Source organism: Alosa alosa, chromosome 6 (assembly GCF_017589495.1).
Source record: "Alosa alosa isolate M-15738 ecotype Scorff River chromosome 6, AALO_Geno_1.1, whole genome shotgun sequence".
Taxonomy (NCBI): domain Eukaryota; kingdom Metazoa; phylum Chordata; class Actinopteri; order Clupeiformes; family Clupeidae; genus Alosa; species Alosa alosa.
The window spans coordinates 1,018,540-1,162,718 of record NC_063194.1 but is presented as its reverse complement, the minus strand read 5'-3'; the positions used below and the strand labels follow the sequence as shown (position 1 = coordinate 1,162,718).

Below are 144,179 nucleotides of genomic sequence, written 5' to 3'. Positions count from 1 at the left end.
TATTTTACACTACTTGGGCCAATGGTAGAATACTCTAAAAGCAACATGATGTTGATATTTTATGAAGCCATGAATGAATCATCATGCCTATGATCCAAACATAGACTACATGATCAAATAGCCTAGTTAGGCCTACAGTACCTAAATTGTCTGGTATAAACCAAATCTCCACTATGTGTCTGCAGTTAATATTTATGTAATGTTAGAACATGTTGGCTTAACAAGTTACCAGTCTAGAACACACAGAAAATTGCAACAGAAAGTTGCCTTTATAATCAACTATTTGTTCCAACAGCATTTAAACAAAGCATTTATAAAATTGAAAAAAAAAAAAAAAATATTACATAAGAAGTAAAATAAAATACTGTTACTGTAGTAACTGTACCACATTATCCCAAGCTTCAAAGAGCTCCCCATGTCTGTGACAACCAGACGTGACACCGCTAAATTCTCAGCTTGTTTATACCCCACACTGAACGCGTAAGAAAGGCCCATCACTCTGGGGTGTGGTCGCCTACTCTCTGGGATTTATGCACCAAGGTAACTGAAGTATCCAATTTGTGTCTTGAAATTATGTTTGAAATAAATGTCTTAGAACAAAAACTTTGGGTAGGCCTATATACTTGTATTTTATAGTTAGGCTAGTGAAAACGAGTTGATCAGTAGGCTAGTTGAGTTTGTTATCAATAAACATAACAGCTAATGTCATGTTGAGCAGGAGATAGGCTACCATAAATCCTCAAATTATGCCCGGGATTGATTCTATTTATAGCCGGACACAGGGCTCGAATTATCTTTTTGTCTTTAAGGCGGTCTCTCTATCTCATAAAAAGTTGACACACCCCGCGCATAGCCTAACAAGGCGATACAATGAAATAGCCTAGGCGCAAGTGGCACTTTTGCGCAGTACATATGCGCACGGTAGGCCTAGGCTTTACCTTGACACAAGCATACAACAGACATAGATTTTTCATAGAAAATGATTACTTTTAATTAATTTCAACATATTATTGATTATAATAGTCCATATCTCAATTCAATTTCACAATACAAAGAAATAGACTAAACGATTTAGTCTGTGCCATTCTCAGTTTCACAACGTAACTCATTTAAACCAGACCACCGTCTCATATAGGCTATCCTCAGTGTCAAACACAATAATGCATGTAGTGTAACTTATACACAGGGGAAAAAGCACTAACTGGCAGAAATGAATAAAGCCAGCCAAACTATGTTCTAGGCTAATATGTTGAACCATGGAAAATTAATAGATGAACAATTTTGGAGTTTGCACTGAGATATTGTCGGGTAGCCATTGAATATTCCGACATCAGAGATTGCTAACAGGTGTTTCAAAATAGCTGAGAACTTTCCGGAGCTCTGAATGGCAGAGGATAGCTAGATCATCAGACAACACAATCATTGTAGGCTGCATTATGGGCCATAATGTATGGCTTTGTCAATCAACATAGAATAGGTAAAGCGCAAGTTCAACAGCAAACAGGACTTTTCAGCACGTATCAAACCACGTAGGCTAGCCCAATGAACGCCTATGCAAATAGACAAAACACTCACATCAAAGCAGGGTGACTTCTTCAGATTTGCGAGTGCTGTCAAATCGATACGATTTAAGTCAATGAAATGACACCTCTTCTTAATATTTTATTATATTGTTGGTTGGATTAATAAAGTCGTTTTCCTACCATGGGTCTCCAACACACGTTCTCAAGCTCATTGTCTTGCCGCCCCTTTCGAGCTAATTGCCAGAGGCTGAAGCCTACTACAATTAATTGTTGCGTGACTCAAGGCATTCCAGCCTACGAATTTAATAAAAAGTAGCCTACTAAATCATGCATAATTAAACAATAACTCAATCTAGGCTACTTGGCTACGCAAAAAGGTTTCTATTACAGCACAACCCCTATTCAATGAATGGCTACCTTGTCTCGCAATAAACAGCGGTGGAAATCCCGACACTTTTTCAACTGCATGAAACATAACAGTGAACCATCAAATATCTTCCAGAGTTCAGTGCCCATCAGTCCCAACATTTAGCAATATAATCAAACAGTCCAAAAGTAAATTAGATCCCAAACCAAACCGAAAATGTTATGCTTTTGATGGCCTACCAGTATGCCGCTCCAAACGAAAAGCATCTCTAATGATGGTTGTTAGTAGACAAACTGGCTTCAGATATCCAACAGAGTGAATATGAGATTGTGCAGTCTTACAGTACTGTAGATGGCTGTGGTTAGTGATGTGATGCTGTTAATGGGGAGTTTTACATAGTTAGCGCAAACCCTATAGGTTATTATTTATTTAGCGAATATAAGGCTTTTTTTCCTTATCAAAAGTGAGGGGGACGACGGCTGTCTCTTCAGCACTGCGTGGGACACATCCCCCACGTCCCCCGTGCCTCCTGCGCCCCTGGTTTTCAGGACAACAACAACAAGTTGTAAAGTATACAAGTGTGCAAGTGGAGTAGTGCAGGCGGCCATTGTGGGTCCAATGTCCAGGATGTTATGTAGTTGAGGGTGGAGGGGGGAGAGGAGGGAGAGAGTTCAGCATCCTTACAGCTTGGTGTATGAAGCTGTTGGTGAGTCTGGTAGTGCGGGAGTGCAGGCTTCTGTACCTCTTCCCAGAGGGCAGTAGATCAAACAGATTGTGAGCCGGGGTGACTTGCATCACTCACAATTTTGGTAGCACTTTGTGGGTGAGGTGGGTGGTGTAAATGTCCTTCAGGGGGGGAGTGAAGCACCAATAATCCTTCCAGCTGTGTTCACTATGCTGCGCAGGGCTTTCCTGTTGTATTCAGTGCAGCTTCCGCCCCACACAGCGATACAGCTGGAGAGGATGCTCTCAATGGTGCCTCGGTAGAATGTGGTCATGATGGCTGGTGGAGCACTTGCTGCGCCTGAGTTTCCGCAGGAAGTACAGGCGGGGCTGAGCTCTCTTCGCCAGTGATGCAGTGTTGGTGGTCCAGGAGAGGTCTTCACTGATGTGCACCCCCAGGAATTTGGTGCTGCTCGCTCTCTCCACCACAGCACCGTCGATGGTCAGTGGCAGGTGTTGGGTGTGACCTCTCCGGAAGTCAACAACAATCTCTTTGGTCTTGCTGATGTTCAGCAGGAGGTTGTTGTCCCTGCACCACGTGGTCAGATGGTCGACCTCCAACCTGTATTGAGTCTCGTAAGCCCTTGGTGATGAGACCCACCAGAGTTGTGTCGTCAGCAAATTTCACTATGTGATTGTTGCTGTAGGTTGCAGTGCAGTCATCGTCAGCAGGGTGAAGAGCAGCGGACTGAGCACGAGCCTTTGGGGCCCCTGTGCTCAGTGTGATGCTGCTTGAGGTATTGTTGCCAACCGCATTACTACTTGAGGCCTCTGACAGAGGAAGTCCAGTAGCCAGTTGCAGAGGTAGGTACTGAGTCCCAGTTTGTCAAGTTTGCAGATGAGTTGTTGTGGTATTATGGTGTTGAATGCAGAACTGAAGTCTATAAACAGCAATAGACCAGGTGGGTGAGGGCTGGGTGGAGGGCAGAGCAGATTGCATCCTCTGTAGACCGTTTGGCTCGGTATGCAAACTGGAAGGGGTCCAGGGTGGGGGGAGAATGGATTTGATATGTGACATGACAAGCCGCTCAAAGCACTTCATGATGATGGGTGTCAGTGCCACAGGGCGGTAGTCATTGAAGCAGGATGGAGCAGTTTTCTTCGGCACAGGTATGATGGTGGCAGCTTTGAAACATGATGGGACGATGGCTTGCTTCAGGGAAGTGTTAAAGATGTCTGTGAAGACATCCTTAAGCTCCCATGCGCAGTCCTTCAGCGCACAACCTGGGATGTTGTCTGGACCTGTTGCCTTACGGGTGTTGATAGAGAGCAAGGTCACCAGCGGAACATCTGTATGCACACGTTCCCACCCTTTTGGAGTGTTTGAACAAGCAAACTGATACAGGAGCACATTAGCACATTAGCCAATGGTGAATGTTGGAAGAACCACAGAACGGTGGTCAGCAACTGTATTGCATACTGCCGAATGGTCAAATCATCAAGGGATCAGCATTAGAGTTGCCAAGCGTACTGATGTGCACCCATTTCACAAAAACAGATTTTCTACCTGAAAGCCCCTGGTGGCTCGTGGAATAGAGGTCAGTTTTCTGCTTTCCATGTCTTTCCTGGCGTAATACCAGGGCCAGGGCACATGCTTAAAGCCACTCTTGGTATGCAGGCGCTGTCCTGTGCCATGAATCAAACATGAGTGAAGAAGTGCCAATGCAGCAAGCTCATCAGAGAGACGGGGGGAGGGGGGCGGGATATCTCCCAGAGGGCCTTGTCAAACCCCACCCCCCCCCATCTCTCTTCCTCATCGCTCTTCATCCTTCTTCATTTCCCTCAGAGCTCATCAGTGGACGTGGACGGACGGTGTGTTGTCAGTGGCTTTGGTCTAATCCTCTGAAGCGTGCGGATATGTGCCAGCGGGGAGGGAACGTGTGCATACAGATGTTCCGCTGGTGACCTTGCTCTCTAACTCGGGAATGGGGGACTAACACAGGGATCTGTGGCGCATCTTCCTTATGTCTCTCTTTTTCTCTCTCTCTCTCTTTCTCTGTGAAGAACGGATATGAAGGTCGCTCGACGCTCGACTTATCGTGACTAAATTCAAGATGGCGTCGAACGGTAAAATTCCTTAAGGTACTGTCTGTATAAATCGTCTTGTAAATAAACTACCAGCGCTTTTTCAAAGTTCTCTATGTCTCGTTTTAAATGTCAAGGCCTTCGGAAGTCTACCAATGAAGTATGGAGCTACACACTTTCAACACATTTTAGGTCAAAATCACACTGGAATTATCCTTTAAATTTAGATATTTGAAATTAATAAATGAGTCAACTATCCAAAATATATTTATATATATATATACATATTATATATATATACGCTGATATTTGGCCACACACATCTACCAAGATGAGCTGAAAAAGTTGTACTCATAATATTTGTTCTGGGTTGGCAGGTCTGCCTTTAGATATCACTGAGTGAGCCGCTGTGGTCAGCTGTATGTTTAGGGTCACTGCATTCACAGAATATTTTGCTCCTCGGTCCGCCATGCATCACACTGGGCTTTCCACCTTCAGCTGTCAACAGACATCTGAATTCTGTCCACTCCGTCTCTGAGGGGGTCTGAAATCATGCAAGCTTTTATGCAGACAAAGTGAATAGCAGAACACTGGGACATGGAAATAGCCACGCTTTGGTCTCCCTGTAGAGTGTTGGATTGAGGGGAGATGTTGTGCAACTGCTCTGAAGGTCTCGGTTCTCCTGTACCTCTGATTGTTTCCTCTTTTTTGTGTCTCATTGGAGACCACCCAGAATGTGTCATTATGACTTAACTTATCGACCAGTGACACGCATGAAAGGAGATTCTGGGAAGCATTATTTGTAGGATCTTTGTATGTGTGTGTGTGTCTGAACATCATCTCTTATGTTGCCATTAGAAACATTTCTGTGACATTGCATCAAAACTAACTAGCCTATTTAGATATACACAAATTAACATCATGTTCAATGCACATGTGTCACATGTTGTAATTCAGAATACATGTTTAGATAAGTAGTATGGATATGTTGTAGCCTGGGTGTTATGTATGTATGTATGTATGCTATGGTAAAAGGTAGAGCTGTCTGTTCTTTTGCCTGTAATCACATTCATGACCGATATTCAGTAATGAGCCTATTGTATTGATCTGAAGTGTTGAGCAACCTCTCGGGTCAGCCCTGATTCCGCTCCTGCCATGCTGCATGCAGTCATGAGCGAGCTGCTTATTTGAGAAGGACAGACGCACATGATTACGTGAAGCCGCTCCGGCCGCACGCCGTGTTCATAACTCGCTGTTCTCTTGCGTCCGCTCGGCTCTGCTCTGCTCGGCTCGGCTCCGAGGCTCAGGGGGGATTTCCCCAAATCTCCGGTGCTCTGTAAACCAGATGCCTTTCACACTGACCCGCTAGGCTCGTGCGCCGCTCACATGACTCAGGCGAGGCCAGGGGGTCATCCTCAGCCCTTCCTGCATGTGAGAGCTGATGCTGCTGTGTGTTTAGCTTTACTGCTCGCTCCACTGGACTCAAACATACACACAGCTGCACTTCAGGCACTGCTTACGTGTGTAGAACAATCACACACACACACACACACACACACACACACACATATTCACATTCACTCGGTGACTCCCTGACTCCCACACCCAAACTCACTCACCTGAACAGCCTCACTCACCTGACCAACCTCTCTCATCTGCAGCTGGGGGGGCGGTGGTGATGTCTCTACCAAAACAAACGCTCACCCCATCCTGAACCTGTTTGTGGAGCGAGTCCATTAACTCAGTGTCCAGAGCTGGCTTAGAGTAATGTGGCGTGATAATGGTTGGCATTGGGTGCCATGACGTCAGAGGATACATTGGAATAGGTACAGGTCACAAGATCATTTGAGGCTATACACCAAATGGGAGGAAACTGTTGGATAGTGCTGGTTAAACATTATGGTGTGTATTTGTTATTACACACTGGCGAGGGTGTTTGAACTCTGCCAATCTGGTGAAGTGAATTTGAATAAACCAATTGCATGCAAACAGCCGATCTATCTATCAGGTATTGTGAGAAAATACCTTCCGCATCTATAAAGCACGGAAGTGAAGTACCAGAGGGTAAACAGGTCAGGTTCAATGAATGGTGTAATGGATCCTGATCCAGACTCAGAGGAGATTATAAACAATGAAAACGCCTGTGACGGGCCACAGCCCTATAATTCTGAGCCACCTATAGGATAAGGGCCAGGGAGAGAACAGGGGAAGGAACGACGGGTAGAGACAGTGGCCTGACGTCATCATACTCAACTCTAGTCAAAATTTGACTTTGATACTGGTCCATTGGGACATGATTATGGGGTGTGTTTCAACCGAGCTAAAACATTTTTTCACATACAGCAAACATCATCTCACCATCCGCTAGCTGCCTGCTGCCTGAACAACATGTCACAATGCAAAAACGCTGTTTTCCCTTGATGAAAGTGAAACCGGAGTTTCCCCACTTATCCACGTTGTTTTTAGAACTAATTGTTTTCAGTGATACAACCTCCGTTTTCGAATAAATGAAAGGCCAAACCGCATGGAAATATATGCATTTTTCCTATCTGTAAATGGGGACTGTCTAGCTTCTAGCCACAGGGTTTTTATTGCAAACAAAATCAACCGAAGCGTGCTCAGATGAAGTGATGCTCATCTGTCTATCATCGTACAAAGCCCAATTTGATTGGTCCAAACAGCTCTGGTTCGGACATAGTTGCTCCACAACAGAAAGGCCAGACCGAATTTCCCGACCTCAAATGTTGTGGGCGGGGCTAAATTCGGCGGGCAGAGGAAAGAGGCACAGTACAGTTTTGATGACTCAGTGATGATGGTGCTATTGACATTATCTTGATAGCATTTAATAAATCTGCTTTAGCAACCATACTTTTGACATTGCTGTTTTTCCAACATCTATGTAGATTGGAATATTCACAATATTCCAATCTATAATCTAAGATTGTAGATTTCCAACATCTACAGTACAGTATGTCATATTGGAATATTCACAATATTTCACATTGGGCAGCATGGCAAATAACATCAAACTGTTTGACGGCTTCTGTCACAACCTTCTGGCACATTTATTTAGGCCTGCTGTGTTTAGGCACTGGTACAATTAGGGACTGTTTCCATTGGGCAGGGATACTACCTGTGTCTACTGAACACTGCAAGTGAATCAGCACATGCTCACCAGACTTTGCAGCTGATATAAACATATGAAATGTTTTTCTATGGCTCTAACAAACAGTGTCAAATCTACAGTAAAAACCATTGTAATAATGTACCTTGAGCAATTTACTTTTGAGCTTCCTGGTAATGCTCGCCATGGCAACTGAAATTTTGTTTCCAAGGATGAGAGATAATTCTTGAAACTATGATGTAGGTTTATTTGACGCTATTGGCTGTGTAAATCCAACCGCAGTATGACAAGCAATAAATGACGCAGCTTCACTGTATGTCTACATGGCCTGGGGTAACTATTAGAAATTATAGAATGGTTAAAAGAATGTTCCGGAGCAAAAACATTCTTTTTTGAACATTGCCAGTTTGTTTTTGACGTGAGTGTAGGCCCGGGTCGCTTTCACTTTAAGACAATTTGGTGTTAATCCAAACAACGTTCTTGCTCAAAACTCCACCAATTTACATAATTATGCTCTCAAACAACATTTTGAACCTGTTAGCTTCTGAAAATAGACCCTAGGTTGCTTTTGTTTTGGAACATTCCTTTAATGGAAATAATGTCCTCATGTAAACATGCAATAGAAGCTCGATTGGAGTCAATGGAGATGCATTATGCACATGTCATATTCAGTGAACAAATGAACTTGGTTGAGAGATGAAATTCATTCTCCATCACAAAGGGGAATATTCTACTAAACGCAAGATAGATTTTACATTGGGAAAGTACAGGTGTGAGAGAACAGGTGAGGAGCCGGACACTGCTGTGCAGGTAATAGAATAAGGCATAAGGCATTGCGCCATGGCAGTGTTAAGGATACACGGGTCATAATACGTTTCTGAATGAAATTTACACCAGGCTACCTTACTTAGTAATAGCAGTAACTGTGAATTGAATTTTTTTTCCTACATCGAGCTCATCAAACAGCATGTGCGTAACTACACCAGTATTCTTTCAAATTGAAAACCATGTGAGTCTCCTTGTCACAAATTAAACAGCGAGCATAGTATACACCTTCTCCAAAAGGTGAGGCTGTAGGAGGAACACCTGCGGCTGACCAATTCCTTCTGAACTGTAATGTCTCCAGTCTTGTGTTTCACTGTATCGATTGCCTCTGTGATATTATCCAGCATGTCAGGATTGATGAAGCAGTGAAATGTTATTTCAAAGCTCCTGATGGGTTTTTAATTGCAACATGGATATCTCAGTTGCACCGAACATGTAGTGCTGGAACATTCTTTGTCGGATTCCGCAGTCATGAACTACACAAAGAGAGAGTTCAGGCAAAGTCTTCTTAGGCAAGTCCCTCCACTTGGTGGCCATATTGCAACGCATTTATCGACTTGTTTGCCGCAGAAGGGGCGGGATATGTGTAGACAACTGCCATATTGGCGTTACAAACTAACCCCATGCATTTCTGTGGAGAATTTTTTGAGTGCTGTGTCATTAGAAAGTCTGGTTCAGGCAAGTGGTCAGCGCACAAGATGTTGATGTCTGGACTTTATAGTAAACATAAACTAAACCATTTTCACTTAAGTGGGAAGAATACTCATGCGGAATACGGTCTATGCATGGTGCGGATGACGCAAATTGCATCATCCACACCGGCCGTACGTCCTCTCAGATGCACCAAGATTTAGCATACTTGCTCTTGGGGTCTAGAGAGGACCAAATGTATTTATGTTCATTTTTCCTTTTAGCCGACACCATCATGCAGTAGTCTACAGATGCAAATGTTAATTTGAATGCTTACTTCCTGGAATTAAAACTACAGGAGACGATCTCTAAAGAGAAGAGTTTCATTTTCTTTTTTTTATTTCATGCTCTAGCAAATCTTGGCTAAATTTGGCTGGATTACCAGCAACGTATTTTAACAAAGCTAATTGCTATTTTAAAATAGAGAAGTCAACCGGATAAGAAGGGGCAGAGAAAACTATTTGGAGTTTCATAAACAGTTCGCACAGTTTATGCTGCAGAGGGAGTACATCCACAACAGCAAAATGAGTATACAGTACCTTAACACACAGGCATGCACGACTGTGTGACCATACAGCATAGCCGTCTTTATGGTAATGAAACTCAGGGGGTGAATGGGAAAAAGTGAAGTGTCCTTACTCCTTTTGATCATCTGAACCACCAGTTTCATGGTGGTTCCTCTCTCAGCCTTGACATATTTATTGGTAGTGGACTAATCCTACCCTGCTTATATGTGTATTGACTAGAGGTCAGACTCCTGCAGGGGTCACACACACACACACACACACACACACAGCTGTTCAACAGGCATCTCCAGCTTCTGGCCATTGGAATTGATCATTATTCATTCGTACTGATGAACACATGTGATCATATACCTGTACATTTTATTATTTTTTATTATTTTAGCTATTTTCCAAATGAATAGGACTGTGAAGGACTAGCATGTAGTTGCACAGAATTGTTCTTAATTAAATCTATAGTGACCTATATATACATTAATATGATCTATAGTGATCGTGAAACCTATAGCCACACATTCTGAGGAGCTGCTGATTTTTAAAACGGATAGTTCTGCTCCTCGATTATGATTGGCTAAGAGGCATTCAGAGCCATTGTAAAATACTTTGCATTCATGTTGACCATATTACATTTTACATTACTATTTACATTCTATATAATATTACAAATTGATACAAAACTCTGATGCTAGCGTAGAGGCAATGGAAATCATGTCAGTGCCAGGACATAGATAAAAAAAAACATCCCTGCAATCTTACACATGTGTACGCACAAAGAAAGACCCCTGCAGCAGTCTGGTCAATACACAATTGATGTGAATTATCATGAATGTCAATTATCATGCTTACCACCTTCCAGTCCTCTTCCAGCATTTGTGCCCTATTCAGAGATCCTTGCTACTGTATGTTTTGTGTACCACCAACATAATGCAAACTGTTCCTAAATAATGAGCACATGTCTTCTGTGCACATTGTCAGGCCCAGCTTTCTCACAGAATGTTTCCACCTGTCCATCAAGAGCTTAGAGTGTGTTACCTAAGATGTGTGTGTGTGTGTGTGGGTGGGTGGGGGGTGGGGGGCAGCTACCCATTGTCTTCCCCAGGCGCCACTAGTACGCTGCCCTCTTACCTTCGTAGAGGCATTTGTTTTGCACTCACCTCCTTTCATTCGCTTGCTTTTTTCTCCAATCTAATCAGGGAGCCCGTCTTCCCTGAGCTGGCCATTGTTTTAATGCAGTGCAAGGCGCCGGGGATGCTTCTGAGAAGACTGCTTCATGAGGTGGACGTCTGGCATCCAGGGACGGTGAGAAAGAGACACACACAAAGGTGGACGAGAGGGAGGGAGGGAGAGAGATGCTTGTGTTTTACTTGGAAATGGGAAGAGGGGCAATTGGAGGGGGGGAATGACGGTTGCATAATCCGATCTGTGGCTTATGTAACAGTCAATTCAAAAAGTAGGGCACTAACTTGGCACCAGTCAATATATCAGAATTTTCATTCTGAATGGTTTTAATTTGCAGTTGCCTTCTTCCCAACATGATTTCCCTGCAGCTCTGTGTGTGGCCATTAGAGTTTTTCTTCAGTAGACGTCATCCTTTTTGTTGTATGGCGCTGCATATAGCTGAGATTTATCATTGCTTTTTCTCATGTCTCCAAAGTGCAGGGATGATCAAATATTCACCTCACGCATGGAAGTAGGGTTCGTTATCATGGACATGCAGAGAGAGGGAAGATTTCAGACTGGAGTTACACATGTAACAAAACACACCTTGCATCCGAGAAATAAATATTTGCCTACATGCCTCAAGGCACACTGGGTGTAGGGAGTGAGATATAGGAGAAAATGGAGAGAGAGAGAGGAAACAGTATAGAACATATATGTCAGCCAGTTTTGAGAGAAACAGCGGTGCTCTTCGGCACCTGGATAATGATTTGAGTCGTACCTGCTTCCAGCTGCCACGGTAATCAAACTCAACTCATGAGCCTGAGGGCCAGATGTACTAACGCTTTTGCACCCACTTCAGGCGTATTTGTTTCGCAATGTGCGTGTAAAATCATTGCGAGGTACAGTATGTACAAACAGGCCGCAATGATGTAAAAGCGCAAACTGCCTGTCGCGGGAGCTGAAAGTGGCAGATTGCGTTTGTCATGTCATGCATATGCATTCATGGGAGGATCCAGGGGAAAGTGGGAGTTTAGCGTAAAAGATGGGAGGGGAAGAGTAAAAAGCCTAGTTATGTATTCCGCGGTATGTACAAAGACTAAGCCTGAAAGACGCCGTCTATTCTGGCGCCTAAAAAACTTCCGCCTTGTAAAAGCAGGTGTTAATCCAAATTGCAGTTCAATGCGTCAATAAGAGAACCTTTCAAAGACAACAGAATCGCTATTTATAGCACCAGTTTTTGTGGTGAAATTATTTGTACTACCAAAAGCAACCTCAACTTTCGTTGGCCTTTCGAATGTCTTACTTTCACTTTCACGTCATTCACTTAAACTTTCCTTCTTGCTAGATTTGACCAATCTTCCATAGCCTACGTGCACAAGTAGTTTGAGTAGAACTACTAATCTTCATTATCTCCCTGCTTGTTTACATCTTATCATGTATGGTATTATTTCATGATCGCTAAACGTTTGATTCTTTTTAATGTTGTCATTAGTTAAAACTGCACTTGTGTGTAGGCGCTGCCATTCAGTTGTGAACATTGCGTTTATGGGCGGAGAAAGGCAGAGAAAGGCGCAGTTTACACTAAGGATTGAACGATTGATAAATACGACGGAAACTTGGGTCTGACAGCGTTCCATGACGCTGATAACGCTACGTTCGCAAATGTACGTACATCTGGCCCTGAGTCTCAGGTGCCCGAGGCCCTCGGATGTCGGTGGGCAGCATCCCCACCGCTCCGTTGAGCACCTGTGAGTGGGTAGGGGGCATGACCAGAGTTGTGGAAACGTGCACATGCGCGCGCGAGAGAGAGAAGATGAGAGAGATGGGCGTAGGGAAAATGGAAAGAGAAAATGGGGAGAAAGAAATTGAGTGTGCAACATGAACCAACTTGGAGCAATCAGCGAGAGGTTTCACGGAGGACGTGTCATTAATGTGCTTTTTTTTAATCCTCCACAAAGAACAAAACTCACTGTTTTCTAATATGCACCCTGTGGTCAGACTGGTCAGTGTAGGACAGACGTGCTATGGGTAATGGGCAACTGTTTTTCTTTATTTTTCATTATTCAAAAATTAACGGATTTCACTGAAATTAAGCTGAGGTTGAAATGCAGGGTCACACTGTTCAAGCCACTGAGGTTTTCCAGAAAAAAAAAAAACAGAAGTGTGCTGTTTCCATCACACAGCCCACTTTTCTTTTGCCAAGCAGATCACACACTATCAAACAGTGCTGTTCTTTTGCTTTGGTGGGAAATATTAAAGGTAAAGTTTGTGATTTAAACCCAATAACATTTTTCCAGAAAATCAAACCTCACAGTCCTTTGACTGAGTGTTCAAAAAACTGGTGGTGTTGTTCATACACAGCTCTGTAAATATCAAGCTTAGTGGCCAAGACTGACCCGTACACAATCAGAGGCGATCCAATCGCTGCTTTCAGAGCACATAAGGCCAGTGTGTAATTGGCTGACTGGCTGTTGAGTTCAAATACATTCAATCTTCTAATCTAGACTCTGCCTTTAATCATTTTATTTGCTGAGAAATCTCTGGGCATCTGAAGGCCTTTTTTGTAGAAGTCTTTTGGGAACAGTTGTGGCTGTCAGCTTGAAAGACTATTCTAACTGTGAAAACTCTTTTTTATTTCAAAAGAGTATGGATAAAGGGCTACATCGGGTGTATTCATCTGTGAAATACAAAAATCACAAATGCACTCACCGTATACTGTACATTATTTCTGCATTTCAACCTCAGCTTAATTTCAGTGAAATCCGTTAATTTTTGAATAATGAAAAATAAAGAAAAACAGTTGCCCATTACCCATAGCACGTCTGTCCGTTAACATTGTTTCTACATTTGAACAGTGAAACATTTTCCATTTCTACTGCTTCACCACTGCCTTCTGGTCTGGGCACCTCTCCCAGGAATCACCCGCCACTTCGCTCTTTATGTCCTTTCTACCTTTCCGTACTTTTCACTCACACCACTATACTATTTGGACTTTTTGGTGTGTGGAGTGGAGACATCCAGTGTTCAAGTTCAAGTTTAGTTTATTCGTCACATGCATGATTGTACATGTACAACAGCAGTGAAATGTAAAATGTAACATCTCCAACTGTGCTGGGGGATAGAATAAAAGACAATAAATAGAAACATAAAAACATGAAACATGAAACATACTGTCCAATTAAAACATCAACTAAAAAGTGCAAGTGTAATCTATGCAAGTCCTAATGGCCCTGGATCAACCGTACTGCCTGCGGAAAGAAACTCCTCCTCAGTCTTTCGGTTCTGGATGAGATGTAGGCTAGTCGCCTACCAGATGGAAGCCGCTTGGGTTGACTCTTAGTTGAGCTCAAGAGCTGTGAGGGCCGGGCCGTGGTTGCTTTTAGGAGAGGATGAGATGACTCTTATTGATCTGCTATTGATACACAGCACAAACAGAATGGTAATTCACTTTCATGTCAGACACTGACGTTTTTGGAGATTGGATAACTGAAGATATATGACTGACTCTGAAATTGAACCTACAGCTGATTTTCCTCCATGCTAGACTGCTCCAAGGATTTTGGTGGAAGGGCATGTAATTCCGGTCAGCTTTACACTGGAACACACACACTCGCACGCACGCACACACACACACACACACACACACACACACACACACACACACACACACACTGACTTGGAGAATAGGATTGCTTCTGCATCTCTCTCTCTCTCTCTCTCTCTCTCTAGGACTATAGGCACACCTGCAAGTTTCTGAATATCATTGCTGAAATCAGAAGTGAGATGTGTGATCATGCAGTCAGTTTTGAAACACCATCATGGTATAACATTCTCTGTCATTAGATGATGATGAGATGACTGTCTGTTCCACTAATTTGCTGCAATTGTACACAGTGTAGTCAGTGTAATAATGAAAAGTGCACCACAGACATAAAAAACAGTGTTTTACAAAGAAACTGTGTTGTACAATATATCCCCCATGTGCACTGTCATGCATTTTTCATGATATGTGTAGCTGTTGAGGACATCACATAATTCAGCCAGCTTTGTAGGCTACTGGGGTGAGAGAATGGTTTTCTTCTGATCTGGAGAATAGGTTTGCTGCTGCTACACTCCATCATCATCTCTCTATCTCGCTTGCTCTCTCTTTCTCTCTCTCTCATGCTTTCTCTCTATCTCTTGCTTTTTCACTCTCTTTTATCTCAGTTCTATCATGCCACACTGAGTGCAATGTTACACATCTGTATGCGTTCTGAACACTGCAGTCATGGTGCTGGTTATGCTGTATATGGCTATATTTATGTGAAGTCGAAATAAAGCTCCCTCCGCTAATTGATATATTTATGTGTGTATGTATTGAAAAATAAAGCTCCATCCGCCAATTGATATTGTTAGGTTTTGTGACTATCTTGGCCACTAGGTGGTCACTCTTGCATCCTTGCCATGTTTGTTTTGACAGCTAGATTGTTTGTGTTTGTTTTGACAGCCATGTGCTTCTTTGTTTTGATGGTCATGTGCTTCTTTGTTTTGATGGTCATGTGATTCTTTGTTTTGATGGTCATGTGATTTGTGCCCCACCTGTTTTTGGTTAACTTTCCCTCCAATTCTTAATTTCCAATTCTGTGGTGGTCATGTGATCAATTACCTTGGGTATTTATTCTACCCTGTGTTTGGTTCTTGTCACTGAGTCTTTGTGCTGTTTGAGGATGAGTCACTTGTGTACCTATTGGGAAAAAAAACTTTGGAATTACCTTTTTGTTTGCTTGGAACTTTGCGTTTGTAAAACTTTGGATCTTTTGAGACCACTTTTGTGAAACTTTATCCTGGAACTTGCCGCAGGAAGATGTTTGTTTGGAACTTTTGTATCTTCTGAGCGTTTGGATTTTACTTTCTCTTTTTGGACACTTGATTGCCTTGCCTTGACTGGACGTATCTTCATTGCAAGCTGTGGATTTTCCTGGACTTTGTCAATTAAACTTTATTGAACTTGATCCTTGTTGTCGGCCCTCTGCACTTGAGTCACTTCTCTGTTTTGCCTAGTGGGCGTTCACTGGATTAGACCAGTAGCCAGGGTTCCAGTCCCAACCCAATCTAACAGATATATCTCTCAGCTGTGGCATTAGGTTGTGGCATTAGGCTGTGGCATTAGGTTGTGGTATTGTGGCGTTAGGCTGTGGCATTAGGTTGTGGTATTGTGGCATTAGGTTGTGGCATTAGGTTGTGGTATTGTGGCATTAGGTTGTGGTATTGTGGCATTAGGTTGTGGCATTAGGTTGTGGTATTGTGGCATTAGGTTGTAGTATTGTGGCTTTAGGCTGTGGCTTTAGGTTGTGGTATTGTGGCGTTAGGCTGTGACCAGAGTGAGAATGAGAAGCCTGGAGGTTTCTGGGCTGTGAAGGGTCTGGTGCCTCATTTCTCCATGGCAACCACAGGCTTAATCTGTGTGTGTGTGTGTTTCCAGTCTACCTTAATGTTTTTCTGATTGTCAGTTTGTCTTTTTGAATGCACATAGCCTGTCACTTCTGTTGCCATTGTCTTGACATTCCTTTTTAACCACTAAGAGTTCTGGTGAAATTGCCCACTGGTTTGGCAAGTAGCATTGTTCACATTCTGCAGACACCTTCATTATATTGCTTATGGTTATGGGATTTGGCAGAAGCTTCTGTCCAAAGTGACTTACAAATAAAACAATAAAATAGTTAGATTAACAGTGAACAGTTTTTAAAAAGTTGGTAAGACTACATTAAGGAGAATAGCAATAATAAACAATAATGACAATACAATAATAGGCTAATGAAAATAAACAGTGAATACTATAATATAATATACAAACCATAACACATAAGAGACTTTATTAACTAAGTGCATGCTGAACCAATAATGAACCAATCAGACAAATACACTCACATATTAATTATTGTACAGTATTATTTATTTGATATTTATTTGTTGCTGACCCTTGAGGGCATAAGAGTCAGACACGCATGACATACACACACAGTTCACCCTGAATGTGCACAAAAACACACCCACCCCTGCACACACACACACACACACACACACAAATATACTGTATATAAACACCCCCGCAGACACTCAGACCTACAGTACACACACACACACACACACAAATATATATAAACACCCCCGCAGACACACTTGTTGCTGGTGATCCCTTTATTACTGTTACTATAAATATCCTTTGTCATTGGCTGGCCCTGGACCAGGTGTATAGCGAGGCATGCAGGCAGGACTGACTTCATTTGAATGGCTTATGTTAGACTTGCTACTTGCCAAAACAGTTTGAAATTCACTGCAACCATTTTTTTTTCAAAATGGCGTTTCATGGGGCTCATTACCGGCACCATGTAGAGGTAGTCAATTATGTGCCACGTTATAGATGGAGACAGCATAGAGTACAACAGTCTGTTGATGTCGATAAAAATTGGTGGTTGGGCTGGCAATTTCATGCTGGAAGGATTACAGTAGCTAATCCACACCTATGACATAATTTGTTTCTTGGTGTTTTTAAGCCCCGTTGTCCTAAAACACCATCGAGCACATAATTTGTGGCCATCGGAAAGGTGGCTCCTAATTGGGAAAAACAAGCCAGGGACAGAAGTGGCCCCATGTTGGACGCCATATTTAAAGATGGCAGCGGCCAGCTAGGGTGTTGAAGCTTATTCTCCAAATTCTGACCCCCTGGTGCCACTATGAGCCCTATTTTGACGCAGCGCAAAGTGTATTATCACGATACAAAGAGTATTCCTATCTTACATTCGAGTTTTTCGCCATGCCCTTCTATTTTTATTACACGATGCGCCCAGGGTTGTGGCAATAAGGACCTAAGGTGTGGTCTGGCGCATTATCTACAAATCACTATCTTCCACTATCTAAAAAGCATTACGCCACTGACCAAGAAAAGCCTGGTCTAGCGAAAGGCGCATATGAAGCACAGCTGAAGACACACTGTCACGAGATGTACAGTAAGCAGCAACTCCTCTGCTGGATAAATGTCCTTAAGTTTTTATTCAGTCATTCGAACATTATTGAGTTAAGTGTTTAAGTGGGCTTTTTTCAGGCTACATGTATGTTTTGAAGGTAACCCATTGTCAGTCAATAGTGAAAGAAATTAACTGTGTATAACTGTTTTGTCGTTGACTATGACACCACAGTGAAGCTAGTTTCACTTTGCCTATGAGTTCAAATAGACGAGTGCAGATGCGTGTAGGCTATACTCTGCTAGTCACAAACTTTTAGTTAACATGGTTTAGTAGAATATACCTGTTCCATACGGTCTCGCTTGCAAGCAGATTCCTTCAAATGCGCTGGTGACCATCAAAATATGATGCACTGTTTGAAGTCGCGCTGCTTGCTGTTAAAGGGAATGACAGATGTTTCTCTCATTGGTTTAAAGGATGTTTCGCCCCAAAACACACGATAACTTATTAAGAAACATAAGAACCGCTTTTTTGTACCAGGCGCCCGACGTTTGATAACAAAACCACCCCCAATGTGGACTGGACAAACCCCTAAATTTATGTATGCTATTGTATGTATGCTATCAGTGACCATACGTTTTAGGGCCCTATCTTAGAAATCTATGTCACTGTGCACTGACATTTTCTAAGAAAAGCTAACCAATCATCTTTCAAAGGGAAAAAAAAATGAAGGTGATTTGCTCACAGATTCAAGGGTTAAGGGGTTGACTAATGCACTGCTATACTGTATATTCAGTTGAATTCACCAGCATTCAAATTAATGGCTCTCTAAAACTGTAACGGATTTGATTTTGAAGGATTTTGTTTATGCTTGGTGAATATATCCTCTTTAGTTAGGCAGTTTGTAGTTTAACGTGCCAGTATGGTACACCTGTACATTGTCAGAATGTTATTACTCAGCTCCTTAAAACCAACATACCATTATAATTATGTTATCTTGGATGCAAAATTGTTGAATAATAATAATAAAAAATGTAAAAAAGCAAAAAAGCATCTTGCTATTATGTCACTCTCCGCTTACTGGTGAAGAGGTTCCAGCTCCACACGCACTGCAACAGTTATTTGATGTTATTTTTAATTTCCCATACATATTTCTAGTCACTGTGCAAAGGATTGTAAAGCCCTTTTAGAGGTCTTCCTCTTTTAATGCAAACACCAATACAGAGTCCCTAAGTCCCAAGACTCTCACCTGTTGGCCAAGAAGTACAATGTCAGGGTCTTCCAATAAGGAAAAAAACTAAGTACATTGTCACAATTTAAAAAAAAAAAAAAAAAAAAATCAAGTACATTTTAAGATTGCTACATAGCAATAACATTTAACTTTTAAATATTGCTAAAATAACATTTTAAGATTGCTACATAGATTTGCACATATGCCATGTAGGTAACCTGGGTAAGTTAACTCAGAGTAAGGGGTAAACCTCCTAATAGAAGAGCTGTATGGCTTCACCACTTACTTGAGTTAACTTATCCAGGTTTGTCTCTAAACCACGTACTTGGAATACCCCCCAGATCCAGTCAAATCCAATCAAGTAACTCGAGGTGGGTGTACGGATTAACTCTGTGCCTTAACTTCCCTGTTATCTTACTTTGCCACATTGAGCCCACCAGTGCCTCCACCAGCATGAGGATGCCATAGCTTAGTCTGCCCTCATGTGGCAGAAAGTGGAAAGTGCAGACATCTCCTTAGCCGTACACGTGATAGCATTTATTCTTATCCTTCTCTCATCTTCACCACCATGTAAGACCTCCCAGATGAGCCCATAGTTTGTTAGAGCCTGGCTTATACAAAAAGTGAAGAAAACAATACATTTTCAACACAAAATATTTTAATTTGAATGATTCCACACTCAAATACATTACTAATAAGGGGGTGCATTGTTTGTAAGTGTATTTATTGTAAAGTATCAGCATATTTATTGCAGTCAGATGAGTCCAGTGAAAGCAGTCAACATGACCGAAATGAGATGCCCACTTACGAAGGAAAACACAAAAGGGCAGAGGAGGAGATATGGCAGTGGATTCCAACCCTGCTTTTAGGTCTTATTATGGGTAAACAACAAGTTGCATGTTCTCTCAAATTACATATGCAAACTTGTAATGTTGTGAATATGTTGTGAATATTCCATTTGTCTTATATCTTTATACAGTATGTAGGAATAAGACCAGGGATGGCTAAAAGCAAGTAAACAGTTTACCCACCTCCAAAATTTCAGAAATGGAGTTTATCCACCTCTCAAAACAGTTTATTTACCAATTGCAACTTTAAACATTTGTCATGTCATTGTTATAAACATTGGATAATAACCTCCACCATCATCAAACATGTTCTGAATGCCTTTTTAAAAACATCTGATACCGTATGGCGCAGTCCACCTTACCGTGATCACAGAATTCATAGTTTAACTTTACCCACCTCTTATTTTACCACTACACCCCGAATAACCTAAAAGAAAACATTTCTACATTTCTACAATTACATTTCTTAATATCTATACAATCTTTATGAATCTCAAAACACTTCATTTCAGACCACAGTGTGGAAACACCATTTACATTTGGAATGTTTATGGTGTTGCCACAGGGATACCATAACTTTAGAGCATTTTCAACTTTACTTTTCTTACCACCATTCAAAGCTTTCAGAGCTGTGATTTCAACATTTGTTTTTTTATTTTATTTTACAGTCAGGTTTGAATGATTTTCTAGGCAGCCTCACATCCATTGCACTAACTACTGGTCAGACCACAGAGTGCTTTCAGCTGGAGGCTGCCTCAACAGCAATTATTATGTAATTGCTGCAGTAACTCCATAATTTTCCTTTTGATTGATTAAATAATCTGTAATGGATTCCTCTGGATTGGATGGATTCCTCCATATTTATGTACAGTATATTTTTGTCATCCATCCATATATCACATTTTTGAGTTGGCCTGACTAGTTGAGTAGTTGAATTACTCTGTTTTAGGGCTGAGATAGCACCACTTCTAAACTCTTTGACATGATTTACCAAAATGACTGACTCATTTATCATCAAATTACAACAAACTTTATGCCAAACTGGATGTACTGTACCATAGATAAATTCTAGTACAGGTGCATTACCTGTGAGAACCCATTCCTGCCAATAGAGGCCACTATTTCTCTGCATGGAGCCCTATGGAAATGTTTGTTTACACAACTTTGTGGCCACGTGTGATTCCTGCACTTGCATGGAGCTTTGTAAAATCAACTTAGTAACTTATCTGAAAAAAAAAAAGATTAAAGTTTAGAGATAATAAAGGTTTGTATCTCCACAAGGTGCTCTATCTTTAAGATGACATAGAGGTTTCTGAAGCATGTTACATTACATTTAGCAGACAAAAGGGACTTACATATGTCAGCTATATTACGGGATATAAGGGATCACATTGTCCCCAGAGCAACTTGGGGTTAAGTGCCTTGCTCAAGGGCACAACGGTGGAATCTGGGAATTGAACCGACAACTTTCAGGCTACTGCACGCTAGCCCAGCTCCTTAACCACTACACTACCACCACCCTACCACTACCACCGTTTAATGTATGCATTCCCCATCTCAGATACTCTCGTGTTGCACATGTCATTCTCCCTTCTCATGTAATCATGCTAGCACACCAATACACACCACTATGCAGAGTGTGAATTATGAAATGGACATTACAGGGGTCAACTTTTACAACTTTGACCTCTGAGTATGCACAGATCAGACAGTACAGCACATTCAGAAATATTGCAAAACAGCAATGGAGGGGCCAAGCAGCTGCACTGGCCAGAGTTGCCATTGCAACTTGATGTTATTAAAGTATCTTGTTAAGACACAATTAAGTATTGTGTTAAGATGTTGTTAAGCAAAGATGCAAAGTTCATGTAAAGCAACCAAAGATTGGGGTAGATTTAAGGTGACTTTTCCGATGATTTCATTGGCTATGGCAGGCAAATTAAGTTGACCTTTGACCTATTTTTGAAACATTTTGATAAAAATCCAAATGTAATCTAAACCTCACTCTTTCTACATATGAAAGTTTTCCATTGCATCAGTATGATTACCTAGCTGTCTCTCCGCCTACTCCCATTGTGAGAGCAATAGAAGTCCAGTAAGGAACAGAGCCCAGTGGAGTCCTACGCCGCTGCTGCTGCTGCTGCTGGGTTTGATCTCATGGGAAGGTGCCACTTTGGGTTCCTCCCTGTACGGGATTTCATAGCTTGACTTCTGACTGCTCAGCCTGCAGATCAGATCGCTCATGTTCTCCTGCCTCGGGAGGACGCTGCTGATGTTGAATAGTCCGTTGTCACCTCGCAGGATCTTGGAGGAGGCTGTCAGGTTTTTACCGTTGCTGAACCAGTGCACCTGGCCCTCGGGGTACACGTCGTAAAAGAAGCACTCCTCCCGAGGTGGACTCTGCAGAGCGGTGTGCTGAAACGACCCTTCACACACTGTCGAGTTAAACAGAAGATTTGTTAACTATTTGAAGGATACTGAAGATGTGTTCGTAATATACTCACTCAAGTCCAAGATGGTGTTATGTAGATGGCCTTCTCTGGATAGTTATCATGCTAACTTTAGGGGATATCTGAGCATCATGGAACATAGGAGTTTTTGACATTACGTTATATGGTTATTTCTTCACAGTCTGTTGCTACTTCTAAGTAATTTTTGAATGTTTTAAACGGGGAAAAAAGTACACATACCATAACCCCTTTAGGGTTAACTATAGTGGATGGTTTCATTACATGCTTTACATTACTCTCTGATGTCAACCCCCTTGACTATAGGCCTATCCATTAGCCTATAGGCCTTTCACACAAACACACAGGTATTGAGGGCGTTTGTGGGAGGTAACCAGGTACGGCATGCTGTTGGAGGTGCAAACAAACGCTGCATCGCCATGGAGATCACATAGTAAGGAGCTGCCTCAAGGGTTATACAATTATTTTGTCATGTTTAGTTGTATAATGAAAGCACAGTTTTTATAGCTATCCATGTGTTTTCCCTTCTGGCTCCTTGGCTATAAATTTGGTAACAATTACGGGCTATTTGACGTCTTTAGAACACTTAACATATCGGAGGTGTCAAATGTTGAGTTACTCCAGTCTAGATTTTTTGATGCTAATCACTCCTATGATGTATTTCTATTGTCTATCCAAAGTGCCTGTTTCAAAGTTAACTGATGGTCAAATCAACCAAAAATGCAATATTGTTGGGGTATGATTGAAGGATATGTCAAGCCTTAACACCTAGACTGATACCTTTTCTGCTGACCTCTACCCTTGAGTTTACATCTCCTCTATTTGACTTCCATATAATAGAACCATTTGTGCAACCTCTTTTCTTTAGCCACAAACATGACAACAATGGTTTCATTTTGCGAGAGTTCACCTGCTGGTGGTTGCACAGGGGTGTTGGCGTTGCTGATGCCCAGGTTGGAGCGCAGTTTACAGTAGTATGTTTCACGGCTCCAGGCCCTGGCGCCAAGCAGCGTGACCGTTAGTGTGAGCTTCTCGCCATCATACTGACACAGAGTACCGTTGGCCTGGTGGTCGATCACTCCGTCAGTCATGTTACACAGTACCTCCTTCATCTGGCTCACCCATGACATAAAGATATGGATGGGTGTTCCAGAAGCTTGGGCAGAACAGCCCAGGGATAAACTCCCACTGCAGTGGTCATGGAGGCCCTGGTCTATGTGGAGTGACACCGCACCTACTGTAAGCACAGATGTCACAGAAGTTAGCCTCCACTGTCAATCAGAAGTAGGAGTAAGTCACACGTGCAAATCACAAGCAAGTCTCAAGCTAGTCTCAAGTCCTAACCATCAAGTCTCAAGTAAGTCCCAAGTCACTGTGGTGAAAATCAAGCCTAATCGAGTCCTTGATAAGTGAAGTAAGTCAAGTCATTGCTCAAGTCAAAGAAGCTGCAAGTCAAGTCATGCAAAATATTGATGATCTACAATATTTCTAAAACAGAATAGATTCACACAAGTCACCCTCAGATGTCATGTGTTTTTTTTCTGACTTATCTAGATTTTGCTTTGCAATGTTTGGAAACATTGAAGCTGGTTAGTAGCCTTTTTCCAGTTTGTCTGATTGCATACAGTATTTTGTCAAGCAGTAAGGTATTTTTGTTAACCAATAGGTGGGAGCAAATAAGGGATGTTGTTTGGCATGACATGAAGAAGAGAAAACAAATTATCAAGGTATCATGTGACAGGGTTAAATTACAGTATGAATGGAGTCCCACTTAAAGTGCATGGCCTGTGTCTACTGCATATTGGCAAGTTGTCGGGTTTGCACAAATTGTAGTAGCCTAATCACTCAATACAAATACACAACACATAAAACATAATGTCTCAATATCTAAAAAATGCATTAACATTTCATTTAGAAAGTCAAGTTTTATCGAGAACAGAGTTCACAATTTAGTCTGCTTTGATGCCAATGTGATATATAATGTATAATTTTGTGGATTACTGTTCCCAGCAAAGCAACTTGTTGACATGTTTATCTACTTACTCATGTAAACAAGTCCAGGACAGATCCAGAGCAGGATGCCACTATCAAGTATGTTCCCCTTTCGCATTCTCCCTGCAATCAAGATAAGACCAGTCATAGCGTTTTTCCACTGACAGAGAACCCGTAAAACAACAGTTAATGACATGCATAAATGGGAAACTGATATTCTGTTGTCTCGTAAAAATGGCAGAAATTAGCTGTTTAAAATCCTAGTTGGCGTCTGCAGTGTAGTGTTAAGTCAAGTCAAGTTTATTTATATAGCGCATTTCATAGACAGAGGTCATTCAATGTGCTTTACATAAACAAAACCAGACAATAATAACAAATAAAAGCATAGAAGGGCAATATAGTCAAAGAATAGTTAAAAGTTAAAGATCATAATAAAAAGAAAACATAAAACACAAGGTAAAATCATTTAAAAATAAAGAATAATTAGTAAGCAAAAACAAAGGCAAAAGTAGTAAAAAAAAGTAATAAAAGACAAGGTAGAATAATTATCAAGGCAGATTCAGAATTTGTAACTCGGCACAGTTAGCAGAAAGCATCTGAGAACAGTTTGGTCTTAAGTCTAGATTTAAAACTGGCTACAGTTGGGGCCTTTTTGATGTCATCCGAAAGTTGGTTCCACAGCTGAGCCGCATAGCAGCTAAAAGCTGCTTCACCATGTTTAGTTCTACACAAATCTAATAGTTCAATACAAAACATATTGATGTCAATGGTGCATTTTGCCCATGTTCAGGATGGAAAGTGAAAAAGAAAGATTTGTATAAGACAAGTCAAATTGGTGTTTTTAAAAAGAAAAGATCATGGAGAATAAAGAAAAAAATATTAAAAAAATATTTGTATATTCCCACAAGGTGTTTGGGTGCTCTGAAAATGAGAACCAAAATGATTTTTTAGACTTGTAAGGTCTGCTGTTCAGACCCTGAAGGAATTTGTTTTCTGTTCATTGTTTTTTGTGAGAGTGTTTCTACTTATCTCAGTAAGGAAAATAAATCAAGAGCCTATGTTGAGTACAAATATGTCTTCTGAAGGCTTAAACAGAGCCCAGCCAAAAACTCCAATAACATTTGTATCAACTTTGAAGGACAGCTATGACCATGCAGGATTATCCAGACCAAATGTGACGATTTTGCTACATACTATTCCTATTTATGTACCAGTATGCAAAATTTGAGCCTCCTACATGGTTTAGTTCTTGCGCTGTGGGCTTGTGAACTTTGACAAAAAAAAGAGGCCGAACAAAATCGACACCCCCCTCCCCCTGTGAAACTGGCTGTATCTTGGAAAGTATTGATCTTACATAAGAGTAATTTTACAGTGTGTCTCCTGGGTAACATAGGTACACCTGGTAATTTTTTCAGAATTTTGTGAGACCTAAGTGCGTGGGCCCTGGTTGAATTGACGTGGAATGACCCATTGGAAACTTTAATGAGAGCTGTTTCAGTGCTGTGATTTGCCCGAAAACCAGACTGAAAGTAATCAAAATACCCATTTGATGTTAGGAAGGTGGTTAATTGATTAAAGACTACTTTTTCAATAATTTTGCCAATAAAAGGTAGATTGGATATGGGCCTGTAATTGTTTAGCATGGAGGCATCCAGGTTATTCTTCTTGAGAAGTGGCTTTACAACAGCTGTTTTCAGTGACTTAGGAAAAGTGCCAGACAGCAGTGATATATTTACAATTTGAAGGACATCCGCCGCTATGAGGTGAAAAACAGTTTTGAAGAAATTGGTAGGCAGAGTGTGGAAGAGCTGAGATTCTGTACCGTTTTTTCAAGTGTTTCGTAGTCTATCAAGCTGAACTCTGACATCAAGTTTAGTTTCCCTCTGTTTGTTGCTGGAAGTTCAGGTTGTTGAATTTATAATTGAGCAGATATGTTGAGTCTGATTTTGTCAATTTTACCTTTAAAAAAGATGAAAACTCATTGCATTTATTAGTTGAGAGAAGTTCAGGCGCTAATTGTGAGGGGGCATTTGTTAACTTATCAACAGTTGAAAATAGAATACGAGTGTTATTTGAACTTCTATTGATAATGTTAGAAAAGAAAGACTGTCTTGCTTTGCATATTTCAGAGTTATTTGTGCGGAGCATCTCTTTATGGATTTCATAGTGGATCTGAAGTTTGTATTTACGCCATTTTCTTTCAGTCTTCCTACACTCTCTTTTTAGAAGTTTAACTGCTGGATTTTGCCTCCATGGTGCTTTCTGTTTGTCCTTAATTTTCTTGAATTGTAATGGAGCAATGTCATCCATAATGTTTGCCATTTTTGCATCAAAGTGATCAAATAAGTCTTCAGAGTCTGACAGTTGACTTGACTTTAGTGAAAGTGCTTGCTCAAAAAGAGCACTTGTCTGATCATTTATGATTCTCCTTTTTACCATCATAGCTGTGTTTTGAGTGTGTGGGGACATAGACACATCAAAGAACACGCAGAAATTATCAGATAAGGCCAGGTCTTTAACAGCTGTAGAGACATCGAGACCCTTTGTGATAACAAGGTCGAGGGTATGGCCGAGAGAGTGTGTTGGCCCCTGTACATGCTGTGTTAGGGAGAAAGTATCGATTAGTGCAATGAATTCCTTGGTATAATTGTTTTTAGGATTATCCACATGCAAGTTTAGATCCCCTGATATAATAAGACAGTCAAACTCTATGCAAACAACTGATAGCAGTTCACCTAGCTCTTCAAGAAAAACTTTAGCTGAATGTTTTGGAGGCCTGTAAATTGTCAGTAATAAAATCTGAGGAGACGACTTAATGCATGCACACAGATATTCAAATGAAGTAAAGTCACCGAATGACGAATGATTGCACTGAAAAGACGTCTTGAAAATTGTGGCTATCCCCCCACCTCTTTTATTTGCTCTGGTAGCACTCAAAAAACTGAAATTTGGGGGAGCTGATTCGATGAGAGTAGCAGCACTGTTTGCTTGATCTAACCATGTCTCAGTTAAAAGTAAAAAATCAAGGTTGTGTGTGCAAATTCGTGTTAGTTGTTTTGTTCACTCATGGCAACTCTTGATATGGACAGAATAACTCATAGCCTACTTTTAGCCTTCTTTCCTTTGAAATGTAGAATGACACCCACTCCAGTTCAGTTCACAGGAAAAAACAACTATTTTCTGGTTCAAGCTTTAAATGTTGGTTCGCAAACGGGAACAGAGTAGGTTTGAAAAAGGCTATCAGTGAATACCCAGAGTCAAATGTCTTTGGCCCCAAGAAATACACAAAGTATTATTTCCTTTCCTTACCTTCTTAATGGGAAGCTGTCCTTTTCTCTATCTAAAAGCAGTGTTTCATACACTAATCTTAGAAAACAATTACATGAAACAGTTCAAAATCACTTTGTAATAATCTGCTGGTAACTTTGCCAGAGTCACACAAGGAGAAAAGAGAGTGATTTTCACTGCTAGCCTCACTTAAGCTGAGGTATGCCACACCTCATATCCGTTGTTAATGGAATGCAGTTCAGGAGCAAGTTCACACAGGCATCACTTGCTCCTCCTTCCATTGACTGTCTTTCTTTTGACTGAAGTCTGCATTTTATGACATTTTACGTTGCTGTTGCACCACAATAAAACAACTAAAATCTAATTCTGTGTGTCCCTTCTCCATCTCCATGGGCTTGAAAAGTAACATAGGCCTAATGTAAAAATGTATCAGATGTGTAGGCCTATAGTGTGTGTGTGTGTGTGTGTGAGAGAGCGTTTGTACATGGTTTGGTGTGTGTGTATGTATATGGACAATATGTTTTCTACACTTACAGTACCATGATGTCTGAAGAAATAAATGCATAAGAGTTTAGAATTCACAAGGCAGGCTCTCTACATACCAGGCTTCAGAAGTTGTTGGCTTCAGCTGTGCTGGAGTTTCTGTCTCCTCTTGCTTTGACCGGGCAAATGGACCAGCACTCACACTAGTTGGGACAAGGGAGGCTCTGCCAAGGAGTGAGTACTGAGTTACTCCCACTAAGCATGGAATGCTTTTGTCTCTAAAATTAAAACATAATATTTTATTACTTTGATATCTTATAAAAACAAAATACCATCCGTCTGTAACTAGGCATAAGTACATTTTCAGTAGATTAATCCTGAAAAAGATATGTGTAATCATTTATCTTTAAATATTCTACAACAGAGGTTCTCAAACTTTACACAATGAGTACCACCTCAGAAAACCTATGACCGGCATTAAAATACAGTAGTGTAGGCCAGTTTAACTACTGTCAAAAAGACAAAAACAAAAATCCTTTATCAGAATTCCCATGAAAAGGTACCTCACCTAGGGGTAATGGGGTTCTGCTGTGATGTGTCCTGCATTTGCACACTCCCTAAGCCAGAATGGGGAAATGTAGAAAGTCTCCCATCCCATTCCTGACCTTCTAAATGGGACATTAAAGTACTTTTAAATACCTTGTAACTCATGTCAATCTTATATTTTAGCTTAAATAACTTATTTATGTTTTAAACTTATGCTTAGACTGTAAATGCTCATGTTTTTAAGTTTTCTTAGTACAACTGCCATGTGATTATTAAACAAAGCTTGACTTGACTTGAACATAACAGTCAGCCACTGATAGCTTTGAAGGCAGTTCACACACAGTAGGTAACCAATTAGAGATTTCCTTCAGGCCAATCACAGTGTCTAAATGAGTTCCCATGTACACTAGAGGCTGTGTTTGCCGCGTGCACTCTATCAGCTTCCTGCAGAGACACTGTAGGTATTAATTAAATGGCTGCATTTTACACTCATTGAAAGTCATGCCTTTATGAAAGACAGGACTGCTATTTGACTTCCAAGACAACATACAGGCTCCTTATTGCCACAAATTATGTCCATGAAGCTGCTATCCAACTGCACTAGGTATACTAGTCTTTGTAGTGGGTAAACAGGAGAATTCTAAAGATTTTATTCAGTTCAGCCATTTGTTCAATGCTCTCCTTATCGGAATTTGAGCCTGCCCTGCTGAAAAAAACAGCTAGAATGCTGGATTAGATTATGGGGCATGTTTCAACCTAGCCTGGAAGCTAGCCCAAATTTACCCTACCCTACTTCAGATTTATGGAAGTACATCAATTCTTGTAAAGTACATGATAGCTGCAGGCTAAACAAGTTTGCTCAGGTCTATGCTGTGCTAGTCACCCATTGTGCAAGCTCTCCTGCTCCTCATCCTCCGGCCAGGTGCCTCCACATCCTATCAGTGTGGTGTAGTGTTGTGGAACCCCTCAATCTCAGCAGTCTAAATCTCCGAGGTCTCTACTTGTAATGTTCCAGAGCCCATATCCAGCACAGCACGGGGTCCACTAGTGAACCTGTCAGGGTTCGCCATCTATATCATGTACAAGTCTACCCTCTCTCCTCCTCTGATTTGCCTAGTAATAACCAGAACAGCCCACCTTGTCAGTTCTGACAGGCCTCTTTATAGCAGTGCCAGAAATATACAATAGTAATTACTTGCTATGGTAACATCATGTGCAGCATGAAACAGAGAACAGGACAAGCTCATCTCAATGTTCTCCATTCTCTCTCTCTCTCTCTCTCTCTCTCACACACACACACACACACACACACACACACACACACACACACACACACACACACACACACACACACATACACATTTCCCCCTACGGCAAACTCGTGTTTAGTCTTGTTCACTCAACATGAATGTCAACACAGATGACTGACTATTTAGCCTTCCTTTCTCCACTCAAACACTCTGTATGATTAAAAGCTCTCTACTTGGCCGGTAGCCATAGACAAAACGGTGAGATTAGATTGTTGTGGCAAGTCGGTCTGATTAAGAATTTCTTCTCAGGAGTTTGTTTCAGGTTACCAAAACAGTGTTAATGACGTAAAAGTAAAAGTATAACTTACCACAGCACGTTTCCAATCTCCTAATTGACAGTCAGTCAGAGAATAATTGGCTTTTCAGAGCACTAGCTGGCATTGTCCATAGCCTGATAAGAGAGAGAAAGAGAGAGACAGCAAAAGGCAAAGAGTTGGAACTCTGAGGGGATTTTTCAAGTGTCATCACTGCAGCTGCTACAGCTGGGAAGAACCTGGCTCCCCAGCCGTACTAACAGCCGGAAGCTCTTCAGCAGTCGCATTGGGATCATACACTGTATTAATGTAGTACAGCACAATCACAATTAGTTGAGTGACGTATTCCAACAACCCCTTTACAAAAGTTTTTGAAACGGGCTTATGTCAAGCTAAAAAGACCAAATGACCCAAATCAACAGCCAACTACTGTTCTGAGGGAGAGGAAAGTGAAATAAATGTAAAAAAAAGCTCTCTTGTAGTAAACATAAGCAAACTGTTTCATCAGGAAGGGGTTTTACAACTTATTATTTAAGAAAGTTGAAAATATTAGGAATTAATATTTTCCTAGTATTCCTATTCCTAATATTTTCAACTTTCTGAAAGAATAAGTCATTAAACCCCTTTCTGATGAAACAGTTTGCTTATGTTTTTTTGGTTGAGAGGAATCGATTCAACAGCGAGGGCTGCTTTATGCTTTGTGTGAGTGTAGCCACAGATATGAGTGAAAGAATGTGTATCGGTGTGAGGGTAGTTTTCAAATTCTGATGCACAAAACAAAAACTGAAGTACAAGTAACTGAAGACAACAGTACAACTTTCTGAAAAGAATCAAAAAGAAAGAGAAAAGCTGCACACAGTTATTTCCCTGAAAAGGAGACTTGCCGTTTCTCCATCTTGTGTTGAGAGCAGTAGTAGTTTTCAAAGCAATCACCTCAAACCCATGTTTACTTGTTTTGCAAATGTACTTGTGCATTTGCACTTTTTTTTTAATTGATTGTAATAGATTCTAAGCTGGTAATTTTAAGTAGGTATTCTATATCGAACACTTGAGACCGATCTTATAAATTATACTATATTTTCATTAAAGGTAATGTCAATGTCAGAATTATTGTTTTATTTATATAGCATGTGAAGCCCTCTCAAGAGGTAAAAATATAGAGAAAACCCTAAGCACAGACTAACCCAGCATATGAAGAAAACATGACAACATCAGCACACAGTGCACTATTCATAGCACCGTGAAATGTAAATTAAATGACTAACAAATGTCAAGAAGAAAGCGCAACACTCTAACTTGCAGATCTAATTCAGTAGCTCCTCAAAACAGTTCTGCTCCACAACAACATAGCACAGCACAGCCTATAGATTACTCTAACTAGCAGATGTCATTCAGTAGGGTCTCACACAGTTCTGCTCCACAACAGCCTATAGATTAATTGATGTCATGCTTTAGCACCATGTCAAAGAGCAGAGGCCAGAGCTCAGAGTGAACCCATGTCCTCCTCTCCCCTCTAACGTTATCACAGTGCAGCTCCCTCCTCACACACCGGCTGGTGTCAGGAGACTTGACTGACAGTTTCTAAGAAGCAGGGGAGGAGGAACTCCATCACTCCCATACTCGCTTGCTCGCTCGCTCACTCAGCTGGCGCCTGGATACTCCTCACTCCACTCTGATCTGCATTCATCCAAGAGAATCTCCCAGGATGCCTCGCGGGCCTCCCCTTTAGAGATGTCGGCGTGAGGCCACAGGGGATGGAGGGAGGAGAGGAGTGCCTGTAAAAGTTGTCATTTTTCTGGAGAGCAACCTCTTCCTCCATATACTCCGCACAATAGTAGTTTCCGGTAGAGCTTTTGGTAGAGCTTTCTCAGAAAAAAAATATATAGATAACCAGATAACAACGAGTGTGTGTGTGTGTGTGTGTGTGTGTGTGTGTTAAAACAGAGAGGCTCTTGGGTATACCACATTAATTCTGAGACACACAGACACCCCACCCACTAAACTAGAGAACTGGGAAATTGGGGAATCGAGGGGTGTCGACCAAAAAAAAACAACAACATTTCTTCAAAAGCCACACTTGGTTCCCAGGTCGATGACTAGGAATCAATATAAGCATCAAATAGATTGGTGGCAGTCAGTCAGAGGTGATGAAAGCCGGGCTAGTGTGCCGGTCTCAGCTGAGAGCCTTGGTGACGTCAGTGCTGCCCCATTCCCAGAGGAGGGCAGAAGGAGCCGAGGGCCAGAGGCCACTTGGCTTATTACCATGACTGTATTCCACTGCAATCCTTTGGTGACCTCTCACTCATTTGACCCTGTTCCGCAGTGTGTCTTGATCTTTGAACTCTCCACAAAATCTTGTAGTTAGCAGTGATAAGAAAGAGAGAGAGAGAGAGAGAGAGAGAGAGAGAAAGAAAGATACCTTTAGCCTTTAAAGGGAATATTTCAGAATGGGATTTCTCTTGCACTGAGCATGACTACAACTGCAAGTCATCAGTAGGGTAAAACTGACCTGCCTCATGATTGCCTAAACCCATCCTATGTTCCTTATGGGTCCTTGATGAATTCTGCTTCACCACAGTGGGAAGAGGCTGACACCAAGGCATCAACACACCCACACACACAGAAAGGGAGAGACTTTTTCCACTGATTACACCTGAGGCAACTGCACTGCTACAAATATGGTAAATTTCAAAGAAATGATTTACCAGTAATTTATACCTTTAAATGTAAAAATGTATACATAATATACATACAGAGTAACTCACACCTATACTCCCACAGGGGAGATTACAGTAATATTGTATTGTGCTGTGCATCTTAGGTACTGTGCATCTTAGAGACATTTGTGTGTGTCATGTATCTTGTAACTCAATACTTTCTCCATTTCCAGATACCCTCATACAGTCAGTGTGTGAATCTATAGGTCAGAATGTGTAGAAAAACATGCATCATCTCATCTCATGGTGTATAAACCATGCATGTTGGCAGTGATATAGGAATATCACTGTTACTGTAATGTCCATATCTTGACAAATTGATATCTGGGCCTTCCGACTTCAGCTTTCTCCCCTCGTCTGGCTCAAGTTACAAAGCATTCTGGCGATCGGTCGGCTAGATCTGTGTGAAGGGCGCTGACCTCATCCTCCTACACACTTTCCCTGGTCTCTGATCAGGCGTGCGCACGGACCCAGCGCTGGAGAACAGGAGAACGCTATTGATTTTACATCCGTTTCATAATGAGCCCCCCGCCTTCAGATATGGAGGAGTTTCATCATCATGCCTGTTGGAGAGAGTTGCTCTGCTTCTGTCCAGCTCAAAAGGTTTAGTGGGGACCAGAGAAGATGGAGTGTGTGTGCGTGTGTGTGTGTGCATTCATGTGTGTATGTGTGTGTGAGAGAGAGAGAGTGTGTGTGTGTGTGTGTGTGTGTGTATGTGGTTGATGTGGTTCTCCCCTGTGGGTAAATCACCAGTGGGCTCACAGTAAAGCAAGTCTAGAGAAAACAAAAACAGCCGGAGAAAGACGGTGCGAGGCGACACGAGTGTGTGAAGTTTCTTTGTGAAAAGCTGACAGGGAGAGAGTCTATGAGAGAGATAAAGAGCAAGCACTGAGAGAGCAGGAGACAGAGAGAAGAAGGGGATGGCTGGGGGGTGAACACCAGCAAAAAGACTGGCCTCATTAGATGAAGATGAGACAAGCCCCAAACCCATTGGTCTGCTAACAGCAGAATGGCAATACAAAGTGCACCACAGAGAAAAGGAAGGTTCCACAGAGAAGTGGAAGATGACGGGCCGATATTTATGTAATATTCTGCTTACTGGATCACAAACCGAAGAGCTGCAGTAATTTGATCTATGCCGAAAGTTTTTGCCATGTGTGAATATCTAAATCTACTGCAATCAGGGAATTGTTTTCCCATTACAGTTTGTAGGTCTACTACCTAATCATCCGTACATTTGATTGAAATTACAGCCTGCTCAAACCTCTGTGTGTTAGTGCTGTGTGGTGATTTGTATCTGAGCTGCTTTTGTGTTCCCTTTAGCTATGACTGACATTAGCTGTCTTGCAATATTTTCAATAGCAATTATTTTGGGTTCCCACACACAGTACATTTTGTGTTGTACCCCACAGTACTTTGGCATTCCCTTGGTCCCTTGCAATACTTTTCCTGCACCTTAAGGACAGAAAGGTATATTGCAAGGTAACGCAAAGTTTTGAGAGATAGCAAAATATGCTCATAACAAATTATCACCGTGAACCTTAGGGGGCAACATAGAATAGATATTTGGTCTTTTGGGCCCCCACCATCGACTTTAAGGCAGTGCTGCCTGGATGGCGTTAGGGTCAGGGTCGAGGTTAGGCAAGGCAGTGCTGCCTTGAAATCGACTGTGGGGGCCCAAAACACCATCAAGCTATTGAATAGCTGTCTTGACATGAAATAACGATGAACATGAAATAATCACCCCCATGAAATAATTCCTCCCCTCTCTCAGCCTTCTCCTCTCCATCCCCCACATTGATAAATTGTGATACACTGTGTAATGATTTAATTTATGCTAGCAGCTTCCAAAACATGAAAGAATGTATTTGTTGACAGCTTGGGTCGATACGTGGCAAATATCGTCTGTGTGACAGCAATTCTTTCAGACAGACACATAAGGCGTTTGCCACTCACAAAAATAAATAGCAGAGAGCATTCAACGGATGGCGCTATTGAACTCCTTCCTATGAGTTTTCTCTCTCCATGGTCCTGGATTGTGCGCTATTTGTTCCAATAATATCTACGTCAAAGGAAGAATAAGGAAATATAACTTCATAAACGTTTTACTAAACATTTAAACATTATATTAGGGCTATAAAACAATTCCATAACTATATACATGCAACGTAATACATGGAATTTCCATGTATGCTAAATCGATCCAATGCAGTTTCCCCAACAATTAAAGCTCGAAGTACGATAAGCAGTTTGAATGAACTTGGCTTAGTCAGCGGCGTCTTTATATTCCGAAATATTTCCCTAGGCAAGAGGACAATAGTGGCAGTAGCAGTAAATACGTAATGCCGTCAGCGAACTACAGTCACTGTAAGAAGTGCAGGCAGCGCCGTCCACCATTCATTGATGCGGCGCTCTCAACGAAGCAGCAACATTCTACGAAGTGCAGTGACCAGCACTCCACTGCCTATAGGTTAGGCTACTGAAAACCTGAAATGACTGCCTTCACAATCACTCGCACAGTATTTCTTTTTTGAGATACCAAGGACAGAACTTTGTATTTCCCATGTTCTATTTTCCCAATGATAAGCGAGTGGCGCTGAGTGGATGCTGTTTGAAACTCCCGGAGGGCGTTTTGTGCACGTTCTTCAGCCCTGGAACTTGGACAACGGATCAAGGCTATTCTCTGCGACTACATTGTGGGCTATCCATTGGAAGTACATCAAGATACATGCGATAGCCTATATGCACGTGTTCGTCTTTTGAAGAATATGTTTCATTCGTCATGGCGTGTTTTCACTTTGTGGTGTGATACTTTGGGAAGATGATATCCTCAGGTTCGGACTGCACACTTATGTCAAGAAGATGCCTGCTGACATTCAAACCGTTCAGGTAAGATCACTACTTGCGATAAGCACATATGTTAGCAGGTTATTTAAACCACTGAACATGGGCTCAATTTACATGTTAATCAATTTTCCATATACGCGTTCAAATGTGCTTATCGCCAGCCAAACTACTGCCAAGCACCTGTTATTTGATGATTATTTCAACTCTGTTCAAATGCACTTAGAGCCATATTTTATGTGTTAACTAGTGGAGGGGGATGTGACAGGTTACCACTAAATATAGGTTAAGGATTTAGTAACGAGTCTGTACAGTTACAGTTTGGTGTTGAACACAGCGCTTATTACAGAAGCAAACAGCAATTATATGAACATAGCATTTATTTATTTCACACAGTCTGTCTGTATCGTGCAAATGTAAGTTAACCTTGTAGGCATGGAGACTGAAGACGGGTCGATTCTTAATGGAAAGCTCTGACTTCAAGTGATTTCACTTGATGGAATTCATTCCGGGATTCTATCAGGTTTATTAGAGGAGGAGGGTTGTGAACCACAGCCTACGCGAGTCAAAGTCTGTACATTACCGTAGTGGGTTATGGGTATTTAAGGCATACACCATGTGTGCTTTAGGCTACAGTATATACAATGAATGCAAATACTGACATGACAACAATTCTGTCATATCAGTAGAGGAGTAGAGGAGGCAAGGCATAGATTCCTTTCAATGCACACAGTAAAATCAACAGTGTTCAGTTAATTTTAACAATAGGCCTACAGTTGATATGGTCCCATTTGATTAAGTATTAAATATACTCTGACAGAAGCCTATGTAGCCTATAACTTGTTATTCTCTTCAAGTAATATAGTTCTTCTAGTATTAGTACTAGTTGGCTAAATAAACTCTTAAAGAAGTTTTATTTTATTTTATTTTATTTAACACTTTAAAACTTACACTTTCGATTTTACTGTCTGAGTTCAGTTTTTGTGAAGTCTGTGGTATAGAACTAGCACTTGTTTAAGCTGGGCGCATAGAATCTTTATGGACACTTTTTTAATATTATTATTAATAAGTTAAATATAATGTGTTGTAGCTTTTCACTCTCCATACCTATAAAAATGAGGAGTGAGAAGTATTTCGTAAATTCTGTTATCACTCTGTGAACTCATTACTGCATTATATTTCCAGCCTTTTGCTGCTTTGAATTCATCGCCAGTAGGTTGTTTTCAATCTCTGTGAACAAAGTTTGCCCACAACACACGCAAATCGTTCCCAGTGTTATGGTGAAAGATATTCCCATTCGATTCCAGCTCGAGTCAGTTGCATTATTTTCCATTTTGGTGTAGATGGAATTACTGTTCCGCTTTGGCAGAAGGAAATCAGTCAGGGCCAGGGGTGCCCCCATGGCAACATCACTGTGGCATTTTGCAGCTTCCTGCCCTATTTACATCACCTTCATATTTCCACAGGCTTAATGGAATCAATCTGTGTCGCTGTTCTGTAAGTGCTAACACTAAAATGTTGTGACAGTGATTGTCTTTTATACAGTTATACTTATATTCTTATCTGAACAGATGGCGTGGGACTAAATTGCTACCAGGGACCTTCCTGGGTTTGTTGATCCCCCCCACTGAAAGAGACAGGGAGCTTTTAATACAACAAAAGTAATGTGTAATGTGGATCATCAGACTAGCGAATCTCTTTGAGAGGCATAGAGGGCAGAGACCATTTCAGAGGCAGGGAGGAGCAGTGTGGCGGGAGAGAGGCGCGCCGCTCCGTATGGAAGTATGCCCCCCCCATCCACGTTACAAATGGGCAGCCGTGGCCTATAGTGGGCAGCCGTGGCCTACTGGTTAGGGCTTCGGACTTGGAACCGGAGGGTTGCCGGTTTGATCCCTGACCAGTAGGAACGGCTGAAGTGCCCTTGAGCAAGGCACCTAACCCCTCACTGCTCCCCGAGCGCCGCTGTTGATGCAGGCAGCTCACTGCGCCGGGATTAGTGTGTGCTTCTGTTCACTGTGTGCTGAGTGTGTTTTACTAATTCACAGATTGGGATAAATGCAGAGACCAAATTTCCCTCATGGGATCAAAAGAGTATTATATACTTATATATACATAGATGAGAACGTCTCCCAAATGCACCATGTCCATCAGAACATCCATTATGGTCAGAGAATCTGTTCGGTTCTGGACAGGGCTAAGACAGAAAAGACATTGTTTGCCACCGAGAGAGGAAGCTGTTTTTACGGCTAAGTTTGGGACTGCTAAGCGCCGGGCTTGCTTTTTTTGCTGAAATTTATCCGCACACAATGCAGAGAACACTGTAATCAATATGCCCTCAACCGTTACAAAAGAGACTTCCACTGTGTCACTCTTAGCTGAGTATTTGAGGTACCTGACTGAGAACAGTGCTTGATGTTCCCCCAGTGAACCACCTCACCAAGTACTTGGTAAATATGCTCCGTAATAGCCTACTTGAGTGAGAAATTATGTGCTCCTTCTTTGATTATGAAAGTATGCTGAAGGACAGATTTTCTAATAAACTTTGGAGGTTCGTCATCTGAGTGATGTGATGTGTTCTTGTTTGTTGCCTAAAATATTCTGTTTTTTTCCACTGAAACCTTGAGTTTGAGATAAACATCTCAAAATATTCAGCTGACCAAGAGCAGCAACCAAAAGGCTGAATGTTTCTATCAATAGTCCACATTGATTCCTTAGAACACACATTTCTTTCTACAGACATGGCTTCGGAGCGCTGCTATTTATTCTCTGCAGGTTTGAGTGTCTGTGGAATTGACCTCCCATAAATAAATTCTCTCTCTTTCTTTCTTTCTTTTCTTTCTCTCTCTCTCTCTCTCTCTCTCTCTATCCCTCTGTCTCCTAGGATCTTCGTAGCAGGCATTGGCTTTTTCAGCTTGTGTTTCCTAATGACGTCTCTAGGGGGCCAGTTCTCGGCCAAGCGTCTGGGGGACTCTCCCTTCACCCTCCGAGCGGAAGGTACAGCCACACATTACACACATCACCCCGGGTGGCCAGCCCAGTGTGCCCTCAATTTGTGTCCAAACCGCACCTCCCCAGAGTCGGACTTGCCAATCTACCAGTGTGAAGCAAGCACACCTAACGTGTGTGTGTGTGTGTGTGTGTGTTCACTCTCTGATCTTATTGTTATGCATCAAATAATGTTTTGGGAGGATCTCCACTTCTTCTGAGCACAGCTGACCAGCTTACCAAGGTAAAGCAAAACCCACACAAGCACCCCTTTGTAGGATTTAAAGCCAAGACTTTATTAATAAGGAGACATGGCAAAGAATCTGTCAAAAGGAATGTATGGGGACAGTTCGTAGCGTCAAGATAGCAGTTGTCTATACACATTCCAGCCCTTCCCCCGCCGAACAGGAAATGCTGCCCTGTACTGTAATTTACCAACTATTGGCCGCGGCTTATACATTGATTTTGCAAAATTTCTTCAGCTATCAGGTTAATACACGCGCATAAAACACTGCCTTGCAGCATATACACAATGGGGCTAATACACAGGAAATTACTGTAATGGAAGTAATCATTCGCATTTTTGGAAACAGTCTGATTGCCTGTTTATTTCCCCGTCACCATGGTAACAGCCATGCTGAGACTTTATATTATTTAAGTTTTTTTGGCCTACTTTCAGCAATTTGGGGAGAGATCCTATAAAGTTACATTCAGATTTAAACACAGAGTAGTAGTAATGTGTACTGTATGTCCTCCCTATGGAGTTGGAGTGCCTCCTAATTCATTTGAATAGGAGCCTGATCTTGTTGGTCTGAAATGACTGCCCAGACGTGTTACCAAAATGGTCACTGAGTGGCAAGACTTGCCTTAAAGGACATTGTCTTAAAGCTGAGTTTACTGTCTTAGATTGCTCTCTCGTCACCCTCAGCACAGATAGTTCTACGTTAACTGTAGGCTCAGGTAGGTGCAGGGTACCAGGCAAAGGAGGGTTTTGGCGCAGGCTACCAGGCAAAGGAGGGTTTTGGTGCAGGCTACCAGGCATGCTCCCTCAGCTTCATCCTCTAAGGCATAGCTGGACAGTCCAACAAGGTCAATCAGAGACCCTTACATATGATCTTTGAGCAGGGATTACGCTCTCCCCGATCCTTGGCCAGACTGGTCTACACCAAATATAGCCTCAAGTGTGTGTGCACGCTCCCGATGTTTGTGGTCTGTGGTGCTGCATAGGTGGACACACAGTAGTGCATTGCATGGCAGAGGCCATTTGGGAAGAGTCCGTGTGAACCTGAGAGTCATCAGAGTCAGCTGTCACTCTGATAGCGTCTCTCTGCTTCCTGTGACTCCCCAAACACACTCGCTGCTGCAAGGCAACCCACAGACTGCTGCCGAGTAAACAAATAAATTGATTGAAAGGGCGAATTGGGGCTGGTCTGGAAATCAGACGCAGCAATCACTAGTCTCTTTGTTTGGAAACCTGATTAGGTTGTCACTCTCTAACACGTCACCCTATTATTACACAGAGCTGTATGTCTAATAGAAAAAATGGGCTGACACTTAGTCACTCCTGTGTGTCTGATGCTACCTTAACATGCTTAATGGCTGAGCAAAGCACTAATTACTCAGCCAGAGCACAGGGTGGTGGTTTGTCTAATTATTTTGCCTGATGAGGTGTTTTTAATCAATACCTGCTCAGTGATGAGTGCTCTAGACTCTGACTGTTGATTGGCTGAAAATGTCTGATTGAGGAAATCAAGGGCAACTTGTGAATATCTGATTGGAGACGGTCAAGGGGGACACCAAAACCATGCAGGGCTCTTCTTCATCAACTGTCACCAAAATTCCCCACGAATAATCTTCAGAAAGTCAACGAGGAGGACAAACGATAAAAGTTCATACCCGTGTACCGTGTCCAACAAGCTTTTTGAATTTCCTCACTCAGGAAGGTAGAGGGAAGGTTGTGTCCAAGGCCTCTCCTCTCCTGCCGGGCACAGCTGGCCGTGCAGAATGCCCGATCTAAAAAGGGGATCAGTCCCTGTCCTCCAGCCGTGCGGGCCAGGCAAAGCCCATAAGTGATGGATAATCTGGATGGAGGGTAATGGGCTGTGCTGCGTGGCTGGCCCCAGTGCTGCCGGGGTTGGCTGAGAGGGGTGGTTGGGGGGTAGGGGGAACCGGAACTGATTAATTAACCACTCACAGCGCACGGTCCTGGGAAAAGCGGCGGACCCGTACTCATTAAGCAATGCCTGCTGCCTTGCCGGGGTAGGCTCCGGTGAATAAACTGTGTGTGTGTGTGTGTGTGTGTGTAGGTGTGTGTGTGCGTGTGTGTATGTGTGTGTGTGTATGTGTGGATGTGTGTGTGTGTGTGTGGATGTGTGTGTGTGTGTATGTACTTGGTTATGTATGAGACTGACAGTATATGTGCTAGACTGAATGTTTGTGTATATGCGTGTGTTTTGCTTGGGTTTGTGATTATTTGTTCACGTGTCCGTCTATTTCTGTCTGTGTGTACTCTCATCCAAATGTATGCACATCTATTTGTGGGCCTATTTGTGGGTACATCCAGGTGCAAGTGTATGCATGTCTGTGTGCTGATTTATTCAACAAAAAGTAACACTGAGGAATAGTGTTTCCATGTTTTAGGATGAAGCAAGCATGTGTGGATGTGTATGTACGTGTGTGTGTGCGCGCGCGAACGCATGTGTATGTGATTGCATTTGAGTGTGTGTGTGTGTGTGTGCATGTAGTAGTTTATTCCTAGAGCTGCCCAGAGGCTGATTCCCAGTAGCAGGAGCAAGAGAGCGTGCATCAGAATCAGCACCTCCGGTTGCCGCAGCAGGGCTGGGCTGGGCTGGGTTAGGTTGGGTAGGGTTGGGCTGGGTTAGGTTGGGTAAGGTTGGGCTGGGTTGGGCCGACGAGGTCCTGGCTTCTGCATCTGTAATCGGCTTTACGGATAACTGATACGCCGACTCTGTTGCTCTGTTTGCGCTTATCTCTCAATCCACATATGCTAACACAAATACACACACATTTTTCTTGTTGCATTGGAGCCTCTCAGGGTTATGAACTGAACGCTAGTGACATGCACCTGTGTGTGTGTGTGTGTGTGTGTGTGTGTGTGTGAGTGAGTGTGAGCGTGCATCAGGTTGTGTGTGTGTGTGTGTGTGTGTGAGAGAGAGAGAGAGAGTGTGACAGACAGTTTATATGTGCTCATTACCCTCCTTCAAAGCGTAGCCCGAATGAGGTGAATCCCCTGCTCCTCTGCCTGGGTTTCCACAGTCCCTCTTGAGCTCTGTCCCTCAGTCCCACATGCGCCTCCTGATTTGAAATGTAAATTTGAAACAGGGCTGGACAGGAACGCTGAGGAATGTGCTTCTCATCTGCTGTTTGTGTGTGTGTGTGTGTGTGGGGGGGGCAGTGTTGCATCTAAATGTGACACTGTGGATCTATTACATGTTTCCTGTGTTCAGCTGTTTTGCTGTTTTGTGTGCCATTTGACATCCATCAAAGGAGGCACTCTCTCTGGGCGTGCATGCTGACATGCAGGCATATGCTTGGTGGTATGCGGCGTGTGTGTGTGTGTGTGTGTGTGAGTGTGAGTGTGCATCTGATTGTGCTTATGTTTTGTGTGTTTGTGCATGGGTGTGTGTGTGTGTGTGTGTGAGTGTGCATCTGATTGTGCTTGTGCTGTGTTTGTGTGTTTTTGTGAGTGTACATCTGATTGTGCGTGTGTTGTGTGTGTTTGTGAGTGTGCATCTGATTGTGCTTGTGTTGTGTGTGTTTGTGCATGGGTGTGTGTGTGTGTGTGTATGTGTATGTGTGTGTTTTTGTGAGTGTGCATCTGATTGTGCTTGTGTTGTGTGTGTTTGTGCATGGGTGTGTGTGTGTGTGTGTGTTATCGTGCATCTGACTGCATATGTGTGTGTATGTTTAAGAGAGAAAATGAGAAGTGGAGAGATGGTCAAGGTTTATGGATGTGTCATTTCTGTGTGTGTGTGTGTGTGTGTGTGTGTGAGCAATAGCCTATATGCACAGTTCCTTTCTTGACACCTCTACTTAGACCAGGCTTATACAAGTGGACCATTTTGGTAATTTAACAGAAGGCATGCTACTACATAGAGCTGGTTAATATTACCAAACATGTTTAGGGGGATAGCTGTGTCAAAGAATTTGTGTTCCTTCAACCGACGAATTAGCCGCTCAACATGCACCCTAAGGCATGCGATAGACTGGGTCTCCCTGACCTCGTTTGCTGGCATCTGAGGTCTTCCGGCTAGGAATGCAGGCCTGTACACTTTACAAGGCACACAGTCATCCACCAGGAAGCCTCTGTCCACCATGATTGCCATATCCGGCCTGAGCAGTTTACATAGTCCTGACTCCACAAGGATCTGCTTGTCACTGACTGAGCCAGCAAAGAGGGGAGAAACAAAGGTTACAGCACCATGAGGGGCCATGCCAATCATCCCCTTCAATGTACAATGGGACTTGTAACTGGAATAAACTTTCTGGAGTAAAGGAGAGGAAGGTGATCACTGATTTTGTTTTGGGGCATCCAAATTCGCTGTAAGCCAATAACACAAAACAAAAAATTGCTCCACGTCTGAATGATCCTGCTTTGGGGCATCCAAATTCGCTGTGAGCCAATAACACAAAACAAAAAATTGCTCCACGTCTGAATGATCCTGCTTACAGTAGACTGATGTACCCCATACCGGTCAGCCAGGTCTTTCTGCTTCAGTCCCAGGGCAAGGTAGTTCAGGAAGAGGAACAGTTAATCTACTGGCTGTAAAGACTGTGTCTGTACCATGGTTGTACTTTGCCTTGAGTCACCATCTGCAGCTCTTGTTCTGGTCACTCGAACCATGTACTGCAGTGATGGTTCGATGACTTGCCAAAACCGCATCAGGTGGTCATAAGATGAAAATCTGTAAATAACATAAGTAGGAAGCTTTTATTAAATCTACAATTGTACCATGCTCACAAGCCTACATATGGTTAGAGGTGAACCTGAGGTAGGATATAACCTGCAATTTTCTGCATAGGCATTATTTGTTCACCATAGTCTACAACAGTAGTCTTATAAATTACGTATGAGAACAACATTTCCCATTCAGTTAGCTATAAGTTGTATGATTCTGCTTGCTAGCTGTAGGTCTAACTGTTACTGTAGCCTACATATTGAGCTGTCATGCAGCGTTGTGAATGATCATACATAGGCTACGCCTGTGCAAATGCTAATCATCAACAGCCATTCTGTCATTTCAGTTTTATGCTACATAGTGTAGGCTATGTTCATTAAAGCTGTAACTTAGACAAATGGACGTGCATACAGGAAAACAAATGCTACATTATGCATTTCTGAATTAAACAGACATAACACTATAGTTTCGCAGGTATTAGTATAGCCTATTAAATTACGAAAAAAGATAGGTTTACATACCTTGTGTAAAAACAAATGTCTGTGTCCGAGCCACCAAATCGCTGTAACCCGAAACGTTGCGTGAGTGACATCTGCTCCAGCTGCTGCCTCAGCTGGGCAACTTCATCCCGAAGACTCTCATTCTCAGTGACCACCAAGTCCACAAACGCAGGGTCCGGCCTTGAACAATAATCATGATCGCTGGCACAAAGAGGGCCAGCAACTTTGTCGGTCTCCATCCTCTCCTGTCTGGTTCTGATCCGCTCCTGTACCCCTTGTCTCACTTTCCCGAGAGAGAAGTTATTCCAGGGAAACAAGACAGGAACAGCACCTGCTTTAGCCTCCTTCTGCCCCCTTCAGCCGCCGGCTCGACGACGTCCTCTGACACAAAGTGTCGACTGCACACACGAGTGTGGTAAGAGATCACAAACTTTTCTCTTCGGATCTTCACAATCCATGTTTGACGTTGTTGATGGTCGGAGGGGAAAGTATGGAAGCTCAACGACGAATTAAATTTCGCTGACGACGAACACAGAGGGACACAACAGTGCTCAGCTGTCCCCTCACGACGCTGAAATTTATATGACTTACTCATCACTTTATTAGGCCTACTGCTATTAAATAACTACAGGCCTACAACTATACTAAACTACTATACTTCACTACTATAATATATATTTACTGTCCTGTCCTGATCGTATCCTCTCACAAATGTACTGTCCTGATCGTATACGCTACCTCATACACATTCAAAGATGCCGCCACGGCTGTTGCTAACATTCCACCGGAAATGAATGAACTGGCCTACATTGTTGCGGAAGTTCTAAAGAGCCTACCGTGCATAAAGCAAAATTAGTGTATGTGTGGCGGAGGACGACCATTACAAGGGTCCTTATGCCGTCCATCCACATCCTCCTCAGGGACAGAGAGCATGTCACCGCTGCTGCACGCTTTGTCTCCGCATTGCTTTTGTATGTATGGACCCCCTGGACCCTTATTTATCCTGTATTGATTTCTGCCATATCGTGACACCTCCTTTCTCTTGTACATGTGAGGTTTCTTTAGTCCTGTCTGACATAACATAGTGTCTCTGGCTGTGTAGTGCTATGCTGTCTCTCTTAAGATTAAACACCACCTTTATACATGTCATGTGTTTACCTCCCAGATTGGCTGATCACCATCTGAAGATGTCCGGTCAGTTTTAAGGGTTGGCATTGCAGGAAGACACAGGGGCTAAGCCTTTCCCGTGGTGTGTTTAGAGGTTGAGTAACATGACCTCAAAATGATTCGCTCATCCACCTGCATTGATACTTGACAAAGACGCGCCTTAAGAAACGTGCTAGTGGGAGAACTAGCAGCCTGGACTCTGAGTCTGGGCGAGTGCAGGGCTGAGCCGCGTGGTGAAACACAACACAGGTTACATGCTGTGTGTGTGTGTGAGAGAGAGGGAAGGGAGCCCGGAGCTGTGGGGAGCTGGTGAGTGAGGAGTAAGCTAGGAGGAGACGGAGGCTAAGGGGTGCTGCCTCTGCTGCTAATTTGGGAGCAGCAGGAAGCCGGATGCCTCCTCCCGACTGGAGCGCTCACACACACACACAGAGACACAGAGATGTGAAAACACCTGTGGCAGCTCAGCCTGACTCCACATTAAGAGTTATTATAGTTTATGTGCCCGTATTTTAGCACATTAAAGTGTCACATTACACTTTTTTGTATCACTTTTCTTATTTCCATGATATTACCCACCATTAACAATCTGTATTCCCACCTATCTCTACCCCTAAAGCCATTTGTACAATATATCAGCATAAAAATGTATTTATTCCCGTCTTCAAATGAGTCTCTTTTGAGTTCAGCAGCCAATCAAATCACACTCACATTTTTGAAATGCTAGGACATGCTTAGCTTATGAAACCAGTGGTTTGTGCTGAACTGAGGAGGCTTTCCTCATGAGGGTATGGTGTTCATTTGAAATTGCCATGCTCTGTGTGAAGCTCACGGATGTGTCGCTCCAGACAGTGCAGCTTCAGCGATGGGACTGAGCAGAGGCTGTTTGCCTGCGCTCACAGGGGGATGCTGCTGACTCCAGCGCAGAATAATCTCATCAAACGAGGAACAGGACAGGGTTTTCTGGAAGATTCTTGCCTCTGCCTCTGCCTGTCACTGTCACCACCACCACCCCACCCACCGAAACACACACACTTCCACTTCTGTTAATCAGCCATGTGAGGACGTGACCGACACACTGTTTTTCCTGTGTGACCTTACACGGCACAAAAACGGCTTTTTGATTGAATTATTTTTGCACATGACAGACCATTGATTTGTTTGAGCTTTAGGTATGCCTATTGCCTATGACATTTACCAGCCTTCTGAGCAGCAGCCTTCTAAAGGGGTCTGTTGGGCTGGGTAGATGTGCTTGGCTGATTACATTTGATTCACTGTGCTCCGTGGGCTCAGCTTAGGAGGTTGATATAAAGTAGGCTACTTTACTCTTTGATCATGTCTTTTAAAAAAAGGAAAACACCTGGCCTAGATGGTATCCCAATTGAGGTGTATCAAGTTTTTTACGAACACTTTTAACTGGATTGTTTTCATTTCTCATATGAGGAAGGTATACTGTACTTACAGGTACACAAAGAGAAAGCGCAATCTCCCTGTTGCTAAAACAAGAACCAAGTGGCAAATATCAGGACCCAGTGCACTTAAGGAATTGGAGACCTCTTACACTACAGAGTTATGATTCTAAGATTTTAGCTAAATGTATAGCAACTAGGATTAAAAAGATTTTACCACCATTAATACATCACGATCGAAAAGGGTTTATAGAGGGAAGGAATATATCAAATAGTATAAGGCAGTTACTGGAAATAATTGAACATTATGATGTAGAAGAAAAGGCAGGAGCTAGTGCTGGGCGGTATACCGGTTCACACCGTATACCGGTGTATATTTTCGTTATGATATGAATTTTGAATATACCGCCATACCGGTGTATTTGATTACACAACGTTTGGAGCGCCATACCGCCCGGCGACAGTGTTTCAGATGGGACTTTTCACCTGCGCGACGCATGGTGCCACTGCGAGGCATAGTGAGGGTAAACACAAACACCTAAAGTTTTTCCCCTGAAGTATGACCCCTAAGGCTTAATTTTGTCCTTAGGTAAGGGGTTTATTTAAGGGTGTTGCACAGAATAATACCTTAAATTGTTTCTTTAGTTAAGGAAAAACGTTAAGGGATACTGCATTGAAAAGGATTTAGCCTACCGTCACAACAATTCTATTGAGATTGTTCAACAGCTGTAACTAGCTGGCTAGTAGGTGATGTCGTTAGTTAGCAACCCACCGAACACAGTGAAGTTTAATGATCTTATCATTCATCTCACCTTAAGAATATTCGCTGAAATTATCCAGGTAGCAAGTAAAGCATGTTATAGACGTGCACTGAGCAATACTAGCTGGCTAGTTAAAAATGATCCTGACTGTCATCAGTGCACCAAAACGAACTTTTTTGTTTTGCCTAGCGAACCGAACCGAAGCTCATGGCAGGCTAACAAGACATCCACATCCACATGAAGTTAACGTTAGCCTACCACTAACGTCATGTAAACCACACAATAACAATACATTTCTGATAGGCCTATTTGACAGAGTAAGCATATTAACAGAGAGGTTTTATTTTAAATTGTATCATTTTCAAAAAAGTATAATTATTGCAAGTTGCACTACTTTTTGTATTGGTTTTATATAAGATGTTTGTGAAATTTGCACAGTAAAAGTTCTGTATTTTAACTGCAATTGTCTTTGCATTCTGATTAGATTCTTCATTAGAATCATGAGTGGCTCTTTGTAAACAGCATCATTTTCTGGGGCCATGCAAAACTGCATTACCACTAGTGTGGAGTTATTCTACATCATGACAGTAAAATAGACCATCCTTACACTCTAAAAAATGATTCAGAGGTTAGTAGATAAAACTTAAAATGAAGAACATTTTCGACATAAAAAAATTAAGTTTGCTACTTGTACATGTATAGGTGAGTTGACAATTTATTTTAAGGAGTTTGTAATACTGAAAAAGAAAGAAAGCTGTCTCAACTTATTCATATATGGATTTTCAACACACAGTCTTGCTTTCACCTAACAATAGAAAGTATTAAGTTCCTGAAACTTGTAAATCTAAGTGACCAAACTTATAAAGCTAATAACACGATTGAGCGTTCAGGACCTTCCAGACCACGCCTGAGAAGTAACAGAAATTATGGCACAGGATCCTGTAGCCTGCATCGAACATCACAGAATGCGTGCAAAGTAGTCTAGCCTACTATTTTTGTGTTTGTTTTAAAAGCAACAGCTATCAAACAACGGCACACAGTGCCTCAAAATCTTTGTCACGTGACACTCAAATGAAATTAACGCTACAGCTTGCCCTTTTGCTAATTTGAATATTTGAAAAGATGGATTTTAGCTATCTACAGACAGTAGCTATCGTGTCTTCCAAGCTAGCTGCTGCTTGCACGGTAATTAAACCATTTGAAAAGATGACTTTGGTAGCTGGCGTCTTCAAAGTTACCTGCAGCCTGCCCTTTGATCATTTGGAGTTAGTAAAGGTAAATTTAGCTGTCTGGTGTCTTCAAATTTCACCGTGGCAGCTGTATTCAAGACTTAACATTTTAGCATTGCTAGTTCTAGCACTGCACGTGTTTGAGGATCATATTTGGTCGTCCTAGTTAAGCCTAACATTGTCACTATTTATGAAGGTTTGTGGGCCATTTGACATTCTTAGCTTAACCTGAACATAGGCCTAATAGGTAGGCCAACATTTATTTATTTTTGAAGTTTGAGAAATATTATGTGTCAATCCCTGCAAACCATGTAGATTTTGTTCATTTTGTTGTTTGTCTTGAAGTAAATTTTCTAACATTGTGCCTTTCTTTTTATACAGATAAATGACGAATTCAGACGGAGCTCTACATTCATTCATTGCACAACTGGACCAGTTGCCATTGCTTTAAAATAAACAATGCTTTCAGAAAATTTAAATTGCTGTGTGCTTTTATTCAGACAGAAGTGAAGTAAGTTACTATAACTTAAAAGATCCATGCAAATTGTTACCTTAATTTTTTTTAAGTCATTTCAACTCAAGTTGTTTTTTGAGTAAATATTGTGAGACTTTTATAGTGAGAAGAACTCAATTAGTTTAGCACAATCAACCTGATTTGTCCTCTAAAAGCTTAATTAAGTTGAACCAACTTAATTATATTAATTTGATCATATAATATAATTCAGTTGTTCTAACTATATAAGTCTCACAATATTTACTCAAAAACGGCTTGAGTTGAAATTACTTAAAAAGATCCATGCAAATTGTTACCTCAATTTTTTTAAGTTGAGTAAGTGTATTATTTTTTAGAGTGTAGTCAATGTACTGCAGCAATTCCTTTCTCAACCTGTAGAAAATGCTGTGAACATCTGATTATGCATGGTAAAAAAATACCGTCATATACCGTGAAACCGTAAGAATTTTGAAAAATACCGTGATATACATTTTTGGTCATACCGCCCAGCACCAGCAGGAGCCAAGGTTTTGTTTTTATTGCAGATTTTGAAAAAGCATTGATAAAGTGAAGTGGGAATTTATTAATAGATGTTTAAGGTATTTCGGCTTTGGATATTCTATAATATGGGTTAAAGTAATGTATAAGGGAGCTACCAGTTAAGTGATTAATAATGGATACCTTTCAAAACCTATCACTCTGGAAAGAGGAGTGAAACAAGGATGTTCTCTATCTTCGTATTTATTCATCATAGCCATTGAAATATTGGCACAAAGAATACGATCTAATGAAAACATCAGAGGTTTACAATTAAATGGCATAAATTCAAAACTATTAATGTATGCAGATGATACAACCTTCATGATCAGACCAGATATAACATCCTTGCAAAACCTCATAAGTGATATGGATCACTTTACAAAAATATCTGGATTGAAGCCTAATTATGGAAAATGTCATATAATGAGATTAGGTTCACTAAAAGTTCAAATTTCACACTACCATGTGAAATGCCAGTGAAATGGACAGATGGGGACATTGATGTATTAGGTATCCATATACCAGAGAATATGAAAGAAATAGCCAATCTTAACTTTAACATCAAATTAAAAAAGCTCTCTAAAATTCCACAGCCCTGGCATGGAAATAAAGTGACCATCTTTGGTAAAACAACGCTTGTAAATACACTGATTGTGTCACAGTTTACTTACCTGATCCTACACTACCAACACCGGCAGTTGGGAAAGAATGCTAGACATACCAATATAATGGAAGCAAGTCTTCACAACTTTGTATGGAACAACAATAGATACAAGAGCAAGATATTTTCAATATAAATTAATCTATAAGTATTTAGCTGCGAAAAAAAAAATGTTATGGATTTGGGGGAAGGAGTCAACACCAAGTTGTCGATTCTGTAAGGAGGAGGAGACCACAGATAATTTATTCTGGTATTGCTCACCAGTTGCTTTGTTTTGGATTGAAGTGGAAAGGTGGTTATTGGGTTATGATGTAATATTGTAATTGGATCTTCTCACAGTGCTTCTGGGTGATCTTTCAGCGGAAGCTCACGCTCTTCAGAACATCATTATTTTGTTAGGGAAAATCTTAATCTTCAAAACAACAGACATACATGAATTGAGTATAGGGAGACTTAAAAACCACATTAAAGTTTACTGTGAAATTGAATGTATGATATATGAATCCAAGGAAGTGCATTATGCAGAAAGATGGAGTAAAATAAAGGAAGTGGAAGGATGGAGGAGGTAGAAAAGAATGAATATTCCAACATGTTGTTGTATGATTCAGGAATTTTTGTTTGGAGGTGGGGTTGAGGGCGGTCGGGAGGATGTGGTTGGGGTTTGGTTTGGATGGAGTGACTTTTTTTCATTTTTCATTGGTTTGTTTTTTCCCCTTTTATATATTTTTCCTTTGTTACTAGTGATTTTCTTTTATTTATTTACTTATTGTATTCTGTTTGGAAAGATGTAAGGGCTACCCTGTATCTGTTTCAAGCTTCAACAGATAACTAAAACAGACTTTTATTGGCAAAATTATTGTAAAAGTAGTCTTTAATCAATTAACCACCTTCCTAACATCAAATAGGTATTTTGATTACTTTCAGTCTGGTTTTCGGGCAAATCACAGCACTGAAACAGCCCTCATTAAAGTTTCAAATGACATACGCCTCAACACAGATTCAGGTAAAACATCAGTCCTAGTGCTACTGGACCTTAGTGCAGCATTTGACACTGTTGATCACAATATTTTACTACATAGACTAGAACACTGGGTTGGATTTACAGGCATAGTTATCAGCTGGCTAAAATCATATCTACAAGAAAGGGGCTTCTTTGTTGCCATCGGAAACTGTACCTCAACACTAACGTCCTTGACCTGTGGTGTTCCCCAGGGGTCGATCTTGGGGCCACTATTATTCAACCTCTATATGCTCCCACTTGGACAAATCATCCAAAATAATTTGATTTCATATCATAGCTATGCAGATGTAGAACAAATCAACACCTGGATGTCTCAAAATTTTCTTCAGCTGAACAAAGAAAAAACTGAAGTAATTATATTTGGTAAAAAGGAGGAAAGACTTAGGGTTGCCACTCTCCTTGACACAAAAGGGTTGAAGGCAAAGGATACTGTTAAAAATCTTGGTGTATTAATTGACAGTGATCTAAATTTCAACAACCACATGAAAGGGATAACTAAATCAGCTTTTTACCACCTCAAAAATATTGCCAAACTCAGAGGGCTGATGTCAAAACATGACTTAGAAAAACTCATTCATGCATTTATCTCCAGCAGGATTGATTACTGCAGTGGACTGTTCACAGGCCTTCTAAAAAAGACTATTAAACAGCTTCAGGTGATACAAAATGCAGCAGCTAGGATTCTAACAAAAACTAAAAGAACTGACCACATTACTCCAATTCTTAAATCCTTGCACTGGCTTCCAGTAAGTCACAGAATCGACTTTAAAGTACTATTGCTTGTATATAAATCAGTAAATGGAGCAGGACCTAAATACCTGTCAGACGTGCTTCAGCAGTACACACCTTCTCGTCCTCTTAGGTCCCAGGTGAAAAACCTGTTAGTAAAACCTATTGTTAGAACTAAACATGGTGAAGCAGCTTTTAGCTGCTACTGTATGCGGTTCAGCTCTGGAACCAACTTTCGGATGACATCAAAAAGGCCCCAACTGTAGCCAGTTTTAAATCTAGACTTAAGACCAAACTGTTCTCAGATGCTTTCTGCTAACTGTGCCGAGTTACAAATTCTGAATCTGCCTTGATAATTATTCTACCTTGTCTTTTACTACTTTTTTACTACTTGCTTTTGCTTGTTAATTATTCTTTATTTTTAACCTTGTGTTTTATGTTTTCTTTTTATTATGATCTTTACCTTTTAACTATTCTTTGACTATATTGCCCTTCTATGCTTGTACCTGTGTATGAAATGCGCTATCTAAAATAAACTTGACTTGACTTGACACCAAAAAACATATTTTTTAAATAAATCATAATAAAAAGATGGAAAGAAAGGAAAAGTCCCCCAATGAGGGGGGTGGAGGTGGGTTTAAAAAAAAAAAAAAAAAAGTAGGCTACTGGCTGCTGTGTTTGTACTGCTTCGGCACTGTTGATCAAAATGTCCACTGATGAACCCTTTTACTATTAGGAGTGTAATACTGCTCAACTTTGCAATTGAATGTATAAAATAACACTGGTATATGTTTTTACTATTACAAATATTATTTTATGATAATACTATTGCATAATAAATGCTTAAAACTAAGCTGGTATATAGAGTAGTTTTCTTACTACTGCAAACTGGATGGTAAATCCGTAGGGTATCATTATGCCAGGACTGTGAGTGTGTGACTGACCACAGTTGTATGGTTGGTGGATGGCTGTAGAAGGAAGCTATGGACCCTTTCAAGAGAGTTCCATTATCAGCATCATAGTTGGCCCCACAAGACTTCCTTTTGAACATTCCATATGTTATCTTAATGCAGAGGAAGTAGATCGGGGCCCAAATAGAACGTTCAAGCATTGTTTTTGTTTTTATTGTTGAAAGAATCTCTGGCCATCATAGTACTGGACTTCATTACTCATTACTTCATTACTCTGTACACTGTCTCTATTGTAGAGTGGAGTTTTGTTATATGTACTTATATTTAGAGATGCACCGATAGATCGGCTGGTGACCGGCGACCGGCCGGTCAGTCTGAGACATGCCGATTTTATGCCACTCGTGCGCCGCAATTGTAACACCCAGCTGAGTTTGCAAAGTTTGAAGAAGCTAGCAACCAGGCCAACACTCAGGGCTGGATGTAGGGCTACAAAGAAAGCGCTAATAGGCTACTGAGTTTTTCTATGCAGCAAACGCTGTGCTTTACCATTGGCCTACTGCGTGGAATTTACTAAGCTGTCACTTCATTAGGCTACGTAAACATCGCTCATCACCGCCCGTCACTGCCGCTAATTGCGTGCCCACAGCTGAACCACAAGCCTGCTGAACGGAGATAAACGATTGCGACATTAAAAATAATCAAAGTTTAGCGATCATAGGCTAGGCTACATAATAAGATGTCAACAAGCAGCGACATACAGTAGCCCTAGTAGTTCTACTCCACTTTAAAAAAAATACTCTAACTATTTACTGCACGTAGACTTGGGCTATGCCTTAAAATACCCTAGTCTAGCAGATTGAGAAGTGGATGTCGTGAAAGTGAACAAATGATAGCCTATTAGAAAGGCAAACAAACGTTAAAGTTGCTTTTGACATAGTAGCCTACAATGAAGAAAACTGATGCTCTGAATACTGAATCAGCCGTCTGTGAAAGTTTCTATAGCTTAATTGATGCATTTAACAGGAATTTGGATTTCATTTTTTCACCGCAAAACAGACGTGCACTGTTTTCATATGGTGGAGCACCTAATCGCTATTAGCACTTCTCCCCTGTGTTTGCGTGATAGCCTAGGCTGCTACCACTTTTCCCTCATCCTCCCATAAATTCATCAATGCAAATGAAAATATGTTACATGGTAGTATGTTCAAATGTATCATGAAAATTGTTCTTAAATCTTTAGTTGGATATTGAATGTGAGAAGCATAAAATGGGTGTTCCATAATTTAACTTAATCCATAATTTGATACTGCATCTGAAGTTAGACTTGAAAAAAGTCTGCTCACCGGTTCCATTTTTTTTTTTAACAGCCATTTCATCATTGATAAGTTGATTACACGTCTATATTAAAATGTTCTATCAAAGAAAAGATAGAAAATAACTATTTGTCTGTGTGCTGTAAAATGGTTAGAAGAAATGAAATCGGAATCGGCTAAAATCGGTATCGGCAGGTCAAACTCTATGGAAAATCGGAAATCGGTATCGGCCCAGAAAATTGCAATCGGTGCATCTCTACTTATATTTACCCTTTCTGCTGTAAGTGCATGTTGTGTGTGATGTCTGTATGCTACTGAGACCTTGAATTTCCCCTTGGGGATCAATAAAGTATCTATCGATCTATCTATCTATCTATCACTTGTGACATTAGTATATGGCAATTTTAGTGGCAGAATAAGATAATCTAAAAGCGAAATAAATATTTAAAGAAAATGTGAAATAATTAGTTTTACTTGGAATGTGGGCTGAAGTAGTTTAATGGTAGCATCTATTTCCACACGTTTTTAATGATTTATTTATGTATGTACAGTATTTCATTACAACTGGTACATGATGCAGTATGAAATAATACCTAATTGTACATATTTCATATGATCTAATATATTTTTATATATAGATATGTATAACATATTTATATTATACATTTCATTACTACACTTGAGATGTACTTTTAGAACATTTCTGCTTTTGTTGACAGTCTGTTTAGGAGCCTTTGCTTTGTTAGGCTGTTGATTAGAGACTAGTGAACTGAAGTCAAGTTCCATCAGGCTTTGTGATATAATGAGTCCCAGCTCAGTAGAGAGCTGCTGAAGCATTTACAAGTACATCTTGACGTGTTGTCAGTCTGATTGCTTCTCTGATGGCTGTGCTAAGGCAACAAGCAGACTAACATGACAGCCCCTCAGAGAAGCACAAGGCGTTCCACATTTTACAGCATGATGGATGCTAATTTCAACCCATTTATAAATCATTTTGCGTGGCTTTGTGTGTGTGTTGGTGTGTCTGTCTGTCTTTCTGCCTGTCTGTCTGTCTGTCTGTCTGTCTGTTTGTATGCAAACAACAAATGTGATGACTTCTCTGAACTGGGATCTCAGAGTGATATTCTGTGTGATTTCCACAGTAACAGAGACACTGAGATATCACTCCAGACTGAGAGGGCCAACTCCAGCGTGTTGTTTGCCCTGACATGCTCTGCATTGGGAGCCCAGCAGCGTGAAATGCATCTTCTGATGCACATCTGACTTCTTCTGTGACCGTCAGACAGATGCCACACACAATTTCCATCTAATCGGCTTCTGCTGGTCTGGATATTAATCTTTCTCTGACTGTCTCTTTCATTCATTCATTCTCTCTTTTGCTTTTTTTCCCGCCGCATCAGTTTTTATCTTTCCATCCCTTTATCTCTGTCCACACCTCATTGCCTCAAATTCTGTGCACCCTTACGCAAAACCCAAGCTCCTTAAATACACAGTCACACCTATTCAACATACACACACAAGCACACACACACACACACACACACACACACTTTCTCTCTCTCTTTGTGTGACTTTCCGCACAGTCTAAATCTGAATATGTGGTGTACATTTCCTTTTTCTGCCCCTCTTTTTAATTGAGCTTTGAGAGAGAATCTGATAAGTTTCTGCTGGAGTGTTTCCTTCCATCACATCCTAAGCTGTCAGATGAAAATGAGGCCAAGGGGGATAAGCAATGCTAGTTATCCACTCGAGTAGACTCTCCTCCTCACACTCCTCGCACAACACACACACACACACAACACACACACACACACGACTCGGCTAGGCACGTGGGCTCACACCCTCTCAGCCTCAGTGGTAATGAGGATATTGAGGGTTGGTAATGTAGGACGGGTGAAATGTGAAGAATATGCTTAAAGCTTATCGTGAGTGTGAGTGTGTGTGTGTGTGTGTGTGTGTGTGTGTGTGTGTGTGTGTGTGTGTGTGTGTCAGATAGATTTCCAGAGGATATGTGAAAGGAAGTTTCATATGGGATGGGATCCTTCATATCAGAAGGCAGCCACCTCAGCAGTGAAGGAGAAGCTGAGGCAGCAGAAAGGCATGGAGGGTCTGCTATGTGCTTGTGGACTACACTATACTGTGTTCATTTTGTTTTTAGATTGGTTGTAGAAGTGTGTGTGTGTGTGTGTGTGTGTGTGTGTGTGTGTGTGTGTGTGTGTGTGTGTGTGTGTGTGTGTGTGTGTGTGTGTGTGCGTGTGTGAGTGGGTTTGAGGCATTTTCTACTTGCTTTTCAGTATCATGCTTTTGGTTAATGCCCTTAGATTTCAAACTAGGACACATACACCCTCAGCCTGTTCCATAGTGTTCAGTCTCAGCTTTTTGACTCGGTGGTGTGGTTCGATTAGCCTTAAAGAAACCCAGCCACTTCTTCCGCCATCCAATTAAGAATTCATGAGAGCGTTTTCTAGTTTCCTTGTAATGACATCTGTCAAATTTTGCCTCGTACTCTCATTAGTATCCCAGCCAGCCCAGAGACAATCACTGAGTACTGAGGACTGAGGACTGAATACTGAGGCTCTATCTCCGCGAGCGCACTGCGCTGTCTTACTGTCTCATGCTGAGTCGGAACACGCTTCAGAGAGCAAAGTTCTGCCTGAACCCAAAATGTCCTCATTTCAGAGTTCAAGCTTACACTCATGAATGACAGACAACAGTTAAAGTTACTTGACTTGGCCAAGACTGTGAATGTATGTGTGTGTGTGTGTGTGTGTGTGTGTGTGTATTGTCCTGAGGAGCGTGTGAAGCAGAAAATTCCATTCCTGCCGGCTTCAGTTACATGTCCCAGTTACAGTACATGTTCAGCTGTTGTCATCAGTATCAGAGTCGAGTCGAAACAGCCATCACAGCCACAAGAAACCAGTATCAGCTTTTTGTGTCAGTGAGTGGCCGATAAGCATACTGCCTGTTGGAGTCTCCTATGAAGCAGAAATAGACAGCAGTGTTCAACCCAAGCACTGTCCTGAGGTTGGTCTTGATTGCTGGACTTGTTTTGATTCCAAATAGCAAAACATTTTTTACATTAAGTATAAACATATCTTTATTCTTTATTCTTGTAGTCTAGTTCTGTAGTCTTAACTTAACATTCAAAAAAGAGAGTATTTGTTTACAAGAGCTGCTCCACAAACATATGCATTAAAATACTCAATTCTAATAGTCCAGTTCCAAACCCTATTAGCAAAGATTCTTTAGAGCAGCTCATCAGCCGTCTCTGCTACTAGTGGCTGCTGCAGTGTAATTGTGAGGCAATTGCAGTGTAATTGTGATGTTGATGGTGCTGTGCTGGTCACAGGGGCACATCTCTTGTTAAGACAGGGAAGTGTCTGTGCCCTTCATGATGTTTTCTAAACAAAGTTCGGGAGGAGCCCTTAAGGATGATTGACAGCAATTAACTCACCTGTCTTCCGCCGCCAGGGTATTTAAGCAGGCCTCCTTATCCATACGTCACTCGCAAAATTATTGGAGTCGCAAAGCCTCGGTAGGCAGACGTAATGGAGCTGGGTCGTTTCACTACTAACCATCCAAAAGCTACATCCAGTCCATGGGCCACAGCCTCCTGGTTAACCAGCGTTTTCAGGTCACTGCACAGAGCAAGGGTAAGCTACAACTATCGATTATGCTATAGCCTACTCACCCCAGCCTACTTCAAGGCTCTAACATCAGGCTGCTCCAAGCTCGCGTTTTCACGTCGCACGATTATCCATGTAACTCGAAATGCTCTAAATTCTAACATGGCTCGCCACGCCAAGCGTCTGAAGTTTGTAGGCTATCCACTATCCAGCGGAGGCCTATCTTCCGAAGATCACTCAATCCGTAATCCGTGTTTGGATTTCATTCCATGCCAACACCGACAGGAGGGAGTGATCGCCACCCCATTGACGGCTTATTAAAATGTTTGCTATTATCGCATCGCATACAATCGTTTATCGCATCGCAATGCAATGCATTATCTTATTGCAAGCTGCAATTATTTATGTCTTCTTGTGTGACAGTTAGTGAAACACGACACTGCACTGACGTGCTCATCAATCAGAAGTGGCACAACTTTGGATATTAGCTAACTCTTGACATCAACATTAAAAAAAAAAAAAACCTTATCGCTATTGCATTGCTCCAATCATTGGACAGCAGCACACATCCGCAGCACTCTCCATTTCCGCGGCATCTTGTTCCGTAGGTCGGATGGGAAAATCCATCCTCCTCCGTCTTTTAACTCCTATTTAAGCCCTATAAACCAATCTTTTCTCCTTCCCACTCCCTCTACTCATTCTCTTCTCCTGACCAGGAGGCAGGCCGCTCTTGACAGCGCTTTCCTGCACCACACGCTCCAGAGCGTATCACTCCGCTGCCTCAGCCACAGCCACGCCAGCGGCCCAGGTTCTTAACCACCGACTTCCTTCCCGCAGCATCTCTGCCGTACTTCCGGATCCGACTCCACTTCTTCAGACGGCCCCTGTAGCGACCGCATCGCTACTCCCTCCGCCCTCTTCCCCTTCCCCACCCACTTCCCCCAGCCAGGGCTGCCCCTCTTCCAGTCGTTCCGACGACTGCTCCCTCCCTTCCCCCTTTTTCCCCTCCCCATTCCATTCCCGGAGTCACGTCTGTACAGCACGCCACGACTCATGAAGAGGCGTCCGTTCAAACTCACCTCACTAGCTCCCTATTTTCTTTACGTGTTAGCGAGCACCTGGTCTCAGCCGGCTCCGGTAGGGACCGTGTCGCTACGGCCCCCTACCCATCCCTTCCCCGGCTCCGCGCTAGACCAGCCTGCCGCAGCGGGTTATCAGCACTCTGCGAGTGCTTCGGATCACGACGTCCCATTCCGGCTCCCCAGCTATTCACTAGCCACAGCAAAGGCCCTTCGACCACCTCCTCACGCTGCACGTTCGAGCTTTAACATCCCGTTCCGTCTACCCAGCTATTCATTAGCCACAGCCATTTCATTCCATCTGGATACTCCCCATTCATGCTCTTCATGCCTTATCTGCCTATCATGTATTATGTGTTGTATGTCGTATCATGCTGAATATGTCATGTTTTATCAGGTAATGGTATTCTAAAAGTATTCTTTCAGCCCAGGTTGAATTATTTAAGGCTGCCACAGATAGTACGGAATGAGCTTGGACCCAATGCAACAACAGCTTCAGGGAGACCCATGCAGCAACTGCTCCGCTGAGCTCCTGCTACAACGGCTCTGCTGATCCCCAAGACCCATGCAACAAAAGCTACACAGAGCTCCAGGACCCATGCAACGCCTGCTTCGCTGAGCCTCAAGAACCATACAGCAACAACTACTCTGAGCTCGAAGAACCATGCAATGACCGCTTCGCTCAGCCCCAAGAACCATGCAGCAACAACTACGCCGAGCCCCAAGACCCATGCAACGACTGCTTCGCTGAAGCCCCAAGACCCATGCAACGACTGCTTTGCTCAGCCCCAAGACCCATGCAAAGACTGCTTTGCTGAAGCCCCAAGACCCATGCAAAGACTGCTTTGCTCAGCCCCAAGAGCCATGCAGCAACAACTAAGCCGAGATCCAGGACCCATGCAACGTCGGCTCCACCAAGCCCGGAGAACCATGCAACAGCAGCTACGCCGAGTCCCAAGACCCATGAAACGATTGCTTCGCTAAGCCCCAGAACCATGCAGCAAATATACCAAGCTCCATGACCCATACAGCAGCAGCTACACCGAGGCCCAAGATCCGTGCAATGACTGCTCTGCCGAGCCCAAAGCCCCATGCAGCAACAGCTCCACCGAGCCCCAGGACCCAGGCAACGACAGCTCCACCGAGCTACTGGACCCAGGCAACGACGGCGCCGAGCCCCAGGACCCATGCTGAAGCAGCTCCGCTGAGCCCATAGGACCTTTAGGAACAGTTCTGCCAAGGTTCAGGACCCATCTAATGTCTACTCCGCTGAGCCCCAAGACCATGCAGCAACGTCTTGGCTGAACCCCGAGACCCTCGCGGCAGCAGCTCTGCTGAACCCTGACACCCATTGTTCCCACGGTTATGCAATACACGAATGTCCCCCGCTGAGCAAAGAACTAAGATACACTCTTATGCATTTGCCGCTTGCCTCGCTATACTTTGCAAGGGGTTCATGTCACAGCACTCTGATTCACCCTCCATCATGTTTACCGGCCTCCTTTGGGCTGCTGAGATGTAGTGAGTCTACATGCCCCTCGTCTCATTTCATTTCCGATGGCAGATCTTGAGTTAGACCAGGACTCAATACGTTTACTACCAATCAGACTAAACCGATCAGTTCCGAAAAGGACACTCCTATTCATATCCAACTCTGCCTCAGATCCTCAGCTTTCATACCCATCACACTACATCTCATATCGGTCAGCTCAAGCATCGCCTACTAGCCCACTCTCTTCATCTCAGATGAAGGGTACTCGTCACAGGTTCCAGGCTCTAATATATATCCTTGTCACGTCCGGTTCCCGCAGGCCGCTACTCTGTGCATTGGCCTATCAGAGCAGCAATCAAATACTGAGCCGTTGGTCCACAGATGCCTATCAGTCCTACTGTACATCCACTCCATCTAGTGGATCTATGACTTGCTAAGCAAGCGCAAATGTAATTTCGGTAGTGGCCTTCCTTTCTGCTCTTTTGGGGTGCAAGCGGCCATCGCTCTATCGCGATCTCCGCTTCAGGCATTCCATGACCACGGCCAGCTACCATGCCAACCACGCGCTTAGCTTATACGCTCAGTATAGCAATCATGCCGACGGGCGAACTAGTGAAACTCATTAAGCTGGCAGTGCTTAGCATTGGCTCGCTCTTATCTAATCTCCTAGAACATAAGAGACACCTTCACCCACCCCCCACCCAGATGTTGAACACAATGCAACCTAACCCCCATACCACACACACACACACACACACACACACACCTACACACACACCTACATACTGTACACACACACACCTACACACCTACACACACACCTACACACCTACACACACACCTACATACTGTACACACACACACACACCTACACCTACATACTGTACACACACACACACACACCTACACCTACACACCTACACACACACCTACATACTGTACACACACACACACACCTACACACACACCTACATACTGTACACACACACACACACCTACACACACACCTACATACTGTACACACACCTACACCTACACACACACCTACATACTGTACACACATACACCTACATACTGTACACACGCACATACACATACACATACATACTGTGCGCACACACACAGAGACATGCGCACTCACACTCACATACACACACACACACAGAGATACATGCGCACACACACACACCCATCCCCAGGTATTGATTCAGTCATGAGGTAATGAATCATCAGTATACTCTTGACAAATAAGGGATTTTAAGTGAGCTAATAAAAACATCATGAGGATACCGGATTAGTGCTGACCCTAGCGTGCCACGGTGCAACACAAGGCCGGGCCATCCCTGGGTGAGGCTGCTCCAGAGTGCCAGCGTCCAAAAAATAAAAAACGGCCGAGTGAGGGGAAATCTGGGTCGTGCCGGGCAATCCCGACAGACCCCGGCACTCCAAACTCCACCACCGCGTGACTTGGCAAGCAGAAGAGCGCTCCTGTGCCCATCTGAACCTGAATATGGCAGGACACGCTGGGCTCGCAGAATTGGCAAGACCGAGACGTGCTTCGCCTCTCCGAGCGAGTGTCCAGCGGCCCAGAAGCGATGCATCTGTAATGTGGACGTGCGGCCAGACAGCCTTTGCCAGACGCTGCGCTCTGTAGCCTACACTGGCAATCAGCTTTCAAGTTTGCCCTGTTTCTCATACACTCAGCTCATCATTAGACACAGACATGGCCCTTCACACAAACACTTTGTTAGAACAGACTTTGTTTTAAAAAAAAAAAACTTGTGCAATTTTTTAAGAACTCAATCACATTTTCCAGCTGCTGTGTTGAACCATACAGTTTCAACAAAAGTGCTCCGACATAAATATGTAACAGTTTGCCCAGCCACTATTATGCTAACTGATGTTAAGAGAACAGTCTCACTGGCCTTGAATTCATTCTGCATTTGTTTGTGCATTGGTGTTGCATACCAGATCTCAATATGTTCTTTACCATTCCCTATTCCATTTCCATTTCACATTTATCAGTCACCTATTCCACTACTAACTGAGCCAGCATGCCTATAGACCCTTTTAATCTGCTCCTAGAGGGTTTCCGTTGAAATGTTTAAAAATGCATATACTTTGAAATGAAAATGAATTGGACTTTAGTGTAATGAACCACAAAATGTCGACTTAAATGTCGAAATAAATGTCCCCAAGTGACCATTAGCTCAATATTGTTTTCTGTTCCACCGGAAATGCCTTAGGAACGCACATGTTTGTTTAAGCAGTTGAAAGGGTCTATATCACTTCAGTCTCACGCCAGCCCTAATCTCATCTCCCTTAATCTTAATCTGACCATCCTGCTCCTTAACCATCATCTTGTAGTCCACTGAAGTGTTCATGCATAGCTTTCCCCTCATACAGTTCCCTTGTTGATCAAAGTGTTTTTCAAACTGGGCCTGCAGCCCATGAAGATCAATCCTTCTCTAATTAAGTTTTTTTTCCCTCCCATACTTTCTGATTAACCACTTGGTCCGTGCTACGTTTCTATGGTGATTTACTCCAGGCTTGTTTTGGATTCTGACAGAGGTGACTTGCTCGTGGACATTGATAAATGAACTCCGACAGCACGGGAGACGAGGGAGCGTGCTCACTGTGCAGTTTCTTTGGCTTAATGCAATTGATTCACCGGCAGAGCGGAGGGAGAAGAAGATTGCTTGCCCCATGCGCTAATTTTAAACAATTGAACGCCAGTTTGGGTTACAGCCTCATAATCCAGGCGGTCCGTGCAACGGAACCCAGGCTCGTTATGCAGTGGAGGCTACTGACAGGTGAACAACAGTGCGCTTGGCCAAACTAGAGAGCCAAATGAGATCCTTTCCCACCCTCTGGGTGAGTGTGAGCGTCAGCTAAGCCACATCTTTTCCCATACAATTCTCCAGCACAAGCAATCAGTCCATGTCCATCTCATCTGGATTTGGAACATGTTACTGTGGCTTCGTATGATTCTAATGAGACATATGAAAACAGAATTCTGGCACCTCAGCTAAAGCATATCTTAACAATACAAATCTCTAACACAAGCAATCTCTCATGAAATGTATTGATGCTAATGAGATATATGAAAGCAAAACACTTTACAATTCCCTTTACCAACACTGCTTCATAGCATGAATAAACTATGAGCACCCATGGTACGCAAACTACTGAATTATGGTATGCAAACTACTGTCCACCCAGAATCTGTTCATTACTGTACTTATTGCCTAAATGCTATGTTTAATTATCGTAATTGAATAGAACATTATTGTGGTATTGCTGGATTCCACAGTATACTTTATATATAAGGCTAAAAGGCACGCTGTAGTTGTGTTATAAAGTATGTGAGCCTGTATAAAAGTGTCATATTGATAACTCGCATGTGTATTTATTAGTGATGCAGTGTGCACGGAAGCATGACCTACTCCTAAGAAGTCACATGTGTGCGTGTGTGTGTGCGTGTGTGTGTGTGTGTGTACACGGTGTAATTTGCTAGGTGAGATCAGGAGCAGCATTGCGCTTCAGCTGTGTGCGTGAGCACGTCGGGTCTCAGTTCAAGCGGAGCTGGAAGGGGAGGCAGGAAAAACAAACTACCAGGCTAATTTAATGCCTTTGTTGTTTGGCCGAGGCATGCCATTGTTCTCTGCCAGTATCTCCGCCGTTTTAATGCAGGCTGGGGAGACAGAAGGGATATAAAAATAAAAAGTCAGACCAAGTTTGTGTTGTGGTTCCTTCACAGACATTTACAAGGTCAGCTTATATAAGAGTCTTAGACAACTCTATGTCTTTAGACCGTGTCAAAGCTCTCAAGCCCAATGATGACAAAAGAACTAAGGTTTCTATTAGATAAAAATTTCTAACTGATATTATTAATGTGTGCGTGTGTGCGTGTGTGTGTGTGTGTGTGTGTGTGTGTGCAGTGCTGGGGGGTCTGGAGTCCCGTGGGGTCCTGAAGAAGATCAGTGACATGCTGGAGGTGATCATGAAGAGGATCGACAGCCTCTCCAGACTGGGCAACACCAGCGACGCCCACAGACTAGATGAGCTGAGCTCCGCCCTGGACAGGTAACACACACACAGAGACACAAGCAAACACACACACACCCAGAGACGCAGGCAAACGCAAACACACACACACACACACACACACACAGAGACACAAGCAAACACACACACCCAGAGACGCAGGCAAACGCAAACACACACACACACACACACACATACAGGCAAAGAGAGAGTGAGAGAGAAAGCAGTGTGTTGTGTTGAGATTCCTATCTGAACCTATCTGCGTCTGTTGGCATGAGCAATGGACACCACACAACATCTCATCTAGTTATGAATCCCCTCCCTCTTTCAGGATCTTTCAGATCGTGATTGTGAAAGGCTACTGCTGAACCAGCAGAACCTTCTCTCTCTCTCTCGCTCGTTCTCTCTCGCTCTTTCGCCTCCTCACTTTTTCCTCTTTTCTGAGTCTCCATGGCAACAGACAGTCCATCACAAGCGTGTCTGCATTGTGTCGTGACTTGACCGCATCTGGACCCTCTTCCCACTGGACGTGACTTGGCCTTGGAGGGGAATATATAACCATGCATAAACAAACAGCCAGGATGCATGCTAAATTCCAGGGAGATGGTAATGTAAAGATTAGTTAGGAAAATCCACTGCGAGTTTGGGTTCGCAAAGTTACCATTGCTCACAAGAAACCCGCATGGAGATCCCAAAAACCTATCAAGAGTAATTGATCCATAGTATGGTTAAATAAAAGGGATTTTAAAAGTCACTCTCTCTTCTTCTCTCTCTCTGTCTCTCTATATCTCTCTCCCTCACTCTCTGTCTCTCTGTCCTCCCTCTCTCTCTCTCCTTCTGACAACAGTAATTGTTCTCCGTCCTGGCGGTTCTCAGAGTTGCCCGTCACGTCTTGCTGAGTCAGACTATTATCAGCGCCAAATAAATTGTGTCAGGATTGAAAAGCGTTCCATTTCACGCTCCAGCCAGGGGCTCCATAATTAGCATTCTCACGTTCATGTTGTGTTAAGTGAGTGGACCCCTCGCATACGGGGGTGTCACATTTGCTCAAAATGGTCAAGATGGAGCCGCAGCCTTGAGATCAGACAGGACTTATACAGTGGAGCTGTACACGTTTTAAACCTCTTTGATATTTTCTGAAAATCTGCATGAAATATGACTTGAACCTCATAAAAGAATGATAAAAAGAAGTGGATGTAATTTTTTTATGTACATTTTCATTACGTAAACGATGAGAGATCCAACTTTGGTTGGGTAACTTTAGGATGAAAAAGTTTCAGCTGAAAAATCAGCTGTGAGTGAATTTTCAAGCATTCATATGATTTCATTTATTCACTTTTGTCCAAAGCAATTTACAGAACACCATCAGCATCTTGATCTACAGAAATCGTATATTTGTTTTGATAACAATTTCTTTACTACAGCTAAAAGTGTACCACGGTCTCTGTGTTACTGTCACTATTTGTACTAGTCAAACATCAAATGCCATTGGTATGGTGTCTGTATGTCTTCTCAAATGTTTGTACTGTATGTTTGTTTTGTGTGTGTGTGTGTGTGTGTGTGTGTGTGTGTGTGCGTGCGTGCGTGCATGTCCATTCTCTGGCTATGTAAAGGTTCCAGCCCATGGGTCTGGTTGAGCGCATCCAGGCCATTGCGCAGAACGTCTCGGACATGGCCGTGAAGGTGGAGCAGATCCTGCAGAGGAGCCAGGCTGCCAACAAAGGTGCGACTTAGACCCATATCAATTTCAATGGCTACTCAGACTGTAGTTTCTCCAAAAAGGTGTGTATTGGACCCATATCAATGGCTACTCAGACTGTAGTTTCTCTCAATGGCTGTTTCAGAGTGATCCCTTGCTCCATCTCAGTTGAACTGCTTTTTCCTAACTCGCTGCTTAAAGGTTTCTTTCAACCTCAAGCCCTGTGGGACTCTATAGCATTTGCTAGCTACACTTTTAACTGATAGTGACAGCTGAAGGGGCTGCACTGCTGAAAGACTGGCACTTTCAGTCAATCCATGAGTCTTTTTCACCTTCTATTCAGCTCCAGTGCCCTTGTTAATGCTCTGAGGGTCCTGCATGCAGACTTGTCTGTGCTTGCGGGTGACATGCTACAAGTGTGTGTTCTTTCATTAAATCCATTTAGCTCGTCGTTTCACAGATTGTTATTTGTCGGGCAGAGATGCTGGAGGCCGCCCAAAGTTGAAATATGCTTCACTGATATCCTGCTCAGGCAGTTAAATCCGGGCTTTGAGCTAGGAGTGGTTCGCCGTGGAGCGGTGTTCATTGTTGCAGCTGCAATTAATATTCTAATGTTCCGGAATGGGCTCTAATCCTCTGTGATCACGAAACACAGACTTGGCACCACCACCAGCGTGAGGAGAGCTCTCCCAGCCTCCTGCATTAGAGTGTGCTGCCAAAGTGATAAATATGCGTAGGAATGCGCGTGCATGCTTGCATACATGCACACACACACATGCATGCACATACAGTATGACACATGAGCCAGTATGCAAATAATACACACACATGCATGAAAACACTTAAGATGTCATGATTGGCATATTTATATACACACACACTGACAGCCATGTATAAGTCAATTTAGCCAATGACTCACTTACTGTTTGTCTGTATTTTTAAAGATGAGTGGGCAATCCCTCACTTTCTCTTTTCACAAGAACTTCTCTTTAATGGGGCCAACTGACTGGAGACTAAGGGAAACAGTGTTTTGCCTTTGAAACAGGAGACAAGACAAAAGACCCCTTAAGACTTCCTGAGTTAACTCTGAAAAAAGAAGACTTCCTTAGTTTGTTAAAATGGTTTTGATGTTGTTTTCTCTGCAGTAAGAGATGGCTTGGTGGGCCAGTGTGACGTCCCTAAGGATCCTCATTACCCCGACTGCTCTAGCAAATTGGATGTGAGTATTGCACACTACAGCTTGATCCCCTAACAATTTCTTCATTTACTTATGATTAACATTAATAATTAAATACAGTTATAATTTGTAGTGGAATCTTTTATAATTATTAATTTAATCTAACTAACTATTACTACTAGCTATTTCTCTAATCACTATATTTGTATTATATGTGCTGTGTCCTGTGATGTTTTTGTAGTTGTGGCAGCCTTTACCCTTACCTGAAGCTAATTTCTCCCTTGGAAGCCCTAATAAAGTACTCAAAAAGGATGAAATGCCCGCACTCTGCTAAAAACTCCCATACATTTATTGTGTGCTGCAACGTTTCAACCCGGCTGGGTCTTCCTTCCGCAAACTGCAAAAACCGTTTGCCTGAGGAAGACCCAGCCGGGTCGAAACTAGGGCTGCACAATTAATCGAATTATAATCACAATCACAATTTTGGCTTCCCACGGTCAAATTTGTGTGATCGAGCGATATTAAAAATGTGTGCTCCACTCATATGCTCTGTACAAAACAAATCAAGCGCTCCATAAACCTGTCTGACCATGCCTGGATGTAGCCTACCAATGACACCCTGCACTGCTCAGCCTAAAGTTTCTTGGATGCACTGTGGACTAGACTAATTTTGTTCATGTAAATTACAGAATACACGTGTGCAACCTACGATGTGCATATGTGTTTCAAGCCACAACCCTCAAAACAAGTGAACAATAATTTGCGTCACTTCAGCAGCCTGGTCTTTGCGGTCGCAGCCCCTCACTCGCAGTCTCCCCAAATATTAACGAAGTAGCGCGCACAAAAACTTTTCGTAAGTTGCAGCCAAGTCTATATTTGCAACAGAGGTTTACAGGCCATGGTGGCCTTGGTGCCCCCTTCTTTCAATATTCTGCTTTGCGTACGACTAGCGATTTTTATTTAGCCAACAGCCTGGCAAGAAAGTCAACTATGAGAAAAGTAACTTTAATTTAATCATATTACATTCTGCACGCATCCCCCTACCCATTTATTTTGGTGGAATACAATTTTTTCCCTCAATACATGAAAAACTATATATCAGAATAAACAGCAGACCTTACCGAACACAAAGGTATAAAAGCATTCCCCTGTACAGTTAGCCATTCCAGAGTAATCCGGTTTTAAATTTGCAGCAATGTCTACATGCATGTCTCCAACTTTGGGCTTTAGGTTTCACAATGTGTTTAAATTGTTCAATACATGATTTTATAACAGGCCAAATAGAAAATAAATGTTAAATATAGCCTAGATATCTGTAAATGTTAAAATCAGTTCTATGATTTACAATTCTATGTAATATGTCATGTTTGATGTTTTTGTACTGTTTTATACTGTGATGCAGGTCTGCTGCTGTGAATAGGCTAAATATAACTTCGATCATTTTTATGTAGCCTACTGTATAGTTAACTTTGGCTTTGGTGCCCTGAGGTGTGGCCTTCGTGCCCCCCACCAAATATGCCCAACTGAAGGCCAAGTGGCCTTGCCCCTACAATGATGAAATTCCAAGCCTGGGAGTAAATGGGTGAATTTGGGTGAACCAGATACTGTAGCAAGTCCAATATGTTTAGGGAAAAAAAAATTTTGTCACTAAGATTAATGAATAATCGTGATGATTGTATAATTTTGGCCATAATCTTGCAGCCCTAGTCGAAACATTGCAGCACACAATAAATATATTGGAGTTTTTAGCAGAGTGCGGGCATTTCATCCTTTTCAAGTTCTAGTTCCATTTGCCCTGTACCTCACCGGTGGGGATGTGCACACTACTACAACTACTCTATGAGACCTAATAAAGTAACCTTGAACCCTGATACTTAATTGGCTTCTAACAGTGTTGCATTGTGGACATGTTTGTTATTCCAGTGGATGCGAGCCCGATGGACCTCTGACCCCTGTTATAGCTTCTATGGAGTGGACGGCTCCGGAATGCTCCTTCCTCGTTTACCTGAGTGAGGTGGAGTGGTTCTGTCCCCCACTGGCCTGGAGGAACCATAGCAGCATGCCCACTGCTCATCCAGCGCCAACTGGACAAGTGAGTTAGGAGTAAGGCCCAGGCTACACAGGGTCCACAACTGAAGCACTCCATTGGTGGAGTGTCCGCTGCAATAATTGACAAATAGCTTCCACTATAATCAATGGAACTGGCTACACCAGACGTGATAGCAACGCGTACGTTCAAAATAATTAGACTATTCTTACACTCCATGAAGGAGCGCTTTAGTGGACGACCCTGTGTAGCCTGGGCCTACCAGTAGCCTACATGACTTATGCATAGCTCTGGCAATAGCTTTCTGGCAGTGGCAAGGCATTGTGAGCACTGTTCACATTTGGAAAAGTGTAAGCGGATTCTCCCGTGGGCGTGCAGAGGTAGAGAGCAGAGCAGAGCAGAGCAGAGCAGGAAAACCTTCTCTGATTTATCTATGCCTTTATCTTCTTCTCAGCGAGTGAGTGAGTCAGTGTGATTGCATCTCCGCACAATCTGCCATATCCTGAAGCTCCGGAGCCGGAAACTGGAGACAGACTCTCCATCTCTCCCTCCCAGAGCACCCACAACCTCTTTGTGATGAGTGCTATCTGAAAGTGAATGTGTGACGCATGTTAGCTGAAAGAGAACGCACCTATAGGCATTATGTTGTAGAAAGCTTACAGGTAAACTGTAGGTGTGCTTAGTACTGGAATAAGATTATCTGAAGCTTTTTATCGTATTTCTAACACTTTTTTCAGACTTGAGGGCTTGAAATGAGAGATGCTTTAATTCAGTCGAAATCCCCTTTGGAGAGGGAGGTGAATGTGAAACTGCTTTTACATACTGTATGTGTGAGTCTTGCTCTCAGGCATGGCAGGCTTCTGCTGTGGTTGTGTGTGAGGGTGAAAGGGCACGTTCAAGAGGATCAGAGCCTCAAGAGGCAGAAAGATGGAGTCTCTCTGAGGCTGCAGGCTCTTCAGTGTAGGAGCACAACTTATTGCAAGGAGCTGGAATCATGCTATCTCATGCACTATGTTGCCCACTCACTTTTCTTATATTCTTGGTATCAGACTATTCACCTTGAATGCCCTCATCATAGTTGACTTACATGCGACCAACTAAACACTATGCAGTTCTATTATAAGATCATAATACACTATGTAATAGATAATACAGTATATCATTACAGTGCTAGACCGAGGACATGTTTTTGCTACAATTTTGGTAATGTACTCTTGGCCCTGGCCTTGCTTTCCTCACACCATCTCAATACTGGGAGGTGGACCTGCCGTTTAACAACTTGTGTTTTGTTGTTTCGACACTTTCCTCCTAAACACACGCGCATGCACACATACACACATGCACACACGCACAACTCGCACACTTACTCACACACACACACACACACACACCCACACGCACACACCCTCACCCACGCGCGCACACACACACATCCATGCACGCACCCTCTCTCACATACTCACATACTCATACACACACAGGCGGCACTGCGCTTGGACCTGGGGCCACTGCTGGAGCAGGTGGGCACTGGCAAGGAGTCTCTGAGCTTCATGAGGAGACGCATGCGCAGGCTGGCGGCACAGTGGGCCTCTGCGGCGCGGCGTCTGGACAGCCGTCTGCGCACACGCAGCAGGCAGCAGAAGAGGGTAGGTATCCTGCAGTCGGACTGTCCGGCTGTGTCCCTACTGTATCATTCAAGGGCCGTTCAACCAAGAACGATAATGGCAAAAAAGTATCGCTGTAGCTAATATGAATGACAATGTTCACACATAAACTATAACAATAACGACATGAAGAACGATATCGTTGATGATGACTATCAGAGGGATTTTGAGAATGATAAAACGCTGACAGCCAATCAAAATCAATCACATTTTAGACATCACATTCATCAACATGAGGTGAGACTTTCCTTATCGTATGTCAGTGAGGAAACTCATGTCGTAATCGTTATAGTTATAGTTATCTTTTTAGTTCCAGCTGTGATTGGCCCTTTATACTGGGACTGAGTGGACACACCATCATAGAGCCTATTGGCAAAGCAAAGACACTAGAAGGCACTTGTAACGTGTAGCAATGTCAGGATGTGCTGGCCATTGCAATTGAACGTCTTTTCAGCAGTACAAAAACATGACATACACTGGCAAACCATTTGAGTAAACACATGAGCTCAGAATAAAAAGGCTCTCTGCCGGGAGCCTGTCAGGTGTTTTTCTGGGGGGTTTTTTGAGAATAGCTCTCCGATTTGTGGCAGTGTAAAAAGAGCATTTACTCAGAGAGAGAGAGAGAGAGAGAGAGAGAGAGAATATTTCCTATGCTCTAGTAGTGCATCAAAAAAGCTGTTGAAATCTGATCAACACATGTCTGATGTGCCACAGCTGTCCGCACTAGGCGTTAAGTCAGTGTAGTTTTACTACAAGACATTTTGTCGACAGCACTCTAAACAAAGTTCCCTTGAGTTGCCACTGTAAGATGCCTTGAGGAGGAGAGAGAGAGAGGTAGGAGTGCTCGCTGAAATCCTCCCGCTGATAGCTCCCGTGTCCCGTGGGAATCTAACGGAAGAGGGAGCTCAAATTGACCGAGCCATTAAAGGTCTTGTTGAGTCTAGTGGAACCGCCATCTTTTTCATTATTCTCCGGGAAGCACCAGGGCCCCTCTGGGCACTCCCAGGCAACCCAAGATGAAGTGCCAGACAAATGGCCCCTATTTTATTAGCACTTATACCTCTCTCTCTCTCTCTCCTCTTAAACATGTTAGATATACAGTGCATTCTCCTTGGTGCTCTAACAAGGGGCTTTGCCAAGTGTTTGATTTAATGGTGTCAGCGTTCATGAGCTATTGACACGTGTGGTTGTGTGGCTTGTCTATTTCTATATGAGTGGTGCTATAAAGGATTCATGATCAGTGTGTATACCTTATACAGTAGGTTTATGTGTAGGTTCTCTGTACGCTGTATGTCTGTGTCCAAACGATATGATGCATCTTTGAGTGGTTTTAAATCCTCTTTGAGATGAAGACTTGAAAGTCTCACCGGAGTTCATGTCCATGCTACCTCTGGGGTAGGAATAGGAATAGAAGTGTGTGTGTGTGTGTGTGTGTGTGTGTGTGTGTGTGTTGCATGGCGTTAATATCTGCCAAGTGTGTGTATGTGCATGTGTGGAGGTGTGAGGTGCAAGGTACATCTGGAAGCCTTCAGCCTTACACTCGGATATCACTCTGAAGCAGCTCTCTCTCTCTTTCATCTTTCTCTCTCTCTCTCTTTTTCTCTTTTATACACACACGCACACTCCCTCTGTGTTTGCAGAGAGTCTCGTTGGATTGGCTGATCTAAACCACCCAGAGTTTGGCATGATGTGAAAACCGTCAGAACACACTATGTGATGTTCAGACCACTAGCCAACTGTTTGCATTGGGTGGACAGGGGACACCAAGCGTTTGGTAGTGAAGGCTGATTCATGGTGTGCCAGATTTTTATGATGTGAGATATCATTACAGCTTATGTCTGTATGAATGAGCTGCTTCACTGACTGGCATTACAAGAGCTGTAATGTCCTCTACTGATCGCCTGACACTGTTAGCTGTGTTAAAGGCTTTACAGTGTCCACTATTAAATCTTTTATGATGAAAGGGTTTGTAGAATGCTATGGAAGGTTTGTTGTGTTTTTTATGCGGACTTACTGTCCAGTCGGAATACGATGACGTCCTCATTTCTCCCAACAAAAGTATCATTTAAAATTCCATCTAGAAAAAATACTGATGAGACAGACACAGATATCATGCATCATATACTTTAATTTATACCATAATTTCCCGTCTATTAACCCATGTTTATACATTGATTTTGCAATAAGGGTAACCCTGCTGAAAAAAACAGCCTGACCAGCTAAAGGTGGTTTGCTGGTTGACCAGCTTGTTAACCAGCTTGTTTGACCACCCTATGATGGTTGACCTGCTAGACCAGCAAAACTCTTGCGAAAACATACCTTCAGCTGGTTTTCCCAGCTTATGATGGTAATTCAGCTGGTTTTGATTGTCGTACCACCTCAAGCTGGTCATTTTAGCTGGTGTTGCTGCCAGCTTATGTTGGTCATTCAGGTTGGCACCAGCTGTATCCCACAAGACAGGCTGGTCACACCAGCATGACCAGCTTCCTCAGATGGTGAGGCCAGCATATCCAGCTGGTGGCCCAACCAGCTACACCATCAAAGACCAGCAAGAGCTGGAAGAAAATCAGCAAAGACCAGCTAAAACCAGCTACCAGCATAAGCTGGTTTCTAGTACACGGGGGCAGGCTATACATGGGTGTACATTTCCTTTTTCTTCATTCTTTCCAATCTGATTCTGATTCATTGTGCTACTGGGTACTGAGGTTAATACAAAACTGCGGTCAATACAAGGTTTTGTCTTTTGTAATTTGCATACAACAACAACAAAATAATTATGCGGTTTGTACACGATGCAACTAATGCACAGGAAATGACTGTACTAACCACAAGGACTCATGCTCCATTTGAAGTGGTCTGAACCAGAGTGCATTCTCTGCTTGTCTGGGCCTTTCTGTGACCCTCCTGTTTGTCCTTTTCTCAGCAACCATGACAAAGCAAAGCAAAGGTATGAATGGCACGATATGGGACATGTGTTTGAATGGGCATTTCTGTCATTGGTGCACCAGCAGACATTCATCGGACATATATGGACAGAGGGAATAGAGACTGGTCAGCTTAGCGTATTTGGAGACGTTCACGAACAGCAAGCCAGCTTCACAGCTCTCGAGTGGGCGTCAGACCTCCAGCTGTTCTGTTGTTATGGAGATAGGATGCACCAGACATGGTTAGAATGGGAACATTCAGCACTGATTTTGTATCAACATCCATAATGTGCCAGTCCATAGTCCATCACGGTAATGATGATTCATAACTATATTCATGATTATATAGTCACAGACTCAAGCACACACACACACACACACACACACACAGAGGGAAAGAGAATGGTTTCGACGCTGGAGCCTGTGGTGTGGTGTTTAAACAAATTCATCTGAATGTTCAAGCACATCTAAATAAAACTCACCATCTGATTACTTTACTTTAAACATTGGCTGGCTACTCTGAACTGTGGCTCCAGCATTGACGTCCCCTCTCCCCCTCTCTCTCTCCCTTTCAATTTCAATTCAATTCAATTTCAATTCAATTTAAATCAATTTCAATTCAATGAGCTTTATTGGCATGACTGTAAGTGTTACAATGTTGCCAAAGCAGTAGTTACATCACAAAATTAGTAATTAATAGTAATAATAATAACAATTGACATGGACTATGGAGAATAATAAAAATAATAGAACATTAGAGCACACACACACACTCACATATACACACACCCACCCACGCCGCACACTCCACCCCCTCCCCCAAACATACACACACCAGCACACAATGGAGAAAGTGGTTGTAAGTGGCAGTAGTGGCTGTCTCGTGCTTTATGGCATTCTGTGACATATCGTGCCGCTAGTGGTAATAAGGTTGGGTACTCTCCTATTAAGTATTTGATTTGAGTGTCATTCTGTAAATTTCTAAAATTTGGGATTATTTTTTCAAATTTTGTGAAATATATTGATCTGATGTTTTCAAATTTTTTACAATGTAAAAGAAAATGTTTAATTTTCGATTTCTTGTGTGCAGCGTGTTTTGGTATATTTTGGTTGCCATGTTTGTTTGTGGCGGCCTCTCTCTATAGCCAATGTGTGGTCACTGAGTCTGTACCTAGTGACTGATTTTCGGATATGGGGGTCTTTTATGATGCATAACTATTCAGCCATTTTATAATCTCTTTCTAGTGATTGATATACTTCCATTTTACTTTGAGTTTTAATTTAATTTTCTCAATAATGTATGTACTTTTCTTTTTGTTGTGTCATGATTTTCTTAGGGTGTATTGCATTTGTGTTAGAAATTAAATTCAAGACTAATTGGCTGATTGCACTCTTTGCAATATTTTGCTTTTGACACCAAAGGGCTTGGGATCACTAAAGGGATTTTGGGTCACTAGACTTCAGATGATTATACAATTTAACTGCTCTTTTTTGAATTTTTATTATTAATGGGAATTGACCTAATTCGGCTCTTGCTCCATTATTTGGTGTTGATCTGTGTAATTTTAGTATGCTTTTACAAATTTGTTAATGAAGTGATTTCTTTTTCCCAATTTTGAAAATCTTGATTTCTTAATGGTCCCCATATTTCACTCCCATATAGCGCGATTGGTTCGATTATATTATTTATTATTTTTAGGCAGATTGGAATTGGTATTTCCTATTTTATGGTTCTTTTGATTGTGTAGAAAACTTTCATTGCTTTATCTTTTAATTATTTTATAGCTAGATTGAAATGTCCTGTTGACGTGATTTTTAGACCTAAATAATTATATGAATTTGTGTGTTGAATTATGATTTTGTTAAGTTTAAATGTTGATTTTGTTCCCTGCCCCCTGGATCTGTTTTGGAATGTCATGATTTTTGTTTTTGCTATATTTATTTTTAATGCCCATGTCTGGCAGAATGTATTTAATAGGTTTAGTAATTGTTGTAACCCCTTTTCAGTTTTTGACAAAATTACCAGATCATCTGCAAATAATAGACATTTTACTTCTGATTCTTTAAGTTTGAACCCTGGGGGGTTTTGGTGTGCGTGTTGCTGGACAATTGTTTGAAGAGTGAACAGGTGATCTGATGTTCTTTGTTTTGGTATAAATCCAATTTGGCTGTTTTCTAAGGTGCTGTGATGTTTTATAAAGTTCTTTTGTTTAGGATTGAGCAGAATAATTTACCAAGATTACTATTAACACATATGCCTCTATAATTGTTGGGATCAAATTTATTTCCATGTTTATGTATTGGGGTAATTAGGCCTTGGTTCCAGGTTTCAGGGAAGTTACCTATAGCCAGAATTGCATTAAATAATTTAAGTATAACCATTGTAAATGTTTCATCAATATGTCTAATCATTTCATTTGAGATGCCATCAATGCCACATGATTTGCTTGGATTAAGTTTATGCATTGTTTCTATTGGTTCCTGTTCAGTTATATAAAAATCAAGGGGGGTTTGATAATCTTTGAATGTTTCTTCAAATATTTGCAGTTTCTTAATTATTTCTAATCTAGTTGGGGTTATATTAACATTTTTATATAGGTCTTCAAAGTGTGATTTCCATATTTTTCCATCCTGTAGAGTAGCCTGGCTAACGTCATACCCTCATCTCAAATGAGACGGGGTCTGGGAACTAGGCAATCATTTTCTCGTATTTGAATAGTGGTTTACGAATGCCCAGAGCCGTTTATTGGGCGCTACGAATGTCTATCAAATGCGGCTCATAACGGCTACGGTGTGTCGTCATCGTCTTACTGCCCTCCCTCCATTCTGTGATTGGTCCCCTAACTGAGGCGAAAATTTGCTCCATGGTATCCAGGCTGCCTAGCAGCGTGAATTAAATCGCGCGCGCAAGGCAGCATGGGAAAACCCAGGTCACCTGTAGAGCCAAATTGTCATTAGTTTTATAAAGGGTGTTCCAATTTTGCCAGAAGCTGTTCGTTTTTATTGATTCTTCCATTTTTTTTAAGAATATTATTGAATTTTGAATTTTTACATTCCTTGTCAAACCACTTTTCCGTATTGTGTTGTGTTTTGTTATTTGGAGATTGATGTTTTCCCATATTGCTCATTATTGCTGATTGATGAAGTATATTTGTAATATCATTTACTAGTGAATTAATACCTTCACAATTCTGGGGGTAAATTTTGTTTAAAGCCACATTGAGTAAGGTTTTAGTGTGTTGGTTGCTGATAGCCTTTAGGTAATTATCTTTGGTGTCCTTTTTTCCACTTGAAGATGTTTTTTAGTTTTGTCATTTCACAAGGTTCACTGATTATTTGATTTAATTATCTCCGCTTTAAGTAAATTTGTTATTTTGCTATGGTCTGAAAGTGGTGTAAGGGGGCTGACTGTGATTGCTCTAAGATTATCTTCTTCAATGTCTGTAATAATGTAATCAGCTGTACTGCTGCCAAGAGGGGAATTGTAAGTATATTGTCCAAATGAGTCCCCCCAGATCTGGCCGTTGACTTTGTACAGACCCAGTGACCGACACATGTGTAGAAGGCTTTTCCCACTTTTGTTGTTGACTTTGTCATAATTGTTTCTGCTTTTATTTGTTGGTATATGATTGTTGGTGTTATGGATATATTTATTTCCTTGAATGCTAATTAAGTCTGGATCGATTCCTGTTCTTGCGTTTAGATCGCCACAAACTATGATATTACCTTTACCTTGAAATTGATTTATTTCCTCCATTAATGTAGGGAAATATTCATCATTGTAATAGGGGGATTCAGAAGGAGGTATATATGCTGCACACAGGAAGATATCTTTGGTTGTAGAAACCATCTCTTTTTTATTTTTATCTATATGTTGAATTCGCCTATTTTGATGGTTTCTAGTATACAGTATGAGTCAATTCGGTTTTATACCCTATACTGTAAGCATTCCTCCGGAGTCTCTGCCTTGTGTAACTCCTTTAGATTTTATTGATGGTAATACTATCTCTCTGAATCCTACTGGACAGCCACTGGACAAGTCTCCTCTACTCCATGTCTCTTGCAAAATTAGGATGTCAGAGTTTTTTATCTCTTTCATCTGAGTTTCTACTCTTAATGCCAAAAATAGATGACCTTAGGCCCTGAATATTCCAAGATGCAATTTTTAAAGATGAACCCATTAGAAATAATGCTTTAACTGTTTTTGCTGGTTTGAGATAAACATAAAGAACATTGATGAACATAAAAGATCTATCCCACAGTATCTAAATATCTACACCTTCTGATACAAATATACATACACGTACAAGTACACATATACATACACATACAGATACACACATACACACATTTTGTGGTTGGCTGACACACTAAAGCACAAGACAAACAAACAAGGACATACATTTTTTTTTTTTGGTCAACACATGCAGTTGACAGACACACTAACATACTACATACAAACGCAGACTTCTGGTACACACACGCACACACACGCTCATACGCTCATACACTCATGGTTTATTAACACGCTAACACACAAACACAGACTTATGTGTACTTTTGGTATATACACACACACATACATTCATACGACGCACACACATTCACATAATAAACATGTTTTTTCCACATATAAACATACAATCAAACACGCCGATATCTTTTTAACAATCACACACATACGCCCAGAACAATTAAGTTTACACTTATGTTCATACACACATACATACACACACACACACACACACACACACACACACACACTGACACTGATCTACATTTAACTTCTTCTTTTTTTTCATTCCTTTGAGGGATATAGTATTCCCCCTTCTTTTGATTATTGTCTTTGTTACTGACCGTTACTGACCCATGAGATAACATAGACAACTGAGCATTTGTTGGATATCTTTCAGTTCTGTAGATGGGGGTGGTGATGGGTAAGATATGGATGGGTCTATAATGGGGGGAGGAATGGTTGGATGGGGGACTGATGCTCCGCTGACAGCTTGAGCGTAACTCAGGTTCTGGTTCTGAGTGAAGCTCTGCTGATCCTGTACCAGGTTGTAATGTTGGGCAGGAGCTGATCTTTGGGATGTTGGATGCTTTTGTCTGGTTGTGGAATGGCCATGTTGAGGTCTCGACCTAATTGTTGAGTTGCCCCAGTGCCTCTGATGTTGGTGGTGAACAGGGTGGCCTGTCTGGTGGTGGTGTGGCAGGGAGGTTCTCTGGATGCTGCGGTTGAGAGCGACGTCTTTCAGAGTCTTTGCAAAGGATGGGACGGCCTCTTTGTACAGGTGGACATGATCAAAGAGGTTGTTGTGATTAAGCAAAGGGGGATGAGCCAGAAAAACATTTTGCTTCATGGCACAGTCTCTGGATATGCTTGCATTAATCCTGTTGATGGTGTCAGGGTGGAAGTCCGTTCTTGGCAGCAGTGTGGAGATAACAACTCTGGCGTTGTTATCACGTTCTTGAGTGATAGGGCAACTCTCTCCTGTTCTCAGGTCGTTTGTCCCTGTATGGATGATTATGTGGCTTGGATTGCCCCACTGCTCCACTGAAAGAAGATCCAAGGCTTTCTTAGTGTTGGGACACCATAACTTCTTTGTCTGACAGCGTCAGCTTCTCCGTCAGGCATGACAGTTGACTTGAATGAGACTCGCTGTCTACTCTCAACTGTCTGATCTCCTCTGGAATCAGGGAGAGCTGTTTGAATTCCTCCCTTTCTCTTCTCAGTTCTTTGATTTCCTTTTTCAGCGCCACCATATCTTTTCCATAATCATCATCTTTGTCAGTTTTATGTATGTATTTATCTGGGGTTGATGCCAGGCAATTCATGGTTTCTCTCAGTTGCACAAGCTCTATCTCCAACCTTGAAAACTGATCCCTCATACTGGCAAGAGAATTATAGAGAAGAGATCTCTGTAAAATTATAATGTTCTGTGTCCTCGGTAGAGAGCTCCTCAGAAAGGTTGCTTTGTAGTTGTTCCCTTTGGTTTGCACCCAGTGTGTCCGTTTTCTTATGTAGCTGAGCTTGAACTTTAATTTCACTGAAGTCTTTTTCAATTTGCTTCAGATTTCCCTCTATTGTTATTGTTCCGGTCTTGTATAAATTTATTGTTGTTGTACTGTCAAAATGTTCATTCTCTGGAATCTGCAATTTCCATCCATTACTAATGCCCTTACGAATGACAGAGGGGTAATGGAGCCTAATTGCAGTGTGCCATGCTTCCGGATCGTTGGAAAAAAATATGAGATTACTGATTCCACCGTTCTTAAAGTGGTCAGCAAAGAGAGTCTGGTCTTTCCCTTAGGTGTTCCTCTTTAAAAGTTTTTTTCAGTTGTTCATTTGTTGCTTTTGGAGGATACAGAATGGGAATTGGTTTTGTATCTTTTAAAACATTCTTTTTGCAGTTAGGATTCTTTCTGGAATGTTGGGGAGGCTGCTCCTTTGACATGGTTACTGATTGGCTGTTGCTAATGAATATGTAAATGAGTAGCTGATGTAATAATGGGGGGTCCTTTAACTGATTTAACTGATTTATCTTAGCTTAGCTTGTTTTAGCCATAGACAGTAAAGATATGGACAGAGTCATCACGTAGATGTCAATCGAGGCGGGTGAAGCTAAATTTAACCGTTTCCTGTTGGTCGACGAGGCTTTCTGCGCAGGCTCAGGGGACGTAAATGTAACGTAGGCACGTAGTCTGACTCGTGTAACTCTTGTGATAGCTGCACCGAGAGATTGGGTATGTACTGTAGCCACTTACTTCGTTACCACCATGTCTACATTACTGTTCTAAATGTCCTAGTTGTTCGTAGTGATTTCATATAAACAGCACTCACCACATTCATAGCCTAGGCTACTGTCAATCCATCAAAACTTGAGAAATGTGCTCCGATGCTTTCGTTCTTATCCAGAGAATACGGTTATTTTGCTCCTGTGCGACGCTTTCACCCGCTCTGGTTGTATGCTCATTACATCACTTTAGCATTGATTTCGGAAAAAAAGTTTATTACTCAGCCATTAAGTCAGTTACGAGGTTATGACGCCAATTACACAATGTATTACTCCGAAAATAGAAAAAGTTCATATAAAGGCTTAAAACGCTTCAGCTGTAACGTTATTTGATATCAAAGTGGCGCCAAAATTGAATGGGCTTCAATGGGATGGCTAGGTGAACTGGTCTACTATTTAGCCTCAGATCAGCCATAGTGTCTACACTCTCCGAACGTTCGCCTGCCCCCTTGGTTTTAGCTTAGTTTAGCATAGCTAGCTATCAGTTCTTGAAATGGTTCAAATTGAAACTCAAACCAAGTTTAAGTCTTTTATGTGATATAGTCGTTATAGTTGGCAGTGTCTGTCTGTCTTTTCTTATTTTTGCTCACTCCAAACTTCAGTTTGGTTTTCTTCTTTGATCCTGTGTAGAAGTTAGGCCTGACCCCTAGATTCTTGGCAGTTTGTGCAGTTCCTCTGAATATTCAGCCAATTCTCCCCTTTTCTTAGTTTCTTTCCTCTTTTTTTCTTCGTTTCAAATTGATTTTGGTATTTTGTTGAAGAGGATTCACTCTTCTTTATGTATTCATCAAGTTTGAATGTTTATCTCATCTCAAAAACACCATTTATCGCAACTTTTTACGAGCTCATTTTCTTTGCTGCTCTCTCTCTCTCTCTCTCTCTCTCTCTCTCTCTCTCTCTCTCCCTCCTCCTCTCTCTCTCTCTCTCTGGCTATAGATCCTGGTGCACGTGGGCTTCCTGACGGAGGAGTCTGGGGACATGTTCAGTCCCAAGGTGCTGAAGGGGGGCCCGCTGGGGGAGATGGTGCAGTGGGCCGACGTCCTCTCGGCGCTGCACGTGCTCGGCCACAGCCTCAAGGTCTCCTTCTCCGTCAAGGACCTGCAGGGGTGAGTTACCGGGCGCCTGGGGAGCAGGAGGTTTGGGTTTGGCTTGACCCAGACAGGTTTAGTTCAGCTGGTAGGCAGTAGGTTTGGGTTTGGCTTGACCCAGACAGGTTTATTTCAGCTGGTGGGCAGTAGTTTGGGTTTGGCTTGACCCAGACAGGTTTAGTTCAGCCACACTGGGTTCTGCACCGGCCAAGTGGACACTCTGTGCCCTCACGCTGGATGAGTTCAGGCTTGCACTCTCTTACTTACTGGCCTACTGAGCTTTTTCTGTCTCCCTTTCTTTCATATTTTCTGTCTTTCTTTCTTTCTCCATGTCTTTCTTTATTTCCTGATTCTGTCCTTCTATTCTTTCTTTCTGTCTTTCTATCTTTCTTTCTATCTATCTTCGCTTCCTCCCTTTCCTCTTGTCTAATTAGAAATTGGACATTACCCTCACACACTGGACATTACATTGGACATCATTGGACATTACACTAACTGGCTTAAAGTGTAAGAGACGCAGTGCCTGTGATATTGAGAGGGCTCAGAGGAACGCCACTGTGTCCCCTGAGACTGAAAACCAGGTCTGCAGGTCAGCAGCTCCCTTCCTGTGTTAGCCGTATTAGGTCCCTGATGAGGGGCAGTGGAGCGACACATTGGAAAGAATGTCCCAGCCTCCTCAGAACACACCCCCCATCCCTCCTCCTTTCAGTGGAGCACAGTCCTGAGTGGCCCAGATCGCCCATCGTTTTGGTTCCTGCTCCGCGGACTTGCTTTCAGGCACTCCGTGGTGATGCCGGGGCTTCGGAGCGGAGCTAAGCTGCTACAAGCTCCAGTGAACTTTTGTCAGTTCCATTTGCTGCATCCGGCTGCACAGAGTGATCCGCCTGTGTCGTGGTAGATGGCATCTAATCCAGCAAGGCTCGACGTTTGTGTGTGTGTGTTTGTGTGTGTGTGCTACCAGCTTTGTGTTCCCGTTGATAAGATGGCGTCAAAAAAGCTAACAGTGACATCCCTCCTTGTGTGGACAGATCTGCTCATCTAGAGCGCTGAGAAACTATCGATTTTCACAAAAGCCCACGTGCACTAGCTGGAATTTAGACAGCCAATCGATCTGAGTGGCACAAATCCTCCCTTCTCTCCTCTTTATGATTCCTTTCTACTGAATGTCCTTGGCTGTTTTCCTTTTAATTGGAATGGAATATTCTTATGTTATGTAGGAGAGTGGTAGGGTGTTGCTGAACTGCAGTGTGTGTGTGTGTGTGTGTGTGCGTGCGTGCGTGCGTGTACATACAAATTGTCTTTTCACCATTATTAAAAAGCTATGCTCCCTGAAGATCCAGGTAAATTAATGACCATTCTCCAAGCCCTCATTGATGTGGAGAAATGAAGGAGTGTGTGAGATTTGATATTTTTCTTCCTTTTTTTCCACTTCATCAAAGCCGATCATCAGAAGCGACGCTGAATGGGAATAGGTCTGTGTGCAGGGCCATTACTGTCTGTACAATGTTTCCCACAGTTTCTTTCTTTCTCTCTTCCCTCTGTCATCCCTCACAGAAATACACACACACACACACACGCGCGCGCACGCACAAACACACACAGTCTCTGTTTCTCCATTAAGCTGACAGTTAGTTATCTAGGTTGCTTTCCCAGAGTATCCCTTGGGGAGGAATCTATTTAGATTTCATCTCCCTATCATCCTAGCTGCTCAGCAGAAGATGGATGGCACAGAGAAAAGAGAGAAAGAAAAGAGAAAGGGCTCGGCCCAGTAATATAAGTGTGTGTGTGTGTGCGTGCAAAAGACCCAATAATATAAGTGTGTGTGTGTCTGTGTGTGCCTCTTAGTCTGTGGCAAACCTTAGCTCACTGTTCATGCAAGCTGTCTACTCTCACTCATAGCCTTGATCTGTCCATACGGAGTATTGTACACAGTATTGTCAAGCGCTGATTTTCCCCTAATGTTCATATAAGCCACATTCACACATTTCCCCCAAAGTAGAGCATGCCGAAGTGTATGTTTTGTATATGGCTAATATGGGATTCAGATGGCAGTCTCTTGTGGGTTTTCTGCAGTGCTGTACACTGTTTCCTTCCTTCTCTCTACTGAAGTGTATCTAAGCACACCCCCCACCCCCCCACTCACTCACACACACACTGACACTCTTACACACACCACACGCATCACTGCTATGAGGTCTTTCTTTGCTTGGCTGTAAGGCTATTTACAGTTGACATTAGCTACAGCAGCAGTTGTTTGTCTCAGAATGAGAACCCAGTTGGTTAAACTACCGATAAGCCATGGCTGGAATTACCATGAAAGCGACACCCAGGCCTTCACGTGGCGTGGGGACAGGAGGGTGCTAAATGATCTGTGTCCGAAGCCATCCTGCGTGACGCTGCTCACCGGTGCGTGACTGTGCAGCGATCTCGTTGCTAAGTCCTGTTTGCAAGCGGAGACAAGGGCTAGTGTTTCTTATGACACCTGACTACTCACAAAACCACATGTCCACTGCGAAAGGGTGATGACAAACATACACACTGACAATGAGAGAGAGAGAGAGAGAGATCGTAGGAGGAAAGGAGGCAAGGGAGAGGAGTGGACGACTGACTGGGCAGAGCAGGACTGGTTGAGTCTAATTGCGCTTGGTTCTTGTTTCCTCAGAGTGCTTGCCATCCTATTTGTCAGGTACAGCAGCCCCTGCCACCTACCAAAGGCTGCTGGAGCCCCACAGGGAGAGGAAATGGCTGCAGGGCTGAGAGCTGTCACCAGTAGGCCCTGGAGCTGCGGGGGTCTTCTGCTGTGGCTGCTGGAGTAGAGGGTAGGGGGTGGCTCGTCTCCGCTCATCTCTCCTGGAGATGCAGCGCATTACCGGCTACAGACAACCGTGGAGGTGACGGCTCTCGAGACGCCCTGCTTCAGCCCACACAGGCGGCGCCTAGCTGGGAGTCCGTGAGACGTGAGCTGGGCTCTCCTCCGCTGCATCGACCCCAGTGCTTGTACTGTCACAACCCCACACTAGAATTCACACAGACTGCATTCAGTTTTTTTCACTTGCGGATAGTCAGAATCACAATGTTATGGACAAATCGTGTCTGACATCCATGTAAAATGCCCTCATTTGGCACGGCTGTCGTGGTGCAGTTATGTGTGCTGTGGGAAGCTCCGGGTTGAAAACTGGAGAAATTAGCACAGCACGCAGTTTCTTTTTATGGCAGCTGTGACAAAGCGCTCTCTCGTAGCTTCATTAAGCCTGTTAAACGAATGAGCGAGGCCTACATTAGGTGTGAATAAACATGAAGCATACATTTAGTTGTATTTAGTTGTGCAAATCACAGGTTTCATAGCCTCTGAGCTGATCGGGAGGAATGTTTTATCAGTAAATAACACTTAGGGCTCTATCTTGCGTCCCAGCGCAATTGACTTTGATACTGTACTCTTTTGTCTTTCCTATTTGCAGTCAGCGCATATTGGAATTTTCCCTCCACAGGTACACGCCTGTAAATTAGGGAATTTTATGAATGCGTTCAGCGAAGACGGGGCGTGTTCCGGCGCAAACGTTCACTGTTGATATTTTGTTTCAGAATTGTTTCAGAAAACAATTCTGCCACAGACCAGGAACTCCCTGGTCTAAAGTCTGTGGCGCAAATGCAGATGCTATTTTAAGGGTGCATGCATGCCCACAGGCCTGCATGAATGAATGCGTTGCACACCAATCTACAGACACCCCCGTGCACAGACGGAAACATTCAAAGCCTTGATAATATTTGTCCATTTCCCGGTTTTGTTCGTGCATTGGTGACCTAAAAATTTAGTAGCCTATATAGTACAACATCTACATGCAATATCTTTACAACAACAACGCCTTTTTTATGACCCTTTTAATTTGGACAACTTTATACAGCCCTAAAGGCTAAAGTTACCTTTAGTTTTGTTCCAATGTACCGTTGTGTATGGCTTTAAACATCGCGTGCGCTTTAACATCAGCCTATGCATTATTCCAGCTGCGCTAAGGTTTTAAGCAGCATCATTGCTACCTTGTTGTAGCCCATCTGAAATAACTCCAATCTTTGTTATGTTCCCTCCATCCTTTCGTTATTTTCAAAAAACGTTTTATATCCATGATGGCCTTGAAGTCTTGAGTTAGTGAATTAGCTTAAATCAGCTTTTATGTGCTGTTAACCAGCAACCATAGATAGTACAAGGAAGCGGCAAGTATGGCTACAATTTCTGTAGTTGCTGCGTCCATTCATTGTTATTCTCTCTCTCTCCTGCTCAAACAAATGTTTGGCGTGCATTAAGTTGATAACGTGTTTACAAACTCTACTTAACAGAAAATATTGTAAATAGCCTACTGTCATGCAGTTAATGGGATACTGTGCAGAGTTGAAAGTTAAGTCAACTTGGAAACTGTTTTTTCGTTGTTGAGTTGCATAGGGTAAGGAGCCTTGCTTGGCTGCCTGTGCTGCGCAACGCACACTTTCCCATTTCTCAACGCACACAGTTCCCATTTCTGTAAACCATACATAATTTTAAAGAAAAATATTACCACTCGAGGGAAATAATGGAGTATGGTGTCCATTAAGATGTGAAAAAATAGGCATAAATCTACACATTTTCACGAATCACGGATGTGTTGATGACATAAATTAGGAAATATTAGAGGACTTAAGGAGATGCGATGTTGAATTGCATGCCGATGCCATTTAACCCAAATGCCCCAGCGGCAGCACGGGAGAGTTAGATTACATTGTACATTGCAAAAATATCACCATGCATTCTTAACCTCGTGATTCAGTGAGAGTGATCCCAAAACATCGGAAAGTATGTCTTTGTGACAATTCTGCATTACATTTTGTCAAGAGGAAAAATCAATAGCAAACTGTTCCCAACTGAACAGTGATTATAGCGCTGTGAACGCTCCTGGCTGCACCTGGCAAATAGCCACCATAATAGCAATCAGCTATGGAACAAGCGTGCCAGTTGTTAAAGGGAATGTGAGATGACACTCTGATTGGTTTATTGCACGTTACGCCCAAACCACACCCATGATTAATGTAGCTACTTCTGACCACCCCATTTTAGATTTGCATCGGGCGCAACAGTCAATTATCCCGCCGGTAAAATAGCATCAGTGCCCAAGATCCGCCCACAAACTCACTTTCGTTTTGCGCAGACACTTCTGTTTCAGACCATTAAAATAGAGCCCTTAAGCTGGTAATGTTGGAAATTGAACCAATCAAGGATCTTTGATTGAACGTTCTAAAGAACATCTGGGTTCACTGAATTCAACGGGGAATTTTAGAACCTTACATTGTTGCGGAACAGAATCTTCTGTAAGAATGTTCAAAACTCCCCTGCTGAAGGGTTTTATTCTGGTGCAGAAAGGAGAGGAACTCTTTGCGGTGGTTCGTGTGAACTAGACCAGTCTGAGCATTTCCTCAGGAGGAAGCGAGTTGGCGTCAGCGACTGACGTGGGCACCCTTGGCTCTGCCATCTATTAGAGTGATGTGGCACTTGCACTTTGGGTAGCTACACTCTCTTTGCAGCCAAGCCTCCTGTGATATCATGCAGCTGAATAATGTATATTCATCGACGCCAGTAAGTTCATAGCAGCTTAGATGGGACAAGTTTATTTGTCCTAAAACATTTAGTTACTCCACTTCCTCTTCTAGATTTTTCATTCATTATCTCTTGATTGACTCCTCATATTAAGATGCAAAAAGCCATTTAGTGAGTAAGTAAATAAGTCTTTAATTGATATAGTGCAATGTTTATGCACAAAGTGCAACCCAAAGCACTCCACACACAGGCATTAAGACAGAAACAAGCAAATTAACAAATAATTAAAAGCTTAAAAAGAAAAAAATAGATACCAATGACCTTCTTTCTCTCACTCCAGCTTTTATTCTAACACCACATGCTGCCTCTGCTGTGGATATGAGGGATTTATGGGGCATTTGGGAGATAAGGAGAAGGCTCTGCTGGTGGTGGTGGTGCTGGTGGTGGTGCTGGTGCTGGTGGTGGTGCTGGTGGTGGTTGTTCCATCATCTTCTCCAAGCAGATGAGAGAGTTGGAGTGGAGCTGTAGCAGATTCTGCTTCAGCTGTTGTTGCTGCTGTGGTCTTCTCTGTGGTCCAGGGGCAGCTGCTTTGCTGTTGCTGCTGCTGCTGTTGCTGGTGCGTGCCTCCTGCTGTTTGGCCTCAGGCAACTCTCCACACAAGTAGCCACAGGGCACCCAGCCCCTTCCTGCCAGCTGATTGTGTGAGAACCTTGTGTGTGTGTGTGCGGGTGTGTGTGTGTGTATATGCGCGTGCGAATGTGTGTGTGTGTGTGTGTGTGTGTGTGTGTTGTGTGTGTGTGTGTGTCTCTCTGAGCTACTGCTGAGAGATTGAGCATTCAAGTGGTCACTGTGTGTGTGTGTGTGTGTGTGTGTGTGTGTGTACATGCCTGTGTGAGACTGTGTGTGTGAGAAAGAGAAAGAGAGTTGGTGATGACTGAAACACATACACACATACACATTCGCACGCGCATACACACACACACACACACACACACACACACACCCGCGCACACACACACACACAGTGCATGGTTCTTTCACACTTAGCTGTTGTTATTTCAACAGAAGTGTAAGCCTAACTGATCTCTAGAGTACTCCACTGCACTACTTGCATGTGCATCATGTGCTTGCGCTTGACTGCGTGCGAGTGAGAGAGAGCGAAAGAGAGACAGAGAGAGGGATCGAGAGAGAGAGGGGAGAGAGAGAGAGAGGGGAGAGAGAGAGAGAGGGGGGAGAGAGAGGGGGGAGAGAGAGGGGGGAGAGCGAGAGCGAGAGAGAGAGAAGGGCTGAGAGTTTTTACACTGCAGCTCATTTTAATGCTACATAGCTGCAAATTTAATCCTCCTCCTTGCTCTCTGAGTGAGGGATTTGCAAATATCCAATTAAAGCCCCCAACACGACACATCCGGTCGATCCACACACCCTGCTAAACACAAAAGCACTCTCCATGTTTATTGGAGACAACCCCCCCACTGTTTGTTTCTTGTTTCTCCGATCCAGGAGGCCATCCTGAGAGGCCATTTCTGCACCCTCTCGTTGTCGGAACTGGTTTCTATGCGAGAGTGTTTGGGTAAATAGATCTGAAGAGATCTTTGGGCTATCTTGGTATCAGGCACTGCGAGACATGCTAAGGGGAGGCAGAGGCGGTGCGAGTCCACAGATAAGAGCTTGGCACTGGGGAGAGCTCACTTGAGAGAGCCCCTGAAGGCTGGGTCGGATCCACCATCAGCTGCACTTTGATGTGTGTCTGCTGTTTTTTTATCTCGCCCTGTCGGGCCTGGCTGGATGGTCCATCTGTTTCATGAAAATTAAATGAGGTTTACCTTCCACAACCCTTGCTGGCCTTACACGGCTCCGTGCATACAGACAGGCATGCACACTCTCACACAGAGAGTAGTATGTGATCATCACAACGCACTAAAACACCGGGACACCTCAATACTCAGTCTCTCACACTTTCTATCTCTCTCCCATACACGTACACACACACACACACACACACACACACACACACACACACACATACACATCACATACTGACACACCAGTGCACCTGCAGAACACACACACACACTCTACAGCAGTACAGCACATGGTCACAGACACTGACACACTGGTGTGGTCAAAAATCTCCAGGCACACACACTCAGCCCTACTGAAAAAAACAGCCTGACCAGCTAAAGGTGGTTTGCTGGTTGACCAGCTTGTTGACCAGCTTGTTTGACCACCCTATGGACCAGCTAGACCAGCAAATCTCTTGCGAAAACATACCTTCAGCTGGTTTACCCACCTAACGATGGTAATTCAGCTGATTTTGCTTGTCGTACCACCTCAAGCTGGTCATTTTAGCTGGTGTTGTTGGTCTACACTGCTGGTTTAACTGGCCGTGCCAGCTTATGTTGGTCAAACCAGCATGACCATCTTACACCAACAATGTCAAGCTTGGCAGGCTGGTCACCAGCATGACCATCTTGCACCAGCTGTATCCCACAAGACAGGCTGGTCAAACCAGCATGACCAGCTTCCTCAGATGGTCACGCCAGCATATCCAGCTGGTGGCCCAACCAGCTACACCAGCAAAGACCAGCAAGAGCTGGAAGAAAACCAGCAAAGACCAGCTAAAACCAGCTACCAGCATAAGCTGGTTTCTAGCTGTTTTTTTCAGCAGGGAGGTGTGTGAAAACACTGCAGGTTTAATCACCACGAAAGGGGCAAGTTACCAGCACCAGCACGTTCCAATACCAAACCCAAAGTTCTGTAGGGCGAGGCCCCATCTTATACATGTTAGTTACATCGTAGTAATACAAATCACATGAGTCCTTCTCACTTGAGCATACAATGGTCTTTTCCAAAACTCCTCATTCATGCAGAAATGCAACAATACATGGACACTTCTTGGACATAGCATGTGATCCTCACGCCAAGTCATGTGGTTACTCCAAGGAAGTAAGATAATAGGTCAATACAATACATACATCCTACAGCATTTTCTTGTCATAGTATGCTCCCCCTCAGGATATTCCTAATATTACTGCAGAATACCCTTAACTCGTGACAAAAAGGGTCACATGACCTTTATTAGAAAGTATTGACATCGAGAAAGCAAAGTTGATGCATAGAATTGAATGTACAGAAAAGCATACACATATGAAAATGTAATGTTAATCACCACTCTGTAATAATATTTTGTTAGTGATCCAAAAGTTCTACCACACTGGTATACCTGTAGCTTCTCTCTCTCTTTCTCTTTCTCTTTCTCTTTCTCTTTCTCTTTCTTTCTCTCTCTCTCTTTCTCTCTCTCTCTCTCTCTCTCTCTCTCTCTCTCTCTCTCTCTTTCTCTTTCTCTTTCTCTTTCTCTTTCTTTCTCTCTCTCTCTTTCTCTCTCTCTCTCTCTCTCTCTCTCTCTCTCTCTCTCTTTCTCTCTCTCTCTCTCTCTCTCTCTCTTTCTCTTTCTCTTTCTCTTTCTTTCTCTCTCTCTCTTTCTCTCTCTCTCTCTCTCTCTCTCTCTCTCTCTCTTTCTCTCTCTCTCTCTCTCTCTCTCTTTCTCTTTCTCTTTCTCTTTCTCTTTCTCTCACTAATCGCTGGTGAAATAAGCTTTGTCATCTACAGTTGGCCCAGTGTGTGTGTGTGCACGTCGTCACACACTGGGTCAGTGAAGTGTGAAATGAAACCGAGCCGGCGAGCACCAGCTCAGCTCAGGCTCAGTCAACACAGAGCAGCACTGAGCAGCCACACGGACAGCTCTCTGGGTTGGGAAACCCATTAGTTCAGCAGCGAGCTGTCAACCTCATGTTAGCGATTGGGGAAAGTCTCAGATTGTGTGTGTGTGTGTTTGTGTCCACCCTGAGCTGTTTAGGTGCGTCTAGGCCTCCAGGGCAGTGAATGGTTCTTTTAGAGAGTGATCCTCTCAGGTGCCCAGTGCCCTCCCCTCACACCTGGCACACGAGGCTGCTGCTGCCTCAGGAGACTTGGGCACACACTCACACTACACTCCTCAGGCCCTCCTTACAGACTGCACTGATAGTTCACTGTGTGTGTGTGTGTCTGTGCATGCATGCGTGTGTCTGTGTTTGTGTGTGTCTGTGCATGTGTGTGCATGCTAGCGTGTGTGTGTGTGCATGCGTGTGTGTGTGTGTGCATGTGTGTGTGTGTTCCCTTCAAATATATGTGTGTACTCCTGTGGGCAGCTGTGCTTGTGCTTGCACTTGATCTGTACAGTCTCATAGATGTTTGCTGAGCCTTTCTGTTGAGGTGTTACTAGCAGCACTATGTACACTGTGAAGAGCGACTTGACTGGCCAACTCTCCTGACATCTATTTACTCATATGTCCAAATGACAGAAATACTAATGTCACTTCATTCATATTACTAACACATCTATGGGAAGACTACATCAGCAACATCTGACTCCAGCATCTGCTGAAGCTGTTAGCATCACTGAAACTCAACACACCACTGAGCAGTCTCCTGGAAGCTACAAATGAGCTCGGGTGTGTGTGTTTGTGTGTCTGTTCTTCCACTCACACTCGCCTACACACACAGCTAGGAGAAGCAGAAGAGACAAAAACCTATTAGGGCTGCATGCACGCAGCCACTCAGGTCATGGACAGCACACGTACGGTGTGCTTAATGCACATGAATGGAGCCCTTTCACCCTCACAAAGGCAGACACTGAATGCTCTGTAGGCAGTAAGCTCCCAAGGTGACCACTGAATTGAATCAGCCACCACACAGCTGCTGTGGATGGACCTGCACTAATTCAGCTGTCGCTGTCCATGGTGCTGAAGCTGGGAGTGCCTGCCCTGCACTCAAGCTGATGGATACTGTACCTCTGCATCTCAGTGGACCACAGCTCAGCTGAGTGAAAGTTCACAGTTCAAACGCACCGCATATCATTTCCATTTGCTGCAGAGGGAGGGAAAGATTAAAACATTGAAACATTCTGGCCTAGTGTGAAAGGAAGCACACAACCTCATTAGTTGTACAAACAGAGACACAGGAAAATAATAAAATCAGTTTACCTGCAGATTCAATCCAAACACAGCTCTGGAGGAGAGCAGGAGGCTGTTTTCTGACTTTCACTCACCCTGCCTCCAACCTCTGTGGTACACCCCCACACACACACACACACACACACACACACACACTCCTCCAACCTCTGTGGCACTCCCCCTCACACACTCTCCCCACACACACACACTCCTCCCTCCTCTGTGGCACTCCCCCTCACACACTCCTCCTCCCCTGCTCAATCTTTCACTGAGCCTCCGGATCTGGTCGCCTAGCAATCACACCTTCTCTCTGTTTATTCCTCGCGAGTCCCAATTAAAAAATTAAAAGGCTGTAATTGGGTGTGTCTGTCTTAACTACGCGAACAAACAAACAAACAAACAAACAAACGAGCCAAACATGTCACTCAGAGGGACACTCAGAGACGCACAGAGGCAGCAGAGAAAGAGCCAATTACAAACAAAGACTGCTGACTCAGGCGATCACACATCTGAGAGACGCCTCGGTGTTTGTAATGCAGATGAACGCGTTTCCAGCAGCTCTGTTTTTGATGTCAAAATCAAGGTCCTCTTTTCTACTTTAATTAACCGATTCTCTTTCAACTGGAAAAACTTGTACTTCACTTCCACTTGATAAGCGAATGTTCACGTTAGGAATGTTTTCTGTTTGTTGTTGTTTCTGTTTTTGTTTCTGTTGTTGTTGTTGTTGCTGAGCTTTCTTCAATCCTTGACAGGGCACACTGCAGAATTCTAAATGAAGTTAGTCAGCATACAGAAACAGCTTTTTTCATAATGCATTGACCACAATCCATCTCGCTCACGTTTTTTATTGGCACACGAGTGGCATCAACAACCAGTGAATGGCTAACGTATCACTTCAACACATTTATTATATTTCCAGGGCCTGCCATGAAAAAGTAATTTTGCGCACCGACTCAGCTACACAGCAGTGTTGCCTACTGTAGATGGTGATTTGCCTGCAAATAGGCTCTCGCTACAATGCTGCAGAAACAGGAAACAGTGGAATAGGGTCATGCTGAGAGGCACAATCAAGTTGGAGTGCATGAGGTGTGTGTGTGTGGCCATGTGTGTAACAAGTAACATAATATTGTGTGGTGGTTGTTAGATATGCATTAGAATACTTACAGCGTGCAGAGAAGGAATGAAAGAGGGAAAGAGGGAAAGAAAGAGAGAGAGAAACTCTGTGTAGACAAAGTACATGAAATTGTGTAAGTAGTTGTATATCAGTTTGTGTGTGTGTGTTTGTCTGTGTGTGTGCGTGTGTGTGTGTGTGTGCGCGAGTATGTGTGTGTGTGCGTGTATGTGCATTCATGTGTGTGTATATATTTGTGTATGAGGTAGGTGTCCAGGTGTAGCGTCAGACTCCCAGCAGTCAGCCATCAACCTCATCACATGCACACACACACACACACACACACACCCGGCGCTCCACTCGGCTCTCCCCTCAGCACCAGCATGAGTGTCCGTCTCAGGAGAGCGTCCACGTGGCGGGGAGACATTCGAAGCGCAATGAGCACCCTCCCTCAGTGCGCACTATCTCCCCAGGAGAGACGCTGTGGAGGAGGTGGAGGAGACGTTGTGCGCATGTAGAGCACAAAAGGCCCATTTCCCTGACCCCCAGGGACCCGCTCCGCGTGCTCAGAGAACTGATGAGGGGCCCTTTTCACACTTCTTCCTGCTCATGCCCATGTCATCAGCATGGTTTGGATTGTGATCACACGCAGGGCTCTCAGTCGCTGGGAATGATGAAGCAGATGGTTCCCCCAACGTGGCTGTGGCTTACGAATGGCTTATATCTACAGTGTACTCTTTGTGTGTGTTGTAGTTTTCTTGGGGTTCCTCCCGGGAGAGGCAGCTGTCCACTGACCGGACCGTTCCCCTTTGACCTGGTCTACACCGACTATCACGGCCTCCAGCAGATGAAGCAGCTGATGGGCCTCTCACTCAAGAAATACAGGTGAGGATACTCGTGTGTGTGTGTGTGTGTGTGTGTGTGTGTGTGTGTCTATGTGTCTATGAATGTATGTGTGGGAGTGGTGGGTTGAGAGAAAAAGTGTTGGCATGCAAGTCTGTGTGTCTTTGAGGACTGCACACTATTTTTCTGTGTGTGGCACACTGTTTTTGTGTGTGTGTTTGTGTGTGTGTGTGTCTGTGTCTGTGTCTGTGTCTGTCTGTGTCTGTGTGTGTGCGTGACAGTCATATACATGCACAACAACAGGTAATGAGCAGATACAGCATGACGGACAGGGACAGGCACACACACACACACACACACACACACACACACACACACACAGAGAGAGACACACACACACACACACACAGTCCTCTCTCTCTCTCTCTCTCTCTCTCTCGCTCTCTCTCTCTCTCTCTCTCTCTCTCTCTCATACGTGTGTGTGGGGCCTACTTGACTCTGCACAACTCTCCACTCTCCCTCCTGAGAGACCCAATGTGCCAGCCATCACCGGCGCTGATAATGAACATCTCATTAGCCTCCACGAGAGCCATCCAGCACGGGTGATATGTCAGCGCACGTCGCCATTTACAACACTTAACATCTCCATCCGCTTCATCCATTTCATAAAAACCCATTCCTCTCAGCCAGAACCAGCCTCTGTGTGTCCACCAAGCATATACACATAACGCACCATAATTATTTCCAGTGCAATTTAGGGCCATTTGTTCCGATAATGGGACAGCGGCAATGATCATAAATAGGCTCCCATCTATCTCGGCGTTGGAAGAAAGCGGATTAGGCTTCGGTGCGATGGATTCATTTGGCTCGGCCGCTGTGAGCTAATTTTTTATCGGCCGAATGTTGCTGCTTTGCGGCGCGCTGCTGTGCTCCTCGGAAGGCGCTTATTCAATTTCCTGCGGAGCGCAGTGGAACGTGAGGCTGGGTGCCCTGCCATGATCCCCATTTACCCCCCAGCTCTTATCAGGCCAACGAGAGACAGCACAGCATCTCCCCATCTGGCTGTCGATCTTTCTATCTCTCCCATATGCTCTCTCTCTCTCTCTCTCTCTCTCTCTCTCTCTCTCTCTCTCTCTCTCTCTCTCTCTCTCACTCTCACTCTCACTCTATAGTGTAAATGCCCACAGGCAACTTATTTCTCCTTCACTATAGCTCACTGTCTTTTTGTGTTTTTCTTGCATTCTCTGGTGTTAGTACTTCTGTCAAAACATAGGTTCCACTACAGTATAATGCTGCTCTGTCTAAAAACCCCTGCTCTGTCTGAGACCCCTGCTCTGCTCTCAAACCTCACATAGACTGAAAGGTCGATGCTGACAGTGTACTGAGTTATCTCTCTCACAAACATTGGACGTGATGTGTGATAAGATAGTAGTGGTATCAGAGAGGGTTAAAGCTCATACATTCTTTGAGACTAAGATGGAATTTTCCCTTTTTGATTGCATTCAAACCCACAGTCTGTAGGTTTGCTACAGGCCTGTTTTCATGGCCGGAAGGCTGTACTACTTGATATTGATTAAAACATGTTCTCTTATTTATCAGAAGTTCAAAGACACTGAAAGGGATGATGTGGTGGGTATGTTCAAAATGATGGGAAAGGCGCATGAATATTGGGGGTCTGGTGCCATGACAAGCATTTTGGCATTTACAGTACATGTAACATCATCTGAGCTCAGAGAGTCCTTCAGTGTTTCGACTCTGGTGTCTGGTGTGTATTGCAAAGTTGTCATTTTTTTTTTTTTTTAGCTAAAGTTTATCTTCCGTTGTGCTATCAGCTTTAGAGCGTATCAGTCAAGCCAGGGGTCATAGATAAATTGAGGATGTGTGCAACTGGAAGAAAAGCAGAAGGATATAGAGAGAGTGAAAAAAAAACAGACAGAAATGGTACAGTTAATCATGTCAAGTCTGAAAGCCTCTAGGCTTTTCCACTAACAGGGGTAAAGATAAGGTGGCTAACACAGGAAGTGAGGATGACTAGGGTGGAGGTTGAGGAATGGAGAAGAGGTGGACATGTAGCTTCAGGAGACGAGACAGAAAGATATGACTTCATCTTTGTTGTTTTTCTTCTCCTTCTATCTATCTGCCCCTCAGCAGAACCTTTCTCAGAGAAAACAAAACAACACTGCCGCCCTCCTAGGGTAGGGCTTCTCCAAGCACGCTGTCAGAAATGGACAAATCAGAGTTCAGACTCAAAAGCAAAAACAAAGCTGATATATGTGTGTGTGTGTGTGTGTGTGTGTGTGTGTGTGTGTGTGTGTGTTGCAGTGCGTATGTGTGTATAGGAGTGAGTGGGGTTGAAAGCAACCATCCAGCATTCCTAATGTGATCTGTGTCTGGGTGGGTTGCTGCTGTGTGTCTTGTTAATAAGCTGCAGTAGTCTTCCTGCACAGAGCACATAACTCTTTAGCCCAAAGCTGAACCTGCCTGCGAAGCAGGGGCCACAACAAACCCTTTACGATACCATGGACATTTCCAATAAAATGTCTGTGGTAAATGCCAACTTGAATGTCAGATCTGTTATCTTCCTTTCTATCTCTCTCTTTTTTCTTTTTCTTTCTTTCTTTCTTTCTTTCTTTCTTTCTTACTTTCCTTTTTCCATTCTTTCTTTCTATTTTTCTTTCCTTTTGTTATTTTTCTTTCTTTTATTACTCTCTCTCTCGCACACAGGTGTCATATGCGGGTGATTGACACATTTGGCACAGAGCCTGCCTACAGCCATGAGCAGTATGCCACGCACCACAACTACAGGTCTAACTGGGGCTACTGGAACCTGAACTGCAGGCAATACATGACCATGTTCCGTAAGTTACTCCTAGATCTGTGAGTGTGAGTGTGAGTGTGTGTGTGTGTTCAATACTGTTCAGTACTGCCTTATCTAACCACAGCATTTTAATGAAGAACCATAATTACTAAGAATTACTCTGTAGTCAGTGACAGTGGTACAGTGAAACGATGTGGTGATGCACACAAACAGCACAAAACACACACCAATAACTTTAAATACAGAAACTTCAGTTCAGTTAATTTTGTTTCGTTTTTGACCTCTACTTTGAACTGTTCATCTGTTTCATTTGTCAGTTCTTTATTCTCTTAGTCCTTTTTCAAAATTCTTTGTTTGAGTTAATGAGAAAATAACAGAAAGAGCCGGCGCTTCAGTTCAGTCTGTGTAGGAAGTCACTGATAAGCAAAGGTCACGGTTGACACTGACAATCTCTCAGATTGACTCAATTTAGAACGAGTTACGTGCAGATGAAGACTTCTGCAGCACGCGCACGACCAACGCAAGTCAGAGAACACAACGCGCCATCTGGCATTTTTTCCAGTCGCCACTAATGTCAACAAAGTTGCCTTGTTGTCTATTGTTTGTTGACGTCAACAGAGTTGCCTTGTTGTCTATTGTTTGTTGACATCAACAGAGTTGCCTTGGTGTTTGTTTGTTGACGTCACCAGAGTTGCGTTGTTGTCTATTGTTTGTTGACGTCAACAGTGTTGCCTTGTTTCTGTTGTTTGTTGACATCAACAGTGTTGCCTTGTTTCTATTGTATGTTGACGTCAACAGTGTTGCCTTGTTGTCTATTGATTGTTGTTATTTGTGCACCCTAAAGCCCACACGCCGGACAACTCGTTCATGGGCTTCGTGGCAGAGGAGCTGAACGAGACGGAGCGGGGAAGTATCCAGAGGAACAAGGTGGCCACTATGGCCGTGGTGTACGGCAAAGAGGTCAGCATGTGGAAGGCAAGTCTGCTGAGTAACTGTAACCATGTGGAAGACAAGTCTGCTGAGTAACTGTAACCATAACTGTGACCCAAAGTGCTTCACAGTTGAGGCAGGCAAACTAAAATGATGCAAAATACATGGAGAGCCTAACATGTGTGAGACCCCCCCCCCAGTGGTATAAGGAATAAGGAATGTGTCATCTTATTCGGTGTATAAATAAAACAAATAATGAATGAGTCTCCCAATGTCAGCACAATATCTGCACCATCAGCAGTGCACGCAGGTGGTCACGCTCTTGAATGGTCCTTTACATGATCATCCACAGGATGTCATTAGCCAAGTAGCAAATACTGCAACTCCCAGCTTCATCTAGTTAAGTCCACATTTCCACTGACTCTGCCTCCAGTCCGTACACAAAATCCAAAGCTCTGCCTATTTGTCCATGCCATTGTCAGCAGCCTGTCAACAGATTGTTTATAAGGGCCCATTAAAATGAACTTGGGCCAATGGTTGTCATTGGTATCGACTAATGACAAATATGGACTGGACCATTTCCACTGGTATTCTGTAGAATTCAGCTCAAGTAGGTTTTGATGGTGAAAAAGAGATTACCTTCCAAAAGATGATGGCCAAGCTATCACACCCAGTCGCATGAGTTTCCATCAAGAATTTCACTGTGACAGGTATTACATTTCAATACTGCACCTCTGTACACACACACACACACGTACACACACACACACCGATATGGACATACACACACATATGGACATACAGTATATACACACACATATGGACATACAGTAGACACATGTCACCTCTCTAAAAAGGGAGCTACACCCTAAACGCTAGCATTGATGTTAGCATTGATGTTGACAGAGGCAAAGGGGAAGGCCGCGGGCTGAGGCTCGGGTGGAGGATGAGCAGATTGCCTCCTGGGGGCTTGTCAGGCTCACTGATAGTCTGGCAATTTGGGTGGTGCGGCGCAAGATAGCACTCAGGGGGTGTAGCGCAAATAATGTTACCTGTCAGCCTATGACAAATGGAAAGAGAGTGGGGCTTTAGCCACAGTGCAGTCTTCACACTGGGAGCCAAGATGGATTCCTCCACCTGTCAACAGGGGATGTCAATCATCTGGGGGTTTATGTGAGACAAAGCCACCAGAGGGGTCTGGGATTGATTGTATTGTTTGAGTGTGCATTCATGTGTGTGTGTGTGTTTGTGTATATGTGGATCTTGGTGTTCTCCCTCTCTCTGTCTCCCTCTCTCTCTCTCTTTCTCTGTCTCTGCATACTCTCTCCATCTCTGTATGTTCACATTTGCCCTCAGAGTAACGGGACGTCTCTGTGTCTTTGATGAGCACTTCTGGCTCCCTGCTTTTCGTCTGTCTCTCTTTGTTCTCCTCCTCCCACACCTTGGTGCTTTGTCAACTCCCCGACTCAGTGAATAGTTTCAGGCACTGCTTAGCAGTTTGTGAATTTGAAGGATTGCCATGGCAATCCCCTAGCACTCACATCCACAACACACAGACACACACGCACACACACACACACACACACACACACACACACACACACACACACACACACACACACACACACACACACACACACACACACACACATACACAGACATGCTCACACACACACCACATCAGTTCCCCTGTCCTCTGGAGTCAAAGCCATCCTCAGGTGATTCCTCACTATGCAAAGCTCCTCTTATCTTAAGACAGGCAAAAGACTAATTATCTTTTCTTCTTTGTTTGTTTTCCCTCTCCGGTCTCTTTTATCTCACCCATTTGGACTATCCACAGCTGCGGGTATGTACATCTGATCTCCTCATTTTATTACATTTATTAATGTTCGCCTGCTGCCTGAACTCCCCTAACAAATGAGGTTTTTACTTAAAATTAACTTCGTAATACAATGGTGGTGGACCTTTAAGAAACCCCTTTCCTTGTGAATCATTTAAAATCTTTAATGAAGGACCAGCACACCAAAGAACGTAGCTAAGTTTAAAATGAGGTTTTAAAGAATTCTCACCTCAAAGGTTTTAAAAATCCTTTCTTTTTTTCCAATTAGGAATGAAAAAAGAAAGGTGTCAGAAAGATACTCTCATCCATTTGCTGTGGAGGAAACAGAGCATAGGCAGTATTTAAAAGCCCTTTTACACAGTTCTCCTTATTGATGATGAGCTGCCGTGGGGCTCAACCTTTAGCAGATTAATGGCTCTGGATATCTCCGAACACTCAAATGTGATGAATCACCCAACGAGTCACATCAATTATTTACTGACTAGCGATCTAAATTAGTAAATTTATTTATCATCTTCTTTAAGGAGTATATACTCTACCAAATGAGTATTTGACTCATTTCATAGGACAGACTGTAGTCTCAGCATTGTTTTTTGTATTGTACAGTATCTCAACCCATGTTGTTTTTTGGCAGTAGCCAAAACAAATCCAGCCCACTTACCTTCACAATTTAGATTTGGCCAGGGTCATTGAGTTCGTGGCTACCAGATTTGTATCTGATCAGCAGTCGCTGAAGTGTGTCCAATTTGTTTTCGTTGCTGTGAACAAGCTGGGGTCATTGTATGAACTCATGCATGACTCCGTTAATCTTAACCCTAATGTTCTACTCTGACTAGCGTGAGCCCCCACTAGCCTGGCTCCACCCTCCTACCTACTTCCGCTCAATTTTCATTTCCCTTCAGTACGTCATCTGGGTCTGCGGGTTTTCTCCTGCAAAGAGAGATCTGCAGGTCCAATCAGCGAACAGGATGAAACATCTTGTCCCATGTATACTGTAGATAGACCCTTTCAATCTGTTCCTAGAGGGTTTCCAGTTGAAACATTCAAAACTAACGCAGACTTTTAAACAAAAATGATTTGGACTTCACCATAATGCTCCACATCAGATGAAAGCATAATGCCGAAACGTTGATAAAATTAAACTTGAAGCACAGATAGTTCTGAGTGTGCCACGACACTTTTTTCTTGACTCAACGCATCTCTGCCTGGCAGGGAAAGGACAACTTCCTGGCCATCCTGAACCGCTACATGGAGATCCACGGCACTGTCTACTACGAGTCACAGCGCCCCCCGGAGGTGCCGGCCTTCGTCAAGAACCACGGCCTGCTGCCCCAGCATGAGCTCCAGCAGCTCCTGCGCAAAGCCAAGGTGTCTGCTCCCTCTCACAGGGCTTTCAGCCACGCCAGCTGAGGCCATATAGAGACCAAGAATGGAATTAATGTGTGTGTGTGTTTGCGCGTGCGTGCGTGTACGTGCGTGTGTGTGTGTGTGTGTGTGTGTGTGCGTGCGTGAGCATGCATGTGTGTATTTTTACCAGGTTTTTAAATGTATATATCTTTTTTATTACGTGCAGATTTTCTGTGATGTGGTTACTACTGAGTGTGCGTATACATGCTGCGTGTGCTTTGATTACCCTGAGCTTGAGTAGCTTTATGTCTTTTCCTGATCATTCTCTCCATCTCCTTCCAGCTCTTCATTGGCTTTGGCTTCCCTTACGAAGGGCCAGCCCCTCTGGAGGCGATAGCCAATGGCTGCATTTTCCTCCAGCCCAGATTCCAGCCCCCGCACAGCTCCCTCAACCATGAGTTCTTCAGAGGCAAGCCCACATCAAGAGAGGTGAGCTCCCCGCACAGCACTTTCATGTGCTACCGTCATTTCCCAACTATTGCAAAGTATAGCATATATAAGTGTATATATACTCTTTTGATCCCGTGAGGGAAATTTGGTCTCTGCATTTATCCCAATCCGTGAATTATTGAAACACACTCAGCACACAGTGAACACACAGTGAGGTGAAGCACACACTAATCCCGGCGCAGTGAGCTGCCTGCATCAACAGCGGCACTCGGGGAGCAGTGAGGGGTTAGGTGCCTTGCTCAAGGGCACTTCAGCTGTGCCTACTGGTCGGGGTTCGAACCGGCAACCCTCCGGTTACAAGTCCGAATTGCTAACCAGTAGGCCCCGGCTGCCCCAAGTTTCTTCAGCTATGAGGTTAATACACGGGGGCAGTTAATATGGTTTTAATATAGTTTTGTTTCTTTTAACTTGCATAAAACACTGTCCTGCGGCTTATACACAATGCGGCTAATACACAAGAAATGACGTACTGTAATGTTATCGTATGGCGCTAAGCTTCTGTTGTGCAACTGTGTTTCTGCATGGCAGCCATACTCAGACATTTGATTCCTCTGGTATCTCATTCCTCTGAGAATGTCTGGTGTTAGCCAGGCTAGTCATTTGCACTAATTTACAACAAATGAGGTTGTGGTAAGTCACAAAGAGTTCAGACTGTCTCACATTTTCTTTATACTGTTTTGCATTGGCTCGCATTATATTTAATTGGCTTTGTACTTTATTTAACTGACCTAGTTTTTTGATGTTTTGAAACGTACTAGTTTAATGCTGGCTCTGCACCTTCAAATAATTTTAACCCTGAAATGTGTTGATTAAGTAAACGTCATTATTTGATTTACTTCTCTGAAGTCGTTTATTTAGCAGTTTACAGCAAATGAGTCTCAATGAGATATAGATAAGTCACAAAGCGTTCAGATTTTCTTCATACTGTAATTCATTGGCTTCGTATTGCACAATGACATATAATAGAATCTGCAGATGTCATATTGATATTGACAGTGGTCCTAAACAGTGACGTTCTATTCTTTCTTTGCCAGGTCTCTTCCCAGCACCCCTATGCAGAGCAGCACATCGGGAGGCCCCACGTTGTGACGGTGGACTTCAACAACTCTCAGGAGTTTGAAGCAGCCATCCAGAAGATCATGAGAACCAAGGTAATCTACCAGTGCCATGAAGCCTTCAAAAACTATCTTTGAATGTTTGTTCATTAAAGCCATAGTGATATCATTGGATCCCGCTAGAGTAATTCACACAGTCCCAAATGACACTACAGGACTTGGTGACAAAGGTATATGCCAGGCGATATCACCATGACATTACGCTGCTGAAACAAGCCTGTGGTAGTTCACCCACCTAGCCTTCCATGTGATGATAGTCGCCACGGCAGCATTCTGTTTGTATGCGCAGATAATGGTTTGTGTATGGATCGGATGTAAAAATCCCAGTGGTGGTAAGGGCACCACAATCTGTCCCACCCAAGTTTGGATCAAATTCTCCTGTAGTTGTGTCTTGTTATTTCCCTGCCTTCCCCAAGGCTGTCTCAAAAACATGTCAAATATACACCTGGCTCTGTGACAGACAGGTCACATCAGGCAAGTAACTGAAGCGTTGCGTTCCTGGAGCGTAAAATAGTTTTAGAAGATTGGTCTATTTTTTTTTTTTTATGAATGCACCGCTATCACATCTGGTATACCTGTAGCTAGTTCCGTTGATAGCGGGAGCTAATTGTTGCAGGTCATGCTCCATGAAATGAACGCTTCAGTTACTGGTGTAGCCTGGCTGTGGGACTTCTCAGGAGGAGATACAGTAGTCTTATCTCTCCCCGCTGCAGATCTCAGCGGTCTGCATAAGTGAATTGTTTTTGAAATGAAGATACAGCAGCAGCAAAGCCTGAGCACACACACACCTGCGCTGGGCTTGGGATGGGCAGCCTCAACATGCGCGCGCGCGCACACACACACACACACACACACCACACACACACCACACAGACACACAGACACACACACACACACACACACCCACACACCTGCGCTCTTCTGGGCTGGGCAGCCGTAACACACACACACACACACACACACACACACACACACACACACACACACACACACACACACACACACACCTGCGCTCTTCTGGGCTGGGCAGCCTTAACACACACACAGACTTGCGCTGGGCTGAGCAGCCTGAACACACACACACACACACACACACACACACACACACACCTGCGCTGTGCTGGACTGGGCTAGGCTCACCAATGTGCCAGCCTTCCAGAGGTGCCCCTGCCTACTCCACCTGATCGATGAACTCTACCTGTGGAGGAGAGCGGTGCGTTAATCACCCGAGCTGGGCTCGATCTGTCGCTAGCACAACAAGCAGGCCAGATCAAACCATTTCCGCTCGCTTGCTCTCTCTCTCACACACACACACACTCCCTCTCTGTCTCTGTCTCTCTCTCTCTCAAATCAAATCAAATCAAATGGTGCTTTATTGACATGAATGAGTAGTTGCCAAAGCTACAAGTATAACATGTTAATAATCAACTTTACATAAGTATTGGTATAGAGATAAAATGAAATAATGAAAGGAAAGTAAAAAAAATATATAATAATAATAATAATGAAAGGATAAATGGTAAATGGTATTAAAAGGACAGTAATAGCTTCAGCAATAGTGCTATACTGTAGGAAAAAATAGAAATAAAACAAATTTATTATTGTAAACACATTATTTGCCTACACTTGCAGATACATCTACATAAATCAATTTGAGGTAAATAGCAATACCTAATATCAAACATAGTATTTACATGTACACAAAGGGGATAAACTCATCAATATGCCACATACATGAAAGTTACAACTTTTCTCTTGTTTTATGGCAGGTCATAATATAATCTGCAGCTAGGCATGAACAGTTTGGTTCATCTCCCAATAATATATATAGTTTTCTTTGTGGAGATAGATTTTCAAATTCTGTTATATGCTTTTTGAATTCAGCAAAAAAAATGTCCCTTATAGGTGCATATCTGATGCAATTAAGAAGGAAATGTTCCTCGTTTTCTACATCATTTATGCAGAAGCTACAGTTCCTCATATGTCTAGGCACTCATGTTTGTCTATGTCTACCAGTTTCAATGGGTAGGCTATGGTCACTGATTCTGTATTTTGTCAGTGTTGTTCTTTTCTTTCTATCTTTGATGTCATTTAAGTATGGGGCTATACAGTAATTTCTGTTCAGGGTTCTGTATATATCTAGTTTGTCATTCGTTTTTATTTCTTCCATCCAGAATTTAGTATAATGCATCTGATTTGTGTTGTCAATTTCTTTCAGTATAGATTTTGTCATGTGACTTAGGCTGTTTATGTTATTTTTGTTTGCAATTTGGAATAAGGGGTCACACTTCTGGGTAAGGGACTTGTGCTTGAAAGCCTTATGGTGGTATGTGCCAGCATTGTTTTTTGCCAGATGTAACCAAATTTTGGAGGCCCTTTTGTCGATGTCGATAAGTAAAGGGAACCTCCCCAATTCAGAGCGGCAGGCCAAGTTGGATGATGTTCTATGTACACCCAAGACATCTTTACAGATTTGTAGGTGCAGTAACTCAGTTGGGCCCTTATCTCACTTTTTATAATCAAGCCCGTACAGGGGTCCCCAAATCTCACTGCCATACAGAGCAATAGGCTTGATAATGGAGTCCATAATCTTGAGCCAGAAGTTAGTTGGTGGATTGAATTTATTAAGCTGTTTTTTAATTAAGAAATATGTCCTTCGTGCTTTGTCAGCCAGGTTTTTTGATGCCAGATTAAACCTTCCTGATGATGTCCTAAATAGTTATAATGTGATATTATGGCAGTTTCCCCAATTTTAAAATGGGTTTCTTTTCCTGATTTCTTTTGAAAAAAACATTATTTTTGTTTTGTCAGTATTAATAGGTAATGCCCAATTTTTGCTATATGTTTCGAGAATGTCAAGGCTTTCTTGTAGACCTGCTTTTGATGGCGAAAGTAAGACCATGTCATCTGCAAAGAGAAGGCATTTTATATTTGCGCTGTCAAGTACAAGTCCAGGAGATGTTGATTTGTTGATTGCTACAGCTAGCTCATTGATGAAAATATTAAAGAGTATTGGACTTAGGCTGCAACCTTGCCTAACTCCTCTACCCTGCTTAAAGAACTCTGTTCTGGTGTTATTCATTTTAATACAACATGTATTTTCTTGGTATATGTCTTTTATTATAGAGTAGACATTGCCTTTTATACCACTCTCAATAATTTTTAGTAGCATGCCCTCGTGCCAGATGGAATCAAAGGCCTTTTTAAAATCAACAAAGCATGCATAGATCTTTTCTTTACTTGTTTTTTGTACATACTGTTCAGTAAGTGAGTGGAGGGTATAGATGTGGTCGGTGGTTCTAAATTCAGGAAGGAAGCCTATCTGACTTTTGCATAAAATGTTCTTATTATCCAAGAAGGTAAGTATTCTTGTTTTCAGTATATTACAGAAAATGTTACCAAGAATACTCGTGACACAGATCCCACGATAGTTATTTGGGTTCATTTTATCACCATTTTTGTATACTGGGGTTATCAATCCTTGGTTCCATACCCATAATATCCTGTTCTCATAACCAGGTTGAACAGTTTAAGGATTGCTTCTCTTGTCAGTGGAGTTTTTGTGCCATATCTTCCAAAAGGTGTTGGTGTCAATGGCCTCCTCAATTTGTTCAAGCTTAGATATAAATTTAGATATATAGCATATATTTAGCTTTTGTTGACCTCAAAAGTGATTTGTATTGTTTTAGAGCATCTAAGTACTTCAAGCGTATATCTTGATTGGGGTCTCTATGTTTCTTATTTGAGAGTACTCTTAGGTCGTGCTTAGCCCTAAAACACTCATGATCAAACCATTTTTCCTTTGAGCATTTTTTCTTTCTTGGTTTTTTCATTTTTTCTATGATGCCTGACATATGGGCAATTTTCAAGAATATATTGGTTAGTTCCTCAGCAGCAGAGTCGACACTAGATCTTTCATTCGTGAATTTAGAGAATAAGAAAGTGAATATCATGTTTTCTATGTGTATACTGTTAGATATAGCTTCATACTTTGACTGACTGTCTTTTTTCCATTTGTGTTTATAAAGAATGGGGAGCATTTTTTGGTGTTCATTTTGGACTGGTATTATGTCGATGTTCAAAAGAATTTTGATTTGACAGTGATCTGACATTGGTAGTTGTGGCATGACCATGAAAGCTTTTATCTTTCTATGTGGTAGATCTGTTAAACCATAGTCTATGACACTATTACCTAGATGGGAGCAGAATGTATGTCTTCCTAGCGAGTCCCCAGATGTTCTTCCATTTAAGATGTATAAACCAAGATTTTTGCATATATGCAATAGTTGTTTCCCACTTTTGTTAGATATGTCATCAAAACTTTCTCTCATAGAAGGGAACTCTAAAGATCCTGTGTTAAACACATTTCTTCCAAATATATGGTCATCTCCTTCTGAACATATATAATCCAGTTCTTTCCCAGTTCTGGCATTAAAATCTCCACAGAGGAGGACTGATCCTTTGGCTTGGAACTGCAATATTTAATTTTGGATATTTTCAAATGCCAGTTCATCCTAGTATGGGGAATTTAGGGGTAGCATCCGGATCCGGCCCGCGAATGAATTATCTATGGCCCCCGGGATGATATTTGGTTAGTAACCAAATATCCACAGCCACAGCCACCGGCTGCTGTTTTGCGCATCAATACTCCATTCCCCACAGCCACAGCCACCGGCTGCTGTTTTGCGCATCAATACTCCATTCCCCACAATGCAACGGTAGCCCACGAACTCACTGCGGCGCCGCAAGTGGGCCTCGGCTTAATTATGCTGCTTTCAAGATGTCTCGTAAATGTCTCGTAAATCCGCCGCCCGAGTTGGAAAGTGTAAATTACCCAGCTTTCTTGCGGCATTTTGGGCAGGCACGCCCACTTTACCTCGGAGTACTTGAGGGTTTCCCCCGAGGTGGACGTACGACCTTACAACAAACATGGCTGCGCCCATAGTTGAGATGAGATGGCATGTATTTTTTTTGCATATGTACTGTGTTGGTCATGATTTTGATTTTAAATTTGATGTAATGCTCTTACACACTAGATTACATTGCTGCTTCAATCCGGTCACCAATTCATGCATTGCACGGTCTTGCTGTGCCTGCAATACAATGTAACAATTTGTTTTCCAGCCGTTTAGCTAGAGGCTACATGTAGCACAAAACAATAACAATGACTAGCCTCCTGCTAATGCCCCTCGTGGCTCGAGAGAAAGGCGTTCCTAAAGCCACTCATTGGTACATGTTGTACGGGTGAGTGTACGATGATTTACGAGACATCTCGAAAGCAGCATTATTCATCAGTATTCAGTCAGGGCAGATGTCAACTTTCAGCTACCCCCCTCCCCAGTGTTGTGCCTGAGCGCGTTCATTGAACGAAAGTCACTTTCGTTCATATGTATTTTGAGCGAACGTGAACTGAGCGTACTGTATTTGGGCTACTACTGCCTGATGAGCGTTACTGTGAACTTCGTTCATTCTGTTGTCTGTGAAGCGCACGCTCTTTCAGTTTAACCGTTGAATAGGGTGCCAGATTTCTACAGAGCCTTCCCGCGAAAACCGGCTAAAACACACCGTAAAAAAAAGGCCTTAATATGGCAGCATGCAGGTCACCATTTGTCAAACTATGGGCGCGGTCCGCAATGTGGACAATGGTCTGCAGAGTGAAGTTATTCGGTCCATCGTCTGATAATTTGCTGCGCAATTGGTCAAGGAGCCGCGGACAGAAAAAAGAAAACAAACATTTCTGCAATTAGTAGGAAATGTTAATTTGGTGTCATCAAACATAGAGGCATAGAATTAATTCGTGGTATGGCGTTTATTCAATGCATGCGTATTACTGCGTTGGTAGCAAAGCTAAGCTTTTGGAAGGCTAATTATGAAACGACATTTAATAGAACGGCGTGGATTTATGCAACTTCCATAAAAACAGAGCACAGACTATATAAAACACTGTTTGGCATTAAGTATTAAAGTCAGCCAAAAGCTATTAATTAGTCTTAGTTAAAGATAGTTAAAGATCTCCAGATCAGTGATTTACGCATGATCTGATCCGCCATTTACCATTCACACAAGCTGGTATTGTGTCTCCTGAATCCTTACATTCAGGCATTCAAATTAAATGTAATTAAATAACATATAAATATTCTATCAGTGTATGATGCTTGCATGAGGGAAACATCCCAAAACAACAGCACCCATATAACTGCTGTTGTTTTGAGAAGTATTTCTCATGCAAGCATCATGCAACAAGGCAAAAACAATGAAACTATTGTAGGCCTAATTATATTTTACATTAGTAAAGCAGTACTCTGATGTGCTTTTATGAACAATCTTAGCACTTTAAACATTGACTGTTTTGAAGTGCATGTATAGCAATATAGTATAAAAATAATAATAATTGTGATATCATTATGATAATTTAATGGGGGGTGGGAGGAGGGGGTGGGTTCATGTAGGTCGGCCCTATGACCCCAAAGTATGCCTTGACTGGGCCTCAGGTCAAAGTAGTTTGAGAAAGGCTGATGTAGACGACAAAGCAGCAAGGAGGCATCATATGATCATTTAAACAAGTTTTATGACAAGGTCGGTGAGGATGGGAAAAATCGTACATTTGTGCAAACTTTGCCCGCACTTCAGTCACAGTCATTATTCATTTGGGGCAGCCGTGGCACTCTGGACTTGTAACCGGAGGGTTGCCGGTTCGAGCCCCAACCAGTGGGCCGCGGCTGAAGTGCCCTTGAGCAAGGCACCTAACCCCTCACTGCTCCCCGAGCGCCGCTGTGGTTGCAGGCAGCTCACTGCGCCAGGATTAGTGTGTGCTTCACCTCACTGTGTGCTGTGTTTCACTAATTCACGGATTGGGATAAATGCAGAGACCAAATTTCCCTCACGGGATCAAAAGAGTATATATACTTATACTTATACTTATACTTTAATCATTAAATAAAATACAGTACACATCTTGGTTCAATAGGTTACGTGCAGTCATTTTAATATGTTGAACCAGTCCGGCCCTCGGCTTGTAGCAAATTTGTTTTTTTGGCCCTCTAATGTATTTGACTTTGACATCCCTGGTCTATATCAAAAGCGGTTGTTCACTTTGTGTGAATGACGCTATTTTCTGCGTCTTTTTTTTATTCCAACCATGGGCACTTTGGAGCAGAAACGAGAACGCGCACACATCCTGAATTACTTACACCTGGCTTGACATAGTCGCTCCTACTCATCCTGGATTGGCATTAGTGAAACGAGTTGAGCTAGGATGACCAGACAACGCTATGTCAAACCTCGCTTTATCACTTATCTTGGATGTCTTAATTCTGCCTTTGTGAAATACCCCTCGGGTCCCAAAAGCTTGAATTTGGTTGCTTCAATGGCAGATCAGGACAATCTTAATCAAAGGTTATGTATCATCTGTCAAGAAGATAATAAATTGCCTGTAACATGTGAAAAGACAGGACGTGAGAGGATCAAACAAGCTGCTAAAATCTGTGATGTGGTTACAAATCGTATCAAAACTCTGATGGGGGATGATGATGAGGATAATGATGATAATAGCATGTTTGTTTACCATAATACCAACAAATGCTACAAGTCATACACTAATTCTCGTAAACTGACATCTATTGAGAAGAAAAGAATTGAAGAATCTAAGGTGTGTGAGACAGAAGATGAGGCTTCTACAAGTGTTAAATTCACAACAACCTTACGAAGAAGTGTTACACCTTGTGCACCTCCAAGTTCTGACAAGGATGCAAGAACATTGCCCTGTGTTATACTGTATGTGGATATATGGAACACAAGAAATGTTGTGACAAGTACAGAATTTGTGAGTATGATGGTGCAAAGAAACTCATTGCTGCAGCAAAGCATAACCAAGATGTAGTTTTCACACGAATTGCAGATCGACTGAGGGACGGTGAAGATAGCTCTATTAAATCAGTCATATCAGCAGATTTATTTTGCCACAATCTCTGTCGCCAGAACTACATGCGAAAATATGAACGTGCCATCAAAGCCAAAGTACTAGAGAAACCAGCCATTACCAACATTAAGCAGGTGCTATTTGCTCATGCTCTTTCATATATTGACAAGCTTTTGGCAAAGGGAGAGTGTTGCACTGTGAGTGATATTGTGGAGTTTGCGTTGAGCCTGTTGGGAGAAGGCGAGGTGCTTACAAGTACCTTCCAGACCCGTGATATGAAAAAGCTGATCCTTGATCACTATGGAGAATTGGTCACAATCGCTCCCAACAGTAGGATAAATGAATCTGACATTTTTTTCTCATCTGACATTAACGCTACTGACTTGGCCATCAAGCTGAATAATCAGGACATAATGAGAGAGGCAGGCACAAAGTTGAGAGAAGTGCTCCTGGAAGTTGATTTTGGTCTGCAAGACAGCTTCCAAAGCAAGACGAGAGCCAACGGAACTGCCATCAAAATGTCTGAAGCCCTTACCACCAAGTCTGCTCACAGTATGTAAGTGTGCAGGCAGGTGTGACAATCGTCGATGTGGCTGTCGTGCTGCTGGAGTTTCATGCACCGTATTCTGCCATGGAAAAATCATCCTGTAAAAACCCATCCCACTAACATGCTTGCACACATACAGTACACTTTGAGAGAAATCAGTATATGGTATATTTGGTATGATGTTATTTTGTATCACTTTTATTGCTACATAATTTTATTTGCACCCAATTGTTTTAATTTATATCATTGCATTAACTCCCAATTAAAATAAAAGTTTAAAGGGGATGTTTATAATTGTTACGTTTCTTCTCTTCATGTCTTCAATGTTAAAAACAATATTAGCAATTAATGCTAAATGTCAGATTTAGTAGAATTAGACTTATTGCTCTCTGTTTTTTATTCCTGGCCAAGGTCTTCAGAATAGAAAAATGACCTTGACCATTACCTTTTAAAGGAACCGTATGTAAGAAATGTATTTCAATTAATCATAAAATGGCCCTGATATGTCACTAGACATTAAGAAATCATGTTCATTTAAAATACTTATATCACTGACAACAGTAGTCCGGCCAGGATATTGTCATTTAAAAAGTGAAGTTGCAGCCCTCAACTGATGTTGATGTTGTCATATTGTGTTTTGGCCTGATGCGCCACCCTCCACCTATCTACTAATCACAAAGTCAATAGTGTTTCGGCATCCGGGTTGCCAGCTCTGCCAGTCAGAGTGAAGGGGAAGGGGATACACTGCTCTACAGTAATTTGAAAGTGATTGCAGTACCAGTTTTGACCACAATCTTACATATGGTTCCTTTAAGGTCATAAATCATCCAATATGGTCATAACAATATCAGAAATGAATTCCAGATACCATAATACGTCTAAATGGAGGTATTACATGTGTATATATTCAGAAACAAAAAAGTTGAATTTTCATCATAGCCGATGGCGGCCATATTTGATTTGACCAGTGCGCAATTCGTGGCACTATGGCGGACCCACTAACTCAGTTCAAGTGATAAATTCCCCTAACACCAAATTGCGAACGGGTCTGCAGGCCAGGTACTGGATTATTCTGGAAATCTACAAAGCAAGCAAATATTTTTGTTTTATTTTGGTTTACATATTTATTTACTACGGTGTGTAGGGTGAAAATATGATCGGAAATGTGATCTCTTTCTCTCTGTCTCTCTTTCTCTCTATCTTTCTCTCTCTCTTTCTCTCTCTCTGTCTCTTTCTCTCTCTCACTTTCGCTCGCTGGCTCGGACGCACACGCACACGCTTACACACGCACACACACACACACACACACACACACACACACAGACAGATAGATAGAGAGTGTGTGGGGGGGGGGGGGGCAGACACACACACTCTCTCTTTCACACACACATACACACACACACATACACAGATAGAGGCAGACACACACTCTCTTTTTCAAACACACACACACACAGAAAGAAAGAGAGGCAGGGAGAGCAAACAGCTATAGAGGCCACTGCTTCACAGCAGGGTGTCTCTGACTGAACTTATGAGGATGATGGAAGCTTCGTCTGTGTGAATGATATTACTGAATCAATGTCGTGAAAAGAAAAATATGCACCATTAAAAAAGTAATTTGTATGTCAGGGAAACTACTGCTGCAAAACCACAAAATGTCTCTTTGGTATTGGTCTTAAGATTAAAAGGACAGAGACGTCTACAAGGGTAGCATGAAAAGTATGGGTTGTGTACAGGATCCCTGCTGCACAGAGGAGTAGTGGTAAAATAAGAGGTGGGTAAACTATGAATTCTGTGATCAGAGTAAGGTGGATTGTGCCATGCGGTATCGGATTTTTGATGTTTGATGATGGTAGAGGTTATTGTATATGTTTATAACAATACCAATGGTATTAAATGATTCCTAGATTGTTGATGAGTGTACATATTGTGAATGTGGATAATACAGGGTAATTTTTTAATGTTAAAAGTTGAAATTGGTGGATAAACTCTAATAAGAGATGGATAAACTCTAATAAGAGGTGGATAAACTCTAATAAGAGGTGGATAAAGTGTGTTTACTTGCGTTTAGCCTCCACGTCATCCCTGCTGCTGTGTGGAGGTGTGCACAAGGGGAGAATATTCCCATGGGCGAGTTTGGCTCACTAAAGTTAAGTAGGCAAGCACCAACTGAAATGGATTCTTTTAACAAGAATCAGGGGAGCTGTAGTGTGAGTTGGCTCATATGCTGCCTATGATGGTAGTTTTGAGGGCAAAAGATTCCTTCGAGAAGTTCGGATCTCAGTAGTGAATGTCAACTGAAATGAATTCCTTTGACAATATGACAATTGATAAGACTTTATCTCGGTGCTTTGTGTGTGTGTGTGTGTGTGTGTGTGCGTGTGCGTGTGCGTTCGGTGCTTTGTGTGAGTGTGTGTGTGTGTGTGTGTATGCGTGCATATGCGTGCATATGCCTCCCCTTTGTACAGAAAACGCCCGAGGCAAAGCTCACTCCGGAATAGCTGATGAGGCGGTTGATACACTTCATTTGAGTCAGATGAAATAAACTAATAAGAATGAAAATAAACTCCAAACGGGATCATTTGTCATGTTAAATGCCACAGCACTTACAGGGCTTCTCCTCTGTAGCAAGGCCAGGAGGCTCCTTCCATTACTAGTGAGAGGGTCTGTTCAGACGAAGCCAGATCACAACAGACACTTCACTCACGTCTTCTTGGTCCTCATTGAGCATGCAGACCTCCTCACTCAAATAATCATACACAATTTAACCCAGTGCAAAAAGGCCCGGCAGCAAAATTTGACACTTATTATTCATTACATCTTTCATTATATGGGACATGACTGAAACTCCGAGTGAGCTGAGAACCAGGGAGTAAAAAGCAATGAGGGGTGAAGGAGGGAAGTGGTCCAGAGCAAGCGTTGCCATCGCTAAGGCCTGTCTGAGAGACGATAAGACTCAAACGATGCATGATGAAGTGGATGTTATTTACACTCAAACCCATTTTCTAGTAAGTTGATCTAATCAGGTTTCGCTCTGAATTGAATCGATATGAGGGCAATTAAACCATAATGCATATGACTTTGTAGCAATCGGGTGCTGTGCATTTATTCTCAATCATGGTAATGGGTTAGGCATACACATTTACCATATTGTTACCTGTGACTGAAGTTAGAAAGCTGTGTTGATGGAGGAGGTGATAATAATGAGATTCATGTGTGTGTGTGTGTGTGTGTGTCTATTTCCAGGTGGAGCCTTACCTGCCCTTTGAGTACACCTGTGAGGGAATGCTGGAGAGAGTTAATGCCTACATTGAGCATCAGGTAGGTTCTCCACACACGCACACACACACACACACATTCAGAGATGCACAGTATGTTTAGCTATTTTGTGAGCTGTCTGTTCCCATGGAGTGGCCTGACAGCCAGAGCGAAATGGGGAAATAGAAGCCAGTGACCTCTTCTGATCCCTTTACCAGCCTCTATCTGAGACCTGTCACACACTTTATCACTGTCACACGCGCACACACACACACACACACACACACACACACACACACACACACACACACACACACACACACACACACACACAGAGAGAATTTAAACACTGTTTGTCAGAGCCTGGCACCCACAGTGTGTGTTCAGCCTACTGATCCAATACTGATTTCCATCCCTCTGTCTCGCTCTCTCTCACACTCTCACTCTTTCTATCTCTCTGTCTCTCCTTCACAACCAGACACACAAACACTTTTACACACATGGACACACACACATGACCAGGGGTCAGTGCATTCGCTGCCGGTTCTGTTTGCCCGATGAGTATGTGGAGTGGAGAGAGCTGGAGGCCGGTGCCTGCCCCAGGCTAGTGGAGCAAGAGCAGCCTGAGTTCCAGCCCGCTATATGAGCTCCATGTTCTGGGTGGTCAGACCGAGATGCTGCTGGGCAGAACAGTGGAGCCCCCTGAAGTCAATACCAGACTGTCTTACGCTTATGCAACTGAAAAAACAATGTTATTTTGTGTGTCCAACTTTAGCAAGAGTTATGATGATATAATCAGTATTACGTTGAGTATATCCTGTAACCCCTGTTACTGTGTACTGTATGAATTTTACTGTGTACTGTATGAATTTCCATTTTACCCAGCAAATAGAAAATACGTATTTTGGCGTAGTGCCTCATACGTCTGTACAATAAAAAGATATGCAAAGATAAACAAGCATCACAAATCACAATCACATCTTTGTAGTTCAGACTTTCTTTACTTTTATGTTGAAGAACCAGATGCATGGGTGGAGAGATGTGACTGATTGTTTGTCAGTTGATTGATCACAAACACATGTTGCCATTCTCTACTCTGCTTTAGGACTTTTGCCACCCTGATGCCCCGTTTCCCCCTGTGAACGCCTCAAAGTCCTGGCCGGGCAGTCCCCCCAGCCCCTTCATGCTGCTGCCCAACACGAGCACACTGGTCTGGGCCCCCAACGTCACAGCGCCGCTCTGCTGGCCACCGCTCTCCGCCATGCTGCTGCTGCTGGCCCCCGAGGGCCTCTCGTGTGTGCGGGCGTGCCAGGAGGAGAGTCTGGTGTGTGAGCCGGCCTTCTTCCCGTATGTCAACAACCTGGAGGCGTTAAGCGGGTGAGTGGCCTGTGTGCGGGTGAGGCAGTGAGTGGAGGCAGTGAGTGGCCTGTGTGTGGGTGAGGCAGTGAGTGGAGGCAGTGAGTGGCCTCTGTGTGGGTGAGGCAGTGAGTGGCCTCTGTGTGGGTGAGGCAGTGAGTGGCCTGTGTGTGGGTGAGGCAGTGAGTGGCCTGTGTGTGGGTGAGGCAGTGAGTGTCCTGTGTGTTGGTGAGGCAGTGAGTGGAGGCAGTGAGTGTCCTGTGTGTTGGTGAGGCAGTGAGTGGCCTGTGTGCAGATGGAACTGCATCTGTGTACGTGTGAATGAGTGAGAGTACCTCTTCTTCTAGCGCTACCAACAGCTGGCTAAATCTAGCACTTACCACTTTCCCAGCACTTTCCCCCTTATAGAACTGCCACTTGACACTATGCGAATAGTACTTATTGCTGCTCTAACATGTCCTTGTCGCACTGTACCTTAGTTGTTTCCCTTTTTTGTATCTCTTTAGATAAAAACATCAGATAAATGACTAAATGTAAATGTAGTTGAATGTGTACACGTATACTGTACCTTTTTTACATCCAAAGTGCTTTACATGCATGCAAGGAGGACTCATTTCATCATCAGTGATGTGTAGTGCCCACATGCTTAGTTGGCCGTGCTCTAAGTCTCTAAGTCTAAGTCTATATGTATTCAAGACAGAGACATCCAGGCCCCAAACAGAAGTACAAAACAAAACAGCAGTAAAATGAGAAGCAGAATCGGGAACATCACGTGAACAGGGCCATCCCAGCTGTGTGAAACTTACCTAAGCATCATTCTGTGCTAATCCAGCAGCTGTTTCTTGTGCTCTCGCCTCCCACTGTCTTCTCCCTCACGGCAGGGTAAACAAAGCTGACTGTTCCCTGGGATCTCCCTCAAACTGCCCACCTCTTCTTTTCTCCCTCTCCATCCCTCCCTCTCTCTCTCCTACTCTCCCTCCGTCTTTCTTTGTCTCCATCTGCCTTTCTTCCTCTCAATCTCCTCTCCTTCTCTCCCTCCATCCCTCTCTCTTCCCTGTCTCTCCCTCCATCCCTCTCTCGCTCTCTCTCTCCTACTGTAATTTCATCCCTCTCTCTCTTCCTGGCCTTCCAAACTTAGTCAATCATATATTTTCTTCTTTTTTTTCTGTTTTTCCTATATTACAATAAAGCTGTTTGAAATGTTCTGTCTCTCCCTCCCTCTCTCTCCTACTCTTCATCCCTCTCTTTCTCCCTTCCTAGTTTATTCAATGACATATTTTCATTCTTTTGTATTCTTGGTATATTCCAATAAAGCTGTATGAAATGTTTGGTATCTCCCGCAGGCTGCAGGTGCAGTGTGAGGCTCTAGAGGAGGAGGTGAGCCACCTGTTCCCGGCCGTCTCTCTGGAGGAGGGCGAGTGCTTCATGCAGAAGGAGCCGCTGCTGTACAGCTGCGCGGGGAAAGGGCCCAAGCTGCGCCGCCTCTGCCCCTGCCGGGACTCCATCCAGGGCCAGGAGGCACTGTGCAGAGACTGCTTATGATGGGGGACCCACCGCACCTGCTCACCACCAGAGGAGGGAAGCTGAGAGGCTAGTTCAGAGCCCGCTGCACCAGTAGGCCATGAGAAGGAGTCAGTTGCGGAACTACAGAGAGGTCCCGCAGAGGTCCTTGGTCGAGGTTGATTCGAGGGCCCAGTCCCCCATGTAGTCCTATGCCTCTCCTCCAACAGCTCTCCCCCAGTGATGTGATTGATTAATGAGAGGTGTGCGGGTGGCTGGGCTACTGAGTCCACTGATAGGAAACTACAGGCTTCTGACGTGCAAGATGACGACCTCTGCTAAGGCTGGTGGCTACTAAGAGATAGAAGATGGCAGAGGGCACTTAGTCTTACACGGGTTTGGGTTCTCCTTAATGATGTGGATGGTAATGTCAACAGGCCAAATTTGCATGGCATTTTACAAGGGTGCCCTTTCCCCAAACACATTAAAAATGATAATAACCAGTTTTGTTCGTAATGGGAATGTGCAGTTGATGAGGTAAAGAGAAAGATAATCAGGCTTCAGGCTGTCTTTATTTTTGGTGATTTGTAAGAACATCAAAATACAATTTGCACTGAAAACCATTAGGAAAATGTGCCTAATGGGTACAAATTAATTATTTATGTACAATATTTATTTATTTATTTTACCCATACTTACCCATCCTTGTTTTAAATTGGGGCAAAACGGTCATAAAAACCTCTGTCTCGTCTGTGAAAATAACCTGAAAGATTGTGAGTATCAAGTGCTAGATTCAAGGAATCTTTGCCATGACTTTTGTTACATTGTGTCAAACACATCAACAAGTTTTTGCAGCCACTTCCCATAGTCTTTTCAGAACATGATATGGCAGGCTACTCTCCCATATAATATAATATGAGGTGGTCATGGAGATGGAGATTCAGCTGACCTCTTTAATGGCTCTGTGCTTTGAATGTACATAAGAGCATGATACGAATGAAAGACTGAGCTATTGCTGAAATGATCACTGTGAAAGTTCATCGCAAAATCGATGGGAATGATTAAACTCAGCATGCCAGACATCATTCTAAATTATTGATATGAACTTGATTAGGTTTACTCTGACATGCATACTTTATCTGTACATGAAATTCAGAATTTACTTAATTCTCATTGTTTTGTTTTGTATGAAAAACATGTAACTTGATTCTCTTGACAAGGTCTTTGTGTAAGTCACGATTTCTAATAAACTAATTTATCTGTAGCGTGTACTTGGCTCCCTCATCATAGCAACTGTTAAGTCTGAGTGATCTCTGAAGAAGAGGTCGTCCTTCAGCACAGTCCGTTCTGTACGTGCAGCCGTACGTGTTTAGAATCTAATGCTTATGGTTATGGTTCTTGGCAGACGCATTTTGCCGAAGCGTTGTACAGTAATATGAATAAACATCATCATTAAAACAGTTATATTTAGTCATATTAGCCTGATTAAAAAAAAAACACTTAAGGGGCGAAATCATTTTAACAGAATAATAATATCAAATCGTCATCATAAAAATAACCATTAAACATACACAGTACAACATATACAACATATAAACATACACAGTACAACATATACACAACAACATACAACATATAAACATACACAGTACAACATATAAACATATAAACATACACACAACAACATATACAACATATAAACATACACAGTACAACATATACAACATATACACATACACAGTACAACATATAAACATGTACACAACAACATATACAACATATAAACATACACAACAACATATACAACATATAAACATACACAGTACAACATATACACATACACAGTACAACATATAAACATATACACAACAACATATACAACATATATACATACACAGTACAACATATACACAACAACATATAAACATACACACAACAACATATACAACATATAAACATACACAGTACAACATATACAACATATAAACATACAAAGTACAACATATAAACATACACACAACAATAGATACAACATATAACCATACACAGTACAACATATAAACATATACACAACAACATATACAACATATAAACATACACAGTACAACATATAAACATAAACATACACAGTACAACATACAACATATAAACATACACAGTACAACATATACAACATACAACATGTTGGTGGAATGAGTTGCCCAGTGCTCTCCGTTCCTGTGATAGTTTTGGGTCGCTTAAGAGGGGTCTAAAGACATTCCTGTTCAACATGCATTTAGTTCTTTAAGCACTTCTTATGCGTTATGCTTTGTCCTTAATGTAGTCTTACCATGTTATTGTTTTTATATTATTGATTGAATGGACATTATTGTTTATTATTGCTTTTTTCCCTCATTTTCATTGCTTATTTTATTAGGCTATTGATTGAATCAACATTGTTGTTTATTATTGCTATTCTCCTTATTATAGTTTGACCAACATTCTAATCGGTTCCCTGTTAAATTACAGTGCATGAAAATGCACTGTACTGTTCTTCCAAGGCAACAACAACAACAACAACTTCTTATTATTATTCCGCTTACCACTTTTTCCGTACGCAATTTCTCTTGAACAGTTTAACTTAGAAACTTTGTTCAAACTTTGTAACGTAGGTCTTCAAACGGACCAAGCTGCTATGTCTTTTCAACTTTGAAACTTTATACTTTTTAAAAAAACTTTTGTAAAATCCCCATAGACTTAACATTGCCGATTATGACATCATAATACGGCCATTAAGCAATTAGAATCCTATGGCAGGTGTTCAGGCCATCTGCAGCCTCAGGCTTTAAGCATACAATCTGGGTCAATTAAGACTACACATCCTATTCAACTGTTTCCTCTGCCCAAAACTGTCCTCACTACAATAATCCACTGTTCCACTAACAATGTAACCCATTAAACTACTGAACTTTTTCAACTTTTATTCAACTTTTAAACGGTCTACTTTTAAACTATCATTAAACTATCTATCTATTAAACTAGCTGTCTATCAACAACTTTTAAACTATATACATTCACTAGCTGTCTATCAACAACTTTTAACTTGTCATCAACTATGTCAACACTTGTCATCAACTATGACTCCTACCCACTGTAGCTAGTTAGCATGGTTAGCATAGTTAGCATGTTAGCATTGCTAGCATTGTTAATATTTTTAGCAAAACTGCTAAAAATGATTAGCTAGGTTAGCTAAGTTACATGGTTAGCATAGTTAGCATGTTAGCATGATAGTTAGCATAGTTAGCATAACTACTAAAAATTATTAGCTAGGTTAGCTAAGTCACATGGTTAGCATAGTTAGTATGTTAGCATTGCTAGCAGTTAGTGTTAATTTTGTCACCTATTTTTAATTTAGTCTTAGTCTTAGTCTTGTGACGAAATGTCCTTTTTAGTCTTTGTCATATTTAGTTTTAGTCGACTAAAAGTCTCGTCATTTTAGTCTAGTTTTAGTCAAAAGAAAACTAAAGGTATCTTAGTCTTAGTCAGATTTAGTCAACACATTTTAGTCTTTTTTTTTTATAACAAATTATTACCATTTGAGTCAAATAGTGTTTCACACATCTCAATTTTCCAACAATATTGTGTCCACAGGGCTACTCGTCTGTTATAATTACTCATTCTGATTTTTTGTCAGTTAGTATGTTTACATGCACAGGTAAGTCGAGCTACAGTTATAGCTCGGCTGGGATTTGACCATAGACAGTAAAAGATTCGACTGGACCACGGTCATATTCGTAGACCAGTGTTTCTCAAAGTGTGGTCTGGGGATCACTGGTGGTCCACAAGCTATCCCAAGTGGTCCCTTGAGCAGGCGTGGTAAAATATAATATAGATGAGTTGTTTGCAATATTGAACCAACTTGTATGTAAATCCAAACAGTTCTGCAACACTGTCTATGTGAGATATGCCAGTTTAAATCATACAGTATGAATCCTCTGACACAATAAGCAAAGTGCAAAGACAATAAGCAAGGTGGTTCAGTGAGTAGGCCTATTGTGTAGACTAATTATAGGCTACTGTTGAAGTAGGTCTAATCTTTTTTTTTTTAGCTAGGGTTAGTTAAGTGGTCCTGAAACTGAAAAAGTTTGAGAAACACTGTCGTAGGCCAAAGTATTTATGTTTTACTCCGCCTCGCTAGATGGCGATATGCGCCCAAACACAACACATTCCCCAAACAGACTCTCCATCTTAGCCATAGCTAACTTGCTAGCGAACTTTCCATATTAGCTTACTTGCTAGCAAACTTTGCATCATCAGTCTAACTAGTTAAATAGTTGACATTACATGATGAACATTTTCGAATGGACATTCTGGGGGATGTTAATATGTATGAGAGAAGCTTCAACTTCTGGGTATGTAGCATTGTGGCATAAAGCTTAGGTAGTTAGCTTGAAATCTCCAGTGTTCTTGTTCCATGTAGTTTCGTGTTGCAGCCACAGGGTTGCAGCAACAGCACGTAGACTAGCCTACAGGAAAGCTGTTGCGTATTCCTCATTCGAATATTTTGAAAGCGTAACAGCTAGATATTCTGTCTTCTCATTTTGTAGACGAAAATGAAGAGAGATTTTATCTTAGTTTTTATTTCATGCAAAACATTTTAGTCTCGTCTTTTTTCGTGAACAATAATGCATCTTAAGATAGTCTTAGTCAGTGTTTCAGGACATTACTGCCGTCTCGTCATCGTCTCGTTTTATCTCGTCATGAAAAAAAAGGTTGTTGACGAACATATTTCCTCTCATCAAAACTGCTAGAAAACGTTAGCTAAGTTAGCTAAGTAGTGTTTAGCATGTTAGCATTGCTAGCACTGCTATAAAACATTAGCTAAGTAGCATGGTTAGCAGAGTTAAAAATCTTAGCATAACTGCTAGCAAACATTAGAGCCATTCCAACTTTCAGTTATCATCAAATATCTACCTATACACAGCCATTAAACTATTTGAATATCAACATTCATTAAACTGCTAGAAAACGTTAGCTAAGTTAGCTAAGTAGCATGGTTAGCAGGTTAGCATTGCTAGCACTGCTATAAAACATTAGCTAAGTAGCATGGTTAGCAAAGTTAAAAATCTTAGCATAACTGCTAGCAAACATTAGAGCCATTCCAACTTTCAGTTATCGTCAAATATCTACCTATACACAGCCATTAAACTATTTGAATATCAACATTCATTAAACTTCCAGTCTGTCAACAACTTTTAAACTATTTGCCTTCAACTTTTAAACGGTCTACTTTTAAACTATCATTAAACTATCTATTAAACTAGCTGTCTATCAACAACTTTTAAACTATCTACTGTCAATCAACAACTTTTAAACTATCTACATTCAGCTTTTAAACAGTCTACTTTTAAACTATCAACTTTTATTAAGCTATGCAACCACCATGTCTATCCTAGCATCACCGTAGTAAACATCTCTGTATTATCTGTTTTAACTATACATGATATTTTACATCACAACTTTAGCATTTTCATGCACTGGTAATTGCTTGGAATTGCATTTCTAGTTTTAAATATTATACTGTTTTTGTATTTGTATGTCGCTTTGGACAAAGGCGTATCCCATAACCATAACCATTCCATAACCATATACAGAACAACATGTACAACATATAACAGTATAACATATACTATAACATAATACAGTACAATATATACAACACATAACCATATACAGAACAACATATACAATAAAACATAAACAGAACAACATATACATTTTAAATTGTTCCCTACATAAACGTATACAGTACAACATATACAATAAACATATACAACATATAAACATGTATGCCGTACACACCATGATTTTGTCAGGCTGTGTACGGCATGACTCTGACTCTATTCATTGATTATATGCAAGGTTAACATATGAGTCTTAAAACCTTTTTTGAAAATCCCCAAACTATTGCTAGAATAAAGGGCATTAGGTAAATCATTCCACCAATTCGGAATCAGACTAAAGTAGTCTTGACATTGACCCTCTCAATGTTGATGGAGGGCCGATACAGCAGCCTCTCATCAGAGGACTGCGATGGCCGAGAGGGGACTTAGAGCTTGATCACCGAATTAAGATAACAAGGTGCAAATCCAGCAAGTGTCCTGACCTGTAGGCCAGAGAGAGGGACTTTAATTCTTTAATGAATTGAATTCTGGCTGCTATAGGAAGCCATAGTTGCCATGTGCATCCATGTTCATCTCTCTGAACGCAGTTCAGCAGTATATGCCTGCATACGTCATGGTTGCCACTGGCGAGGATCTCCCCTCATCTCTCTCTGCCCACTCATGTCCTCCCTGGTGTCACCGCAGCGCCACTGTTGTTTTTGCCCTGTTCTATTGCCCCCCTGAGCTCACGCTCCACTCTGCTGCTCCGCTCACCTGAAAGCCACACTGTAATTAGTGTCTGTAGTGCCGACTGTGTATGTTGTGTGTGTGTGTGTGTGTGTACAATTTATCGGATGTGCTCTTCATTCTACTGTTGATTTTCTTTTCAGTCTTCATCATGATCATTAGCCTTCTACAGTCAATGTTTTCAGGGTTTTCAGCAGCAAACATATTTGGGAAATCTACATAAATCAGACATTGTGTAGCTTGTAGAATTTCAACAGCTAAACCAAAAAAAAGGGAATCTGCTGAGGCTTTTTTGAAAAAGTAGAACAGTTTTAATGATCTGAAAATATGCCAAGACATCTGTTGGGAAAACGCTGTAGATTTGTTCAGAGGTGAGGCTCAATCTGGTCTCTTGCATTTTTCAGAGCGCAACGGGAGTTGTTGGGTGGGTTGATGAGACGGTTCGATTGTGTGAACTTCATAACTAGCACGCACGCAGCCGCGCCGCAATGAGCGTGATGCCAACTTAAGTTCCTGTTTTAAAATGGCCTCTTCTCCCTCTGTTCTGTTTCGCTCCTCCGCTTCAAATTGAGATGCTGGAGTCAGGCTCAATATTGCTAAACTCAGCAGGTGACTAAAGCACAGAGGCAGCCCACTAAGCAATAACATCCCCACGAGGCAGAGCGAGAGAGAGAGACAGAGAGACCAAGTCCTCCGCCTTGCTGACTTCAAAAAAAGACAACAGGGTTCCAGCAGACACTGAGCCATTCAAAGCCCTCAGCTGACTGACAAACGCATCAAACTTTAATCCTATATGGAAGTGGCCATTTTAACCACCCCAAAACTCGATTGGGCCTATACATCTGCAGTGCTGAGCTGACAGACAAAAGATGGCCTCCATATCGGCTTAGTAAAATTGAACTTTACTGACCTGTGATGACTCAGACTCCTTTGTAGCTGAGTCACTCCTGTAGAAGTAATTGCTTTAATCTGCAGCTGCATTACTAGTCAGATCTCAAATTAAATCTGTGGTGAATGTGAAGATCACTTTTGTTCTGGGTCCCTGTATTGCCAAAGACTATGAGATGGACTCATAATAATGATCACATCGTACATTTGCCCGTACATGCCCTTATCCTGCAGGTTTCAACCAACTATCCTACACAGGCCCAGAGAATCAAGGGCAGAGTGATGCCTTCTAGTGTTGCCACAATATAAGATGTGAACTGTAAAAGGTGTCTCTGAGCATGAAAAAATGAGCGCAGCTCAAGTACATTACTGCTTGAACTTACCCTGAGCACTGGAGTTGTGTTTGCTAGCAAAGACGTAAGAGATCCATGAGTGCCTGCTTGCATAATCCTCCTAATAAACACATCTTTTAAAGGTATCAGGTTTACGTAGCGCACAGCAGGATGCCCACCCAAGATTAGACGTACTGTAGGCATTACATTATTAAACTGTCCTCCGCTGTTGGGAAGAGGAACATATGGTGATCTCCTGAAGAGAGGGGAAAAAACATTTTGAGCCAAATAATTTGTCTCCCACTGACAAATGCATTGTCATTGCATCCATCCAGGGAATTTGTTTTGTGTGAAGGCTTATCTCCTGTTCAACTTCCATTATTTTATCTGCATCTCCTCTGGGCGGCAGTTAGAGGCAAATAAAGTAAAGTTAAAGCGCAAAGATAAAGTTTACTGCATGGGGAGTCTGAGACCTGATTTTAGAAGCTCTGAGGATTGTAGAAAAAACCTCTGAAGTTCAGCAGAAGACATATATCTACTGTACAGTTTGTTTTTCTCCTATAGCCAAAAAGCAAGTGCCCAAGGCAAATAGCGGCTGGAGGATCCAGAGGTTGCAGGCCATATTATACTGTGTACTTTATGGTATCAAACAGTCTCTGCACAGAAGGGCACATTCCCTGCATGTATTTGCTTTGCACATATACAAAGATGTATGAAATAAAAACAGTTGTAGTCAGCAAGAGACCAAGAGCAAGAGACATTATCGTCACAGTTCGTCCACTGCTACACACAGATTAGCCTGATGTACAGGATTTGTGGGGTTTATCAAATGTTAAAATTTAAAAAAAAAACACAGAATGGCTGCCACTGTAGTGTCAAGTATATGCAACATCTCTTTTGAGAGCGCTCAGCACACGACTTAAATAAATCGAAGACAATTTTCCAACCTGTTAAATTGCCTCAAATGTTTGTTGGTTATGGCCATCTCAGTCATGCCAAACAGCTTTTTGCCACTGAATACCATCTTCTCTCCTTCCCTCCATTATTCACCTTCCATCCCTCCTTATCTCTCGTCCTCCTCCTCCTCTTCCATTCTTCCTCCTTGGTTTGCTTGCGGCTGTAAGTGGCCGTCGGAGGTAAAATTGGTTCATTCACCGACTTTGCTTGCAGTCGAAGGGAACGGCATGGTCCCTCCACAGTAAATTGTGCATAGAGGGAAGGTAATTGGCCTATTTGTTTTAGCGCACAGGAGTTTTTTTCCCCTATCTGAGCCGCGGCGGTGGCAGTCTGCCTGGAGTAGCAGCTCCGGCCCATTCCATGGAAGATTGATTCCGTCCCCCTGCAGCAGTGAGTCTTGACATTAGATACAGGTGCTTGAAGACTTAGTTCCACCACCGGAGCTCGCCTCAACTAGGTCAAAGGCGTCTAATCATTTTTCCCCCTACGTTATACCACCCCCAACCCCCATAGCGCAGGCAGTCCCTGATAGCAGCTGCTGATATTAGAGATTCTTTTCTTGTCCCCTGGCGATATGAAAAGGTAATTTGGAGTCTTATTTAAAGGGTACGCAGCGCTCAGCCCACTCCCGCTCAGAGGAAATGAAATGGAGGCCAACCCTATGTTGTGGTTTTTTCCTCCTATTACATGTTTTTTTTTTGTTTTTTTCATTTACAGAAACTAATGAAGCTGGTCCATTTTTAATGCTGAACCAAGAGCACTATATTGAATTCTGACAAGGCGCTCATTTCAGTCCTTTAGAATGGAATACTAAAACACTGCATGGCTTTGCTTATATTAGGCCCTTCACATTGCTGATTAAACTATGTGGGGGCTCCAGATCCTTAAACCTTAATAAATACAAGGGTTCTAGAGTAGCCGCATTCTGCTCATAGTAACACGGACACTTCTAGGTTCTTAGATTGTGCTTTATGATTAAAGACTTCAGAGTTGTGTGGTATAGTCTAGTCCCAAGAGTGCAGTGAGAGCTGGGTGGAAGTCATTCTCCTACTGCAGCCTGGAGATTGCATTTCCATCCTGTTAAACAGTGAACACAATACATCTAAGGAAGGCAACAGCAATGCTCATGACAAAAAATGTTCAATGATGCATAGAAACGTTTGGAATATGTCTGATGACGTCTCAGTATATCTTTAACTCGATTCTGACATGACCACAAAAGGCCACCAGGACCAAGGTGTAATGTGAGAATTCCACGCCAGCACGACCCTCTCTGGTGATTCTACAGATCCACCACCAGTTAGTCTGATTGCAGTCTAGCCATGATTGTGAGAGTGAATGAATACCAAGATAAGGTATTTATGACTTGCTGTTCATGCCTATCACTCAACAAGGAACATGAATGAACTCCGAAGGTCAACTGTCTGTGCATGTCTGATCCCATCCAAGTCCATTGAGGCCTAAACCCTGCAAATAATAAATGTATATAGTTTAGTTAGCAGTGTTGGACAACATGCCTTTGCTAATGGCTGCAGGTTGAATAACACTGAGATCCTATTCAAACTCATAATGAAGGACACGCAGTGTCCGTGTAGCTACACCATAAGTCTGTTGAGCTCTAGAGCATGTCTTTTGAGTAGCTCAGTGAATGCCATCGAGATCCTTTTCACACTCACATCAAAGGTCTTCTGGTTAACCATGTAATAGTCATATGGCAAAGGTATGTTTTTCTCCATCCAAGCAGACACTCAGGTAGGCAGCCAACAGAAGGCACCCAGGGACCATGTCCATGTGCTCAATCTGAGTCCTGGTTAGAGTTTACTATTTTGTCAGAGTTTACTATTTTGATAATGAATACCTTACCGATACAAAACATGCATGCATGCATCCAAGGGCATAATATATATATATAATATATATACATCTTTTTATTTTACCAGGAAGGTCCCATTGAGACACAGTGTCTCTTCTGCCAGGGAGTCCTGGTCAAGATGGCAGCAATTATTTAAATTAAAATCTAATCTACAAAACAGGAAAAACAATATCATGCCAAATAATCTGAAACAATATAGTTGCATGGCAAAACTCAATAATAATGATGTGAGTACCTAAACTGCACAGGCACACCCACATGCCCCATTGTAAAATATTCCACTTTTTCGACATCAACACTGCCTGGTACTGCACTGACTTCCACTTTCCTTGCATCCACATATCGTCAGCTCCAAGCACCTGGCCTGTACAGGTTCTTTGGTTAAAGTGCTGTAACAGAAAACATAGTTTTATTGAACGTGTAGATTAAATCACATCAATAATCTGGCGATATGGAGTGTGAATGTAAAAGATGGTAGAATGTTCCAGAACTGATCTCATTCCATAGAGACTATGCATAATAGAGGTTTACTGATGAAGAGAGACTCACTGATGAAGCACCACATATGAGTGAAATGGATAGTGATGAGACTGTATCAGTAGCCCTTTTGATCACGCAAAACTCACGGGAAGAGGAGATGTCTTTTTGCCGCATCGTGTGTCTAAAAACGAGGTGAAAATTTGCCAACCTGCTGATCTGTTCACATGATCCGGCATTTTGGGGAGCCAGGAGGCAGGACTAGCTAGCAAATTAAAATGTGACGTGTAACAGGGGGCAGGTAGATTTATAGTCGTAGGCCTTCAGATGCAGCAGTGTAAAAAGGCCTCCATAAGAAGTGTCTCCATAAGATAAGTATATACTCTTTTGATCCCTGCATTTTTTCCAATCCATGAATTAGTGAAACACACTCAGCACACAGTGAGGTGAAGCACACACTAATCCCAACACAGTGAGCTGCCTGCTACAGCGGCGCTCGGGGAGCAGTGAGGGGTTAGGTGCCTTGCTCAAGGGCACTTCAGCCGTTATACTGGTCGAGGTTCGAACCGGCAACCCTCCGGTTACAAGTCCTAACCTAACCAGTAGGCCACGGCTGACTGATTGATGGGAAGAGCAGTATGATGCAGTGTTGCAATGCTTTACAAGCCTTTCCTCTATATCTTGCGACCAGGATGAGGTTCTCCAGGGGGGAACCATATGCTAGGAGACAGCTGAAGGCTCAGTTCTCCAGACGTCTTTCAAAGTGATGTCTGCCCAAATTGCCTGAGGCAAGTAGCAGACTGCCAGCTGGGTAGTACATACATGAAGCTGGAGGACCTGTGAGAAGTCTTTCACATGGGAATTTGGGTCGGAGTGAATGGAGAGAGTTGGACATTCTGCACATTCTTCAAGCAGTTTCAATTGTTGAAAATAAAGTATGGACACTAACTGAAAGGAAGCTCCAAGTGGGACCGATTCTGGGATGGATGTGCTTCGGATCTGACCCAGAGCAGCTGGAAAACGGGACCAAGATCTGCTCAGGTCAACTGCCAACACGAGTTTGTGAGAGGAGTCCGAATCCAGGGACTCCTGGATTCAGAGAGAAAGAAAGAATCTTTGCCAAGAACACCACCATCACCCTGCTGTTGCTGATCCCGCGGGCGATGTCTGCCTGTGGGATATGAGACTCAGTCACTGCTCGCTTTCGCATGGAGTCAAGCCGTGCTCTGCCCCTACAGTGACCGCCCGCTGAAACACATGGTAATTAAGCCTTCCTGTGCTTAATGAATGCTTCTTCAAACATCTCACCAGCTGCTTTGCAAGTGCTACTGAGAGGGGAGAGCACAGAAAAAAAGTTAAATTCAGCGTAAAATGTGAAATGTGGAATGTTCAAATGTGGAATTACAGTAACCAGTGACAGAGTTCCACCACGCGAAGACGAGGTGCGCTTGGAACTAATATCATGCATATTCTGCAACGGAACGCTTGATGTCGAATCTTTCTTTTTTTGTGAAGATCAAAGTGGGCTTCAGAGTTTGTATGGATAGTGAGTCTCTTGCCAACTTGTTCTCATGTGTTATTCAAGGGACTTGTGGATTTGATAAGAGACAAAGATGGGATGAATGTGCCATCCAGAAGAGGAATAGAAAAAGAGAGGGAAATGGACGGAGACAGTGAGGGAGAGAGAGACGGAGAGGGAGAGAGCATTGTTTTAAAGAATATCTGGTTACAATTTTGCTATACTTGACAGTATCGACATAAGAGTGACATGACACTGTCATGAAAGTGTCATAAACAAGTAATAAACGTTATAACGTTATGACGCTTCTGTGACATTCGGTTTTTGTCATAACAAGTTAGGTTTAGGTTTACGGTTAGAGTTAGGGTTAGGATTAGGGTTAGAGGTTAGGGTTCATGTGTCATGACAGTGTCATGTGTTCATGACATTGTCATGTCACTCTAATGTTGATACTGTCAAGTAAAGTGTTACCGAATCTTAACATTGCAGTACTTGATGCTCTGCCTTTTCTTCATAAATGTAAGGATGGAGAGACTCCTGCACGTCTACTCTGCAGATGCCCCTCTGTAAGAAACACATTAGCACACTGTGCTAACAATTAAGCTTGACATCAATATAGCATCAAGAAGCACTTAACATGAAGAGCATAGACTGGCTTACATCTCATTCTGAAATAGTCGGTCTTTCATTTATTTTCAGAGCCTTGCTGACACTGAATAAAGGCACTGAGTGTCATGTTTTCTCACAACTCAACCAGACATCAAAACAAATCCCAAATTAGGGCTTTGTAAGGGGATACAGTATATGTTGATAGCTCCAGTGTGTTATCATCTACTTCAATGTGCTACAAAACCATCAGTGTTATTTCCACTGACATTGAAATTACTAAGAGTTTTATTAACATACAGGTAGTTTTTATGCATCTGCACGCTGACATATTGAATCTGCAGCCACTCTCCAAATACCTCCCAACATTTACTTACTTGGCTCTTGTGCAGTCACCGTGCTGTGCACAATGTATGTTCAAGCCCCAAGTCTATTTTTAAACACATGGCACGATTGAAACAGCCCCCATCCCCACCACCCACCCGGTGATCTCAGGTCAGATGGTAATGTGGCCAGGATGGCCGTGTTTTCAGCATGCTGCAAAGGCCAGAGCTATCAGCAATCTCTGCCCCATCCACCCTGATTACCGGGCACATCGCTCTCCTCCTGTCACAGGCCACCCTGGACCTCTTTGATCTCCACAAATGAAATGGCAAAGCTTTCTCAAAGTGACAGCAATAACTCAGTCGATTTCACATCACCCCCTGCCTTGTCCACCCCACACCCACCCCCTCCTACCTTCCTCTTGGCTGAAGGAACACAGACACTGGACTGCAATCTCAGATTGTCAATTTTCATCTCTTCTGTCCTTCCTCTCTTTGAGTTTAAGTTTATTATTTATTTGAAAGCTATTAATTCTGTCAGCCTCTGTCACATAGGTTAGTTCCTGCTTCCTTCGCTGTTTCATTTAGTTTCACACTCATTTAGTCTGATTAATTTCAACTCCCGCTTGGGTTTGCGCCACATGCGACTCTCTGAAATTGGCCATTAGAGGTTTCTAACTATGTACATATATTAACGTTTCACCTATGGCTTAAACTCACATGAGTTAAGATATGTTAATGTTGGGCTTTTTCATTTTCACTCACAGCCTCGATGTCTGTCTAAGTACCATGTTCCTTCTGGTCGTGTCTGATTGGAATTAAATTAACTCTGAGATTATTTCAAAATGACCAGTGCAAATTCTACATTTAATGAAATGAAAAGGGAGGAAAAACAACATATGGCAATCATGCCTGCTAAATCCTTCCATCTGCCCCCTGCTTGCATTTACATTGCGTTGCCAGATATGTGATACCCGAGTGAGAGACAGGGGCGTAAATAAATCACGTTGCCACATGCAGCATCTGTAATCTGCCGCTTTGATCGGGCCTAATTGATCTCATTTGGGCTGGTTAAGGAGACCCCTGTTGGGCCAGCCACAGCTGTCTCACAGCTTGTCAACACTTTCTAATTAGACAGCAGAGCCCCTGCCTCACCCGCTGGCCGCCACGACAGTGTCAGCCACCACCACCATAGCCTCTGAAGTGATACAGTTTGTGTGTGTGTGTGTGTGTGTGTGTGTGTGTGTGTGTGTGTGTGTGTGTGTGTGTGTGTGTGTGTGTGTGTGTGTCATACCCCCTGTGTGTGTGTGTGTGTGTGTGTGTGTGTGTGTGTGTGTGTGTGTGTGTGTGTCTATGGAACTAAGCCAGCAGAAGAAGGCCCTTGTGTATTTCTGCTGAGGCTCCAGTATGACACACCGATCCAATCAAGCAGTTAAGCCAGAACAGAAGAGCACACAGTGTTACTATTTCTGGTAATGTGAGCACTGATCATGTCAGTTAATAACAGCCCGTGGCAAAAAAATTCATGTAAGGTGCTCAATCGGAATAAGAACGGAATACACCACCCCTTTCATTTCCGATTAAAATTCTAATCTAATCAGCAGTTAAATTCCGATCAAGGTGTTTATCTGTGTCATTTACATTACAATTGAGCCATTATAAAATTGTCACCATGTAAACCCACCTAGTGTCACAACATATATAGGACATGATCGTAAAAACCAGATGCTGTTGTATGCAGGGATGAGCACAAATACATCGAAATGTATTTCCAAATAAAATACCAAATACCCACCTTAAAAATGTATCAAAATAAGCTACAAAATACAGCAGCCAAAAAATGTATCAAAATAAAATACTGTATTTTTGTATTTTCAAAATACTACAAAATACTTCTTTCTAAAAGCCTTTCTCGTCTATCCCTTCACTTGTACACTTGGAAAAACATCTGAAAGCAAGAGACTCCTTCCATAATCAGTCAACAGATGAGATATGCTGACCCCTCATGTTAGACATCCCAATATAAACCTCAGCCAGGGTCGGCACCAGCGGGTAGGGGGGTCGTGAGCACTGACAGGGGGGGCACCTCACTTTTATTAGTTATTTTTCCAAAATTGCCATATAATAAAGAGCATCCTTCGAGCCTTTTGGATAACTGAAACAATGTGATCATGGGGGAAAATAGTGCGAGAACATAGAGGTCATAGCCTATAGTGTTTACAGTAATAGACACACAGTGTTTAATAGAATAGTTGCATATACAATACAAGAAAATAGGATATAACTGACTCACCACTAGCAGGCCTAGGCAGCTGAGTGCAAAATTCACTCACTGTGTCTTTCCATTCATTTTGAAAATGTTGTAAGATCCTGCTCAAAAGCAAATTGCACAAAGGGCCTTCTGATAATATTGCAACATTGACCGTAGGCTATGTGATCGCTCAAAATGTTCTTTAAAGTACAGAACTAATTCTAACACATTTACGAAGTGGCTAGGCAGAGGTACCAAATGTGATGGAAAGTTTAAGAGCGATCAGGATACTCGGCATGGCTTTTAGTATTTTGTGCTGCTCTGACAGTCCACTTTTATTGACTACTAGTTTTGAGTTTGGAGATGTACTGTTTTGCAGTGACAGGAATGCAGACTCCACAACTGTTGCACTTCCCAGCCAGTTGGTGTAATAGATTGCCCACTATGAATCAGTGACAATAACTCAAAGATAAACAATCCAAATGGATGACTTATTTAGAAATTTAAACTAGGTATCATTTTAACCTTTTAAGTTATTTAATACTATCACTACCACACTTATGGTGAGTTTCATCACAGTTGAATAATTGTGTACACCTGAAACTGGTGTGTGCACAACCTCTATCAATGTAAATACAAAAAAAAGTTAAAAAAAAAAAAAAAAAAAAAATCAGGTTGTCACATTAATACCATCCAATCAGTTAAGCCAGTTAGAAGTAAATTATTATGACATTATCAATCATTTCTTATTTAAAGGAATCATTTGTAAGATTGTGGCCAAAAATGGTACTGCAATCACTTTCAAATTACTGTAGAGCGGTGTATCCCCTCTCCCTCCCCCCTGAAACACGACTGACTTCGTGATTAGTAGATAGGTGGAGGGTGGCGCATCAGGCCAAAACACAACATGACATGATAAAACACAACATCAACATCAGTTGAGGGCTGCAACTTCACTTTTTAAATGACAATATCCTGGCCGGACTACTGTTGTCAGTGATATAAATATTTGAAATGAACATGATGTCTAGTGAAATATCAGGGCCATTTTATGATTAATTGAAATACATTTCTTACATGCGGTTCCTTTAAAATGTACAAAATTGAAAATGTCCTTGTTTGAGGTATCTTGTCAAGTTACCATAGCACTGAAATATTTCACAGGTCAGAGAACATAGACAAATTTAAAGTCTAAAAAAAAAAACTGTAAAACAGAAAGAAGAAAGGAAAATAGCAAACTCAAGTGTCGCGATCTAAGCTTGTGAACTCAAGTCCTTGTGCTGTCCTTGTGTGAGCAAAGGAGTGTGTGTAACCTTAGCTAGTCGTGTCTCCTCAGTTGATGCCTTTGAGCACAACTAACTTCTTAAACAGTGTTGCATTCAGATGACACCTATGGGATCTGTTAATTAGTCCAGCAAAGGAAAATAAATGCTCTACTGGAGCAGAGGGGCTTGACCATGCAAGGGTGCCACAGACAGACAGAGACAGAGATTTTGTGCTTTATAGATAGTTAGATAGATGTCATCACAGTGTTTCACAGAAAGTATTTTACAGTATTTTGAAAATACAAAAATACACAACACTGAAGTATTTTGATACAAAAATACGAAGGCATTTTCATCATCTTAATAAAATACAAATTACAAAATAGTATTTTGTATTTGCAATACGGATTTTAAATACATGTATTAGAAATACTGCCCATCCCTGGTTGTATGGCATCTGCAGGACATATGCATGACATGATGATGGGAGTCTCAGGATGGATGGTTAATGTGACGCATAAACATAACCCTCCTGTATATTCAGGTATAAATATGGCTACCAGATCATTGTGCCGGGCTACCCTCTTGCCCTCTGCATTGGCTCCAGTGGCTGGCTTGCCATCTCTCATTTCGTTTGACTGTGCAGTGCCACAGGGAGGGCATTTATCACCTCAGACTGATATGGAGGAGATTACAGGAGAGGTAGTTTTTCATTTCTCATTTTGCCCTCCAGTCAAGCTCATTTCCATCAGTCTTCTAGACATTGGGCTGTATGATGAGTTCACAATTCATTTTTTTTGTTTAATGGCATGACATGAGCCCACTTACAAAATCTGGGAAAAAATACATAAAGATGAGCTTATTTACAGATAAGTGCAGTGGTCGATCTTAAGTAACTCTTTAAGAATAGAAACTGAACTGATCACTTTTATTTCTTTTAAAAATACTATCCCGTAATTTCCTGCCTATTAACAAATGTGTCTACAAATGTTTATACAAAGCTATGAGATCAATGCTTGGGGGGGTCTAAACGTGTGAAAGCATTTATTTGTTCATTTTGCTATATAATTTAAAACACTGGCCTGATTCTGATTAGTTGGGCCACTGGGCACTGCGGTTGACACACAGGTCAATATACGGTTTTGTCTTTTTTAATTTGCATAAAACACCGTCATGGGGTCCATACTCTATGTGGCTAATACACAGGAAATGACTGTTCTCTCCTAAAATACTGAGTGGCTGTATCACACCATGGTAAAACGGAGTGGTTTCTGTGGTTCCGTGGTTTCCTGCCTCTATCAAACTGTCACCCACGGACACATCCTCACGTCCCCCCTCTGGGTAACTGACAGCCTGAATGCGCACCTGCCAAACAGAACCTTCCCAGAGAAGCAGGGCAGCCGACAGTTAGACATGAATCGCTGAAGATCCCCCCCGCCCTCTCTCTCCCTCCCTCTCGTGCCTGCAGGGTGCTCTGTCATTTGGAGAGCTTCCTCAACCCCTCTCTCCATCCATGCCATCCTCCTGACCACACAAATGTGATTTCTGCTACCGCTGTCTCCATGCCGCATCCATCATAGCGGGCCGCTCGCAGACACACTGGACTCCGAGAAGGGGCCTTGCCTTTGTGTCCTGTTTTCTAGTCGGCCTGGAAGCCTGAGGCCATAAATAACCAGTCCACTGCTCAAGCAGCCTGTACTGGCACCCATTTCAACATTTCATTTGGAGAGCACAAAAGAGACTAGATTGAAGATTGCTTATTAAACTCTGCTTTAACGTCTGTGTAATTACGCTGTGTGGCATTTTGCAAACCTATCATACCAATTCCTTTATGCATTCTACACTTCATATAGACATCGTAAAGTTGTGGCCACTGAGGTGTAGGTAAAAATGACAACAGTAGTGAGGCAAGTAGCTCAAAGACATGTTGCATTTATAGCAGAGACACGTACATTCAGGAGGTTAATCACTAAGCAGTCTCCTTTTATATACACACACACACGCACACACACACACACACACGCAGACGCACAAACACACATACAAACACACACACACACTCTCTCAGACACACACGCACGCACACACACATGCATGCACGTACACATGCACACACACACAAACACACGTACAAACACACACACACACACTCTCAGACACACACACGCACGCACACACACACACACACACACACACACACTTACACACACACACACACACACACTCTCTCAGACACACACGCACGCACACACACATGCATGCACGTACACATGCACACACACACAAACACACACACACAAACACACATACAAACACACACACACACACTCTCAGACACACACGCACGCACACACACACACACACACACACACGTACACACACACACACACACTCTCTCTCACACTCATACACACACACACATACACACGTACGCACAGACACACACACACACTCATGCATAGACATAGACACAGTGCTGTGATAGTAATTGCCAGCCATGGCCTGTTGCACTTGTCAGTGTGCGATCAGATAGACTTAGCTGCAGGCTTCAGTGCCGATTCCTAATGGTATCTCTACAGTAGCTATAAGGCATGACAGACCACTTCACAAAAACTCTCTTCTGATAGATGGGTGAGGTTCCTCTTCCTCACTCTGCTGCCATTTATGTGAGATCAGGATTAGCATAGTGCATGATATGCTTCATCACTCACTACCAAGGTCTATTTCCTGAATGTTTATGAAAGCAAGCCTTCTCTAATGATGATTTAGATCGATTCCTGCCTTCCAATTAGGGTGACCAGTACGTCCCGAAATCCAAGCAGTTGTCTCGAATCCTGCCCTAATTGTCCTGAAAATTATACCAGAGCAGAGTCTCGAGTAGTTATTGTCTGATTGAACATTAAAAACTGTCATGGTGGTTCAGTTTAGTTAGGCATTATGGAAAGGGTTGATTTACACGCACTGTTACAGTAAAGCGCAGTCATTGTGTTTGTGTTTCATAATGAGTTTATGATTTTAATTATTTTTTTTTTGGGGGTTTCTGGTTTACCGAATGACAGACAGTTGAATTTCTGAATAAAAATAATGTTGGTGCATAGTTTTGAAATTCATGTATCTAGTCATATAGTCATAGTGACATGAGGCCCGTTGTTACAGTAATCCTTCACCTCCACAACAAAATAATTTTCATTGTGTACAGGCGGAGCATGCCACGAGAAGTAGACTGTTTACAACAACAGAGGAAAATATAAATATATCGCGACTCTAGGGGGAGCTCTACAGCCGTCAAAAATACCTGAAACTGTATAGTATATCTTTACAGTAATAGACAAAATTATATCAAAGTACCATTTAATTGTCGAATTGCATATTCACCTGAGAGAGATCACATATCTGTGGGCAGGGTTATTAGAGGGCATGAAAATGCACTCTACTGTTATCCGATTTCTTCTTATTAGAGTGCATACTGTTATCCGATTTTTTCTTCTTATTATTATTCCGCAGACGCTTTTTGTGCGTTTAATACAGCTTCAACCGTTTAACTTAGAAACTTCCTTCAAACTGCGTTGCGTAGGTTACTTTGTAACTTTTATACTTTTTAAACTATTAATTAAAAACTACTAAAATTGTCCCATTTCCCATTTCCCATTTTCCCATTTACTCATTAGATTATGACATCACAATAGAGCAATTAGAATCCTATGCCAGGTGTTCAGGCCACCTGGAGTCACTGGGTGTGTTCCAAACGGGAGACAGCTGCCTACTGCCTCCCTCCCTACATAGAGAGCTGTCTCACTAGACATGACTTTGGATTAAATGCATCTTTTAAAAATGGCGTAGCACTCTAGAATCTTTGGGTAACACTCACGGTATGGCGTTAGCAAAGGCCTGACGTTAAACTAAATTAGCTTACGTGTAAGCTAGCAGGCTAACGGTATAAATTAGTTTTACGGCCGGCAGATATATCAGACCAGACGCTATTAATGGTTACAACAATGGCATAATCAGATAGTAAATTGTTTATTTCTAATCTGTAATCTGCAAATCTAAGCAAAATAAGATCACACAAATGACATTTTAAACAGATTCAGCAGCCATTACCGATGTCATCCGCCATGTTTGTTTACCTTTCACAGCTGTTTCAGGCGTTGCCGCAAGGGGATTATGGGTAGGAGGCAGCATGAAGTGTGCATCGATGCTGCCTTCAAAAATGACCGTTATTTGGGAATTCTAAGATATCTTAAAAGGCAGCAGAATTTGTTTTTTCAGTTTCGAACCGCACTTGCTGCCTTGCTCCCCAGTTAGATATCTTAAAAGACAGCAACTTTACCCGTTTCGAACACACCCACTGTCTCAAGCTGTCACTGTCTTAAGCATACAATATGGCTGTATTAAGACTGCAGATCCTGTTCAACTGCTTCCTGTGCCCACAACTGTTTCAAAATAAAAGTCCCTTTAAACTATCCAACTTTTTAACTGTTCAACTGTTATCAACTGTTCAACTGTTACTGTAACTGTTTGTCAACTATGACTCCCATCAACTGTATCCTCTGCCTTCAACTGTTTCAAAATTAAAGTCCTCACTAGCTAGTTAGATAGTTAGCATCATTAGCATAGTTAGCATTTTAGCAAAACTGCTAAAAATGATTAGCTAAGTTAGCTGAGTCACATGGTTAGCATAGTTAGCATATTAACATTGTTAGCATAGTTAGCATTTTTAGTAAAACTGCTACAAATGATTAGCTAAGTAATGTGATTAGCATAGTTAGCATGCTAACATTGTTAGCATTGTTAGCTTTTTTTCCAAAACTGCTAGAAAACATGAGCTAAGTTAACTAAGTAACTTGGTCAAAATAATTAGCTTTGTTAGCATAACTGCTAGCAAACATTAGAGCCATTCCAACTGTCAGTTATCATCAACTATCTACCTATATAGAGCCTTTAAACTATTTGTCTATCAACACGCATTAAACTATCAGTATGTCAACAACTTTTAAACTATCTACATATAACTTTTAAACTTTCAACATTCATTAAACTATCTGTCTATTAACAACTGTTAAACTATCTACATTCAACTTTTAAACTTGCTACGTCTAAACTATCAACTTTTTATTAAGCTATGCTATGTCTAGCCTAGCTTCATTTTCATGCACTCGTAATTCCCTGGAATTACATTCTCTAGTTATTTTTCTTCTACGTATTTGTGCGTTTAAAGGAGAATTCCGGTGTGATATTGACCTAGTGTGTTGAAACATGATACCGAGTGTGAACGTATGTCTCATAGCCCATCTCGGCTTGTCCCCTGCACTCCAAAATCTGGCGCCAGTTAGCCGATGCTACCAACAGCTTTTTCAATGGTGGTGCTTTTGCATCGGGCTAGCCATGCAAATAAATCACTGTTTTACACCATTTACGAGGCTTAATGTATCTCCACACTTCATTGGTAGACTTCCGAGGGCCCTGACATTTAAAACGAGACATTGAGAACTTTGAAAAAGCACTGGTAGTTTACTTACAAGGCGATTTATATAGACAGTATCTTCACGAAGTTTAGCGTTTGCAGCCATCTTGAATTTAGTCCGCGATAAGTCGGCGACGGTAGTAAGAATGAACAGGTATGATAAGGGATCAGATTCCAAAAATAATTCAGTGGAAATGCATGGATTCCAGTTTCTTCCAGTAGCAGCAACTGGAATCCATGCATTTCCACGGAATTATTTTTGGAATCTGATCGCTTATCATACCTGTTCATTACAGTGCATGAAAATCCTTCCTAGGCAACTTCAACAACTTCTTCCGCTTACCACTTTTTCCGTACGCAATTTCTCTTGAACAGTTTAACTTCGTTCAAACTTTGTAACGTAGATCTTCAAACGGACCAAGCTGCTATGTCTTTTCAACTTTTAAACTTTTATACTTTTTAAACTATTAAAGAAAAACTTTTTAAAATCCCCATAGACTTAACATTGCCGATTGTGACATCATAATACGGCCGTTAAACAATTAGAATCCTATGGCAGGTGTTCAGGCCACCTTTTAAACGGTCTACTTTTAAACTATCATTAAACTATCTATCTATTAAACTAGCTGTCTATCAACAACTTTTAAACTATCTACATTCAACTTTTAAACTTTTAAACTATATACATTCAACTTTTAAACAGTCTACTTTTAAACTATTATTAAATTATCTATTAAACTAGCTGTCTATCAACAACTTTTAACTTGTCATCAACTATGTCAACACTTGCCATCAACTATGACTCCTACCTACTGTAGCTAGTTAGCATGGTTAAGATAGTTAAGATGTTAAGATTCTTTAACATTGTAAGATTTTTAAAAAAACTGCTAAAAAAAATGATTAGCTAGGTTAGCTAAGTCACATGGTTAGCATAGTTAGCATGTTAATATTGTTAGCATGCTAGTTAGCATAACTGCTAAAATGATTAGCTAGGTTAACTAAGTCACATGGTTAGTATAGTTAGCATGTTAGCATGTTACTTAGCATGTTAGCATGTTACTTAGCATAGTTAGCATACCTACTAAAAATAATTAGCTAGGTTAGCTAAGTCACATGGTTAGCATGTTAGCATGTTAGTTAGCATAGTTAGCATAACTACTAAAAATGATAAGCTAGGTTAGCTAAGTCACATGGTTAACATAGTTAGCATTGTTAGCATGCTAGTTAGCATAACTACTAAAAATAATTAGCTAGGTTAGCTAAGTCACATGGTTAATATAGTTAGCATGTTAGCATTGTTAACATACTAGTTAGCATAGTTAGCATAACTACTAAAAATAATTAGCTAGGTTAGCTAAGTCACATGGTTAGCATAGTTAGCATTGGTAACATAGTTAGCATGTTTAGCAAAACTGCTAGAAAACGTTAGCTAAGTAACATGGTTAGCATGTTAGCATTGCTAGCACTGCTATAAAACATTAGCTAAGTAGCATGGTTAGCATTAAAAATCTTAGCATAACTGCTAGCAAACATTAGAGCCATTCCAACTTTCAGTTATCGTCAAATATCTACCTATACACAGCCATTAAACTACTTTGAATATCAACATTCATTAAACTTCCAGTCTGTCAACAACTTTTAAACTATTTACCTTCAACTTTTAAACGGTCTACTTTTAAACTATCATTAAACTATCTATTAAACTAGCTGTCTATCAACAACTTTTAAACTATCTACTGTCTATCAACAACTTTTAAACTATCTACATTCAGCTTTTAGTATGCTGATAGTAGCTACCATGGACACCCTAGCAACAACCTAGAAACGACTTCAAGTACCCTAGCAACAGCCTAGCAACCACATTCACAGTTAAAACCTAGCAACCAACATTAACTTAGCAACCAGCATAGCAACCACCATAACTACTCTAGCAACAGTCAGTTGTCATAAACTTTGACTCCCGTCAACTGTTTCCTCTGTCCACAACTGTTTCAAAGTAAAACTCCTCACTACAATAATTCCATTTTAAATAATTTAACCATTTTAACTATCCAACTATTTAACTGTTCGGCCATTTCAACTGTAAGCTGTCATCAATTATGGCTCCCCGCCAGCTTTTTTCTCTATCTGACCTCCATCTTTTTACTTAGATTATATTTTAGACAATATTCAACAATATTTCATTCAGCAGCCATTTTTGCATTTTCATGCACTCATAATTCCCTGGAATCACATTTTCTAGTTTTATTTTGTGATTTGATATGTACGTGGATTTGATATGTGTGCAATTGATTGCACTTCTGTGGATGTCTGAGTACATTGTGTGTGTTTGTGTGTAAGTGGCTCTGTGTGTATGTGTGTGTGTGTGTGTGTGTGTGTGTGTGTGTGTGTGTGTGTGTGTGTGTGCGTGCATGTGCGTGTGTGTGTGACAGGTGAGTGAGTGGCTGTGTCTGACTGTGTGTACACGTGTGTGGCGAGAGAACAGTGGCTTTAATGAGCTACTGAATCGACTCAGCAGGGGGCATCCCAAGTCATTTTTGCCGCAGGGTGCCATATTCTCATGTCAATTGTTTCTTTTTGTCTGAGACCACTTCTTACTTTTCTTTTCCGTCTTCTATCTCCCCTCAAACAAACGAAGCTAATTAAATATTATATATAAGCAAAATAGGCCTGTATGGGTCATGCACTGTAGCCTGTGGATGTTTTTAAGCTTCCGATTCTTGAATGGCAGTGTTTACTGTTGCCAACTGTATTGGGCCAGGGAGATAATGCTGAAGTAGGCTAGCCTACACGTAAAGACTAGGGCTGCCGCTCAAACCGCCTAATTGCACACTTCAAATACTTAGTTTAAGTAGCCTATATAGTGCAGATATTGGGACAATACTAACCATCGAAAATTGGGCACAACGCAAGTAGGCCTAAGTGTTCAGTGCACACTGTGTAGCCTACTGACGGAAGTATGCAGTTTGAGGCACAGCCTATAAGGCAGGAAAGAACACCCTGCCTTCTATTCACAACCAATACAAGGCTGTAATGATATTGAATCATATTTTCAAATTGAACACACTAGCCCCACTGAGGAATGTCCCTCTCTATTGCTCCTCTCCTTCCCCACTCCCTCGCAATCAGTCTCTCCCACTTTACGATCCAATTTTCTCTCACCCGTTAAGTTATCCGAGGGGGGAAAAAACACATCGTTGATTTGTCGCATAATTGTGAAATCCCCTGGCAGAACTGTCTGCCTTCCATAGGTGGCTAATTATAACACAGAACTCAAAGCCAGGACTGGAAAGGAAGTGTCTCACTCTGCGGCCCCAGTCGCACTACTCCATTTGTTCTGCTAACGATGCCACCGGCGGAAATCACAAAGATGTTTTAAGGGGGGGAATACGATGCGAGGACATTTATATCTCCATGAGTTGAATCATGTTCACTCTGAGGATGGGGTTTCAGCAGCAAGTTTCTTTCTCCAGGATGGTTAGAAAACAGGGGAGAGAGAAAATAAAACAATCAATTAGTCGGAGTAAGGGAATTAGCATTAATCGGTGAGAAAGGGCAAACAGTCTGAATGTGGAGGAAAAGGTCACTGGGGAGATTAGCCATGTTCTATTTAGGTTTAGACTGCCTCTCATGTGTATGTGCTCTTGTGTTTATATGAGCTTCCAGCAGTGTTAGGAATGATTAGGCTTAGAAGAAGAGATACAGTTTTACTTCTCAGAGCAGATTGTTTTGTATTTAAAGTCTAGTTACATAGTATGCCTAATGCCTGGTGCACATCATCCTTTTCTGCTTCTACCTTACTTGGCTCAAACAAAAAAACAAAACTCAGTTATAATTCACATACTGAATGAATGGGTGGGTGAATGAATGACTGAATGAATGGGTGGGTGAATGAATGACTGAATGAATGGGTGGGTGAATGAATGACTGAATGAATGGGTGGGTGAGTGAATGAATAAATTGATGGATGAATTAATGAATGCAGGGATGAATGAATGAAGACACAATTCTTGGCAGCTGAACATGCTGTCG

The 144,179-nt window shown here is 42.3% G+C and overlaps 2 protein-coding genes across 3 annotated transcripts; one reads left to right on the top strand and one right to left on the bottom strand.

Annotated features, from left to right (window-relative positions):
- Nucleotides 1–21,406: 21,406 nt before the first annotated feature.
- On the bottom strand, nucleotides 21,407–28,430 carry LOC125295535. Of its 2 annotated transcripts, none has more exons than XM_048244838.1 (4): nucleotides 28,333–28,430; nucleotides 24,494–24,565; nucleotides 23,361–23,687; nucleotides 21,407–22,417 (listed from the first exon to the last, which is right to left on the bottom strand). In XM_048244838.1, the coding sequence occupies exons 2-4, from the start codon at nucleotides 24,558–24,560 to the stop codon at nucleotides 22,047–22,049; spliced, it is 765 nt and encodes a 254-aa protein (XP_048100795.1). In that variant the 5' UTR covers nucleotides 24,561–24,565; nucleotides 28,333–28,430; the 3' UTR covers nucleotides 21,407–22,046. The 2 variants fall into 2 exon arrangements, with proteins under 2 accessions (XP_048100795.1, XP_048100794.1); XM_048244837.1 differs by lacking the exon at nucleotides 28,333–28,430 and adding an exon at nucleotides 27,752–27,915.
- A 7,021-nt stretch (nucleotides 28,431–35,451) lies between these two features.
- Nucleotides 35,452–117,994, top strand: LOC125296836 (alpha-1,6-mannosylglycoprotein 6-beta-N-acetylglucosaminyltransferase B-like). The gene is given in 19 exon segments (XM_048246940.1): nucleotides 35,452–35,929; nucleotides 38,766–38,878; nucleotides 64,658–64,802; nucleotides 66,377–66,486; nucleotides 67,608–67,681; nucleotides 69,563–69,622; nucleotides 69,624–69,731; nucleotides 71,168–71,332; nucleotides 82,008–82,177; nucleotides 94,575–94,706; nucleotides 97,389–97,522; nucleotides 98,327–98,457; nucleotides 100,253–100,258; nucleotides 101,465–101,620; nucleotides 101,942–102,088; nucleotides 103,144–103,260; nucleotides 114,936–115,010; nucleotides 116,053–116,324; nucleotides 117,647–117,994. Coding segments are annotated over 19 exon segments (2,382 nt in total). The 5' UTR covers nucleotides 35,452–35,861; the 3' UTR covers nucleotides 117,846–117,994.
- Nucleotides 117,995–144,179: the final 26,185 nt, after the last annotated feature.

Bases quoted from the DNA above. Each gene is read 5' to 3' on its own strand.
- LOC125295535 (XM_048244838.1), bottom strand. From the start codon at position 24,560: ATGCGAAAGGGGAACATACTTGATAGTGGCATCCTGCTCTGGATCTGT. The intron at 23,688-24,493 runs GTAAGTAGATAA...CTGTGCTTACAG, and splicing joins TCCTGGACTTGTTTACATGA to TAGGTGCGGTGTCACTCCAC. The intron at 22,418-23,360 runs GTGAACTCTCGC...TTAACTCGACAG, and splicing joins CCCTGTGCAACCACCAGCAG to TGTGTGAAGGGTCGTTTCAG.